The sequence below is a fragment of the Nuphar pumila genome, chromosome 10 (assembly GCF_984573655.1).
Source record: "Nuphar pumila chromosome 10, dmNupPumi1.hap1.1, whole genome shotgun sequence".
Classification (NCBI taxonomy): domain Eukaryota; kingdom Viridiplantae; phylum Streptophyta; class Magnoliopsida; order Nymphaeales; family Nymphaeaceae; genus Nuphar; species Nuphar pumila.
Genome location: NC_143258.1, coordinates 102,513,098 through 102,657,276, shown reverse-complemented (window position 1 = coordinate 102,657,276; position 144,179 = coordinate 102,513,098). Strand labels below are relative to the sequence as shown.

Genomic DNA, 144,179 nt, shown 5'->3' with positions numbered 1-144,179 from the left:
TATGAAACGCTGGGTGACAGTAGCAATGTCACCTACCAGCCAGAACCGTTAATCCCATCTTGGTTGGGTCCAACTGAGCTACAGTAGAGGGGGACGACGTGATTAACTGTTCTGGCTGCTCAGCGTTTCATACGATCCGCTCATGCTGCCAATGTGCAGTCCAAGCATCAATCAGTTTAGCATATATCAAATATATTCAGCTTATGCAATTTCTGTCCTTCCATGATCTCCATGTTTATAGACTAACTAAACATTATTTTATGAATACAATGAAACCAGATAATTTTATGCCCATCTGGTCGTATACAAAGTATCAATGATTTGTTATGTGTTGCTGTTGTTTGTTTAATCAAAACTGGGTTCGGTGGTTTGCCAGTGCAAATTTCAATTGTTTGTCAATGACAGGCTAACACACACAGGTTCCTTGCAAATCTATGTTGGCAAACAATTTTTAGTGAGAGACCAAAATGACACAATAGAGATTTCCTAATGAACTAATTTCTTGTTTTTAGTCGCGGATTTCAGGATATTTCAGTCTTTTAACATAAAGAATCACATGCACCAGGACGCTGGGGATTCCCATATTTTGCTAAGTATGCCTTCTCAGGAAGAAATTGAAGGTTTTATGAGTCATTGGACCTGGATTAAGTAAACCATGGATTAAAAATGCTTCTCACTATTTCTTGTTGCCATGGCCAAGGATTCCACGATACAAAGTAGCCCCATGGGTGTTGGTGTAGTGGGTGGGGCCTTGGCTGCTAGACAGACAGTCAAGGTTCGATTCTCATGGGTGTCACCCTTCTGCGCAAGCCAATGTGTAAGCCCCAGGACAGGGGTCCTAGTTTCGGAGTTTTATGCTGTGGACACGATGACAAGCTGAGCCAGAGTGACCAGGTCTTACTGCCTGGTTGATTTCTTCGGGTTATAAATAAAAAAACAAAGTAACATAAAGGTTTCACACAGGTAATAATGGTAACGACGTCATTTTTTATTGCAGTGGCCCTGGCATGGCGTTCTGCTCAGCTACTGCTTGTCTATCCATCTCAACATTTCTTGAGAAGGAAACCACACCAGTATTGCTATAAGCTCACCATGCAGCGATGCTGCATATACATTTAACACTATTGGTAATTCAGTTATCTCATTTGAAAGTTACTGTCCAAATTACATGATATAATGAGCCCTCTTAATTGAGTTCATCTATGTTCACAAAGACACCGGTATGGCTCGGCTCGCAGCTTAAGTTTGACACATGGGCTTGAAAACTTTTTTCAAATAAGATACAATATGAACTTTTTAATTTTTTTAATCAATAAAAAACCATCTGTTGCTATTTTAGTATTAAAAATACATTTTTAACATATTATTATTAAAATCTATTAAATAAGATGAAAATACTATTCATGCATCATGGCATGTCAGCGTTGTGTCATAAAGACAGCCAAAATGGTGGAAGGCACATCGGGTGCAATCACATTGCACACTTTAGCCTGCCGCCCCCTGATCTGTCCTCCTTTTTCTGTTGGGCTCCACAGCTGACAGGTTGTACCGTAGAGAACGTTGGCAGTCAGGTTCAACTGCCACTAAATATGAATGACGGACTGAATTTTGATATAACAACAATACATTTTTGTTACCACCAGATGTATGTTGATCATTTGATCGGAATGAAATTTGAAATGGGTACACTTGACTATATGAATCACTTGAAAAATAAAAGTATTTATTATATAGAAGATCTGTTACAGGATCAATTCAAATTGGCTTTGATTCTATTGAAAAATGTGTTTGGAGGAACTGTATGTGAAGCAATTCGGCATAAATTGATACTGACTCTTCATAATTTAGCACCGGTTCCGCCCTCAAAAATAGTATCCCCCTCTAACATACTAACATAGGAGCAAAATAACCTTATATTAATTTGAAATATGCATTGATAATTTGTCATAGACAGAGAGACATACTTTCAAATAAGGGTGGACATTCCCGTTAGTGCCCAGATAAGCCTGCTGAAAGAATGACCAAACTGTGGCTGTGTTCGGGTTAACGGGTTCAGGACAACCCCTTTAAGCTCGACTGGTAAACGAGCGGCTTGGTTGGCTTCATTGAGTTGCACCCTAGATCATAACTTGGCCCATTTTATGAGCCAGGCTGGGGCAGCCCAAGCCCAGTCAATGCCAACTTAATTGGGCACTTGAAAGCCGATCGGGGGTACCCAGCCTGATGTCCAACCTTTCAAAGAGACTGACAATGAAGCTTTCCCTTGAGGTTGGAAACCTTGCTTGGAGGTGGGTCATGGTGAGTAAAATTGTCACCACTTTGGTAGAGAAATTCAACCTGCCCAGTTACAACTTGTCAAAGTAGTTACACCTTCAAGGTCACAACCTAACCAAAAAAACCTAAGTCAAGAGGGTAGTCTTACCTAAAGATAAAATTGCCTTCAATTCCAAATGAAGCGAGCCAAAGTAGTGGTCTCTTTGTCTAATGTGAAAATAACCTATATATAGTTTATTTAAATGGCCAAGTTCATTGATAAATGCCAATTATAGTCACTAATCTCATTTTTTGGGATTTTCGCGGCAAAGGACAATCTTGTTATAAATTAGATTTTTTTTTTCTAAAAAAAATGTCAAAAAAATTGGGGTATGCAAATTAAAGAAAGCATATGAAAACTAAATTAACACAGAGAATCACTATATAATGAAAATATATGAGATTTTGAAATTCTTGCAATATTATTAGGATTTTCATGACTTGTGGATATAGCAATTATATTGTGAGATTTTCAAAATCTCGGCCTAATTTATGACCATGGTATCAGCTAACAAAGGGGACTCCGCTTGTTTGGTAGGAGCTGTTAGTGCATGTCACCATCTGTTGGAATGTTGCAAGCTCAAAACCCAATGGTATGTTGTGTAACTGGTGGGGTCTGCCCCCAGCTTGCCTTAAAAAAATTGGTATCAACTAGCCCCAGGAGTCATACTTTTCATGCTGCAAAATCTGGCTATCATCACAGGTGATCAGGATGTGTATGGTTTTAGGGTGCGTTTGTGTGTCACCAAAAGGGTGGGGTTTCCGCATCAACGCACAAAGCATGAAGCATTTTTGTGGGCTCCACCATCGCTGCGCAAACAGAGGGCTCTCTTTCCTTGCAAAAAGAGAGTCCCAAAATCAACATGACCACTCTCTTTCAGCGAAATTGCTTCCCGTGGGAGGTGGTCCAACTTTGTTTATACGGAAGCAGGCTCTGCACATATTGCGACACAGAGCCTCCTGCTGCGATGCAAATGCTCCTTTAGGGCACATTTTTTAGAGAGAAAGATGTAGGAAAACTGATGCAGAATGGAAAATTCATGCAGATTTTTTTATATTTCCAAATGAGAGAGACTTTTTAGCTGAGAGTTTTTCTAAAAATACACTTTTTATAGGAAACATTCCTCCAGGAGAGAGGAGGGGAGGAGGGGGTGGAGGAATGTTTCCTACCAAGAGAAAATTTATTTTTACACTCCCCACCACCCATCTCACCACCACCCACCATCTCACAATCACCACCACCATCTATTTCATCACCACCCACCACCACCTTTCTCCTCCTCTCTCGTTTTTTTCAAATTTTCCCACTGTCTTTCATGCCTCCTTCATTTAGGACTTAGAGTTAAGAGAGCCTGTTTTCAGTGCAAGCACAAAAAATAAGAGTGTCAGCACTGAAAACAGGCTCTCTTAACTCTCAAGTTGTAAATTAGAGAAATCAGCATAACAACATATATATGCTCTGGATCTCAATGAAGACTTGTCAATATATGGATCTTTGCTTTGCTTGGTTGTCAAGATATGGATGATGAAAAGCTTATACTAGATCTGCTCTTTTACATGTAAATTGATTAAGTAACAAAAAACCAAAACCATATATGCATCCAATTATAATCAGATATTGTTTTGACTTACCCAATGCAACTAAACCGAATTGAATTCAGTCCGATATCAGATACAATCAAATCAAATTCATTGACATCCCTAGTTCAGATTTAGTTTAGTTTGATAACAAACCGAGTAGGTTGTCGATCACAATGGGTTAAAAGGTTAGAGAGTTGATATCAAATGAGCGGCTAAGTGTCATGGCTAAGTGCTATAGCCAATCACATGTCCTCATTGTACGGAGCTCACAGCTATGGAGGGAAGGCCCCACATGAAATGTTGTCATGTGGTTGGTTGTGTAGAATAGTATGGCACTTGGCCACTCTTTGGATCCCTGCCCTATTTTACAATAATGAATTTTTAAAATTTTTCTTTAATAAGAACTATTTTTTAATTATTTTATATTAAGAATATTTTTATTAAACTAATATTAAAATGTATTAAAATAATATTCATATGTGTGCCATTATCAGCCTGTCTGCACGTGTCACCAACGACATGGCCAAAATGACGTGTCCCGTTGACATAGTTTAGGCCTAAGTAGAGTACTAAACTGAATAATCTTAAGGGACAACTAGTGTTCAATAAAAACATAAAAAAAATCTTATTTTGATCATTTCAAAAAAATTATAATACAAATGTATACATGTCGAGTTTAAACCGGTTTGAAGCAGGGTTGCAAGTGGGTTGGGTTTGGGTTAGGTCAAGGTTGACCCCACAGTGGATCTGACTTTCAATGAGTGGGTCTAGTTTAAAAGCGAGATCTGGCTCATAAACATGGTAGAATTTTGGATCCAAATGTGATTGGACTTGCTCTGGTACTTGATCCACATAAATGGGTCAAGTATGCTCGATTTCATGTGAAATAGATAAAGCCAGTTCGGTTTATACCTGGTTCTTATCCAGTTTTCAAACTTCTAATTAATTTACTTCCAGCCCGAATATGACTAAACCAAACATTATCTTGTGGACCAGATCCCCAATCCAACCAGTTTATAAAAATCGGATTATCTTATGGACCATATCCACCTTTCAGTCAGGTTGGATATCCGATCTGGAACTGACCCACTTGCACCCCTGGTTTGAACCATGAATTAATTCATTTACTTTTACAAAAAATAACCGTACCACCCTTGAGATTAATGCTATTTCACAACATAGCCAGAAGATATTGCAATATTCTCTGAATACCCACCCACTTGATTTTCTCTAAATATGAAGGTCTTTTTGATGATTTTACCCTTTTGCTCGAACATAAACAAAATTGGCTTTCGCCCCCTCACCACACTTTTACAAAACTCCTTTCTTGCGAAAATCCAAATATGGGTGTAACCGAGATTCACCTAGAGATCTAAACAACGAAGTCAACTTTCAGAGTCATGATGATGATCACACCCTTCCGACAATGAAATATAACAGTGATTTTTGCTATCACAAAATAGCGGAACTCTTTCTCCTAAAAGTAGAAAAAATGATACTCTGTTTTTAGGTAGAACTATACCGGTGTAACTATTTTACAAATTGTGAAACTCTGTTCTGTAAAAAGAAAATGCATATATGTATAGACACAACTAAAACCTGTAGAACTCGTTCAAAAAAAATCAATTCTTTGCAAAAAAAACTAAAAAATAACTATAATATTTATAGACAGAACTGAAATGTATTTATAACATGTACAGAATGAACTCTATGCAAAAAAACTAAAAGCTACATGTAACAACAGTTGTGAACATATATGAAAATGTACACATACATCACAAGCACATAGGCAATGAAATGTTTATATTGATCAACAATTTTTCTTGATATTGAAGTGAAATGTATCTTATGAGTCTTTGAGGCATCATCTGAGTGATATTCCACCTCATTGTCACCCAATTGTCTTAATTGAGCTTTGACCTTCTTCATCATTGATTTCAATCTTTTATATTTTTGCAATCTTTTATAATTTAAAATTTGAAGAATATTACGTAAACATAATACTTATTAAACATAAATATATAAACTTAACCCTGATAATACACAAAAATATTTCAAAACTTATAGTGTTGGGTTGCTTTCATGTATTATTGTCACCAGGGCTATCATGAAAAATGACTCTAAAAGACTAGAGACTATAAGCTTCCATGTACCCTAGTTTGAACCCTTTGCCATCTAAGACCTTAATGGCTGCACCTCCATCGTCCCAAGTTAAAAGTTTAAGCCTGAATATGTTGTTGAAATCACAATCATGTTTTGTATTGCCTGAAACTTGAATTCTAGTTGTGCATGATGCCGGTGCTAACGGCATTAGTTGACACATTCCTAGTTGCCATACTACTTGACTGACATATTGACACTTAACCTCTATCATGTTGTGCATCAATGCATCTCTCCTTGCCAACTTTATAGCCTCCATGACCACGTCCTTTTCAATGTTCTTACCTCCATTGTATGGTCTCTGGACAACCTATTGCACACAATATATCATGTGATGCAATATAAAATCTTGTTAAAAAATAAAAATATATATCATAAATTACAATTTCACCTTACATCATCCTCATGTAATCAATCCATCATGTGAGCAATTTTGTATCATTCCTATTTCAACGACATTTGCTTCTCCAACACTCTCTTGCAACACTTTGAGTTAGATTACTCGTCCTTGTTAAATGCACTCATGCACAAAAGAGGAAATTGATGGACTGCAGACCGTTGTTCATAAGAGTTGATGTCAATGTGCTTTTGCCTCCAAATCTGACAATATAGTAACATTGACAAATGTTATATTTTAATATAATTCAAACAAACAAAAATACAAACAATTGATTGACATACCTCTATAAGCAAAAACATTTATACCTTTATGTACTGCAACAACTAATGCATAGATTTATGCAAGGGTAGTGGTGCTCCATGCATACTCTAGAACCTTGTCCAAGTTATATAAGAAATTATAAATATGCGCCAATGAAGTGCCCCCCCCCCAGTCGCATCTCCAAATAAGTATACCCCAGAGAAATATGTAAAGAATGCTTAAAGCTTCTTGTCTGCGTATGGTCCTGGAGCTTGAACTAGTTTTTTCTTCTTATGTTATATATGTCGCAACCATCTCATCGAGATTCTCTTTCCTTTAAATATCATCTCTGGTGCTCTCAAATATTGCTTCACCAATTTCCTTTAAATATTGCTTCAACCATCTCATCGAGACAGGTCTATCATGACACTTCAAACTCATAATGTGTGCCATATCCTCCAAAGTCATGGCCATCTCAAAATTTAGAAATTGGAATGTGTTTGTATTTACATTATCTATCGGCCATTACATCTACTTTGGTATGCTTAAATCTCCATAACCTAACCTTGAAAAACTTTCTAAAGTGCATCACATTGAGCCTTGCCTTCTGAAACTCGATGACTACAAAAACAATTACATTTGACATCATTAGTTATCTAATTATATGATAAGCTACTCAATAACAAGTAATAAGTTTTAATAAATTAGCGTTCTTTTCTCTCCTTGAATGCATTTAAGCTTTGGTGGTTCGGAGACAAGTGCCATTACGTTCTTAATATCTTTCTTTGTTGTGTGCGGAGACACACTCTCCTCTCATGTGCCATCATTTTTTGTATGAAAAGTTGGTGACTGGTAGACCACCACTTTCATGTACTCTTTTGTATGTATTGATACTCATTCATCCTTCACTTGTCTATGTATTTCCTTTGATTGTTCGAGCATTGTTGTTGTTACTTTCTCCTGCTGATTGTGGCTCTATACCTTTGATGCCTCAATGTCTTTAGTTATCGCATGTGCAAATGCCATGAGAGGGTACTTAACATCTATGGTTTTGCCTTGTGCACTGATCAACTTTCCTCGTTGGCATGCTCTATTATAGGTGTCAAATATTGTATAGCTAATCCTTACCCAAATCCACTGTTGGGCTCAAATTCAAATTGGCCTCGAGATAAATAGTCGCAACTCCTAGATCTGTTGACTTCAAATTCACTATGGTAGAAGTGTCCACATCAAATATATGCTCATATAACTTGACACTTCTTTGGTGATCTTCTATACTATCATTTTTAGCTCATTTGGCAAATATGTTATAATCCAAATTGTCATTTATTTCGTCTTGATAATCATGACATGGAAGCCTAAAAGGTCTTCACCCAATTTCATTGTACCAAAAGCTAGGTCTCCGAAAGAGTAGATCTTATCGACAACCATCTGCACACAAAAAATATATAAGGTATTGCTAAATGAATAAATTTCTCATTTTTCATATACAAATACACTAAAAGTGAATCACCTTTTTGGTACACGAAACTACAACAAAAAACAATACATCATTCTCCAAATTGATACAAAAAAGATAAATATAATAAATAGAAAGGAACAACAAAAAGCAACCAATAATTTGAAAAGTTGAACCCTACTAGCGGAAACCATTCTAAAACAAAACTTCATTTTGGTACATAAAACTACAACAAGCAATAGTACACCATTTCCAAAATTGATACAAAAAAGCGAAAAAACACTAAACAGAAAGGAATAGCAAAAAATGATCAATAATTTACAAACTCAAACCCTATTAATAAAACCCATGATCAAAGCATAACTATTTTGGTACACGAAACCACCACAAGCAATAATACATTTTTCTCAAAATTGATACAAAAAGGAGGAAAATAATAAAAAATAAATACACTAAAAAATAACTAATAATTTTCAAACTGAACCCTTTTGGCAAACCCATGTAAAAAGTGAAACTCCATTTTGGTGCACGAAACCATAATAAGCAACCATCCTCAAAATTGATACAGAAAGGAGGAAAACAATAAATTAAAAGGAACACCAAATTCTAACTAAAAATTTGTAAACTAAACACTATTGGTGAACCCATGTAAAAAGTGAAACTTAGTTTTGCTAGGTAACCACAACAAATAATAGTACATCATCATCACTATGATATAGAAAAGAGGAAGACAATAAATAGAAAAGAACACCCAAAAATAACCACTCATTTTCATACTTAATCTCTATTTATGAAACCTTACATTGATAATAATAAAGAAAAGAGAAACTTCCTTATTTAAAAGTGAAACAGTTTTTATTTGCCAACCCTTTGTAACTATCATGACCTTCCATAAAAATTACCTAAACACTATGGGTGAAACTCCATTCACACAAAACCATTGTAGTGACACTCTATTACCTATGAAAAATGTGAGAATAGGAAGAGGAAAGAGAATACTTGTGCAGAAACGTCTTGGTGTCGTTTCACCAAAACTTCTTAGAGCTCTTCGCCAAAAATCCGGTATGTAGTTGCTACTTCACTAAAAGGCTATCGACTGTTGTCTTTTCTGGGTGCCTCTTCGCTTGTATCAAGCGCTTTTTTTGTTTCGCATACACAATGCAACACTACGAGTTTCAAGGAAATCATTGACTTTTACTTAAAAGAATTGGCAAAACAGAGTTTCGCTTCAAGTGGTACAATGAAATTCACTTTTTATAATCAATAACGAATATTTGATTAATTGAAACTTAAAAAATTGAACTACACATTAAAAAACTAATAGTGAAACTCATTTTGCAGTTTCATTCCAACCATAAGAACTGAAAGAATTGAGATTCACATTATCTAATGCAAAAGCGAATATCTAACATTCATATAAACTGAAGAAATTCAACTTCATATTAGCAAATTAATAGTGAAATTTATTTTGCGATTTCATTCAAATTATTGCACTAAAGGAATTGAGATTCACGTTAGCCAATTGAAAAACAAAACTCTTCATACAAACCGATGGAAGTGAGCTTCACGTTAACTCGTCAATAGCAAAACTCGTTTTCAAATCCATTTCGACCACAAAAACTGAAGAAACTGAGATTCATGTAAGCAAATCAAAAGTGAATCTTTGACATTAGTACAAAATAATTAAACTAAAATTCATAATAAAAAATCAATAGCAAAACTCACTTTGCAATTTCATTCAACCATATAACTGAATGAATTGAGATTCACTTTACCTAATTGAAAAGTGAATCTCTAACATTCATACAAACTTAAGAAACTAAACCTAACATTAGCAAATTAATAGTGAAGCTCATTTTGCAATTCCTTTCTAACCATAGAAACTGAAGGAATTGATATTCGTGTTAACCAATTGAAAAACGAAACTCTGGCATTTGTACAAACTGGTGAAATTGAGCTTCGTGTTAAAAAGTCAATTGCAAAACTCATTTAAAATCCATTTCAACCATAATAACTTATGAAATTGAGATTCACTTTCATTCAAGAAAGACCTAATAGTGAAACTTACTTTTCCTTTAATTAAAAATGCCAAAGTAAAACACATGAATTCAGTTTCAATACATCTCACCAATATTGTACAAACCAAATCAAATTGTCCATATCATGAGTTTAAGAGTTTAAGAGTTTAATAGATTATATAATATTGTACAAACCAAATCAAATTGTCCATATCATGAGTTTATGAGATAAAAGAGTTTAAATTGGACAAAGATCAACACAGTCAACAATACACAAAACAATAAAAAAATGGCTCTGATGTTGCTATTATGTCATCCTTGTATCAATCCTCATTTGCTTTATGGCCATTCTATTCCTTCATCTCTTGATCCTTTATCTCTTGTTGCTTTTCTACCTTCAATTTTTTATTTCATCTGATTCGAGTTTCTTTGTAAGATTTGACATTTCCCTCTTATATATTTTAGAGACAAAAGTTTAGTCTACAATTTAACTAATCTAATTTGTATGCTATGAATGATAAATAAACACTAATATGAAGTACCTCACAAAATTGAAAGTTATCGTTATTGAGAAGTTATATGACAAAGAGAAGAACATGTTAAACACAATCATACCTATATCATATCATGTTTTGTACATATTAATAATACACATATGCATGAAAGAGCTTGCATCATGTTGTTACTTACCCATTCACCTACTTTGGGGTTGCTCCAACAATTATAAGGTTTTACGCTTTCATGTTCAATCCAAATGTCCACCACATGAACTTCAATTACAAAATTTAAAAAGAATGAACATATGCAAAATAATAATGAATACAAAATAATTTTCTTAACAATTCATCACAACGTATGATACCAATATGTGAACATCCATTTCCACACGCGATGAACACCATAGTGAATTATAAAAACAAACTCCATGTTGCTTTGGACGTATCACATAAAAAATACAATGATGGTCATTATGCCAACACAACAGAAAAACCTAAAATTATAGAATAATGCACTATAAGTAACACTATAATATGAAATCATAAGTTTAGGGGTACATCTACAAATACTACAACAACATAGGAACCTTATCAAAATCAAGAATCAGATCGATCATCGATATTCTTCTCACTTATCACATCAAGCGCACTAGGGTTGTTATAATACAACATTTGTTGCAAATATAACATAAAAATGTGTTCCAATAAAACTCTAATAATATCATCAATTTCAACAACATTGCATATTACCATGAAAATTGATGGGACGAAAGCACATGTGTAACATTTCTCTACTAAGACTCTGTATAATTATCTAAGTCACTCCATAAAGAAATGAATATGCTACACATTAAAAACCATATCAAATAATTTGATATTGGACTGATATTGCATATTAACTTAACTAAAACAATAATTCACATGACACTATTGCTTACATCACAAGTCAACTATGTGTATAGGGACTCAAGACCTTGTCATCATCTTTTCTTTTTTTTTGTCATGACTTCCTCGAGGTTTGAAGGGGATACCTGTGTTAACTCAACGTATATAAAGTAACAAAAAAATTAAAAAATAACATGATGAGACTTTATCGACAACATCGTCCCTTAATTCAAATCATATGCATTTTGATGATGCCTTATTAAGCTCTCCTATCTTTGGAGTGTGTAAGCTCACTGTCGTCTTTGCGCTTCCTCAATCTATCATCGCCATAATGTGAAATTACATGATAAACATCAGTATTGCTCAAAATCAAAGTCACACCATCGTCATCTTCAATGGGCGTCAACTTTATATTACCATCACAATCTTCTCTTTGAAAATTAAAGTGAAACCTCAACTCTCCCTCAACCAACCTAGTTTTTCATTTCATCAATTCAACAACATCATTAAAGTCAATACTTCTCAACAACAATAAAGTTCGTCAATCCTCGTCATCAATATAGCGATAGTAAACCCTTACATTTTCTGAATCCACCGTAACTTAACATTTTACAGAGTAATTGACATTAAAATATGAAACAATGAGTAGACTTATAATACAAAACATATATTCATGTCATGTTAACTTGAATAACATGACAAAACTAATCAATAATACATGACTAAACAGGAAAATACACAACTGTATGGCCATTAGATACAAAAAAAAAAATACATAATACAAATGAAAACATGACAATGTTTGACAATCTTATGCATGATTGTATTGAACAATCCACTTGCGAATAGTGATGTTACTGCACTGCAAGCATATGTGTACATCACATTCAAGCAGTATGAATTTTTAACTTCATAATTTGCAAAACATCAACAAAATAAGTGAACCATTAATAAATTCTACAAAATAAGATTGACAAAAAATTATATTTATAAGAAATGATAAAATCACAAAAGGCCCATCAAAATCCCATAGGAATAAGTTGAAACATTTCGTGAGAAAATATAAATGCATATCTTAACAAATATCCATTAAAATCCCATAAAAGTAGGTGACAACATCACACAAAGGAGGTTGACAATGAACACAGTGCAAAAGAACACTGACCAAAGAGGAATAGTGACCGGAGAAACATGCTGAAACAATTGGTAGCATTGTCGCTAAAAAAATCTGCCCAAAAACTTGTCGAGAAAAGTGCAAAGGGGCAAAGTGTCACGGAATCAGTAAAGAGCTCTCCCACGAGAACCAGTGTGCAGCCGACCAAAAAAACAGCTTTCGTAGGAGTTTTGCCAAAAACGAAAATTCGTAGGAAACGAGTTCCACTTGAATTATAAAGGCATGTGATATCTTGCGCCTATGCTATGAAATAGCGTTATTCTCTGGGGTAGTACGGTCATATGTTCAGGTCATCATCAATTTGGGTCGTTACTAGTATGGGTATAATTCAATTTAATTGTAAATGAGTTCAATATTGAATACAAATCAATTTGGACAAGTTCCTGATCCAATAAGATCTAAGGCTATAGAAATAGGGCCGGGTCTGAATCGGTTTCGTTCACATCCGACCCGTCTGTAGCCCCAATTCACAGAGGCGAGGGCAACTGCCCAACTCTTTGACAGAGGAAAATCCGATCCGGGTCTCCGAGTCCCCATAGGATACGGAAAATGTGTGTTGTCAATTGCATACACCAAACGATTTCCCTTAGGCCGACATTTTTTTGCTATGATTTGGAGCGGCCGGACATAATTTCGTATCACAATAATTAAACCGATACGATACGTTCGATTCGCCGATTGGCCATCCAATCCGACTCGGTCTCCTCCGAGCCCCGAATCTTCAAACGGGCCATGCCCATTTGGTCGATTGTGTGTTATAACGTCGTTAAAGGCCGGCACCATACACATGCCTTTGTGCCTAAGCCAACGCCTATAGCTCTTTCTATTGCAGCCAGCCTGTGGTCTCATCGATTCCACCATAAGAAGGAATAAAATCCAATGGTTGAGATCCTTGGTTCATCTCTGGTAATCCCTCCAACCGCCATCAATCTCAAATTTCTTTGATGCCTTGTTCAGATTATGTGTTTCCCTCAAGACGCCCTTTTACCATTATTTTTTATGCAGTCTAGTGCTAGATTTTCTCTTCGATATTCCTCTTGTGCTGATACTCATTTCACTTTTTGGTTGCTTTATATTTGATTGCATGCCTTGAATGAAACTTGGTGTCTCAAAATGGTGTCATTTATAACGCTTTTGGTGCTTGGGGCATTTTGGGTTTATGATGGTGTTTGATGTTTTCTCATGGTTTTGTGGGGTGTCTTCTTATTTTGCAGGATAGCCCAACTTGGTTTTGTACCTTTTGTTGTTTTGAACTTGATTATAGGGCTGAAATGAAACTTGGTTTCTCAAAATTGTGTAATTTACAAGGCTTTTGGTGCTTGGGGTATTTTGTGTTTATGATAGTGTTTGATGTTTCTTGATTTTTTTGTGGATTAGTCCTGTTAATTACCCAAGTTGGTTTTGTACCTTTTGCTATATTTTGAACTTGATTGTATGCCTTAATGGAACTTGGTACCTCAAAATTGTGTCATTTATAAGGATTTTGGTGCTTGGGGTATTTTGTGTTTATGATGGTGTTTGATGTTTTCTTATCGCTTTGTGGATCAGTGCTGTTATTTTGCAGGAGCCCGAGTTGGTTTTGTACATTTTGTTGTTTTGAACTTGATTATAAGACTTAAATGGAACTTGGTATCTCAAAATTGTGTCATTTATAAGGATTTTGGTGCTTGGGGTATTTTGGGTTTATGATGGTATGGTTTCTGATTGCTCAAGTTGGTTATGTTCCTTTTGCTGTTTTGAACTTGATTATGGGCCTTGAATGGAACTTGGTATCTCAAAAATGTGTCATTTATAAGGAATTTTGTGCTTGAAGTACTTTGTATTTGATGTTTTGTTATGGATTTTGTGGATCAGTGCTGTTATTTTTCAGGACTGCCCAAGTTGGTTTTGGACCTTTTGCCATAGTTGGCCCACCCGGTGACTCGGGCAAAAATAGTTTGGGGCTTAACTCTTGACTCGGATGACTCAGATTTTTTTATATATTTTAAAAATATAATTTTGCACTGTATTATTTGATATAATCAGCACATAAAACAAAATAATGCTGGTTCCATATATGTGCAACTGCAATGTCATTGAAATGAATCATAAGCCACCTTTGTACTAAAATACAAGCCTACAAAGAAAATAGATCAAAAGATCTTAACTTCAATGGAGATTGCATTTATTTATAACCTGGAGTTTGTAAGAGGAGAATTCACTTTAGTCCTGAATCCTGACCCATGGATGAAAAATGCTTGTTAGATATAGTACACTGATGTCTGCTCCAACTTCATGAAGGCACCGTGATGCATAAAAAATTATGCCACTCCCCTTCACCACCTAAGAAGATGACTCATTCAATACCATTACGGTAAACAATCCTTCTTGTGGGGAAGAAACCCTACAATAAAACTGAATTTTTGCTGTATGTGGTCATGTTCATATATCTACCATTCACTTGAGAATGAACAAAGTCTTTGTCCATGGGGGAAAGTTGAGAACGTGAACTGTGGTGTAGGTTTCAGTTTAGATTAAATGTTTTCTTTTTAGTCATTTTAAATGAAAGCATCCTTTGAAAACTACAAAAGAATATGTTTCAAAAAAATTTATTGTTTGAATTTAGATTAAGGTATGCAAACAACCTGAAACTATAGCAGGTTATACTGCAAAGCCTTTCATGTTTGACAGCAAAGAGTTGGAGGTCTCAAAGCTCTTCTATGCAACTAGGGTACAGGGAGGAGGACGGGATGAGAAGGGGCTGGATGGAAGGCAAAATGTTGTTTTTTTGGAAACAAAGCAGAATAAGATGAGGAGGAATCTCATTGATTGCTAGGTTTCCTTGTCAAAAAGATTTTCTGAAAACCAAAATTCAAAAGTTGCCAAACTCGACCGGTTCATTCTCAATTCGGAACTCAGCCATGTGAACCGATTCAGACTGAGTAACAGCCGACTTTTAGTGTAAAACGAGTAAAACTAAGATTGGGACTCGGTTGGGTTCTCACTCTAACCGAGTTACCAAGTTGGCCGGTTCAAACCGGCGAGTTTGCCAACCATGCCTTTTGCTGCTTTGTACTTGATTGTAGGCCTCAAATGGAGCTTAGTATCTCAAGATCGTGTCATTTATAAGGATTTTGGTGTTTGGTGTATTTTGGGTTTATGATGGTGTTTGATGTTTTGTTATGGTTTTTGTGGATCAGTCCTTTTATGTTATAGAATTGCTCAATTGGGTTTTGTACCTATTGATGTTGTGAACCTGATTATAGGTCTTAAATGAAACTTGGTATCTCAAACTTTATAAAGATTTTGGTGATTGGGGTATCTTGGTATTATGACGGTGTTTAATGTTTTGTTATGGTTTTGTGGATCTCGCCTGTTATTTTTCAGAATTGCTTAAGTTGGTTTTGTAACTGGATTATAGGCCTTAAATGAAACTTGGTCTCTCAAAATTGTGAGTTTGTGAGTCTTTTGGTACTTAGGGTATCTTGGGCTTTTGATGGTGTTTGATGTTTTATTATGGTTTTGTGGATTAGTGCTGTTATTTTTTCTGAACTTGAGTTGGTTTTGTATCTTTTGCTGTTTCGATTATAGGCCTTAAATGAAACTTGGTATCTCAAAATTGTTCCACCGATAAGGCTTCTGCTATGTCACATGGGTGCGGGTGCGGGTGCGGGTGCGGGGGTGCGATACTTTCCAAAAACTTGGGTGCGGGCAAAAATATAAAAAATTATATATATAAAGTCCAAAAGTTGGACATAAATGACCCTGGGTGCATTGACTGCACCCAGGGTCAGGTTGACCACATCGGGTGCGGGTGCGGCACCTAGTTGGAGAGTCCCTGTGACATAGGGCTTCTGGTACTTGGGGTATTTTTGGTTTATGACAAGGGTTGATGTTTCCTTATGATTTTGTGGATTAGTCATGTTATTTTGAAGTATTTCTTCAGTTGGTTTTGTACCTTTGGGAAGCTCCATGGATTTTAATGGCAGAAATGCCTTGTGCACCTGATATTCTTCTCTTTTTTGGACTTGGTGACTTGGTCACAGTTGAAGTGGATGTGTCGAATGGGCGTTCTGACTAAATATTTATTGTCATTGGCATTGTTGTCTTGGGGATTATGATGGCATTGATGCTATGTTCTGCTATATCACACAGACACTTCACTTAGCATGTGTATCCCGTGTTGACACGGCATGTCACTGTATGGACATAGTCAAACCGGTTTCACACAGTCAACATTGTGTCATTAACTTTAATTTTTTTTATGATCTTATTTACTTGCTTGTATTCACTTGAGTTCTTTTTCTTTTAAAATTTGTCATCAGTCACATTACTTTTCAATTTCAACTTAGTTTCATTATTTGATGTTCCTAATTATAGTGATTTAGAATTGTCTTTTATGCACACACTCACGCACATACATACATCTATGTGTGTATGGCTGTGTCCCCATGTTCTAAACTTTTAAAATTATCACATTGTACCAGGTGTATCCGCATTGTGTCTTGCTCCTGTGTCTGTATCCATGTGACATAGATGTTCTGGCCTTTTACATAAGTTATGTTGTTTTGCTGAATTGATCAAACAGATTTTTTTTTTTAAATCTTCGTGGTAGCTAATAACTGTAAAACATGGTGCTATTAGTGGCATGTTTCTCTTTGATATCCCTTGGACAGTGGGACCTCTATATTTCCTTTCCATTTTGAGCTTGATTCGGCCTTCAGTTGAAGGTTGGCACCAGTAATATAGGTGCTTTTATTGAGTTTTTTGCTGCCAGTTGTATTGGGGTTTCAGGTTTATGATGGTACCGATGTTACTTTTGTATGGTTTGTGCATTAATCCTGTTGTTTTGTAGATTTTTTACACTGTGCATGACTTACAGTTAGTGTTCAATTATTATTTGATGAGCTTTGTTGCCCAGATTTTGTTATGAATTTAGGCTTGATTGTGGGGAATTTTGTGCCATTCTCTTGTCATTTTTTTCCTAAACAATTTATTTATGGTTTCATTATGGATTTTGGATTTATAATGGTATTGATGTTCACCAAGTATCTCTTAAGTTATCCATTTTTTATTGAATGCTTGCCCCTTTTGCTGAGATAAGGTCACATTTGCGGAACACAGACTAACTTCACAAGCAGTTCTAAGTGGCATTTAGACATGTACTCCCATTTTTTCTGCCATATTTTTGTTAGAGGCTAGAAGCATATGAATAAGCTGCAGATATAATCTCTTGTACTAACTACTAATTCTGAGAAAACGCTTACTCTGGATTAGTCAGTTATGAGGATGCACCTTGCGGAATATTATCTTATCTAATAGTGATGCATTGCTTGCTATGAGTTATTTTTTATATGCACTGTACTGCAGATTGCCAGATCACTCCTTTGTTTGAAGTGTTGATTTCAAGCTGTTTTGATTTTCTTGCACCACATTAAGATTTCTCATAATGTTGATTGAACACTGCTGTGCTTCTCTTAAAATGTTACTCTCAATTAGTCTATGGCCAGAAAAGATCTTGGGATAAGAACTTGAGATGGACAAATCACAAAATTCTGTGGAATGCCTTGTTCTAGCTAAATATTTGTGCACTGGCTACAAGTTTCTCTTATTATTAACTACTGAACGCTGGATGGTTTTCTGGTTCTATTCTGACATGCTTGCACACATACATGCACATGCGCATACACTCACACACAACATGAATGAAACCAGCACCATCTTATGAACCTGATCCTTTTGTTTACTGATGAATGTTGAATCCTACAATTAGGTGCCTAGTGATCTGCTATCCATTTGGATAATATAGCATTCTCTCTCTCTAACCCATATTTTATGGAGTTTTTCAACCAGAACATAAAATCAAGATTCTGGATTGGGGCCTATTATGCTCTCTCTCTCTCTGAATTGTGTTTTTGTTTTCTCATCTGAAGCATCTAATTGACATGTAGGTGATCCTAACATGATGTCTGGTTTGATTGAGGGACTTCCTGATGCTGTTGCCCTTCACTGCCTTGCACGCGTCCCCTTCTATCTCCATCCTCAACTGCAGCTTGTCTGCCGCTCATGGAGAGCTACCCTCCGCAGCCCTGAGCTATTCAAGGCTAGGCTCGAGGTTGGTGCATCTGAGGAACTCCTCTGTGTGACAGCCTTTGAACCAGAGAACTTGTGGCAATTATATGACCCCCACCATGATGTTTGGATGACAATTCCACCTTTGCCATCAAGGATCAAGCATCTTACAAACTTTGGTGCCGTTTCTGTTGGTGGAAAATTGTTTGTGCTTGGTGGTAATAGTGATGCTGTGGATCCACTGACTGGGGATCATGATGGGATTTTTCCCACAAATGAGGTGTGGTCCTATGACCCAATTCTTCGGCAATGGACTTCACGTGCACCAATGTTAGTTGCTCGGGCCATGTTTGCATGCTGTGTGTTGCATGAGCGCATAATTGTTGCTGGTGGCTTCACTGATTGCAGAAAATCCATCTCCAGATCAGAGATATATGACCTTGATAAGAATATATGGGAGCCAATAGCCGATCTTCAACACTACCACAACTCAGTTTGCACTGGGGTGGTGATCTCGGAAAAGTTCCATGTGTTGCATAAGGGATTGTCAACAGTGCAGGTGCTGGACTATGTGGAGAATCGGTGGGTGGTGGAGGACTATGGGTGGCTGCAGGGGCCAATGGCAATGGTTGGTGGGGAGCTGTATGTGTACAGCCATGGCATGATCATTCAACAGGCAAAACAGCAGAGACAGAGGATGGTGGTCGCACCAGCAACCGATTTACAGAGTAGGATTGGGTTTGCAGTGATTGGACTAGGTGATGATTTGTATGTAATTGGGGGAGTGGACGGGCCGGGGCAATGGAACCTCCCAATCAAGTTGCTCTCTGATGTGGACGTCCTAGATGTGAGGAGTGGGAGGCCAACATGGCGGCAAGTATCTCCAATGACACAGTGCCACGGCACCATAGTTGGATGTACATTGCTCAGGATATGAGTATGTGGTGGGGATGCTTATGATTTTTTTTACTTGCTGCTCTTTTTCCTTCTTGGGGAATTGAAGAATGAGCGTGTGTTTCGCATGTGGCTGTATGTCATAGAGTTTGTATTCCACAAGGGTGAGGTATATGTTGTGACAAATCACCATTTCGAGTGAGGGAATTGAAACAGGCATCAACTGCAGTTTTGATTACATTATATGCGCTGCATGATTTTATAGTTTGGTTTGTTTGGATTGGAAAATGTGATATTGGCTGAAGCATTGGAAAATTTGTGGAAATGCATGCTTCTTTAGAGGAGCCTTAGACTAGGAGGTGAAATGTGTATTCCTTGGCATGACATGGATGATTGCATGCACATGCGTGACTGCATATGCATGTGTGCGAGTGTGTGAGTCCAGGCGCATTCGTGTGCAAATCTTCTTTTAAATGCTTGAGATATCAAGAGATTATTATGCAAGCTAGGCATCTGGCCTAGCAGTATCATGTGGAGAGAGTATTTCACAAGAATGGAATTGCGTTTCTATATTTCTTTGATTTGGCTCACTTCAAATATTATAGCGTAAATGCAAGCTTATAGTCCAGATTCAATATAGCATCAACTTGCTGATGGGTGATCAGAAAATGCAACTACTGTACTATTCTCTGGTCAACCAGTGTAGCCTTCTATGCTAACGATAAACAGTATGACAGATCATTTCTCATGGAATGACCGTGTGGATCCACTTGCTGGCTGTATTGCTCTTTGTATCCTGGGTCATGGTGATCAGAGAGAGCAACATCTGGCTGTAGTGCATCACCGGTGTCCATGATGATATTGTGCAAGAGGCAACAGACCAAGATTATGCTAGGCAACTTGTGTTTATCTGGTCTCCACATAACCTTATGAAGAATTCTCCAACTACCCTTTAAGTGCGCCAAGGCCCTCTCCGCGAGCGACCTTGCAGGCTTGTGCTTAGCATTGAAATTCATCATTAGAGTGGATAGGTCATTTCCTTCAAAGGGCGTGATAAGCCATGGAAGCAGAGGGTATGCTGCACTGCCAACAATGTACTCCCTTATTTGTGCTCCATTCGGCAATAGTTTGGCTGAACCATTCAGCCGTTCACCACTCTCGCAGAGTTCGAAAAATCCTGAACACTTCAGGAGCTGAGAAACTGTAATGCTTCCTGGCCAGCCAGTCACAATATCGAGAAATCTCATCTTGTCATCCACTACCACTTGCAGAAACATACTATAATTTCTCTCATGGTCACACCATTCTTCTGAAGTTTCAACTGCTGGAAGGGTCATGATGATGTGAGTAGCATCAATGGCACCACAACAATTTGGCATTCCAAAGGCCGCCTCGAAAGCGGCCTTGGTTCTCTCTACTGTGTTGGCATCTGGCCACTGCAGATGGTGTTTTGCTCGCTCCTCCATGGACTCGATGAACCGCCAAGTTACCTGAGAAACTGTTGATTGTCCAACACCAAATGCTTCTCCCACAGATACTTGGGACTCGCCCGAAGCCAACCTCCTCAAAGCTATAGCCACTTGTTTCCCAACACTTAGAAGCCTGCCTTCAATGTTTATGAGGCCAGATGGAGGCCTTGAGATGAGATCTTCCCTAACAAGGGAACAAATGTATTCAAAAGTTTTCTTAGACACCCTGAAGAAATGTTTGAACCTCTCTTCTTCGTTGGAGATTGTCGGCCCTGTAAAATCAAAAGCAATCTTAGGCTCGTTTAGATGCTAAGCTTAAGTTAAAAGATGCAACCCAACGTTGTGCAGGTTGTGGACCAGTTCAACATGGTCAGCACCATATCTTTTGAGTACACACTAACCAAGGTCAAGTCAGCCGAGTTAACCTGAGTTTTGCCCAATTTCTTGTTTTGAACAAGTTGCTTAGTACCTAATTTGGATGGTTCATCTTCAGGCTATGATTTGCCACACAAACAATTAGGAATCAAAAAAATCAACCAGATAACACTTCCTATGGAACTTACAGCAAATTTAGGCTACAGATTATGGATCAAACTTCATAAGCTTCGAAACAGCCGATAAATAAATTATTTTGGAACGGAAACAGCCTATACCTATCCGTGTCAGTAAATAAATTATCTTGGAATGGAAACTACCTAGTACCTACACATATTCTTGCTTGTGAGCTCTGGATGCAGGAGCAACAAAAGGCTAATCACATTTGTGAAATTCAGGAAAGGGTGCTTCCTTAATTGATTCTGATAGCAAATCATAGATCCTAGTTGGCCTCTGTCTTTAAATGATAAGAAAACAATATCATGCTATCCTTTAGGCCATATTGGTTACTGGGAGCATGTAATGTATATCCGAGCCATGTGATCTTATGCCATTAGATAATAGCCTTTATTCCATCCAACAAGCATGTTGAAAGTGTACCATCTTATGTTCAGACCAAATATATTTAAAACACTTGCTCAAAAAGACCTAATCATGCCCAATCTAATCAACTTTCCAAAGATAAGGCAGCATTTTGAATCTTCCACTATTGATTCTGAAACGCTACCTCTAATTTTCTTGCATGGGAGACCTTAGGACTTGTGGCATGCATCACTTATATGAAAAGTTAGGTTTGTGAAGATATAGAAGCCTGTTATCTCATAATCTCATATTAGAAGACATTAAGAAATAAGTTGTGTCCATAAGTGCAAGAAGAAAGGACTGGAAATAGACCAAAGATTAGCAGTACCAGAAATGCTTGATATGCTGGGGGTGGTTTATACATTATAATAAAATTTAATAGATTATGAAAATCCCCCAAATTGGTTCTACCGTGATTGCAAGGAAGAAATTGTAATGCTGTTAGCTGCTGCAGAAATGTTGCAGATGGATCCTAGACTTAAAAAAATTCTGCACATTCATCCTTGACTTCAATTATTGAATGTGAAAATACGCGTTTCACAAGTTTTCTCTTTTAACGGCAATTTATAAAAAAATACACATAGAAAGCTTGCCACTTGCTATGAACAATGCAGTGAGTTTTGCTAATTGCCACAGCTTATCAGATAAGCACAGGACCAGTATAGAATTTCTAAACTCAGAAAAATAATGATGCTTTTAGTCATATTTGAGATGCAGTTCAGAATCATCCACCGAATAATTTAGCCATAACCAGTAGGAAAGTTCTGTTTCTCCCTAGTGAATGAACATTTCTCACATATATGAAATAATTTAGCCAGCACTGAGGTCAAATTTGAAAGTCTTTTCCCTTTATAATTAAATCCTTGGTCATCTTCAAATTTATTTTGGTTTACTATAATATCAGTATCTCTGCATCCAGGTGTTTTCCACCACTAATGATAGCTGAACAAGTTCTTTCCACTGCTTGTAGACCTAGCATTCCATGCTACAGCGCGAGACCTTGGAGATTTACTGGTGCATTTGTCATTCATCTTAATTAACATTGCTTGCATAGATCTTATGACATATTCTTTGATATGATAAAACCACCTACTAATGTTCTTCACACAACATTAGGAAACAATTTTTGATAGAATCATAGCTTATTTACAATAAAAGGAGAATTTATCATTAGTAACCATCAGAAAAAAAACTGGTGTCAGAAATCCAGTTCCTTTACTAGTACTTAAGAAAAAGCGCCTATGGTTCCTCTTAATCTGTTGCAATCTTTATATGCAAAATCAAATCTTTTAACAAGAACAAAGGATAAAATTCAAATCCTTTCATACAGAAACCATAATACAACAACAACAACAACAACTACGCCTTCATCCCAAAACAATTGGGGTCAGCCATATGAACCAAAAAAGAAAATCATTTTGGGTCTTCCACATGAATCCTTTTTCTCCAATCATTTCTATCCAATGCCATGTCCTCGGTGAGGTTCAAAGCATTCATATCCTTTTCTATCATCTCCATCCAAGTCTTCCTAGGCCTACCCCGACCTCTTTTAACTAATATATTTTCCCATTTCTCCAACCTTCTAACTGGAGCATCATTAGGCCTTCGCCAAATATGTCCAAACCACCGTAAACGATTCTCTCGCATCTTATTTTCAATGGGTGCAACACCTACCTTTTTACATATCTCCTCGTTCAGAATCTTATCTTTTATTGTATTTCCACACATCCATCTAAGCATCCGCATCTCAGCTACACTCATTTTTTAAATATGATGTCTCTTGGCAGCCCAACATTCTGTACCATATAGTAAAGCGGGTCTAATAGTCGTCCTATAAAACTTTCCCTTCAACCGCAATGGCATTCTACGATCGCACAGCACTCCAGTTGCACTTTTCCATTTCATCCACCCAACCTTTATCCTATGATTTACATCTCCATCAATTTCTCCATACTTTTGAATGATAGATCCCAAATATTTGAAATAATCATTCACCGATATTTCTTGCTCACCAAGCTTGACTACACTCTCATCACTACTTCGTTGCTTACTAAACCGACATTCCATATATTCAGTCTTACTCTTACTCAACTTAAAACCTCTAGCTTCTAATATTTGTCTCCATAATTCTAACTTAGCATTAACCCCAGCTCTAGACTCATCAATCAAAGATTCAAAACCATATCATCAGCAAACAACATACACCACGGTACATTTTCTTGAATTGATCTCGTAAGCTCATCCATCACTATCGCAAATAGGAAAGGGCTTAAAGCAGATCCTTGATGTAACCCAACCGTTATCGGAAAATTGGTTGTCACCCCTCCACAAGTGCGGACATTGGTTACTACTCCTTCATACATATCTTTAATTATACTAATGTACTTGAGAGAAACACCTTTCTTCATCATTGTCCACCAGAGAACGTCCCTAGGTACTCTATCGTATGCCTTCTCTAAATCAATAAAAACCATATGCAAATCTTTGTTCCTCTCTCTATATCTTTCAATAAGTTGTCTAAGAAGATGTATAGCTTCCATAGTTGATCTTCCAGGCATAAAACCAAATTGATTCTCCGATATCATGACAACCTTCCTCAACCTAGACTCAATCACCCTCTCCCAAAGTTTCATAGTATGACTCATGAGTTTTATACCACGATAGTTTGTGCAATCTTGTATATCACCCTTATTCTTATATAAAGGCACCAAAGTACTCTTCCTCCACTCATTAGGCATCTTATTTGTTCGCCAAATCAAGTTAAAAAGATTTGTCAACCATTCTAAACCTTTCTCTCCCAAGCATTTCCAAGCCTCGATAGGTATACCATCTGGGCCAACTGCCCTTCTTGATTTCATTTTCTTCAAAGCCTCTACAGAAACCATAATAGGAACTAAAAATCCTCCTCCTTTCATACCTTTACCAATTTTACATTTCAAATTGGTCTGACCCTTTCGCAAATGTCAGAGTTTATCCATTCAGGTAGTCAGTTTGACCTCATAGCATACATTTTCTAAAGAATCATGAGGACACCAATGCATCAATGTTCAATGTGTTGCTAGAAGGAAATACAACTTGAATGTTATATGTTTTTTAGAGGATTTTCACATTCTATACAGTCAAAAGCATTAGGCTGAAGACAAAATAAATGACATTTAAAGATCTGAAAAAAACATAAAAAATACAATGTTGCATGTAATTTTACGTATTTGTTAGTATATTTTTAAATATAGATTTTTCTTTTAGTTAATTAACCCCAGGTGCTTGCGTGGTGCCCACTCTTTGTCTAGGTGCTGGGCTAGTGCCTGGCTAACCTAGTGCGACTTTAACCACACAACTCATATTTAGTGCCTTTGCATGGCAGAGTTGCAAGTGACACTAAGACATAAGCCTGATGCTAAAACACCAGCCTGCATGAAACGAAACCTCTAATATTAAAACACATGCTAATATAGACATTGTAGGCCTTGTATCATCTCAATCACCTAAGTTTTTTCTCTTATCATCCAATTAGTGAGTACCTAACTGATCCAAATCTGAATTGAATATGGGCCAACTTTCTTGAACTTGAAAATGCAATTTGAGGAACATTTCTGAAATCTACAGGTATCACTTACGTGCTTTCCATTCTGACCAGAAATTTATGCAACAATGCAGATAGACAAGATTTACCAACCTCACCAACGTCATAAGTGTTGGGTTACAAACCAGACGGACCGAGACTTTCCCACAAGTGTGAATCGATGGAAACAATACGACGATGACAGTGGAAGAAACTTCAAACCAAAGCAACAGCGAAAACAAAAAAAACACAGTACGTGGTTCCCTCTCAACTGAGGTACGTCCACGGCGACCAATAAGTCAACAGCTTCCACTATCTTTAAACTAAGATTACAAAGTGGCCAAGAGGCATAAGCCTTACAAACACACACAGTGTAGTGAAATGAACAAGAGGATATACCTCACTGAAGAACAAGGAACGAATGATCTGAAGAACCAGCTTGACGAAGTTGTCCTGAAAGAAGTATAAAAGCACTTCTTGCTCTTGTTCTCTCTGTACCCTTTCGATGCCTTAAAAGTGTCTCTCACACTTTTTACTTTTTCGCTCACTCTATCTGTCAGACACTTTCTCTCTCTCATCCATCCCTTAAATAGAAGACGAGACCCGCATTAAATGCGGAAGACTAAACGTCATTCACAAGTTACAATGCGCACAAATCGCTATGCAGCTGTTAAAATATGTAAAACAATCTTGTAATTTCGTATATATATTTTATATATATAAGGTGATACATATACATATATTATATATGTATATGTATCTACCTATTATATATATATATATAATATATATTGCTAAGGGTAGTTTAGGCATTTTACACATATTCATTTTCGTGAATATGGTTTGTATTTTTCCTCTTTTTCTTTTTTATTTTCTTTTTCTTTAATTAATGCATTGTACTTGCATTGGGAGGGGCCCAACCCACTAGTCGTTGGACCCCTCCAACGGTCACATTTGTGACCGTTGGAGGGGCTCCAACGACTATGTGGAGCCCCTCCCAAGGCCTCCTAAATGCCCTATAAATATGGGCAGCTCCTCTTGTATTTCCTTAAGGGTTTTGGGATTATAGCCCAACCTTTTAGTTGTTTATGAATCTTATGAGTGCATTTGCACATTTGTGATTCCGTGTGTTGTGCTTGTTGTGCACAAGTGTTCTAAGTGTTCTTGGTGTGTGTATGTTCACACATTTATTCTCAAGGTTATTGCGTTATCGATTAAAGTATCTTGTTGAAGATACTTTCACATGGTATGAAAGCCTCGTTGAAAAAGAAGAATTGCGATTCGCCCCCTCTTGCATTCCTCGAAAAGCATGCCTTCAAGTTTTTTGAAATCAAAGAGGATCATCTTCTTCAAGCAATATTTTAGGAGCCTCTCTTGTCAAGAAAGACGCGAAAAGTATTTGAGGTACGTATTATTCCTTGTCTTCTTTCCTCTCTAATGGGCGAAAAAGACTCACATTTCTCTCTTGGGTTTAAGCTTAATGGCTCAAACTATCATGTTTGGGCCGGTAATATGGAAGCTCATATTAAAGGAAAGGAGTTTTGGGGTTACATTCATGGATCCATACCGGAACCGAAACCCAAAATCACCGTCATTGAAGGAGGAGATATTAAGATCCTTGAAGGGGATGAAAGACAAAAGGTTCTTAAAGAGTATTCTAAAAAACATGATGATTGGAAAATGAAGAACTTCAAGATCTTATCTTGGATTTTCTCATCCGTTGAGACCAAGAGTGGAGAGGCAATCGAATTAAGGCACAAACAACTTGAGGAAGACCGGTTCTTCAATTTTCTAAATGGCCTTAGACCCGAATTTGAACAAGTTCAGTCCTCTCTTCTCTCCGCTTTCACATCACCCTCACTTGAAGATGTTATCACCAAGCTAAGTGGTGAAGAAACCCGTATGAGGATTGGCAAAAATAATTCTAGCATTCTTGTTACTTCTTCTACTCAAGAAGATGGTGAAATGGTTAATGTCGTGTCAAGACCGGGAAATAACATGAAGACCTATAGACCTCATTTCAAGAACTAAGGTCAAGGAGGAAATGATCGGTATGGCAAAAGAGACTATAGCAAATTGAATTGCTACTATTGTAAAGAACCCGAACATATCAAACCTATGTGTCCTAAATGGAAGAAATTGATTGCAACGACTATGGCATCCCAAGCGGAAGAACGACCTTCTTCATCAAGTGAGTCTCTTTCCCTTCAACAAATCGTAGAGGCACTACAACCTCTTCTCAAGGGAGGCACTTCCGGAGCCGCTATGTCATCCTCTTCCCCCGGTAAGACATCTTGGCTTTTAGATTCTGGGGCATCCTTTCACATGACCCCTAGCTCTTGCTCTCTTTCAAATTTTTCTAAAAATTCTTTTCCATCCTTTGTCTCAACCGCGGACGGAACATCTCTTGAGATTAAAAGGATAGGTAATTTTGAAAGACAAGACTTCTTTGTTCCAAAAATTCGTTTTATCCCAAACCTTAATTTAAATCTTTTTTCCGTCTCCCAACTCTCGGACCATGGTTGCGATATAAAATTCTATTCTAATAAATGTTGGATACAGGATCGCCAGTCCGGGAGATTGATTGGGGAAGGCTCTAGAAGAGGAGACCTCTACTACGTAGATTTTCTTCAAGTTCCCAAGAGTCAATTTTGCAACGTCGTCCAAAACAAAGATATTCATGTATGGCATAAGAGCTTGGGTCATCCCAATATTGTTAAAATCTCCTATTTGCCTTTTGTTAAACATCTTTGTAAAAGTGATTTTTTATGTAATGAATGTATTCTTGGGAAAATGAAATGTTTGCCTTTTCCTCAAAGATCCATGTTTACGACAAAACCATTTGAAATTGTCCATTCTGATGTATGGGGACCGGCTCCGGTAATGTCAAAAGGAGGATTTTCATATTATGTGATTTTCATGAAGTTTTCTCAACTTTTAAAAGTTTTCACATGATGATTTCAAATCAATTCAATGGATGCTTAAAAATCTTTAGGTCCGACTCTGGAGGAGAATACCTCTCAAATGAATTTAAAAGTTATCTTGAAAATTTTGGTATTCTTCACCAAAAATCTTGTCCGAAAACCCCTCAACAAAATGGGTTAGCCGAACGAAAGCACAGGCACATCATTGAAACAACTAGGACTTTACTCTTTCTCAAAACATTCCAAAGAATCTCTGAGCTGAGGCAGCCCTTACTTCTGTCTATCTCATAAACAGACTCCCATCGAAAAATTTAAACAAAATTTCTCCTTTTGAAAAACTGTACGATAAGGAACCTGATTATAGCAGGTTAAGGGTCTTTGGGTGTAAATGTTTTGTTCTTACTGATAAGAATGACAAACTTTCTCATAAAGCCATTCCTTGTGCCTTTCTTGGCTATTCTGAAACCCAAAAGGGGTTTCGTTGTTATGATATCAAAAGTGATAAATTGTATGTTTCCAGAAATGTGAGTTTTTTGGAAAATCTTAGTGGATTCGAACGTTGTTACCCTCATAATGAAAATGTAGATTATTCCTTTTTATTTGATTTACTGAATAAAGACGATGATACTAGTGATGATGAGTCAGATCAAAGTAACCCAAATGAATTTGAAACCGAGGAAAACATCTCCTTGCTTCCTTCGTCACATCAACATATTGATGAAGAATTACCTAGAGACCCTATCACCTATACTCATAGAGATCGAAACAACTTTAGGAGTGCTCTTGACAAATATAATGATGCCAGTCCCAGTGCCTCTCAGAATGAAGTGATCCCTCGTAGAACCGAAAGAAGTAGAAGGCCTCCTTCTAGGTTCATTTCCTATGACTCCTTTTCACCAAGATATAGAGTCTGCCTTAGTGCCATCCACTCCTATATAGAACCTAGAAATTTTGAAGCACGTAAGTGCCCTGAATGGATTAATGCGATGGAAAATGAACTTGAGGCTCTGAGAAGAGCCAAAACTTGGGAGTTTCAAAATCTTCCTAAAGGCAAGAAAACAATAGGGTGCAGATGGGTTTTCAAAGTAAAAACTAAAAGTGATAGATCCCTTGAAAGGTATAAAGCTCGCTTGGTTGCAAAAAGATATAGTCAAGAATATGGTATTGACTATGAAGAAACTTTTGCTCATGTAGCCCGTATGGTCACTGTTCGATGCCTTATAACCGTTGCCTCTATCAACAAATGGAACATCTATCAAATGGATGTTAAAAATGCATTTTTAAATGGCGATTTAAGCGAAGAAGTTTATATGGATGCTCCTCCTGGAATGGAGACTCCTAAGGGAAAGGTGTTTCGTCTTCAAAAAGCACTCTATGGTCTAAAATAAGCCCCCAAAGCTTGGTATGATAGATTTAACTCTGTGATGATTGAGAATGGTTTTTCCTCTTGTTTTACTGACACTGCTCTATTTGTTAGAAAATCCAATGCAGGGATTGTAATTTTACTATTGTATGTTAATGACATGCTCATCACCGGGAGTGACTCTAACGGGGTTAAGAGTATAAAATCTATCTTAAAAGATAAATTTAAAATGTCTGATTTGGGTTTTCTAACTTATTTTTTGGGAATTGAAGTAGCATACTCTCTTAGAGGATATTTTTTATCTCAAACTAAGCTTGCTTCTGAGATCATTGACAGGTCAGGTATTACAGATGAAAAGCTTTGTGAAACTCCTGTGGTAGTAGGGGCAAAGATGAAAATTGATGATGGGGTTCCCCTTTTGGATCCTACACCCTACAGACAGCTTGTAGGATCATTGATGTATATGAGTATTACCAGACCAGATATATCCCATGCAGTCCATACTGCAAGTCAGTTTCAGCATGCGCCTACATCAGTTCACATGAGTGTCATCTTACGATTCGTAAGATACATAAAGGGTACTCTAAATAAGGGAGTTTTTTTGTCATCTTCTTCCGACTTAAAATTGATTGTTTATACTGACTCTAATTGGGGAGGTGACCCAAATAACCGTCACTCCACCACTGGTTTTTGTGTATTCTTAGGAGACTCACTGATATCGTAGAGATGCAAGAAGCAACAAAAGGTATCGCTCTCCTCCATACAAGCTGAATATCGTGTCATGGCAACTACTACCATGGAGATTGTTTGGATTCATCAATTGCTAGAAGACATGGGGATTACAATAGAAGGGCCCACTAAGCTTTGTTGTGACAACAAGAGTGCAATCTACATTGCGAAAAATCACACCTTTCATGAGCGGACTAAACACATCGAAATGGACTGTCACTATGTTCGTGAAGCATATCTCAGAGGAGTCATTGATCTTCCTTATGTCACGTCCGAATATCAGTTGGCAGACTTCTTTACTAAAGCCTTGTGCGCTCCGCGGTTCAACTTCCTTCTTGGCAAACTATCGGTCATCTTGCCCTAAGTTTGAGGGGGGTGTTAAAATATGTAAAACAATCTTGTAATTTCGTATATATATTTTATATATATAAGGTGATATATATGTATATGTATCTACCTATTATATATATAAAATATATATATATATATATTGCTAAGGGTAGTTTAGGCATTTTACACATATTCATTTTCGTGAATATGGTTTGTATTTTTCCCTTTTTCTTTTTTATTTTCTTTTTCTTTAATTAATGCATTGTACTTGCATTGGGAGGGGCCCAACCCACTAGTCGTTGGACCCCTCCAACGGTCACATTTGTGACCGTTGGAGGGGCTCCAACGACTATGTGGAGCCCTCCCAAGGCCTCCTAAATGCCCTATAAATATGGGCAGCTCCTCTTGTATTTCCTTAAGGGTTTTTGGATTATAGCCCAACCTTTTAGTTGTTTATGAATCTTATGAGTGCATTTGCACATTTGTGATTCTGTGTGTTGTGCTTGTTGTGCACAAGTGTTCCAAGTGTTCTTGGTGTGTGTATGTTCACACATTTATTCTCAAGGTTATTGCGTTATCGATTAAAGTATCTTGTTGAAGATACTTTCACAGCAGCGATATCACAAGTCGCTATACAGCGACACCACAAATCGCTATGCAGCGAAAGCACTAACTACAAATCGTCATCGACAAATCGTTGATCCTCAAACTCTAGAAAGTTGAATCGTCATTCAGTTGAGAGGACTTCTACAAATTGCTATCCAGAGAAAAATCCAAATCGTCCTCGAGAAGATCATGCATCGTGCTTGAAAATCTGCAACGATACTGGATAAAGAGGGAAACCCAATAATTTTCCTCCTTCCCGACTTACGAGGAAGCTTCTTTTATTCTTGCTAGAAATCGACACTTCTCATGCTTGTCCTTGGACAATGACTTGGTCAGCATATCTGATGTATTGTCATCAGTATGCACTTTATCCAGTTGCAGCAATTTTTCATTTAAGGCATCATGAATCCAATGGTATTGAACATCGATATGTTTTGATCTTGAATGAAACGAGGAATTCTTACTCAAGTGAATCGCACTCTAGCTAGCACAGTGAAGAACATATTCTTCTTGCGTTAAGCCCAACTCTTGCAAGAATTTCTTCACCCACAGCAATTCCTTTTTGGCTTCTGTAATGGCTATGAACTCGGCTTCTGTAGTGGAGAGAGCTACACATTTCTGTAATTTCGACTGCCATACAACTGCTCTCCCTGCAAAAGTAATCAAATACCGAGAAGTAGACTTTCTACTGTCTACATCACCAACCATATTAGAATCTGTGAACCCTTCAAAAATAGGTTCACCCTTTCCAAAGCACAGATTCATCTTCGAAGTGCTCCCTGGATTTGACAGAAATCGACTAACAACTCCAACAGCATGAGCTGTGTCTTTTCGAGTACAGACCATAGCATACATCAACGAACCTATTGCTGAAACATAGAGAATTTTCTGCATCTTGATTCCTTCTTCATCATTTACATGACATTGACTTGAGCTAAGTTTGAAATGACCTGCAAGTGGATAATTAACAGGCTTTGCTTTGTCCATATTAAACCTCTCAAGAACCTTTCTGATATACTTCTCTTGAGATAACCAGATCGGCCCATGTGATCTGTCACGAACAATTTTCATCCCAAGAATCTGCTTTGCTGGATCTAAATCATTCATGGCAAAGGTCTTACTCAGCTCCAACTTCAATTTGTTTATCATGCGGATGTCTTAGCCACAATCAGCATATCATCCACGTAAAAGAAAAGAATGGTAAAATTATCATTTGAAAATTTCTTCACAACACACAATGGTCTACAGAGGTTCTTGAATATCCATGCTCAGTTATGAAAGAACCGAACTTTTTGTACCACTACCTTGGTGCTTGCTTCAATCCATACAAGCTCTTCTTCAGCTTGCAGACTAGGTGCTCTTTACCCTTGTTAATGAAGCTCTCAGGTTGCTCCATATAAATTTCTTCTTCCAAGTCACCATGCAGAAATGCAATTTTCACATCAAGCTGCTCAACTTCCAAATTCATGCTTGCAGCTATACCGAGTACAGTTCGGATGGAGGACATCTTTACAACTGGTGAGAAGATCTCATCAAAGTCAACTCCCTTCTTCTGAGAAAAACCTTTCACTACAAGTCGTGCCTTGTATCTAGGTTGAGAGTTGTTCCCATCAGTCTTCTGCTTGAAGACCCACTTGTTCTTCAACACCTTTCTTTTAAGTGTCTTTACTAGATCAAAGGTATGATTCTCATGCAATGAATCAATTTCCTCTTTTATTGCCTTAAGCCACTTAGATTTGTTTTCATCCTCCAAAACTTCTTCAAAAGTTTCTGGCTCACCTTGATATGGAATCATCACATACTCATTTGATGAGTATTTCTTAGATGGTTGTTTCTCTCTAGTGGATCTCCTTATCGGAGTATGAGGAAGTGGCTCTTGAGGTGTGTGCTCTCCCTCAATTTTTGACTCAGCACTTCCTTCCTCTGCATCATTATGAGGAGGTGGCATCTCCTCTGCGAAATCCTGAATAGTTGTTGCATCAAGGGGATCTATGTCAACAAGATCACATTTACTGGACTCTGATGGCTCAGACTCACCAATGTCTTCAACGGTCTGATCTTCCAAGAAGACAATATCTCGACTTCTGACCACCTTCTTATCAACAGGGTTATACAGCTTGTAACCAAATTCTTCATGTCCATAGCCAAGGAATATGCATTTTTTGGCTTTTGGATCAAGCTTGGACCTCTCTTCCTTCGGAATATGAACAAAGGCTCTGCAGCCAAACACTCTTAAGTGTCCATAAGAAGGTTTTTTCCCTATCCAAACTTTCTCTGAAACATCTCCCTTCAAGGGAATAGAATGAGACAAGTTGATGAAATCAACTGTTGTCCTCATTGCCTCATCCTAGAAAGATCTTGGCAATTTACAGTGTGACAGCAAACATCTGACTCTCTCCAGAATGGTGTGATTCATCCTCTCAGAAACCGCATTCTGTTGAGGTGTCATCTTCACGGTCCTTTCATGCTTGATGCCATGATTGGTGCAATACTGATCAAATGGCCCAAGGTTTTCGCTGCCATTATCCGAGCAAACACACTACAATTGCCTACCAGTTCATAACCTGAAAGTGTTTGAATACATCTAGAACTTGATCTTTAGTTCTCAGTGTATAAGCCCAAACTTTCCTAGAGTGATCATCTATAAAAGTCACAAAATATAATGCACCACAAAGTGTCTTGACCTTCAAAGGTCCGCACACATCAGAATGTACAAGATCTAGAACATGAAGTTTTCTAGATGCACTTCTATGGAAAGAAACCTTATTCTGTTTACCATGTAAACAATGAACACATGGTTCCAAAAATGTACCTGTTGCACCCGCCAGGAACTCTTTCTTGACTAGGGCTTGCAATCTCTTCTCGCTCATATATCTGAGTCTTCTATGCCATAATTCTATGGACGAGCCATTATCTACAGCATTCACAACACTCTTGCAAACCTTCGCTTGCTAAGTATAGAGGGAACATGTCTTTATTCCTCTTGCTACCACCAAGGAACCCTTGGTTAACTTCCACCTTCCATCACTGAAGGTGTTGTTGTAGCCCTCATCATCCAACTTTCCGGCAAAGATCAGATTCAGTCGAATGTCTGGTACATGCCTCACATCTTTCAGCAACAATTTGCAACCAACATTTGTTTTCAAGCAAATGTCGCCTATGCCAACAATCTTTGACACATCTTCATTTCTCATTCGAACATTCCTGAAATCTCCGTGCAAGTAGGAAGTGAAAAAATCAGCCCGTGAGGTAACATGAAATGAAGCTCCCCAGAGTCAATCACCCAATCAGTCTCCTGACAAATCAAATTTATGCTAGTGTCATCACAGATAACCATGAGTTCTCCATCTATGACTGCGGCACTTTGCTTTTCTTCTAAGCTCTTCTCTTTTCTCTGCTCCTTGAACTTGAGCTTCAAGCACTCCCGCTTCATATGCCTCTTCTTGTGGCAATAGTAATACTCAACGTCTTTCTTTGAGCTTGAGTGTGAGTGGCCTCTCGATTTGCCACGGTATTGCAGAGTCTTGCTCTTACTCCTACTTCTCTCCCGATTTTCAATCACAAGCGCCTCAGAGGTAGAAGGACCTGATGACTTTCTCCTAGTCTCTTTATTCAGCAGACTACTGGTAACTTGGCTCATCGTTACCGTTTCATCAGGTGCAGAGTTACTAACTGTGACCACCAACGTTTCCCAACTCTCAAGAGGGGAACTAAGGAGCAACAAAGCTTGTAACTCATCATCAAAAGTGATTTTCATTGTGGCCAACTGATTCACAATGCTTTTGATCTCATTTAAATGCTCTGTGATACACCTGCCCTCTTTATACTTGAGGTTTACAAGCTTTCGAAATAGAAATGCCTTATTCACTATTGTCTTTCTGTCATAAAGACTTTCTAGTTTGGTCCAAAGACCATGTGCCGAAGTTTCTGTAGATACATGATAAAAAACACTATTATCTATCCATTGCCGAATGAAATCGGCCGCCTTTCGGTCTAGCTTTCTCCATTCGTCATCTTTCATGTCTTCTGGTTTGCCGCTGACACCCTCAATGAGTCCATCTAAATCTTTACATACCAAGAGGTCTTCCATCTTTGTTTTCCAAAATATTCAGTTTGTGACATTCAAACTGATCATATGACTGATGTTGTTCTTCATGACTTCACACACGAATATATGAACCAAAGCTCTGATACCAGATGTTGGGTTACAAACCAGACGGACCAAAACTTTCCCACAAGTGTGAATCGATGGAAACAATACGACGATGACAGTGAAAGAAACTCCAAACCAAAGCAACAGCGGAAACAAAAAAAACACAGTACACGACGATTTACGTAGTTCCCTCTCAACTGAGGTACGTTCACAGCGACCAATAGGTCAGCAACTTCCACTATCTTCAAACTAAGATTACAAAGTGGCCAAGAGGCATAAGCCTTACAAACACACGCGGTGTAGCGAAATGAACAAGATGATATACCTCACTGAAGAACAAGGAACGAATGATCTGAAGAACCAGCTTGACGAATTTGTCCTGAAAGAAGTGTAGCAGCACTTCTTGCTCTTGTTCTCTCTGCACCCTTTCGGTGCCCTAAAAGTGTCTCTCACACTTTTTGCTTTTTGGCTCACTCTATATGTCAGACACTTTCTCTCTCTCATCCATCCCTTAAATAGAGGATGAGACCCGCATTAAATGTGGAAGACTAAACGTCATTCACAAGTTACAATGTGCTTAAAACGCCTTAGCACAAATCGCTATGCAGCGATACCACAAGTTGCTATACAGCGACATCACAAATCGCTATTCAGCGATAACCACAAATTGCTATCAAGCGATGCTACAAGTCGCTATACAGCGACACCACAAATCGCTATGCAGCGAAAGCATTAACAACAAATCATCATCGACAAATCGTTGATCCTCAAACTCTGGACAACTGAACCATCGTTCAGTTGAGAGGACTTCTACAAATTGCTATCCAGCGAATACTCCAAATCGTCCTCGAGAAGATCATGCATCATGCTTGAAAATCTGTAGCGATACTGGATAAGGACTGAAACCCAACAATAAGGAGGAAGAACTGCGTACACAATTATGCATTTCTGCACCATGAAAAAATGTAAAATCCTCATCAAATCATAGAAGCACCCAACCATTGTATATTCTACAACAGCTCACGACCCACAGCAGATAATAGAGCACGGAAAGGGTACCCATAGAGCAGACCACATAACCAGGCAACAGAGAAGTATTTCTTCCAAACTCCCTCAACTTGTTGTAAATCGTTGTTGTTTCTCATAATTAAAAAGTAAATAACTTTCAATCTCACGCACTCTCCAACTTCAAAATGCAATCTTAGAATTGAATTTCAAGTAATTCACGATGGAAACAAGATTTTTTTCCAATAATTCGCTTTATAAAAATGAACAAACAACCTCTTGCATTTATATTCCAACCCATTCCAGCTCAATCTTACTCTTGAAATCGAACGACCAAGAATTTATTTTCAAACAAAAAAAAAATCTCAACCCAATATCACGTTCGCCACGAAAGAACATATCCCATCTCAATCCAATCAAAAGATAAACGAAACATATCGAACACCCACAAATTTTATTATCGTTATTTCGATTCAATGCCCACATTGTTTCCAAAAAAAAGGCCTAATTCTCCAAACCCATCATTCACAATCGTCCAAACTTTACCTTTGTTCATTAGCATGTAAAATTTTCAGCAACATCTTCAGCAAGAGATAAACGATAACAAATTATAGGTCACTAAGAAAGAGAAAAATGGGTACCTGATGAAGACACTTTCAGTGCGAATGCTTCCCACCAATCGGTTTCTGAGACCTTCCCCTCCGCAGTGAGGGTGACACTTCCGCATCTCGAAGAGGTCTGGGGCTTCTTCTTCTTCTTCTTCTTCTTCTTGTACTTCTTCATGGGAGCCATGAGAGAGAGAAAGAAACAAACAGAGGGATTTACCAACAAAGGCGCACTCGATTTCAGAGAGAGAGAGAGAGAGGAAGAAAAACAGAGGGATTTACCCACAAAGGCACGCTCGATTTCTTACTTAAGGACATGCAGAGGAAAACTCGGTTTTGAAGACCGGTTCGGTATATGACTCGGTGGTGTGTGTTGACCTCCATACCCTTGGATTAATGTCACAAATCTCCCTTTGGAAAAATCTCACAATTTTTTGAAAAGTTTGGTTTTTCTTGGAAAAATCTTGAGAAAACTAGCCAGAAAATATAAAAATATCAATGTTTACGAGGGTTAATAAAACATAAATAATATAAAAATAAAAGTGTCTCAATTATTTTATCGTTCATGACAGAAATGCAATATTAAATAGTTCCTTATTTTAAAACTATCGTATGTTTTTTGGCTACTTTCCAAAAGGAAAATGTTTCTTGACCGATTGGGTCGCCTGCTTCTAGTTTTTAAAAGAACTCTCGTCGACCTGAACCGGGCTTAAACTCAACCCGTCAGGCCAGCCCACAGGCTGCCCATGGGCTTTATATAGTGTGTAGGTGCTGAATCATTTATGTCCTAGACCGTCTTAGACTCTTAAAAACTTACATTTATTTTTTGCTTAATCCAAACTTATAGATGTGATTATCATTACTAATCAAATCAATTTAACAAGAACTTTTTATTTTTAATTAATCAAGTTTTTTTTTTGTATAATATGAACCATTGATCTTTTTGTTGAGCTAAAAACACATCCAAACATGAAAAATGTTTAAACTAATACATATTTTATATAGCACAGAGATTACATGGACGGGTTTAGAATAAGTAAAAAAATACATGCAACTATGTTTTTTTAAAAGAGTTTAGGACGGTTTGAAAGATAAATGGTCTGAAACTTACACATCACTATATATATATATATATATATATATATATTGAAATGGGGTCATATGTGATTCAAAAAATGGACCCATTTTGGATTCCATCTATTCTTTTGAATTTTATAATTTTTTGCTCAAAGAACCTATGAATTCAAAGAAACAAATGAGAAATGTTGTGAATATAAGATGACTTGCAAAATAGACTAACCCTATCCAAATTATGTCCATGGGCTTAATGGGCGAGCCATGAACTTTGTTAGACTCAGGCCTAGGCCCGACTCGATTGGTCAACAGCTTGGCTTGATCAAGACCATTCACGAAATGGGTCCGGACAACCCAGCCTGCCCATTGTCCAGCCCTAGCTGCCATATTTATATCTATACTACTTATGATGGAGCCAAGAGGGCATTAGATAGCAAAATGTTAGTTGTATTGTAACATTTTTTGTTTTACCAAGGAGAATGGTTTGGGTAGCACGTAATTTACTAAAGTTATTATTATTTTTTGTTTTCATAAGAATACTCACATCACACAATATTATTGTCATTTATTAAATTACTTATGGTATAAACCTATTTTAATATAGAGAAATTAAGAAAAGTACTTATATAGGATTTTAGGAAAGTGTGAGGGAAAGAGAGAAATTAGGAGCAGAAAATAGTTGTATTGTCCTTGCAAAATAGTGTGCTTTCTGAAATATCTACAAATTTAACAAAATCCCCCGCATAACCAAAATTATTGATGTTTGACTTTTTAGGATATTTTTGCCCTTTGCACATGCGGACCTGTTGAGGTTCGCACAATATATAGATATGATGTAGAAAGTTTGCAACATTTCAATAAAAAGGAGATTTTGCGAATATCCGCAAATACAATAAGATATTTACAAATATAACCTACAAACCTCACTTAAGTAACTACTTCTCAAGGAACTTCGCAAATGTGTGTGACATTCGCAAAAACATATTGTGAATGTTTCTAACATTCACACTCTAATAAGACCTCTGCAAATATAGTACGGCCTTCACAAATATAACTTGCAAATTTTCTTTAACTAAATACTCCTCGAGGAGCTTCACAAATATCTGCTAACATTCACAAATACTTGTTGTGAATGTCCTCACTCATTTGCAGACATCTTTGTAGCATTCACAAGATGATTCGCGAACATCCTCTGTATATGCAAATCTTGTGCCACATTTGCAAGCTTTTCGAACATTCACACATTTTCTCAAGACTTAAATGAATGTTGGGATTGTTCATACGAACATTAAATGTGATGCTTCATTTTTTCAAAAAAAAATGGTTTGCATTTTAGTTTTTTTTTTTTGCATTGTAGGGTTTTGTTTGTGGTCCCCAAGCCCTTTTCTCCCACTATATTTCCTTTGACAAAAAAATTTTATGGCACTTCATTGGAGACTTTTTTTAGCGTTCGAGACATCATCAGTGGTTAGATATTTCGGTAAACACATCTTTAATGATTGAAACAAATATTTTTAAAATTTTCGGTATGGGTCAGTTATTTTAACTAGGCATTAGCATGAATCAACTATTTTGTGAAAAAATTGCATGGTTTTCAAGTTATCTTTGCACGTTCAATAGTATATTATATTTTTTTTGTTTGTTTAATTTATTTTCATGTAAGCTTTTATTTTTTATCATATTTTTGTAATTTAGTATGCCTTCATTTTCATGTTGTTGCTTATCTGATGTGGTCATGAGATTTACACTACAAAAAATTTGTATTTAGTGCATTGATCATTAAATTTATTGTTTTTGAGAAGTGTATTCATTACATTTTTTATCATTAAATTTGGCTGAATATAGTTGTTTTTGAGAAATGATTGTTGGATTTTGAACATCTTCATACTTATGAGCCTATACTTTTTCATAGAACCCCTTATAAGAAAATTTACATAAGAGTTTATGAAAGTTTGCAAAAGGTTCTTGGACCTATCTTGTTTTACATAATTAAAACCATAGTGAACCAATCAATATCATGATCTTTTTGGTTTTTCATTATTTTTTAGTATTTGTTTTTCTTTTTAGTATAAATTATTTTTTATCCCTTTTATTTCATCATCAATCAGATGTTATACATATTGATATTAAAATTGATCTCTTGTTTAGATGATCTCACTTTCTAAGAAAAAGATAAGGGTGTTTGTCATCTAATATAACATAGTGTTTCAATTCCTGGATTCTTCCTATATATGACAAACCCCTAATGCCTCTTTTGGAGATGTTTCATCTCATTATATGATAATGTTTAAGAAACAAAATAATATAGGCTAGAAAATGTCAACCGGTGTTGTTGCGTATGAGGTAAAAGAAAATGTAGAGGCACGAAAGAGAAAGTCACAACTACATGTGGTTGTCGTACATTTTCACTGATGCATATATGAAGATCGTAACCGATCTCACTATTACTGTGTTAATCTTAAGAAGATGCAATGCTCTTGTGAAGAGTGACAGGTGAGTGATATTTTATGCGAACATGCGACTACCTACATTTTGTATGAGGGCAAGCTCCAGAGGATTATTGTGATAAGTACTTTAAAGTTGAAATATATCTACATGCATATCATACATTTTTATTTCTTTTGATGTCAGATAATGTCCCACATAATGCTCCATTGACTTTTATTCCAGTCTATCCATTGAAGGTGATGCGTAAATCAAGGCAACCGAAGGTGAAAAGATGGATAATAGCATCAAAGGATTTTGTGTCATACAAATGCAATATATATAGTGAGGTCGGCCATAATAGGCAGAAGCATACATAAAAGTATGTTTGAGTACCTCTTTTTGCAAATTGAGTGTGTGTTTGTATGTGCTTCTATATGTACGTATTTGTAAAGAATTTTTTGCTTCTATATATTTATCAGGAGTTTTTAATGAACTACTTCAATATCTTATATCTTCTATGTGTATCTTAGGCCTTTTACGATATGCTACTTAAAGAGAAACATGACAACCATAAGTGAACCAAACCCCCAACCTGAAGTGAAGACTCAATTACTGTGAGATGTATAATGAAACAAGTTATGTGTGTATATAATTAGTGATATTACATGTATATGTTTATATTCGATTGCAATTGACTATGAAAACTAGTTGATGACAACTAACCACAAGAACATAAAGTTGTAGAGCAGCCTGAGCATAAGTTTTTTATGGATACTTTGTTGGGTAGTGATTTAAGTGTTAGGTTTATATGTTTGTTTGTTTGTTACATTTATATGTAGACTCATTTAATTAGTTTAATAATTGTCAAATAATATCTTAGTTGATTTAGAAGTGTTCTTTCTGGAAACACGTTTTTCTAGAAATGCTCATTTGAAATTTTTGAAAATTAATTGGGGCTTTCAGGAAAAATCATGTAACCTACTTTTTTTTAATATAAAATCATATTTTTCAGAAAAAAAGGGGTGTCGCCTGCTTGAGAAAATTGTGCCTCTGCCTTCCTCCTTCTCTTTTTCGTTCCCAATCGGTTCTCCCTAATTTTCTTCTTTCTCCTTTATTCTCTTCTTGCTTTTAATCCCTTCTAGCACCAATTCTTCTTGTCCCCATTGTCAGAGGCACGTGCAACTCAGAGAGAGACAGTCCTTTTCAACCTCTTAATAAAAAATGGATCATGTGGTACATTTCTTCTCTCTCGTTTCACTATAGTTTTTAGTTAGATTAATGCTCCATCACATAAAGCATAGCCTATTTGTTGCATATTGGTTACATCTAGTTAGTTGTATAATAGTTTCTTTTTATGATTTTCATGATTTTCAGATAGTTTAGATTCATATTTAGTGTAGATTTAATTTATATTAGGTTTTTGGTTATTCGGTATTTATTAGATTAATTAATTACTTCTTTTTAATTAGCAGTTTTAGGGTTTTTACAGTTTTTTGAATCTTTTCAATTTGCATCATTTAGATCTGATTCCTTATTGTTTAAATTCAGTATTAGGCTAGTTTATTTACTGTCCAACACATGCACTTAATTTTTCATTAACATTCAATTAGTTTTTAGTTAATTATTTGTTATATTAGAAAAAAGTGATAGAAAATAGATTAGTGTCTTAATTCTTTTTATTTTAATTCAACCGAATAGCTTAGATTTAATTTTTATCTTTTTTTGTCAGTTAGATGATTATTTTTTTTATTCCAAAAGTTTCTAATTTATTAATTAGATTAGATAAAAATCATTTTAGCCGTTTTTATTTTCTTTATTCAATTATCGATTTATTAGAATAGTTTAGATTATTTCCTTAAATCACATTTTGTTGTAGACGATTAGTTTAAATCCAGTAATTAGAGTTAGTCTTAATTGAATCACATTAATTTTAGTTAGTTGTTAGTTTGATTTCTTAATTAAATTAGATTTAGTTAATAGCTTATTTCCTTTTCTTTACCGATTGACGATTTGCTTAGTTTAATTAATATTCTTATTTTTATCATGTTTTCTGCAGATTAAGGCATTAGTTAGTGTAATTTTAAATGGATTCACTTCACTTAGATTTCGTGCAGATTTTAATGTTTGTTTTGCATAGTTGTTAATTAAACACAGTGTCAATTTTTGTTTATTTTAATTCATTATTAATTAGTTATTGGTAGATATCATAGGTTAGTTTTTATTATTCTTTTATTTCAGATTTGTTAAAGTTAATTTTATAATATGTACACTAGCTTATTTATATTTATTAGGTTGTTACTTAGTTATTTTATCAAATTCTTTAATTAGTAGTTATTCAGTTAGTGTCTTTCTTGTTAGTTTCATTAGTTAGTAGTCACTTTAGTTATATTCTTAATCCTCGAATTCCTTGATTAGTCGGTTAGAGTGTTTTTTGTTTAGTTAATTAAATTTCTTGAATTAGTTAGTTGCTTGTTAGTTTAACTTCTTGAAGGTGAATTTAAGTTAGTCTTTATTTCTTTCTTTTTTGTTAGTTAATTAATTAGTTCAATTCTTACAAATTCAGTTAGCTTGTTTTCTTGCTTTCTTAGTTAGTTTGTTAATTTAGTTGTTATAAGTTAGTTTTTTTATTGTTATTTGGTTAGTTTATTTGTTACATGTTAGTTATTTATTACAAATTGGTTATCGTCTGTTAGATTAGTTTCTTAATTTTCTTGTTTGAAATATTAGATTTTGTTATTGTTTATTTGCTTTGTTCTGCTCATTTTGTGTTTTTGTTTTGCAGGGAAGCGGTTGGACGTGCGATAGACCCTCAAAAATACCATTGAAGAGCCCTCTGAGATCCCTAAAAGCCCCTCTGAAATGGCCCTTTGCGCCCTTAATGGAGCCCTCAGGTTAATTAAAACCTTTTAAGAGTGAAACACTAAAAGTCTTTTGTAGCATTCTGAGGTCAAAATGAAGCAGTGAAGATTACAAGGGACTAGAGCCCAAGCACTGAAGACCCTTTTTCTCTTTTCTTTTAGATTAGGTTTATTTAATTCATTAATTTGGGTTTGTAATAAAACCATTCATTATTCTTTTTTAGCCCTCTGCAAGAAGATAACACATTGTAATAGTTAGTTATTTTTGTTTATTTTTATTTTAAAGACAATAAAGCATGTAATTTGTGTGGAATACAAAGTTTTTTCCCTTTCCCTGACTTCGACCCGGATCTCACCCTAGTGTGAGCCAGTTTTTATTATTTGGTGTCTGGCTTTCGCAAAATATTTTTATCAAAAATATCTTTTAAAAATCTATTTCATAAAACTTACACTACCTTGCTATCTCTAGAACTGTTAAATTTAGCTAGCCTCAACACATCTATCTTTGATGACCTATCACCATTTCCTCCATTTAGGGTGTGGTTCTTTAGTTGAAGCTCCCCTACTTCAGTTTGTAGGGTGGTCACTGTCATAGTCAGCGAAGTAACATGTCCCATCATCAAGTTTACCTGCTCTCGCAGGCTCATCACCTCATCGTCAAGCCCTCTAAACAACTCAATTGCGCATGCAATCACTTCCTCATGCGAAGTCACATTAGCCACCAATTTGTTGACAATCTCGGCAATCTGCTCATAGCCCCAAGGTGAATCCATCTCTTCAGCTTCGGCAACTGCCTTTTCTTTGGTGCTACGCAAGTTATATTGGGGCACCACGATATCTTGCTCACAAATCATGGCTTGTCGGCACGTCACTCAAGATCGACTCTTGAGTACCTTCCCTAGCTCGAGAATGTGCTCTGGTACCACTTGTCACAGGCCTATTTCTTCAATAGGCCAGTGCAGCGCGACGATCCTTCCTTACCGTCGTAAGCCTACTGATGGCTTACTTGCCGCTGCAAAAGCTTTGATAGTTGAGAGCGCAAGAAAGCGATAGAATAGAGAGGGAGAGAAATTGCAATCACTTGAAAGCAATCATAACGAGGGTGAATAAAGAAAAGCTCAACACATTTGCATTCATTCACAATTTTGCCCATAGGCTCATTAGAGTTCAGATCTACGGGCTAACCCTTCAGGTTATGGATCAACCTGAACCAAAGAACAAGGGTGGCTCAAAAAAAGTTACAAGTGACTTGACACTTGACATTAAGACTCAACCAAAGAAAAACAGACTCTAGATACAATTGTACAAAGTAGGTCACAGGGGAACAATGTCAATGATGTGTATATATATTTATGCACGTGTCCATGATGATTGAGTGCGTCTGCATGTGTGTTACTATCTTTTGAAATGCTGCAAATATGGATACAAATGGTTTGGATTCAGATCCTGATATTATTAATTCTGACCTAATTAGGTCTTGTTTAATCAGGTTTGAGTTAAATTCAAAGTTTGATGAGAAAAGGTGACATTGAATATTGATCTAATGGTTAATTGAATATGTACACTTTTATCTTTAATTAGATTTGAATATCCACCATTAAATTCAAATCTACATCCATACTTGAATGCAAAAATTTGAATTTGATTAATATTCAAACACTATTAGCTCTTCCAAATCCATAAATATAGATATAGATATAGATATAGATATATATTTATATAGAGAAACCACCCCCAAGATCAGAGACCTAGCCATCCTAGTTCTGCCTGCCTTACTTATAATCATTGTCTTGGTACTGTAATCTACCATATCCATCTAAAAAGGGCCCAAGCCTGTCATCATTTCTAACTATAACGCTCAATCCACTCGTCACACCTTTTTTTGGGTATGGATATAGGTACCAGAGGATCCTTATTAACGAAAGATGTGTGGTCTTATCTCTTGCATGAAGGTTGACCTTATCCCATGAATGAAGGCATCTTGCACCACCTTCCATGCATGAAGGTACCAAATTTTAGCAAGAATTTACGATGATCATCATTCAAAAGAGAAGGACATCTTTATTTTGTAATCTTTCTATTTGTTGTAGATAAGGAGGTCATCCTCATAGGAAAGAACAATTTTTTCCCTATTTGTTGTGAAAAGAAAGGTCATGCATAAGAAAGTTCTTTGGTTTGTATAAATATCAATATTGTAAACCCACCATATAATGAGAAAAATATCATATTTATCTCTTCACATGGTATCAGAGCACCGGTAAAGTTTTCACCCTTGCGTCTTATCCTATTCCACCATGGCTGAAAAAAAAAGGATACAATCAATTGAACACAAACAAAAATTCTGGTGAGTCAATTGACAGTCCTTTCTTTTTGCACTACTGGTTATAGTCTCAAAGTCGCTCACTGAAGACAATTACCAGTCATTGAAACATGCTACGATAGTGGCACTTTCTACAAAGAATAAACTTGGGTTTGTCAATGGATCCATGAAGAGACTAGATTCATCATCATCGAGTCTACCTGCTTGGACCAGATGCAATAATATGGTCCTTTCATGAATTTTGAACTCCATGTCATGAGAGTTGTCAGAAAGCATCATATATGTTGAAATCATGAAGGAGGTATGGTGTGATCTTAGCAAAAGGTTTTCATAAATCAATCGACCACAATTTTTTCAGATTCGTAGATTCATTGTGACATCCCAACAAGAGAACATGCTAGTTACAACTTACTACACGAAGTTGAAAATGTTGTGGGATGAGCTTGCAACTCATGTTTGTCTTCCCACTTACACTTGTGGTCTTATCGAGTTTCTCATGGGACTTAACGAGTCATACACGGGCATGTGAAGCCAAGTTTTGATTATGGATCCTTTGCCTAATGTGAATAAGGCATGTGGACTTTTGATGTAAGAAGAAAGACAAGGAGAACTCTATATCGTTCCCATATTGGAGAATAATGTGGCAGCATTTGTTGATCATAGGAAATGACCCGATCATTCTTAAAGAAATTTTCGTAACAAAGGAAAGAACTTCCACGAAAGGCCTATGTGTGATTATTGTTGGAGATTAAGCCATAGAAAAGATAAATGTTACCACCTTTATGAGTTCCCACAAAAAATAATTTTTGCTGCACAAGTTGAGATTGCAAGGTCTCAAACATCCTACAATGTTCAAACTGAACCAAACAAGAACAACACTATCGTGCCTCTAGCCGATTCTAGTGTCGCACCTCAGCTCACCAAAGAACAACTTGCTCACCTTATTTCTCCAGTACCAGCAGGTAAACAAGCTCTGATGATCAACTTGATAGGTAATACATTGGCCAACATGATTCATCTTTCAGCAAACCTTTGGATTTTAGATTCAGGTGCAATTGATTCTTGTGTTATCTTTTGTTCAAACTTGTTATAAACCAATCAAACTTCCTGATGGTAGTCTCTCACCCGTGACACATGTAGAAACGGCTAGAATCATGACCAATCTTGAGCTTGATCATGTTCTTTATGTTCCTTCTTTTAAATTCAATGTATTTTTTTATTAAAAGACTCACCAAATACTTGATTTATAATGTTGTTTTCTTTTCTCTTCATTGTGAAATCCAAGACCTTCAATCGAAGAAGACGTTTGGAGTAGGTAAAGTGCAAGCAGGACTACTTTCTTTATCTAGATTCCAATAAACTTGCCAACACCATCATTGATTGTAACTCAACTTTTGATTTATGGCATTGGTGTCTTGGTCATCCATCTTCTCAATGTCTAAGAGGTTTATCTCAAAACAATGATTTCATTTCTTTTGAAAGTTGTCATTGTGATGTTTCCCTTTGGCAAAAAAAACTTGCTAACCATTTTCCAATAGTGAAACTCGATCACCAAAGGTGTTTGATCTTATTCATGTTGATATTTGGGGTGGGTATCCCGCACCATCCTTGACAGGGTCCCACTACTTTCTCACCATTGTAGATGATTTTTCGAGGGCCATTTGGGTTTATTTAATGAGGTTCAAGTCACAAACCAAAGAAATTTTGCAAGCTTTCATTATCATGATCAGAATGCAATTTGATTCTCAAATCAAAAGTATAAGGTCCGATAATGGAACCAATTTTTTTTTCTAATGACATACAACAATATCTTCATGAAAATGACATTTTACTCCAACATAGTTGTGTCTCGATGCCTCAACAAAATGGGATAATCGAATGCAAACATAGACATTTGCTTAAAGTTATGAGAGCTTTGCGTTTTCAAGCAAATATGCCCGTCAAATTCTGAGGAGGGTGCATTCTCACGACTGCTTATTTAATTAATAGACTTTCTAGATGTAGGATAGATGTGAATCTATGTGAGACACCTCATAACATGTTATATGGTTCTGAACCGAAGTATTTTCATCTAAAGGTTTTTGGTTGCCTTTGTTTTGCTCATAATATCCATCTCACAAAAAAAATTGATAATCGTGTTTGTAAATGTGTATTCGTCGCGTACCCACATGGTCAAAAGGGATTTGGAGACTCAAAAAAATTTTGTTAGCTGAGATGTGGCTTTTCATGAACCAATTTTTCCCTTTCAAACTAACGAAGAAAAAGACCACCATAAACCTATTTTGCCCATTTCTATTTCTGAAGGTCCGAATCCAAAGTTGATTTTACCCATCTTAGAACAAAGGGAAGCACCTGAACCTAGTACGGATCAAGTCATTGGACATACATCTGAAACTGGAGTAGATGTTCTAGAATCCATTCCATAAAACAAAAATGAATCTACCAACCTCAGGAGATCCAATCGTGCCAAGACCAGACCTATCTATCTTGATGAGTACCAGTATTTGTATGCTACACTCTATGCACATACACTCGACTCTAAGATGGAGGGTACAAAGTTTTCTCTTTCTCACCGTCTCTCACAATTTTTCAATAAACATCTTGCCTTGTCTCCATTTCTTCTCATGTTGAACCAAAGGATTATTACACTGTTGTAAGATATAAAAATTGGTGTCAAGCCATGGAAGCTAAGGTTAAGGCATTGGAAGCCAATGACACGTGGACTGTTACCAAATTGTCTCCCAATAAAAAGGCCATTGGATGCAATTGGGTCTTCAAAATAAAATACAAGTCTGACAGATCAATTGAGATGTGCAAATCGTGATTGATTGCTAAAGGATACACACAACAGGAAGGGACATATTATCATGATACTTTTGCACCAATAGCAAAATTGGTCATCATGAGATGTTTTATGTCCATATCTACCACAAATTGTTGACCATTATATCAACTAGACGTTAACAAAATGTTTTTACATAGGGATTTAGAAGAAATCTATATGAAAATGCCATTGGGATATGAACAAAAAGGAGGCACACTTGTATGTCATTTAAATAAGTCCATATATGAGCTTAAACACGCATCAAGACAATGGCCAAGACAATGGCTTGGAGAGTTCTTGGATGCTCTCAAGTAGACAGTTTTTAAACATTCCATGGCAAATTACTCTTTATTTTCATTCATCTTGAGAGAAAAGAAGGTTTTTGTCCTTGTTTATGTTGATAATGTAATCATCATTGATAATGATGAATCCATCATCACTAGACTTAAGAACTTTATTTTTTAGGCATTGAAATGGCCAGATCCAAACAAATTTTTTTCTGAACCAAAGAAAATATGTTTTGGATCTCTTAAAAGAGGTTGGGTATCTAGGATCGAAACCCAATGATATTCCTATGGAACAACATCTCGAGTTGGATCATATGGGAGAAGTTCTGAAAGATCCAACAATATATCAAAGGCTTGTAGGGAGATTCATATATCTTACTATTACTCGTCCCGATATCACATTCTCAATACATATTCTTAGTCAATTCAGGCATGAACCTGTGAACCACATTGGACAACAACAATGAAATTACTTAGATATTTGAAGGCCACCCCAGGGGAAGGTACTTTATTGAGAGCAGATAGTACACCTGAGTTATCTTGTTATAAGGACTGAGATTGAGCAAGTTATCAATTCACTCATAGATCCACTACAGGTTAGTGTATATTTCTTAAACATAATCAAATCTCGGGCTTGGAGAGAAGGTGCTGACCCCTTCATTCCAAGATCTACTCCCACCAGGTGGGCTTGGGTGTCAATGAACCCACTTGGAGATTGAAAAAACGGATGCTATTAGTTATATCACATCCAATAAAAAGACACAAACCCGTTGTCTTCCCTCACTACAGTGCTCAATCCATCTGTTCACACCCTTTTTTTCGGGTAACGGATACAGGTACTAGAAGATCCATATACATGAGACCAAGGATAGTCGTAGGACCCGTACGGCCTCTATCCAGTCCCCGAACGATCTCTAGGAATTCCCACGACCGAACGTCATCGGCAAAAGCAACTCAGAATTTCTTAAATACCCTCATCATTCTCTCTCTCTCTCTCTCTTCTGGTTCTGCTCGCGAGCTCCAATTAGGGTTAGGGTTCCGGATACCGGCGGGAGCGACGGAATCCCTCTACCGATCTCACATTTCTCGAAGATCCCCACGAAAATCTCTTCCTGATTCTTTAGGCACTCAGGTACCCCCAATCTTTTTTCCCCCCTTGCTCCCTCTTTTTTTTCGATATTGGGTTGTTGGGGTTTCGTGTTTTCCGCACTCGGAGAATTTATGGGGTTCTGAAAGATGCAGTGTGTTCTGGGCTTTTGGTATTTACTATGGTTGTTGTTGCTGTTCTTTTTGCCTTCATATTCATTTTTTCTCCATTTTTGCACGGAATTGGACGGACAAGGGTTTTCTTCGTTGTTTTATTGTTATACCGAGCATTGCTCGCGACGTCATTAGTTTTTTAGGGGTTTTCACGAGAAGAGCTCTCCTTTTCTAAGTAGAGTTAGGGTTGGGCTTATGTTAAGTTAGATTCAATGCTGTAAGAGAATTTGTTGTTTTAGGGATTGTGCCCATGATAATATGAGTCAGAATCGGCCTTTAATGATGTGAATGCAGAAGAGCCCTCCGTTTTAGCTCTATGGTATTAATGCGAAAGAATCCTTATTTGGACCTGTTTGTCTGGATAAACAGGGTATTTGAAAGTGAAAGTTCCAGAAATTTTCATTTCTAGGTGTTCGGTTAGCAAAAGATATATAAAATTTCAAATTGGTTTCGACTAATAGTTGGAAGAACAAAAAGATTTGAAGCTTTCTCCTGAAACGAATTATCTGAAAAGAGGGGCTGCCACTTTCTTGCCCGATTACATCCACTTTTTGGCATTTTCTCTTGTGCTGCCTTGGTTTTCTACCTTCTATTCCTCCACAGTCCACCATAGGACCGTTTCACATCAACTCTTCATGGGCACCTATGTCACAAGGATACGAGTACGACCAGAAGTGTGACACAAGCACGCCACACAGATAGGGTACGAGGATTTAATTGTTTAATAATAAAAACCTATGCTGATATTCTAACATATAAAATGAATTTTATTAAAATATAATTGAAAATTATTAAAAATATTAAAACAATGTTCATACATGTCCGGGTCATGTTAGTGTGTCATAGCACGGCAGGTTAGTGTCACCAGGGACATGCAACCAAAATGGCGTTCCTGTGATAGACTCTTTCTCTCTCTCTCATTGAGCTTTCTTGATGGTTATTGTAAAATTCAGGCCCATCTGTTTCTGATCCTTGGAGTTACCACCAGCAAAATCAATGCCATTTGGTGATTTGAGAGAAACTTTGCATATTGTGGGCCAATTATTTGTTAAAATTATAGAAATAACTTCTCCATCTCCTGCTGCACCAAAGGGAGGCATTTCTTTACTCTCGATGACTTTCTTTTTGGTTGAATGAAGAATGGAGTTGCATGTCATCTGTTCGTTGAAATGCGTCAAAAGAGATGGAATCATATAATTAGAATTGCATTGTTTTATTTTAATTTTGATGTTTTTGGCACCTTTTTGAGTTCAACATGTTATTTTTTTAGCTAAACAAGCTTCTATGATGAGGTTTTGAATAATTCATTTTGGGAAAGAGTAGGCAAGAAGTTGATAACCATATTCAAATTTTCTAGTGTCACTCTATAATTTTATTATTGCTGGTTCTGAGTACCTCTTGTATTAAGTTGCACTATGGTGTGTGTGTGTGGGTTGGGAGGAGGATGGTTGGGCTAATTTAGAAATTACCTTTTGCAAATTCTATTTTTGAATTACTTGTTTTGTAAAACAATCTACTAACAGTCATAAGAGAGTGAAAATCAATAATTTTAGATAAGCAGTCAAACATTCTTTTTTTTTCTAGAATTTAAAATGCGTACAAACACAAATTAAAAAAAAACATCTAAGGTTTTAAAAACCAGTAAAAATACAAACCAGAAAATCAAATATCTTGTTTTGTTTCCAAGCACTCACTTAAGATATGTGTGGCCCTAGAGAAGTCAAGTGGTCTGAAGATTACCTTTCATCTGGATTGAGAACCATTATCTTGATGGCTGTTATTGTGCTCAGTTGCTCATGTTATTTTGCTGCAAACAGCTACAAGTTTGTTTCAAAATAGAATCAATCCTAGCCTTCATCTCTCACTTAGGATGGAGGTCTAAGATAAGATTTGATGCGAAAAGATATTAAACTATTTGCGTTTCAGGTTTGAACAGGTCTTTGTTTTTCATGTCTTTTTGTTTAGAGCTGGGCTGATGACATTCTTAGTTGCAAAATTTTGGAATTACCTTTTTATCTATGTAGATCTCCTTATATTCCAACGTTGAAACACCAAGCAATAGTGCCAGTCTGTAATTAATGAGTTTGGAGACTGACAAAAACTATGGTAGACAAGTATCTAATTCTAGATGACGTGTTAGTTTTGTTGATATTAGTTGGGTCCATGTCGGCCCTTAATGAGACAATTCGACCATTCACTGACAAAGGTCACTGTATTATTTTGGGCAGAGGTGGAAATTGTGCCTGAACTTTTGGTGTTACTTTCCGCTCAAGGGGCTTGAATACAAAATTTAGGTGTCAGAAGACTAGTATTTTTGTCCATAGTTGGCAAACTCGTGACTCGGGTTTGGATCGCCCAATCCTTGACTCGCACATCAGCAGGTTGACTCAGTGACTCAGATGAGTCAGGACTCTATATTTTATAGTGTAAGCACATGAACAATACATGTAAATAACTAAACTTCAAGCTAATATGTCAACAGTTAAGTTACAAAAACATATAATTATACATGGTTATTAACTTTTTTCGTTGAACAATATTAGATTCTTCATAACAAGTTACTTTATATAAGAATTGTGCATTAAAATCATAAAATACATGATAAAAAAATTATAATCGGCATTAGGATCGGTAACCTGAATCGGTGAACCATTAGGAGTCTGATCCGAGTCGACTCTGGCGATTCGACTTGTCGGGTTTGCCAACTATATTTTTGTCATGATGTAAATAAAATGCTTATGGATCTACAGTGTGGATGGGGCTCATGGATGTGCTTCACCAGTCAAACGTAATGAGTCATCACAAACCTGGTGGATGAGTGCATAACCGTATGAAATCTTATGGATCTACAAGTTATAGTTTGACTACATGGCATATGATGCTGCAAAAAATGTTTTTGATAACAAAAGATATTTTGTTAGGTATGTATGTTTACACCTTTTTGGGTATCTTCATTTCAGGACAAAGGTTGGTTAAGGCGAGTTTATCCTCATATATGTTGAAATTTCATTTTCGCATACGTTTTTTGCCTTATGGCACAATACTTATGCATTTGTACATACCATTGTCAAGATATCGACCTTGACAAGAATTTTGGCAAGACATTCTTGTGCTATTATAGGATCTTTCTACAATCCCAGTATAATATTGACAGTGAAAATGAAACTATAAACTCTAATGTGAAGAAGAAGAATAGGTTTTGATAGTATTTCTCAGTAAAATGCACAAACAGGTAGAAACTTTTTGTAAGAATACAAAAATAAGAAATAAAAAATCATATGTAGATATAGAATAAGAAAAAACAAAAGATCATGAAATATAATGATAGAACCATGCAAAAAACCATGATATTTTTAAAATATCAGTGATATCTATGGCTACGGATATAGGTTGATTTATTCTAAGGGTGTGTTGAATGCCTCGGATCTAAGATCCTAGGTGATCTAAGATCCTATGATCTTAGATTGAAAGGTCACAGTGAGGATCTTAGGCTCCATGTCTTTTACAAAATGGATTATAACATTGGATTTCTAATCCCATGTTTGATTTCTACCAAGAATTTGTGTCCAAAATATTGTGTCCTCCTCCACAGAGTATAAAAACAACCAAAGCTGATGGGAAAGATAAATTTTTTGTCTTTGTCTATGTAACCGCAACACGCCAAAACAGGTGGAGTACCTGTGTTGACATGCGTCGACATGGGGATGGGTACCGGGTACGTGCTGCGCCTGGGTCAAGTCCATTTGGGACCCAACCCGAACCCCAACTCTCTATCTCTGTCTCTTTTCTTTTTCTTTTTTTGTTATCTTTTTAATGTCAGTGAAAGGCAGGGGGAAGAAGAAGAAGAATAAAAAAAAAGAAAGAGAGAGAGGAGAAGGAAGAAGAAGACGAAAGAGGAAGAGGAAAAGGAGGAAGAAAAAGTAGAGGAGGAGGAGAGAGAGCATAACCAAAACCATTTTCTTCTTCTTCCAATCTGCCAGAGAGAGAGAGAGAGAGGCGGTGGGTCTGGATCTTCACTTGGCCCCTCCTTCGTCGTCTTTGTCTTCTCGTCCTCTTTCCTGGATATATATATATATATATATATATATATATATATATATATATATATAGAGAGAGAGAGAGAGAGAGAGAGAGAGAGAGAGAGAGAGAGAGAGAGAGAGAGAGAGAGAGAGAGAGAGAGGCCCTGAACCTTAATATAAAATGGGCTGGGTTCATGGATCTACATAAGATCCAGACCCATTTCCTTTTATATTTATATTGAGAGAGAGATGGTGGGAAAGGCCCCTTTTATATTGAACCTTAATATAAAAGGATAAAACATAGATCCACATATGATCGAGACTCAGTTCCTTTTATATTAAGGTTCAACCATTCAAGTAAGGACCCTCAAAACATTGAATATATATTTAGCCATACCGTACCCTCATCTTTTAAAATTGCCGTGTCATACCCATCGTACCTGTACCCAGGTGACATAGGTCCTCATATAATTGCATGTACATCTTAACCTGAAAGCTGAAACTAATTTCATGGTTAAAACTTGTATCAATAGACTCAAAGTTAATTTTTATATGGACTTGAACAATGGCTGCTGCATTCCAAGTAGCGTCTGGCTCAACATTAATATCTAAGTACGGTACTAATTTGAAATTTTGGCAACTCAGAACTTTATTTTAATCTATGAGAAGATACACATCACACCACTAAATATTACAAAGATACATTCCACAATGACCAGCTGTGTTAAATTTGAAGAACATTCAATGAAAGGCAACAAGGTAAAACATTCAAAAGATCCACGGGCAGCACCAGCATCAGCATCAGCTCCAAGGTTATTGATAGGGGTAAAATGGAACTTGAGACCACTGGGCAAGGTTGCATAATATTTTTGTGCGAAAGTAAAGCAGACAAACAATTTGCAAGAGCAACTTGCAGAGTTATATTTTTTTTTAAACTAACTTGCAGAGTTATATAACTTTACATATTTCCATGTACATAAATTTTCCTGTTCGTATGGTCCACTCTAAGTATGTGAACTAGATCATATTTTGGGTAGGCTAATCCTGTTAATTATTACATAGTCTAATTCAATGTAAGAAAAAAAAGTCTTTGGCCTTGATCATGATGAACTGGGGAGGATCATCATGGCTGGATGAGCCAATGACAATCTCCTGATTGAGCTCATTTTTGAGCTTGAGGGTAGTGCATAGTTTATCAAATTTGTAACTGAAACTCCTCGTTGAGTGACTGATTGGAGGCTAGTGTCAACTCTATGAACTCCTTTTCGTTTCTCAATTCAACCATTTAAATATATCAGAGGGTTTCTTGTTATTTGAAGCTCACTTGAAGCTCATAATTCCCCATCACTTAAATGACCAGGACTTCTACTACCAAATGATAGTTACAATTTGGAAGAATGTGGTGATAGTGTTTGATGAAGTCATTTGATAATAAAGGCTTTTTGATGGGGATCTTCATCTACATGTTCCTCCTTAGAAGCCTGCCATCATTTTTTCACTAGCTTATCAGCAGGTCAGTTTTCACAAAGTAGATTTTTTCTCTTGCATGATTCTCTTGGTACACCCAAAGAACTTTATCTGTCCCTCACGGAATTGCAAAGCACAAAATCATCAGCAACCTGCTTCAAGTATCAACCAATATACTTTATTCCTCTTTCATTGCTCCTACAGAAACATGACAAGTTGCAGTGAGAAGATTACAAGCTTATGCAGATTCCGTTTTCATTCCAGATGTGATGTGGGATCTCCGATCTCCATTCAGGAATCTCAGAACATCTGGATCCAAGAACTGCCCAGCTCTTTGATTTTGGGCAGCAAAACCGTGACTAGGTTGATATTTTCTATGGTCAGGAAACACACCGTTTAATGAGATTCATTAGATGCTCAATTGTAGCACCATGGAAATCATATTTGGAATGTTTATCTGTACTACTTAAAGACGAAAGAGGGGCATTGGTGCACAAAAATGTCTTGCTTTAGAAACTTTTTAAAAATGACAGGTTATTGCTGGGTGTTGATGTCTTTTTAAGAATGTCTACAAATTTTGTCATAATGCCCTCGTCACTCACACGAGTGAGAGTAAATTGGGAAACCTCCATAAACGAGAGAGAGAGAGTTTGATCTAAGCCCTCAATTAGGAGCAAATACGCTGTTTTGTATAGTATCATGTTAAATCCTATAAATAAAAATGACAAATGTGCCTCACAAAAACAAAAGTGACAATGACGATGCTCATTATATTGGATAGATGCATACGTGGCACTATTTGTTAGTGATGTTATATTTTGATATCTGGTGTCATATGTATTGGAGTTTAATTTTTGTTTATTCAGGCCATACGGTTTGTCACAAGTTTTATTTTACAGCCAGTTGGTTGTACATTTTGTTTTATGCCACATTTTGGATTATTTCCTTTTGAAGATTGTCATAAAAAACGTGTCTTATAGTCATTGACATATTTGACTTGGTCGGGTCTGGGAGACAACTTGAATTTTTACCCATGTCTCCATTCTTTTGCTATGTTTTCTTTCCCTGTGTTCTGGTTTTATCAGATTAATGATGGGTTCAGCTCAATTTTGAAACTAACAAATTTGCTCCTTGCAGAATTTTGGGTGCCCCATTCACTTGTGTATATCAGCTAGAGGGCCTCTCATGCAACTTAAGCTTCTCTTCAGCATTATCCAACTGACAATAAATAGGAGCTTTCTTTACTTGGCATGACTCCAATCTTTTGGCGGGATTGAAGTTTCTTTATTGCATAGTTCTTACTCTTTCCACCTCTGTGCAGATTCTGTCTGTGCAGATTCTGGGATAGTTCTAGCAGCGCCAAACTTGAGGGTATCCCATAAAGACTGGTTTCCGTGGATAATTGTGTTCTTCTTTGGGTTGTGGGCTTCATTTGGTGGTGGTAGGATGTTCATTGAGTGCATGCTTTGAATGCTATGATAGAGGGAGGTTTCATTTTTGACCATCCTCAAAAGTACAAGGATTTTATTACATGAGAATTTTTAGGAATCAGATCTTTGTATGGTTGTGGTAGTGGAGTGGCTATTGTCCTGTTTTGATGGAAATGCTATCTAGTAAGCAACCTTTAACCGAAGATGAATCCTTGATTGACATATCTAGTGAGCAACCTTTTACTGAAGATCAATCTTTGATTGATCATCCTTCTGGAGTTGATCATCAAGCTCTTTCCCAAGCTTTATTGATAGGCCAGGAGTTTGCAGATGTAGATACTTGTCGAAGAACACTAAAAGAAACTGCAATAGCTTTTCACTTTGATCTTCGAATGGTCAAGTCAGATAGATGTCGTGTGATAGCTAAGTGTGCGAAGGAGGGATGTCCTTGGCGTGTACATGCTGCAAAGTGTTCAGGTGGCCCAGCCTTTACAATAAGGACTCTGCGTGGAGAACACACCTGTGAAGGAGTTTGTAACTCACGTCATCAGCAGGCATCTGTGGGTTGGGTTGCAAAATCTGTTGAGGCACGTCTTAGAGATAATCCACGGTACAAGCCAAAGGACATATTGAGAGACATACGTCAACAGCATGGGGTCGCTGTTTCGTATATGCAAGCCTGGCGTGGTAAGGAACGAAGCATGGCTGCAGTTCATGGATCTTATGAAGAAGGATTTCGCCTTCTTCCTGCATATTGTGAGCAGCTTAGGAAGACAAACCCTGGAAGTATAGCTTTGGTTGTTGCCACTGGGCAAGAAAATCACTTCCATCGCCTTTTTATTTCTTTTCGGGCATCAATCTATGGCTTTATAAATGGTTGTCGGCCCCTCTTGGAACTAGAGAGGGCATATATCAAAAGCAAGTACTTGGGGACTTTACTTTGTGCCGCTGCTGTTGACGGTGATGACTCAGTCTTTCCTCTGGCATTTGGCATAGTTGATGTTGAATCAGATGAGAATTGGATGTGGTTCCTATCAGAGTTGCGCAAACTTCTTGGTGTCAACACAGAGAACATGCCCAGATTGACAGTGTTATCTGACAGGCAACACGGGATTGTAGATGCAGTAGAGACACATTTCCCAACTGCATTCCATGGATTTTGTTTGCGCTATCTTAGTGAGAAATTTCGTGATGACTTTAAGAACACAAAATTGCTCAACCTATTCTGGAATGCTGCATATTCGCTTACACCAGTGGAATTTGGAGCAAGACTGGTGGAGATGGAAGAGATTTCAGGAGACTCTGTCCAGTGGATTCATCGTTATCCACCTAGGCTGTGGGCTGTGGCATATTTTGAAGGAGTACGATATCGCCATCTTACTTTAGGTATAACTCAACTATTGAGTTCGTGGGTTAGTGATGCTCAATATCTTCCAATAATCCAGATAGTGGAATTTTTCCGCAATCGGCTAGCGGACTGCTTTAACGAATGCCGCGATAGAGGTATGGCATGGTCTACAGTACTTGTACCATCGGCCGAGAAGCATATGTCAGAAGCTATTACTGATTCTCGTTGTTACCAAGTCCTTCGTGCAAACGAAGTCGAATTCGAAATCGTATCTACAGAGCGGACAAATATTGTGGACATAAGGAGTCGCTGTTGTTCGTGTAGCCGCTGGCAGCTCTTTGGCCTACCATGTGCGCATGCTACTGCTGCTCTTCTGTCTTGTGGTCAAAATGCTCACCTGTTTTCAGAATCTTGCTTCACAGTTGCAAGTTACCGTGAGACTTATTCACAAATTGTACACCCAATCCCAGATAGGAGCCTTTGGAAGGAAAGAGCAGAAGGGAACAAAGATGGTGGTGCTAGTGTTGATATTGTCATTCGTCCGCCAAAGACTCGTCGACCGCCTGGACGCCCGAAAAAGAAGCTTGTTTGGGCAGAGAGCATTAATCGAGCGAAGCGGATTGTGAATTGTGGGCGTTGCCATCAATCAGGCCACACTAGGAAAAAATGCCAAGCACAACTTCTGGAGCAGATCTCTTTGAGCTGAGGTCTGTTGTAATTGTATCTTCCCAGAATGAACCCATTTTCCTTTCTTAACTAACAACATTTATTAAAGATGCATTGCTTTGTACCTTCTGGAAGGATATGGGATTGTTGCACAAGCTCTTGAAAATGGTTCATCAGCAGAAGCTTGAGCTCCTCACTTTGTTCAGTATTTTTCATGTCGTTTGGCTTTTTGTGCTGACAAATTCAGAAAATCTTCTTGGTAGTGGGGTGGTGGTGGTTCCAAATAGTAAAGCATGGAGAGGCTATAGCTGTGTAGAAAGATTTGAGGTGGTCATCTTTTATAAAATCTGTTGTAATTTGATGTCCTGTGTTGATATTTGTTGCCTATAAAATGGCATGGTATGATATGAAAAAGGGAAAATCCCATTTAGAGGCCAAGCTTTTGCCCCTGATTGCAAAAATGGGTTCACTTTTCTGAATTTCCTGATATGGGCCACAGGTTTCCTAAAATCTGCCAAATGGAGACCACAGGTTAATGTCCAATATGGGAAACTATGATTCTTTTGAGTTTTCTGTATTGCCCTTTGGATTTCAAAATACTTATTTATCCTCCATAGGAAAGAGAAGGGTTGGTATCTTATTCATTTGACTCAATTTAACAGAAATTTAACCTGAGTTAATGGTCAATGGTAAAAGTTGAACTTTGTTTTGGGAGTTTCCAGAAAAAATAGAGGCCCATATCAGAAAATTCAGAAACATGAGTCTCCTAAATCAAATTTCCGTATGCAGAATTTTAGATGGCATTGTTTGTGCTGAGGAAAAGAACCCAATGTCAAAATTGTATGTTCTGCCAAGTTCAGTTCCAAAACTTCATGGCAGCGTGGATAAATGATCTGCATGATGTGCACAGTGAATCTGCTGCTGTATATCCAATGTTGTCAATATCGGTATCGGCCCTGAATCGTTGGGCCACCAATTCAGCTGTATCGGCTGATACCGATACTCAAATGAATCATTCTGTATCAACCAAAAAACAAAAAAAAATTATAACATGTCAATCATAACATGACACGTTAAAACCATTAAAATATAATTAAAAATAGTATTAAAAAATATTTTTTACAATTATTAAAAAATAGCAGATTCAGGCCTGCAGCGTATCGAATTTCTGCTGATACGATGTGTATCGGCTGATATGCACGGATACTGATAACATTGTGTATATCAGTTGCAGCATCCATCAGCACATGAGAATTGCTTGCTGGATTTTTAGTCTCCATGTTCCATTTACTATCCCTACCCATTTCGGATTTGTGATTTGGGATCCAAAGTGAATCAAACACGTTCAAATGTCTGAGTTTTTAGAGTATGCCAATATTGTTCTTAGCTCAAGTCTGTTATGTTTGAGTAGTGCAGCTTTTGATATTCATTGGGGATCTTGGGATTGTATAGGTTGGCTTTACTAAGCTTCTGTTTGCCAATCTGTATGGTGACTGGGTTGTGAATGGCACAAGGACCCAATTTGACCAAGAACTTGAACATACGGCCCAATTGCCAAGTGCAGAAAAAACAGGAAAAATAAAAAAGGGTCATAACTCATACCTAGTGCAGTATCGTTAAGTAGTTTAATTTTTACTCTCTTATAGTTTTTTAAGAAGCTGCCACCTTTAGTAGGGATGAACGGTTCCAATCCTGAACAGCTAAATACATGTGCCTCTCTGAATTGGGCGTAAGAGACATCAATATGAGAGCAGATCAGGTCATATTGTACATAGCCGATTCTTTGATTACATTCAATCCCATGTCACGCTTGATGGAGATGTGCAAGGGGCCCACTTTCACTGTTCTCAAGGTGAGATGTGCGATGATGATAGAATATAATTGTAGGAATCTCTCTCTCTCTTTCATCACTATTTAGCTTTCCTAATTTCTCTATCATAGATCCCAAGTAAATAGCTTTTCTAAGTTGGAAAATGACAGTACTGTCTTTGCAAAATGAAGCGTTTCTCGAAATACTTGAAAATTTGACAAAATCCTCTTCATATCCAAACTTGCTGATGCCCAAAATTTTTAAGACATTTTTGCTCTTCACGAATGTGGACCTGTTGAGGTTCACACAATATATAGGTACGCTGTAAGAAGCTTGCAACCTTTCAATGAAAAGGACATTTAGCTTGCAACCTTTCAATGAAGAGGAGATTTTGTAAACATCTGCAAATACAATACAACATTCACAAATACAGTACAATATTCGTGAATATAACCTACGAACCTCACATAAGTAAAAACTCAAAATAGATTACGACCTATTGCGAATGTTCCTGACGTTCGCACTCTAATGAGACCTCTATAAATAGATTACGACCTTCACCAACATAACTTGTGAACCTCCTTTAACTAAATACTCCTTGAGGAGGTGCATAAATGTTTGTTGACTTTTACAAATATATGTTGCGAATGTCCTCGACGTTCACACTTTGATGAGATCTCTACAAAGATAATACGACCTTCGCAAATATAACCTGTGAACCTCTGCAAATATCCGTTGACATTCACAAATACTTATTGTAAATGTCCTCTACTTTTGCATGCTTGTTGATTCATATATAAAGTCATTGCAATATTTTTTTTTGTTTCTCATTCGAACCCTAATCTTTTTCCCTCTCCTCATTGCTTTTTTGGGTGATTCATGTGTCTTGCAGTATTTCAGCAAGGTTACATCTTTTTGGTTAACTTTTTTGTCTTTCGGTTAGGTCTTAAAGTGAGTTTCACACACACACACACACACACACACACACACACACACATATATATATATATATATATATATATATATATATATATAATACGACCTTGTAGTATTTATATTTGGTTGTTGCAGTGAAAGATTTATATATGTTTGCTTATGTTTTATTTAATATCTAGCACCCAAATTTTCATTTAGGATTTACTATTTTAAGGTTTTTTCATTTATATATGTATATATATATATATATATTGGTACTGTAGATGATTTATGTTTGTTTTCTTATTCTTTATTTAATATTTGATGGTTTTTATCTTGGGGTAATAGGGTTAGGGTTGACTATACACAATTGTACACAAGCATCTAATTAGTGTGATGAAATTAGGGTTCACTATACACAAACATTCAGTAGGAGTTAGAGTTTTTGTATGTAGTTGGTTTTTAGAGTGATTGTTATAGATAGTTTTGTTAATTGAATATATGCATGATAGGTTGGATGACCTTTTTATCACATGCTATTTTCATTAGATAAATGATATGTTATGTGGTTGGTATATGTAGTTAATAATGATCTTTGAAAGAGTTAAAATACACTATTATAACACTAATCACATTAACTGAAGATCTCTATAGTGGTCTCTAAAAAGAATAACTTTAAAGAATTTGTAGCTTTAATATCTCATAAAACTGGATATGCGAAAGAGTTATCGAGCCTCCAATATATTTATTCTTTAAATGTAGATATCCAACAAATATGGATAGATGTTTTGGATGATGACAATGTAGAATCAATATTATTTGATGGTAATGTTTACTTGGAGACTTGCAAAGTTAAACAAGGAGCAATTGTTTTCTTATATAAATAAGAATCAATTGAAAGTGATGTACAAGAAACAGTGAATTATGAGAATGATGAGAATCCTATGGAGAATATGCATATATCTCAGGCACCATCTATTGAGCTCAATCATTTGGTGAAGATCCAACTATCCCAAAACAATACATGATATTGATGTTCTTAACATGCACGCAGAGGGCATGCAATTGCCTGGACAAATTAGAGATATAGATGTTCGACGTGCGGGCAATGAAGAACCTCCATGAACAACTGATGTTGTATACATAATCAAAGGATCACTGCAGAAGATGTAAAACTATGTCAGTAAACCAGTGCTATTGATCTTCATAGCAATAATTTTGATAACATCCAAACTTTTAAGGTATATGACATAACCAGGTACAAGTTATTGGACTTTGTAATTTATGCTTGAGATATAGGCGTGATGATGAATGCGTTATTTTTATGGTTAATTGTGAAAATTAAAAATGTAAGAATGTTGCATGCATGAAAGCAAATGAAGTGACAAATATGATGACTTTTGATTTAGTTTATGCATCTGAACAACCAATTAGTCATAGTAGCAATCACGTTGATAATGGAGAATCATATGATGATGATGACTATACCATGTCAGATGAGGATGGCTCAAAAATGATAAGAGATGAGCAAGACACTGATGACATGAGACAATTAATGACATACACAAATGATGCACAAATGATAATTGAAAAGTTGAACCTTTGGTATATTGTATAAGCTATATGAGCATTTATTGGGCAACATAATTGTTTTATGTTTTTATACTAATGAGACATAGTTGAATAAATTCTCATTTAATGGATTTTCATACAATGAAGAACAATTGAAAATCATTAAAGTAAAGGCATCTCAATTGATTTGCGAGTTGCTTAACAAAAAACTTAATGATCATAACTTTTTCTAATGGCTAACAACAAGCTCAAATGATGAAGACATCATTGTCAGACAAATGTTTAATGCTCTAAAATATTGTCATGAGTTATTGAAAGATCATGTGATCAGAAATAACTATAAATCAAAATTTGTGAAAAGTAGTTGTAATAAAGTGAGTATCGTATGCACAAGAAAAAACCAACAGACTATGGGTGATTACCTCTAAAAGATTCATTGCATAAAGGTGTGCAAAGTAGTGTTCTATCAAGTAAAGAAGCAAAAAAGAGAATATATATATGGTAGATCAATGGCAACCTTTGAGTGAAAAAAAGATGTTTGTCACGTGGATTGTAGGTGTTATTCCCAAACACTTGCATGATAACCTGAAGATGACTCTAAAAGAATTTATCAATGACTTCAGTCATAAGGAAGATATAGAGATTAGTTATAAACAAACATGACATAGATGTGAACATATGAATGAAGGACTATATGGTTTATATGAAGAGCCCTTCAATAAGCTTCTTGACTTTTTGGATCATTTGATAACGAGAAACCTAAGAATAATAAGATTCATTAAGAATGATAGGAAATATCAATTTAAGTACATGTTCTAAAAGTGTGTCTTCCAATTCTTATGGTAGATGACACATTTCTAAAAGAAAAATATATGAGTATATTGTTGTTGGCTCATAGTATTGATCCTTTTAGCGAAATATTTCTTTTAGCGTTTGTAGTTGTAGATAAGGAGTCCAAAGAGTTATGAGCATGATTTTTGAAGTCTCTGAAGTATGAATTTAGACACTTTGATGAGTTTAAAAAATGAACAGAATTGACTATTATCTCATATAGGCAACTAGTCAAAATACTAAAAAATGCAAGAAAGGATTTAAATATGCAATTTTATCTTTATTTTGAATTTCAAAGCAGTTTCTTAAAAACATTGATATGAATGAGTTTTTAATATAATTTGTTATGGATTATACATAAAAATATATGTATAAAATGCAAAATATATGCATGATCACAAGGCCATAGAGAACTTTCTGTTCCAGATGAAAGATTACTTAGACATTCAGAATGTATTAGTTGATGACCTCAGAGTGAAGGCAATAATAGCTCTACTTGTTGGAGATACTATAGCCTGGTGGAGACAGAAACATAGCAACATGAAAAGAGAGCACTGCATAATTGATACCTTTAAAGCCTTCAAAATTGAGCTACGAAACTACTTTATGTCGAAGAATATACAACGACAAACTTATCGGATGGTGTCAAAACTTAAACACACTAGAGCCTTGATAGAATACATCAGAACGTTCTATAAGCTCATGCTAGACATACCCAATATGTTGGATGAAGACAAACTCAACTGGTTTATTGTGGAACTACAACCTTGGGCACAATCCAAAGTAGAAAGGAGCAATCCCGAGACTTTAGAAGATGTGTATGTGATGACCGAGTGACTAGTGAATACACAGTGCAAGTCCTTCACTCCATCGACTAAAGTTAGAAAGAAGTCAGACCACAGAGGCAAGAAAGAGAATCAACACGATAATAAAGGTGAGGTGTTGACCCAACACTATTCTGACAAGTGACTGAATTACAAAAAGCGTAGCAATAACAATAAAAACAGGTTGGTTGTGATTCGGATAGGAGTCATGCAGACCATAAACGCAGTTAGAAGCTGTGTAGTCGAGAGCATGCCGGTTAACAAAGAACTCGTGTATCTCAAAGTCATTGCAAATAAGAAGTTTATTATGACAATGGTAGACTCACACATAACTTTGTTTCGTGGGAATAGACAGAGTAGTTGAGCCTGAAGCCTAGGCCAAAACAGAGGGCCATCAAGATGCTGAACTCTAAGGCCAAGCCAATCCTTGGTGAAACAAGGGATGTGGTTATCCAAATTAAGAGTTGGGCCGGCAAAGCCAACTTCTTAGTGGTGTCTATGGATGACTTCCAAATGATTTTGGGTATGGAGTTTCTTCACAATAAGAATGAGATGATGTTGTCGAAGTTTAAATCAATGACAATCATGGGGCCAAACTCTTCACACACGGTGCAGTGCCTTACTCTTGAAGGTAAGTCTTCAATGCTATCCATTATACAATTGAAGAAGGGTGTCAAGTGGGGAGAGCAGACATTTCTAGTCGTCATGCACACCAAAGAAGGAAAGGTGAAAACAGTAGTGCCGCTGACTCTTGCCCCACTTAGTTGAGTTTCAGGGAGTGATGCCCCCGGGACTGCCAAAGCGTCTTCCACTGAGACACAAGGCCGACCACAAGTTAGAGTTGACTCGTAGAACAAAGCCCCCTGCCATGATACCTTATCACATGAAGTTGATTGAATTAAATGAGCTATGTAGGCAGCTGGACGAGATATTGAAGGCAGGCATTATCCATCCTTCTAAAGCACCCTTTAACGCCTCAGACTTCATCGGTGGAGTTACTATATAGAAGGAAATGTCATCTTTTGTCTATTAGTTTGTTCAAGATTGGCACGAGCAGACCAAGCTGACAAAGGCATTTCTGCACAAAGCGGCCAAGAGAATAAAGAAGTGGGTGGACAAACATCGGTGGCCTACTGGGTTTTATGTTGGGGACCAGGTGTTGATAAAACTTTACCCAGATCGCACAAGCATCTTTTGTGGATGGCACCACAGATTGATCAGAAAGTACGAAGGACCATTTACCAGCACAAAAAAAGTGGACAACCTAGCATATAAGCTGGACCTACCCCCATAATTCAAGGTGCTCCCGGTGTTTCATGTGTGCAACCTGAAACATTCCATGCAAATAAGGGGGATCTAGAACGTAGCATTCCACAATGCGCTCCTATCCTGTAGAGGGTCCCGGTAGCACAATGGGCCAAGAAGCGTGTCAGCAAGATCCTTCGTCACAAGGTCAACTACTTAGGTGAAGCAAAGTAGTATTTGGTGTAGTGAGAGGAGACAACGAAGCCGATGTGGGAGCCGACATTTCGGATATAGAGCCACTACCTGGCTGAAGTTAGGGCCTATCACAAAACAAATGACACTGAGGGCAATGCATGATTTGTCCTTTTATAGAATTGTCATTTCATGACACCAATGGCGAGAAAGGGTGTTACAAAAACCGCGAGCAAGAAACAACTGAAGTAAACAATAAACAAGAACGATCAAACAAAACACAATGACACACAGATTTACATGGAAAAACCTCCCCTCAAATCCGAGAGTATGTAAAAAACCATGGCCGCCTTGAGGAAAAACTTTATTGCTCTTTTTCGATAGTTACAAGAGGAAAAGAAAAGAAAGAATTTATACAAGGCTCAATTTTTTTTTCTTCTGAGGGTGTTGCCCCCCTAGAGACCCCCGTCATGGGTGGCCCCTGCAGAACCGCCGCCCGTTGAATGCGCAGCGGGACCCATGCCAGGGGGAGCCCCTGGACCCCCCTCCTGTAAGGGAAAAAACTTTGAATCAGGCTCCACACCTCATTAAGTTGAACCATGCTACAATTAGTGTGCAGGTCAGTTGGTGTTTGATGAAGCAGTGTAGGATCATCTACTGGATGTGCACAGAGGCAAAAAGAGAAGAGAGAGAGGGTTGATATTCATGGCCTTCTTCAGGGGGGATTTTTTTCCCCAGATAATCCTGCAGTGCAGGGATTGGGTCTTAAATAACCATCTTCGGGGTACTTAAGTCTTTGCAACCGCTTCTTTTCTAGAATCGTTGTTTTATGACACCAATGGCAGAAAGGGTACTTAAGTCTTTGCAACTGCACCGGACTCCAAGCTGACAAACATAGGGATGCGATGCGAGCTGCACGTGCTTACATACATGGCTCTCATTGGGAACCCCGAACACACATTGTAGCAAACAGTGCGTCTTCAGGCGGGGGACATATAACCTGCTTCCTCATATTTGTGTATAAAATTTTCTTTAAATGTTTACATGTGTTGATAATTTTTATTTATATGCTCCATGACAAATTTACTTTTGAGTTTAGGTTAAACTGGTTGATGGTTTAAAGGATTCATGTCGAACTGAATACATGAATTGGTTTGGACCCAATTCTTGTTGGGCATAACTGAACCCAAGGGTCTGTCCGAAATCCACAGGCGCTATGGGTTGGGTTTTTTTTTTTGGATTGATCGACTTGCTGAAAAGGGTTCTGCATGAATATGATGTCCTGCCCCAACCCTGTATCACGTTAGAATGGGTTGAATATATATATATTGTTATCATGTTTATCTGGTGATTTGAAATGCTTTCCCTGTTATCACATTCAGTTTATGGTATGAATTTTTTATTATCTTGTTCAGTTGATGTTCTGACTTCTTTTAGTTATCGTCATCACCATAAGACCTGAAATTTTCCTATTTATTACAGGTACCTTACGATCTAAATTTTCTGTCCGATTGCGGTTACGCTAAAGACCCAATTGTTTTTATAAACTAGGTAATGCCGAACGATTTTCCGGCCAAACAATTCTGCATGGGATTTTTTTACAAAAAAGAAAATTTGAGTTTGAATATCTCTTTGTTATACCTTTAAACTGAATGTCGGTTTTTTTTTTTGGATTTATATGGAATGGGGTTCAAATCAATAACTTAAAATGGATTTAAAGATGGAATTTTGTTGGGTAGATCAGAATTTCTGTTAAATGATTTAATTATGGGATTTAAGTTAAATGAATCAAGATTTTTTGTCAACCACGATCTAAAACCTAGGATTTTAATTGATAAATGGAAAGTTTTTCTTAAATTAGTTAAATCTGGAGTTTTGGTAAGTAAATCAAATAAATTTTGTCCGGGATGACCATAAGACTGGATTAAGTATTGTAATTAAAGTTTCCGATTTTCTTTAAGATCCACAAAACCTGAATTTTCTAATTAAATTCGTATTTCGTATCGGGTTTGGTGAATCATAAAATCAATTTTTTAAAATTTAGGTTAAACATCCAGAGTTTCTCTTGATTATGTTATGGACCTGCGTTTTACCAGGAACAAAAATATGTATTTAGTTCTTATGAAATGAATGCACATTGTTCTATGAATATGGAACAGAGAATCGATAGGTAATCATGGATTTTGGGGTGGTTTGATTGAACCACTCGTGAGCTTGTTGAGGATGTGTTGTGTCCTCTTGGTTATGAAATCATGAAATGTATTGTCATGTAATAATATTTATGATTAAATTTCATTTATGGTATAAATTTTACACTGAGAATGGGTAATAAACCACATTAGGTATTTGCTTATAAAGTTTTTAAGTAAAAAACTTAAATAAAAAAAAACTAAAATAGTATAATTAATTGTTCTTTCTTAGTTGCCTTCTGAAAAAATTGGGTTCTTGTATGGCGGTCATGAGGGATCATGAGGATACTGAACGCCGTGTGTATTGTTTATCTCAAGAACCTGATGAATGGTTCGTGTTCCTAGCAATGGTTGTAGGAAACTTTCACCACTTTGCTTTAGGATGATGTGGTTTAACTCAACTGCCGTTATTAGTATACCAAAAAAGTGACGTCAAAGGGTGATGATGCCCTCCTCGTTCCGGCATTAAGTGATGATTACTAATGCTTTGATTTAGGGTGATGATTTTCGACATCGGTCGAGAGACTTGTGTGAGACCTAGTTAATAAAATATAAACTTTGCTATAAGATATTACTAGAAATTGCCTTGTACCTTAGGATTTTGGACCGTTTTTAGTATTCACGGGTTTTATGCATGAAACTTAAATGTAATGCATGAAATAAAGATATATGCATTCAAAAGCAATACTTAGTAATTAAATTAAAAAGTCCTTCATGCAAGTTAAATTGATTCATGCATCCTTAAATGTTTATGTGGCATGTGGTTTTCAATAATTGAATTGGTTATATTGCAAGCTTGTTTAAAGTATAAATTACTTGTTAGATTTCTCTTAAACTCATGTTTAATTTGATTTGTACATTTACTCTTGAATTTTAAGAGAGTCTGGTATGAAAACTTCACTTTATTTTTTTAAAAAACCTTTTTCAAGTACTAAGATTCAGTGATAGCAGGACCGACTTGATAGAGAGAACGACTATATTTAATTGGGTAGACCAAATTCTTACTGCTATAGGAGTTTAATGTTTATGAAAATTATTGAACTTGAAATTTGATTATTCATTTAAATTACATTCAATTTAAATTTATGGTTTGAATAAATTTGTGTTTGGAATGGATATTAGTTGGTGGATATGAAATTTGAAATGTACCCTAGAGATTAATGACCCACCTCTCTCGACTGAGAGAGTGTGTGTATTAGAAAGAGGAACTTGAGAGAGTGTGTGATTCGAGAGTGAAGGAGGGTGATGCATTAAAGAGAGGGAGAATGAGGTATTTATATGAGAGAGAGAGAGAGTGCATGGGAGTGTGCGAGGTTTGAGATTGGTGAGAGATTTTTGGGAGAGGTTGGGATGTGATGAGTGAGAGATTTGGGAAGTGGGGTTGATGTGATGTCAGAGAAGTTTTGGGATTTTAGGTTTGATTTGATGGGTAAAGGATTTTGGAAATGGAGTTGATGTGATAGGTGATGAGATTCATTTAGATTATGAATATAGATCTATTGCTTGGTTCTTATATTTAAAATTGAATCCATAACTACATTGGGATTTGGTTTGGGTTGATCCAAAACCAAGATCTAAATCCCTATGGTGTCTTAATTCTCATAAAAGTTCAAGTTTACCATAATTAATAATTAATATTTAATTTACTTAATTAATTAGTTTTTTTCCAAAATAATCAATTTAAATTTTCAATTAGCTAAATATTAAAAATTCTCAAAGTAGATCAATTATGAACAAGTAAATTCTAATGGTTCAGGATTTTGTAAGTGGGTGTTGATCATATTCTCATTAAGATCCATATTTAATTACTTTTTTTGGCCAAATCTCATAGTTGAATAATTTAAATTTATGCTCTCTAAATATTTAATTCATAAATTAACTATTATGAACACGTAATTGCTAATTAATTATCTAAAAAATGATTATTTAAAGCAAATTAAATTAAATTCCAGGATAATTGTAAAAAATTCTCCCTTTTTATTTACTTAAAAACTCTAAAAAATTTATGAGTATTACGGTACTGACTTCTACAACACTTGAAAGGATTTTATGATTTTTGCGTGTAATCGCGTGAAACTGGTCATGAGTTTCACAAATTGTTTGAAATTTCATAATTGTTTTTGAAAAATTGCAACCTCATATGCGATTCGGTTGACGAGTTTCATTGATGTATTATTTTAGCATCATAACGTAAGTGCAAAAATAAAAAAATTACACCTATGATGGTAAAAGCATCAAGAAAAAATTGAGAATCTGCGATATTGTCTACTTGATGAATTTGATAAATTGTAGGGCATTTTTAGAACTACATTTTTTTGTAAAATACAACCATTTTTCGTTAAAACTACCCTGTTTTCCAACAAAAATTCAAAGTTGTGCATTGCGTCGGATCTTGTTCCAGGGGTGTCAAAGGGTGGGACATTTGTCAGAATTGGGCAGGTCAGACCTTAGATCCAAACAAAAGGTGCTGGTACCAGGTTTGGACTCAAATTCACCTGAATTTTCTATACGGAAACCATAATTTTGTAAATCAAATCCAGTCCATACTCGGTAAAAGATTTAAATTTTAATGTTTTCAATTAAAAATTATAAACCTTAATTGAAGTTCGAGTCATGCCAAGGTTTGGTAAGAAATTTCGCAAACCTAGGTAGTCAATCGGACCCCTCCCTTTGTTACCAAATCCTGACCTTATACAATTTGGTTCGGGTCCAGGCCAGGCTCGTGTCTCTGTGACGTGGGCGTAGACAAATGTACTGAAACGGGTCATTCCTTACCTATTATCGACCCGAACCGGATCCGTGTTTTGAACACTTGTGCTCATCCGCATCACATAACTACTCTTTCCCCTCGTTCGGCCGCCAAAAAGCAACAACAAAACCTGAAGAAACCCCCCTCTGCGTCGCTGTCTCTGCGAAGGAGGAGGAGGAATAGGGGAACCGAAGATGGACGAAGTCTTAAACGAAGAAGGAAACGTTAACGAAGCAGAAGGTGTGGCTCCCGCTCTGATATCGGTCCACCCACTGGAGGATTCCGTCGCCGTCGCCATCGGCTCCGAGCTTCGAGTCTACAGCCTGAGGTCGGTTTTTCAACGCTATTAATCTCGATTTGTTCGACACCCATCTCATTTTTCTCACTTTTTTATGTGCTTCCCATGTCGAATGCCTGTTTCAGTCAGTACCCATCTCTCTCTCTCTCTCGATAAATTTGATGACAATTTCATGTTTGGGTGCGACTTTAGCGGCAAGTTATCTATACTTCTCGACTATAACTGATACAAACTCTATTTGAAACCCAAGTTCTGAGATTTGAATTCTACGAAGCAAATTAGGACCAAAAGTTTGAGAAACATGTTGGCGGTTTTGCTGAGGATCAATCCTACACATTTGATTGCATCACGTACACAATGAATATACTAGGATGCGTACTAATTAGCCGTGGTGAGCAATAATATGTGTTAGTTCTTAATCAGGTGATGATGTACACGTTTGTGGGCAGTGTTGTATTGGAGGTTTTTTTCCTTTTTTGAGTGAAAAATTAGTATCTAATTGTGAAATTACCTTACCGGCTGAGATTCTGATGATCTACTTAAGTAATTAGCTGTGCAATCTAGAGATGGTTAACCCGAATTGAAGTGTTTAAAGCATCGCAGGTGCATTTCTGCTTGCAAAAATATCCGGTATTCGGTGATTGAGTCAACCACTAAATGTCATGAACTCTGATGTTATGTCAATGAGGATTTAGAGTGTGTAGTAGTTGAAGCAATTTCCAGGATTGTGGAATGGTCCATCCCTCAAGAAAACTATAGCGTACTCTAACAATGTGTTAAAGAGCATTCGCCCATGATAGAAATTAGAGTTTGAGAAGAGATTTACATACGCACATGATGTACAACAGATTCTTGACACTTCATTTTAGGATAAACCTGATCCATTTGATGTGTAGCCCCCTGGCTTAATTTCTGACTGACTTCTTATGACGTCACTGTTGAGACAAGTTTGTTCGCAGCTCATGTGGTTGGAAGTTGGACTTGGAACACATGATCATACACATAATTTTGTTCTGGAGCTGTCATTAACATCATTTGGGTTATTTATGGAAGAAGCCTCATTTGGTTCTGTACATTTTCAGGGATAATTCTTTGATTAATTTACAAAGCGAAACTGGAGGGCTTTCTCATTCAGACATTATACGTGCAATATGTTTTGGTGCAAAGGGGACACTCTTTGCATCAGCAGGTGATGATAAACTTGTCAATATTTGGTCCACAGATTCTTGGCATTGTATGCAGACTACGTAAGTCATAACCCACCCTAAAACTGTGATGTTTATGCTACTGGTCTGATGTGCATATTAATAGCTAAAGTGATCTTGCAGGTGCTCAGAAAAGAGAGTCAGCGCAGTTGCTTTAAGCCATGATGGATCTTTCCTTACTTTTGCTGATAAATTTGGGGTCATATGGGTAGTGGAAGTAGTGGTTGCTGATAAAGATTCCTCTCCAGTCACCAAAAAAGCTACTCCACTTCTTGCTCATTATTGCAGTATCATTACAAGACTGGTCAAAACTCTCATCCTTTCCTTTTACGTATCCACACACACACATATACTAGCCTGAGTAGATCTATTTAACTCTCTCCTAGTCACGGGTCATGCATTGGCATACCAAAATTTCCACACACACACACATACTAGCCTTAGTAGATCTATTTAACTCTCTCCTAGTCATGGGTCATGCATTGGCATACCAAAATATCCACACACATACTAGCCTTAATAGATCTATTTAACTCTCTCTTAGTCATGGGTCATGCATTGGCATACCAAAATTCATGCATCATATAGAACCATAGATATACATGTGTCTGCAGGTGTCAGCTATGCTGTCTATTTTGATTCACATGGTACATCTTGCTATCTAGTTTCCAAATTTGCTCATGCTTTCTGATATTGTTTGTTTTACAGGAATTCTCACCAGATGGGCAGTTCATTGCTAGTGCAGATCGTGATTTTAAAATTCGTGTAACTATTAATGATAATGCTATATTTTAAGTGTTTAGATTTCATGTTTATGAACTTGTTTTTAGTTGAATTGATGCACTCAAGTTATTGGGCATAATATTTTTCATACTGGCAGGTTTCTGTTTTTCCTAGAAGACCTTTGAAAGGGGCGCATGAGATACAAAGCTTTTGCCTTGGTCATACAGAGTGGGTTGCTTGCCTTTTTCTCGAACGAGTAACCAACACTTTTATTTTTTTTTCCAGTTTGTCGGATTAAAATTTTCCAGAAATCACATTTTTAAAAAAATGTACGGAGTAAGATATGCTTGTAGAAAACCTTTTTATCTAATTGATGATTTTTTTTTCAGTAACATTGTTTCCCACTTCATGCATGTATTTATACTAATTACTCATATCAGGAAAAAAAGAGAGTAGCTATTTGTTGGTTGCCTCTGTCTATTTACTCTAAATTATGAAATGATTGTCTAGGGAAAACATTGGTGCTGCTTTGTGAAAATGATTTTGGCACACCTGTTCACATGATTAATTGGTTGCTAATAATTAGTCATTCTGAAGAATATGTTGCCTTTTTGGGTATTGGCCTTTGTTTGTTGTTTCATTTTGATCAGGTGCGTTTTTTTCTTTTTCCTTTTAATGATTTTATTGCTAGTTATGTGATTGGTCTGAAACAGTGATTTTATTCCTTTCTTTTTTTTTTTTTTCGGGGGGGGGGGGGCTGTGCGATCGTAGAATGCCATTGCGGTTGAAGGGAAAGTTTTATAGGACGACTATTAGACCCGCTTTACTATATGGTACGGAATGTTGGGCTGCCAAGAGACATCATATTCAAAAATGAGTGTAGCTGAGATGCGGATGCTTAGATGGATGTGTGGAAATACAATAAAAGATAAGATTCGGAACGAAGAGATACGTAAGAAGGTAGGTGTTGCACCCATTGAAAATAAGATGCGAGAGAATCGTTTACGGTGGTTTGGACATATTCGGCGAAGGCCTAATGATGCTCCAGTTAGAAGGTTGGAGAAATGGGAAAATATATTAGTTAAAAGAGGTCGGGGTAGGCCTAGGAAGACTTGGATGGAGATGATAGGAAAGGATATGAATGCTTTGAACCTCACCGAGGACATGGCGTTGGATAGAAATGATTGGAGGAAAAGGATTCATGTGGAAGACCCAAAATGAATTTCTTTTTTGGTTCATATCGCTGACCCCAATTGTTTTGGGATGAAGGCGTAGTTGTTGTTGTTGTTGTTGGGGGGGGGGCGTGGGAGAAGAGGTCTGGTTGTTCAATATTCACACGTTCAAATTGTAATTATAGAAGTGCACATTGGACATTGCACCAACAATTTTGTTTCACGATGATTCTCCAGTCAATCATGGAATTTTGTCAACATGATAATAGAAAAAGGAAAGGTCATGTTCTATTTTTATAATATAAAAAAGTTATAATTGTATGAACTAACTCATACTTGCTTATTTCTATTCGAGAATGTTCCTAATTTTACCAAGACATAGGTATAGTTGGGTTTAATTGGGCTAGTAGTCACTTGAAGTTTATAATGGAAATTCAGTGGGCTGATACATGCCATGTTCCTCTTGGCAGCTATATCTCGTCTTTAACCTTCCTCTATGCTTCAGATGGTTCTCGTGGATTTCTTCTATCTGGAAGTGGTGATTCAACTGTGGGTATATCTCATATCTGGAAATGAAAAGAGAAGAATTACATCAATATAGACCAATTGTAATTGCGGTAACTTTATTCTGTAGGTTCGTTTATGGGATTATGAAAATGGAGTTCTTCTTAACACATGTGAAGTTGGAGTGAAGGTAATTTAATTTGCTTTTGATTTTTTGACATTTCTGATAATTGCTAGCATTTGCATGAAGCTGGACTTCTTAGTGCATTCGTTAGCCTCTATCTTGCTGATTGATGGTTGAAATGATTTCACTGACTTTCTGTGAACTTGTGAAGTGTGTCTAATCTTACTTATTGCCATATCGATTTTGATCAAAGCAATTAGAAAAGTGAATCTTTTCTCAGCTTCATTTACAATATATACTTTTGATACTCTAACCACCGCCTATTGTTATACAGTGTAGCTGGCTGGGGTGTCTGCTGTCATAAAGGAGGCATGACATTAAATTCTCCTCTGTCAGCCACTTTTAGACACTAAATTGCAAAAAAAAATGTTAATGTTTTTATGAGAACAGCATCCTTTGAACAGTGAAGCTTGGCTTGTTTACTGGCTATGGCTGATTCATGCTTGGGTTTAAAATGTTTAAACAGTTCGTGTAAATGTGGTTTTAATTAACATGAGATGTTTTATGACTGAAATTGAAGGGTGCATTGCTTGCAAACTTATTGGGATGTTTTCATGTTCATTTTAAGGAAGTAGGTTGGTTATTCATCACTTTCTTGCAATGATTGCACTCCAATACAGTAAATAATAGTTGCTTCTAGCTTCTCTGATCAACTAGTATAAATATTACCTTGTGTTACTGAGTATGGCTTTGGTTCTTCATCTTGAAGGCAGGGCTTATTGAGCCCAATGGAAGTGAAGAATCTGACCTTCCTGCAGTTACAGATTTTTGTGCTTGCCCCAGTGGTTCAATCATTGCTGTAGCAATTCGAAGGCAAGCCTCTCTTTCTCTCACCAATTTCGTATCCATGTTTGTGAAGACTTTACCTAATGAAACATAAGAAATAGAAAAACCAACTGCTATTGGTGGTCCTCATAGTTCTGATGCCACTTGTCTGCTTCAGGTTTAGTGGGATAGTGCTTCTGAGCTGCAGCTTCCATGATTGCAAACTTATAGTTTCAAAAGTAAGTATCCATATCAGTTTTGTCTCAGGAATCTCAATCCACTTTGCTTGCGATATGCCTGGTGATTATCTTATCAAAAAACAGTTTTTTATTTTTCCTCGTGCATGCACATGGTTTATATCAATTGCTTTGCCTTGATGTAATCCAGCTCCAACCTGTCTCCGGGTGGCACAAAAACTATAAATCTTGGAGGTGTTCCTGCCTTTTCATCCACTTAGCAGACTGAATGTATCAGTGTTTGCCTTCATTCTCTCTTTCTGATGTTTGCCAAACCACATGCATAAGGTTTTTAAATGGAAAATTCAAGGCAAGTAAATCAGGCTATTCAAGCTAAGACATAATCATCAATGCAGTCGAAGGCCTAAGCCTCGACAAAAAAAAGAAAAAAGAAAAAAGAAAAATTAGGAAGAATAATAAGCTATTAACACATAATAGCAGTGTATATGAAAAAATGTACCTAGTCAAGACATCATAGGAAGTAGCATGAGCAATTATGTTTCCATGCTTGATTCATAATTGGTATTGAAATGTGATGGTTGGATAGCAGTGCTCCATCTTAGCCAATTGTTTTGGGGTTTGAATCTCACAATGGACAATTCTCTAGCTTGAAAAATCTATTCATAAATCAATTGGTTTGTAAGGAAATACGATCCTTCAATTACAAACGAGAATGTCCACCAATAAACCAAATGGACAAACACAAAAGTGTCACTAAGAACACACTCACAAACATCCACAAAGGGGTTCTCCACAACAAAGAATATATAAAATATATTTTATTAATCAACAAAATGCAAAGAAATTCATTACAAATAATGAGGGGGTTCACCCCTATATGTACACAAGAGTTAGTCTCAATAGAGCTGTTGAAACAGTCCAACAACTACAAATAGATAGTCCAAAAGAAACCTAACTAGTTACAACATATTTACATATATATAATATATATGTATACACATCGTATATATGTATATGAATATGTATACATACTCAAGTATGCATACCTATAGATACATGTATATGTATATTGTATATATACATGATATATGCATATACATTTTAGCACTTCTCCTCAAACTTATGGTAAAATAACCGAAAGTTTGCTAAGAAGACAGTGAAATCCAAGAGCAACGAGATGTTTGGTGAATAAATCTGCCAATTGGTACTTTGATGTGACATATGACAGATCACTGACGCCTTAAAGATATTCCTCTTGTACATAATGACAATCCATCTCGATGTGCTTGGTTCTTTCGTGAAATGTGTGGTTGCTAGCAATGTAGATAGCATTTTTATTGTCATAACACATCTTTGAAGCTTCGTGAATTTGAATTCTCATATAAGCCAATAATTTTTTTAGCCATACCATCTCTATTGTAGTAGTAGCCATGGCTCGACACTTAGCCTCTGTCGAAAAAAGAGAGACTTTTTGTTGCTTTTTGCATTGCCACAAGATTAGAGATTCATCTAGGAAAACACAGAAACCTGTGGTTGAATGCCTATTGTCAGGATCACCTCCCCAATCTGCATTAATATAAGCAAGTCAGTCTAGTGCAGATGAAGAAGACATAAACACACGTCTAGAAATAGAGTTTTTAAGATATCTAATGATGCACAAAATAACTACCATGTGAACATATGTGGGAGCATGCTGAAACTCACTAGTTGTGTGTAAAACGTGTGCTATATCAGGTCTAGTAATTGACAAATAAGAAATGGATCTAATAAGTTGCCGATAAGGTGTTGAATCATCAAGAGGCTCCTTATCATCACTTTTCATTTTGATATTTGTCATTTCTGGGGTATCAACCCTTTTATCATCCGTGATACCAGACCTGAGAACAATATCAGAAGCAAACTTAGGTTAAGATAATAGATACCCTCTAGGGGAATAAGCAACCTCTCTACCTAGAAAGTATCTTAGAAGACCTAAATCAGTCATTTCAAAATTGGTTTTAAGAATCCTTTTAATATTTTGAACTCCCTATTTGTCACCTCCAATGATGATCATATCATCAACGTGGAGAAGTAAAATGACACTACCTGCATCATAATCCTTAACAAACATAATCTAAAACCAATGTCAAGCATAACTCTACCAAGTTTTGGGAGCTTGTTTCAAACGATATAAAGCCTTTTGTAAACAAAGAGTTTTTCCTTGAGGGATGCTCGTACCTGTGGGTTTCTCCATGCACACTTCTATAAGATTTTTATTGAGAATACATTTTTAACGTCCATTTGATATATAGACCAGTTCTTAAGTGAAACAACTGCAAAGAGGGTACTAACAGTGGTCATACGGGCAACATCAGCAAAGGTTTCTTTATAATCTATGCCATACTCTTGTGAGTACCTTTGACAACTACTCTAGCTTTGTATATCTCAAGAGTCCCATTACTCTTCGTTTTTATTTTATATACTCACCTACAACTTATGGGTTTTTTTTCCTTGTGGAAGGTTTTGAAAAGTTCAAGTTTGTGCCTTCTCTAATGCTTCTAATTCTATTCTCAATCACTTTAACCTATTCAATTTTTTTTTGGCCTGAGCATAAGATGATAGTTCTACATAAGAATGGATCAAGGCCATGCATGCTTGGTATTTCAAGGAGAAAGAGTCATAAGATACAAATTTCGATGGATGTTTTGATATTCTAGATGATCTCCTAGTTTGCAGTTCACCTTCACATTCAAAGTTAGAAAGTTTCTCAAGTGCACATGGAAGGTTTTGGTTTCCTTATCTAGAATATTGTATACAAGTTTCATCATCATGGGATAGTTCATCAAGAGGTTCAATATCTCTTGATTCATTAACATTCTCAAAATCATACTCAATCACACTCATCAATATCTTGTTTTGAAACAAGATCAAGCAAAAAGGAATACTCGGTTACTGAGATTGATACTTATTAAAGAAGTTTTCCTTTCCTAAAAAAGTTACATTACTTGAAATATATAGTTTTTCAATCTCAGAATCATAGCACCTATATCCTTTTTTGTTGTCAGCATAACCAAGAATGACAAAAGATAGCTCTAGGAGAAAATGTCATTCTTATTGGTTAAGACAAAACATTTGCAATCAAATACTCTTAATTTGGAATAATCAGGAGTGAGTTTGAAAAGTTTTCAACTGGTGAAATATTTTGCAAAGAGGAAGATAACATTCTGTTTATAAGATAGACATCGGTCAAAACAGTTTCTGCCCAAAGAACCTTAGGCACATGACTAATAATAAGTACAATTCTTAAAGTTTCTACAATGTGCCTATGTTTTCTTTCAACAAAGCCATTTTGTTGTGGTGTATGTGAGCAAGATCTTTGGTGTGTGATTGATAGGACGTCGATCTTGGGATTAGTGCCCTATCGGATTTCTTAAAAAACATAAAGGTCTTGGGCCCTCGTTGATGCATTTGTGGAGACCGAGAAATCGCGGATGCCAGGATCAAAGGGAAAAACACGTTTCCGACGATCAGAGGCGGTGGGAACCAAAGGGAGATCCTCAATCCCGATGGTTGTAACCTCAAAGAAACAAAAAAGTTGCAGAAAGAGAAAGGGTGATCTCAAAGGAAGGGGAATTTCCCCCTTAAATAGTCCAAGATAGATTCATTATGGGGTTGTTCCCCTTATTTAGTCTAGGAGCAAATTTGGTTCAGTATGTATCCGATCAAGTACAAATAGATCCAAACCAAAGCAACTAGAGATTGATCTATGATGGATCCGATCTCAACTAACCAAACCAAACCAAGAAGTCCAAAACCCAACAAAATACCCGATCCAAATACACAGGTACAAACAAAAAGAAATGGATCCGATCAATCCAAATAGAAAAAGAACGAATCCAGGTCGGTTCGTAACAATTTCCCACCCCTGAAAAATCACCTTGTTCTCAAGGTGGGAAGTCAGGGTATTCATCCTCAACCTCCCAGGTCGCCTAGTCCACCTTTTGCACTTGGGGCGAATCATCTCGGACCCGAAACATCTCCCTTTTTTTCACTTGGGTGTATTGGTACGGTCTCACATTAGCTACTTTGGTTCCTAGCTCTATCGGTATCGCGTGGTCATGGCTTCTTAGGGTGGCAGTCCATGTGGCTCACTGAACGCTGATTTGTACTTGGTTAGGACTTGCTCCAACTGTGGGTGTAGTGGTGCACCTTTGTCTGGTCCTCTACTGTTGTCTTGTCAGCCACTAACAAATATAATTGCCCATCTCCTTGGCTGAGGGCTCGGGCCATCTGGTGCAACTTAGTCTCAGCGAGAGGTGCTTGGGGTGTTGCGGCTATAGTGATCCTCTCCTCTGCATGCTGGAACTCCATCCCCATGTCTCGAAAGTTCCACTCTATGCTGCCTAACGATTGGAGCCACTGCATTCCTAATACCACGTCTGCCCTTTTCATGGGCAACACAAACAAGTTGACTGCAAAATGATGGCCCTGCATCTGTAACGGGGCCTTCGGGCAGTGAGCATCACACCTGAGCTTGTTCCCATCTCCCACAACCACATCAAACAGTGTTTGCGGAATCATAACACACTTTGATTTACAGTCTGTTTTCGCACAAATAAAGTTGTGCATCAACCCTGTGTCTATCAGCAATGTATACTCAACTTTCCAATTATACCTTGCACCCACATAGTTTGGGGGCTATGTCACACGGACTCGGCTCCAAGGTCGCCGCACCCGTGTCGACACGCACCGACACGGGTGCGGCTCAGACTCGGTCAACCCGACCCTGGGTGCGGTCAACGCACCCAGGGTCATTTTGGTCCATTTTTTGGATTTTTTTTTTTGATTTTTTTTTTTTAAATTTTCTGGGCTACAGCTGTAAGGAAAAAAACCCATCACAACTAAAAAACCTGTACACTTTCAAGTTTTAAGTACAGAATGGGCACAACTCAAGTTTTTGTGGTTTTTTCCTGTATGAAGAAAGTGAATTATTACAGTGTATGAAGAAAGTGCCCAAAAGTGAATTATTCCTGTATGAAGAAAGTGTACAAAATGCCTTCACAACTCATCACCTGTCCCCTAATGGGCACAACTTTGACCGAGTCTTATATATATATATATTTTATTTATTTTTTAATATATATATATAGCCGAGTCCCCGTGTCCAAAATTTTTGAAATTGCGCCGCACCCGTGTCGCACCCGCACCCGCACCCGCACCCGCACCCGCACCCATGTGACATAGTTTGGGGGACATCTACTCCTGCAAGGGCATGATAGGAGATCTCTATAGTCTCGTAAGCCTGATCCTCTGTCTCTGGCTTAGTCTCAACACCCACTTCCTTATTGTTCTCGGTGTTCGAGTCGCACATGTACAAGTACCTTGTACCTTTGCCTGGCCGCCACACCCCCATCACAATTATAACAGAGGCCCTTCTTTCGCTTTTCTGCCATATGCTCATGGGAGTGTGTGTGAGTTGTTAAATTGTAATCTATTATCCTTGTAATGCCCATATATATTTTATATATAAAGAAAGATACATATACATATATATTTCATACATATGTATACGTATCTATCTAATTTTATATATATATATATATATATATATATATATATATACATATATATCAGCCATAGGGGTATTTTAATCCTTTTCATTTTTGCACATATTCTCTTTGGAATGTGCATGTAATTCTTTTTTTCCTGTTTCTTTTTTACTTTTCTTTTATTCTTTTTTTGGATTGCCTTGGGAGGGACCCAATATGATCGTTGGACCCCTCCAACGGTCACATTTGTGACCGTTGGAGGGGCTCCAACGATCACATTGGGGCCTCTCCAAGGCCTGTGACCGTTGGAGGGGTCCAACGATCACATTGGGGCCTCTCCAAGGCCTCCCTTTTTGTGTTATATATAGGGGTCTTCTCCCCTTTGTATTCTCATTCTTTGGAGCTTATGCTCTCCAATTTCTTCAATACAAATTTGTTATATTTTTATGCCGGTGTGCATTTGTGAGATTTAGTGGGTTGTGCTTTTGTGCACAAGTGTTCTAAAGAGTTCTTATTGTGTATGTGTGCACATGTTTATCATCAAGAATATTAAGGTCTTGATCATAGTATCTTGTTGAAGATACTTTTGCACGGTATCAGAGCAAGGTTGGAGAAAGAAAGATCGTGTGGATTCTCATATTTTTTCGTGCCTCAAAAAAGCGTGCCTTCAAATATTTGATGATTGGGTGGATCCTTTCGTTTATCCAATACTTTAGAAGATTCTTCCACCAAGAAAGATCTAAAAATCTCTTGAGGTATGCATCTTTTTTCCTCATTTCTCCTCTCCAATGGGTGAAAAAGACTCATTTCTCTCTCGGCTTTAAACTTAATGACTCCAACTATCACATTTGGGTCGAAAATATGGAGGCACATATTAAAGGAAAAGGGCTTTGTGGGTATGTCCAATGCTTGATTCCCGAACCGGAGCCTAAGGTCACCTTAACGGAGAGAGGAGAAATAAAAATTCTTGAAGGAGAAGAAAGAACCAAGGCCCTTGAAGATTATAACAAAAAACATGAAGAATGGGAGATGAGGAACTTTAAAATCCTCTCATGGTTTTTTTCATCCGTAGAGACAAGAATCAATGCCAACATTATGAAATTCAAGAAAGCTTCTCAAGCGTGGGAATACCTTAAAAAATGTACACTTCAAGGGATTTGTCCCACAAATACTATCTTCAAAAAGGGCCTTAACCCTTCAACAAAATGAAATGACTATTAGAGAGTATTTCGCAGAGTTGTCTTCCATTTGGGATGAACTTGCCATGCTTGAACCCAAATGGAGCGGAGAGGCTATTGAGCTTAGGCACAATCAATTAAAAGAAGATGGTTTCTTCAATTTTTTGAATGGGCTTAGGCCCAAATTTGAACAAATTCGATCGTCTCTTTTATGTCTCTTTTATCCGCCTTCACTTCTCCCTCTCTTGAAGATGTAATTACTAAACTAAGCGGGAAAGAAACACGTATGGGTATAAGTAAGAATAACCCAAATGTTCTAGCAACACCTTCCAATAATGAAGAAAATGAAGGTTTTAATGCCGTTTCAAGATCTGGGAGCAATCTAAGGACCTACAAGCCTCCTCATTTCAAGAATCAAAACCAAGGTTCAAGTGGTCAAGGAGGAAAGATGGATTATAACAAACTCACGTGCCACTTTTGTAAGGAACTGGGCCACATCAAGCCAATATGTCCAAATGGAAGAAGTTGCTAGCCATGGCTACCACATCCCAACCTTAAAAAGAAGAGTGCTCATCATCTTCAAATGAAGCTCTCTCATTGCAACAAATTGTGGATGCTCTTCAACCTCTTCTCAAAGGGGCTATTTCTGGAGCCGCTATGTCAACCTTTTCTCATCCTGGTAAAATATCATGGCTTTTAGATTCGGGTGCTTCATTTCACATGACCCCAAGTATGAGTTCCTTTTCCGATTACTCAAATAATCACTCCCCATCCTTTGTTTCAACCGCGGATGAAACATCTCTTGAAGTAAAAGGAATTGAAAAATTTGAAAAACAAGGTGTATTTATTCCAAAAATTAGATTTATACTTAAATTAAACTTAAATTTACTTTCGGTTTCTCAACTCTCGGACCATGGGTGTGACATAAAGTTTTCATCTAACAAATGTTGGATACAGGATCACCGGTTCAGGAGGTTGATTGAGGAAGGCTCTAGGAAGCGATTCTCTTCAAATTCCAAAGAATCCTTTTTGTAATGTTGTCCAACAAAAGGATACTAATGTGTGGCACAAGAGACTTGGACATTCGAATATTGTGAAAATTTTCTATTTACCTTTTGTTAAAAGTGATTTCAATTGTAACGATTGTATACTTGGAAAAATGAAAAATTACCTTTTTGTCAAAGATCTATGTTTACAACAAGACCTTTTGAAATTGTCCATTCGGATGTATGGGGACCGACACCTGTCCTATCAAAAGGAGGTTTTGCATATTATGTCATTTTTGTTAACGACTACACGAGATATTGTTAGATTTATTTTCTTAAACACAAATATGAAGTTTTTTCAACTTTTAAAACCTATCATATGATGAATAAAAATCAATTCAATGGGGATCTAAAAATTTGTAAAACTGACTCTGGTGGAGAATACCTTTCAAGTGAATTTAAAAATTATCTTGAAAGTCATGATATTCTTCACCAAAGATCTTGTCCGAAAACCCCTCAACAAAATGGATTAGCCGAAAGAAAGCATAAACACATAATAGAGACCATTCAAACTCTACTTATTTCTCAAAACATTCCAAATGGTTTTTGTGCTGAAGCTGCTTTAGCATCTGTCTATCTAATAAATCAGCTACCTTCGAAAAATTTGAACAATATCTCATCTTTTGAAATGTTGTATGCCAAAGAACCCGACTATAGTCGGTTGCAAATGCTTTGTTCTTAATGATAAGAACGACAAGCTTTCACCGAAAGCCATTGCCTGCACCTTTCTTGGATATTCCGAAACCCAAAAAGGGTTTCGTTGTTATGATATAAAGAATGATAAATTATATGTTTTAAAAAATGTGAGTTTTCTGAAAAATGTTAATGGTTTTGAAAGAAGTGAACCTTTTAAAGAAAATATGAATTACTCTTTTTTATTTGAATTATTAGGTCATGATGATGATAGTGATGATGAACTTACTCCTAATGAGCCCAATGATAAAGAAAGCGAAGAAGATTTTCCCTCCCTCCCTTCTATCACCCAACATAGTGATGAAGGAGCATCGAGAGACCCTATAACATATATTCATAGAGACAAAAATAATTTTATGAGTGCCATTGAAAGATATAGTGAACCTAGTGGTTCCAATTCAACAAATGATGAAAATCTATGAAGAACTGAGAGAAATAGAAAGATGCCCTCTAGGTTCATCTCATATGATTCCTTTACTCTTAAACATAGAGCCTGCCTTAGTGCTATTCATTCCTATGTAAAACCCAGGAACTTCAAAGAGACAAAAAGAATGATGAGTGGTTGAAAGCAATGAAATGCGAGCTTTCAACTTTCAACAAGGCAAAAACTTGAGAATTTCAAGTTCTTCCTAAAGGTAAGAAAGTAATAGCGTGTAGATGAGTATTTAAGGTAAAAACTAAGAGCGATGGATCTCTTGAGAGATATAAAGCTCGGTTAGTTGCAAAGGGATATAGTCAAGAATATGAGATTGACTATAAAGAAACATTTGGCCTTATGACCCGAATGATCACTGTCTGATGCCTCATAATCGTTGCCTCATAATCGTTGCCTCAATTAACAAATGGAACATCTATCAAATGGATGTTAAAAATGCTTTCCTAAATGGTGATTTAAATGAAGAGATACATGGATGCTCCACCAGGAATGAAGACTCCCACTTCGACTTCGAAAAACACTTTATGGTTTAAAATAAGCCCCCAAGGCTTGCTATGCTAGGTTTAACTCCATAATGTTAGAAAATGGTTTTTCATCCTGTTTTACTGACACAACTTTATTCGTTAGAAAAACCAATGCAAGGATTGCCATTCTGCTTTTGTATTTAGATGATATGCTAATAATTGGAAGTGATACTAAATGGGTTAAAAGCATAAAATCAATTTTAAAAGATGGATTTGAAATGTCTGATTTGAGATTTCTAACTTATTTTTTGGGTATTGAAGTGTCATACTCTCATAGAGGGTATTTTTTGTCTCAAACTAATCTTGCATCTGAGGTTATTGACAAGTCAGGTATTACGGATGATAAAGTTTGTGAAACTCCTGCTATAGTAGGAGCTAAAATGAAAATTGATGATGGCATTCCCCTCTCCGATTCTACCCCCTACAGGCAGCGTGTGGGATCATTGATGTATCTGAGTATTACTAGACTAGATATTTCTCATGCAGTTCATACTGTAAGTCAATTCCAACATGCACCAATATCAGTCCACGTGAGTGCCATCTTGCGGATTGTGAGATACATAAAGGGTACACTAAACAAGGGAGTATTCTTATTCTTCTCTTATGAATTGAAATTAATTGCTTATACTGACTTTGACTGGGGAGGTGACCCAAATAACTGTCACTCGACCACTGGTTTTTGTGTGTTTTTAGAAGACTCGTTGATCTCATGGAGGTGCAAAAAGCAACAAAAAGTGTCTTTATCCTCTACTGAAGCTGAATATCGAGGCATGACAATTATTACCATGAAAATTGTATGGATTCATCAATTATTAGAAGACATGATGATCAATGTTGAAGGGTCCACCAAGCTATGTTATGATAGCAAGAGTGAAATTTATATTGCCAAAAATCATATATTTCATGAGCGGACTAAACACATTAAGATGGACTGTCACTATGTTCGAGAAACATATCTCAAAGGAGTCATAGATCTTCCGTATATAACTTCAGAATATCAGTTGGCAGATTTCTTCACCAAAGCTCTGTGTTCTCCGCGATTCAACTTTCTTTTTGGCAAACTTTCGGTCATCATGCCCTAAGTTTTGAGGGGGGGGGGGTGTTAAATTGTAATCTATTATCCTTGTAATGCCCATATATATTTTATATATATAAAGAAATATACATATACACATATATTTCATATATCTATCTATCTATCTATATATATATATCAGTTGTAGGGGTATTTTAGTCCTTTTCATTTTTGCACATATTCTCTTTGGAATGTGCATGCATTTCTTTTTTTCCTTTTTCTTTTTTACTTTTCTTTTATTCTTGTTTTGGATTGCCTTGGGAGGGACCCAATATGATCGTTGGAGGGGCTCCAACGATCACATTGGGGTCTCTCCAAGGGCCCCCCTTTTGTGTTATATATAGGGGTCTTCTCCCCTTTGTATTCTCATTCTTTGGAGCTTATGCTCTCTAATTTCTTCAATACAAATTTGTTATATTTTTATGCCGGTGTGTATTTGTGAGATTTAGTGGGTTGTGCACAAGTGTTCTTATTGTGCATGTGTTTATCATCAAGAATATTGAGGTCTTGACCATAGTATCTTGTTGAAGATACTTTTATATGAGTCTCCCATCGTTTCTGCTTCTCGGGTCTCGCAGGAACCTTCCTTGACTCGGTTGTCGATCCTACCAGCCTGCCCTTTGTCCGACTGCCTCCCATCGCCATGGTCGATCGTGACCATCTGCTATTTCTCCTTAGCCAAACGAGCCAACTCGAATACCTGTTGGAGGCTAACCGACCGTCCTGCCTACACCTCGGTTTGAATCTCCCACTTCAGGCTAGCTACGAAAGTACCTATCAGTGCAGTTTTCGGCTAGCCCATTACCAACGAACTGAGCCGCTCGAACTCTACCTAGTACTGCACTACTGTCCCTGTTTGCCTCAACTTCGAGAGGGTCATGTCATGGTTCACGAAGGTGGATGGTCCAAAGCGCACCGTCAATGCTCGAGAACATCCTCCAGTCTGGTGTCTCGTTCGTTCTCTCTGACCAGTGGTACCAACATATCGCCTCCTCTTCCATGTGAATGAAGGCCACTTGTACTCTGTCCTCCTTGGGGGTCTGGGCCACACAGAAGTACTACTCTGCGTGAAACAACCAGCTCGTCTGGTCATTCCTCGAGAATTTTGGAAACTCCAACCTTGGGTGATGAGTCTGGTAGGGCTAACAGTTCTGGTGCTGCGCCCTCTGAAGCTGGTCCATCCCTTGCAGGAATTGTTGATGTCTCATCAATCTTGGCATTCAACCCCTCTGCTCGCTCATCAGTCGTCGTCAATCGTGCATCAAGAACCGTCATCTTGTGGTTCATCTCTGCTATCAAATCTCTGAGGTCAGCTTCCCTCTGTGGGTCTGCTCGATACCGGTCAGACACTCCTCTTTCTATCCTGAGCTCTATGACGATTTCTTATGTTAGCGTCATGGTCATCTTTGTACTCGGGTATGATCTACTACATTGACATTGTCTAACCCCACCCCATTGACACCTATAAATAAAAAGCACAATCCCCCAAACTACAAGGGCAAAAACATCTGCCACTGTTAATAGCCCCTGTATGCTAAAAACTTGGTGGGAGTTTGCGTGAATTCCTTTCGCCAAGCACACTTTGATATACCCACAATCTCCATACTCCTTGGACCACATGCCAGCAATGGCGATATGTTCAAAATAATAGAAAAAATCAATAAAATCCAAAACAAGAGTCCAAAATTGGAGGCACCTGATTGCATTCGATTCGAGTATCGAGAATGTCGGGAGGGAGCACGCGGTACTGTCGGTGCCGGCTCGGATGAGACCTGACCCACTTAAACTAGACCCGATTGGGCTGAGGGCAGCAGGGTGCGAGTTGGTGCTGCTGTGGGCAGCATCACGAAAGAGGGAGAGGTGCTCACTGGTTGGGGTCTTACGTGGTGAGGAACACGGTGGGAGAGAGAGGTCGGTCGGTGGCAGCGGGGGCTGCCCCGTCCCGCCAGTTAAAGAAAGAGGGGGAGAGAGGAAGAAAGGGAGAGAAGACAAGAAGAAGACTATCAGAAGAAAAGACGAGAGGAAGAAGAGAGAAGAGGAGAGAGATAGAGAGAGAAAGAAAGAGAGGGAGAAGGATGGAACAAGGGAGAAAAAGTTTCCCTCGTGAACAGAAACGAGAGGGTTTCCCTCCCGTGAACAAAAACGAGATGGAGTTTTCCTCTCGTGAATTAAAATGAGAGAGAGAGAGAGAGAGAGAGAGAGAGAGAGAGAGAGAGAGAGAGAGAGAGAGAGGGGGGGGGGGACAATGTCCTCCTGTCTGACAGTGGTCGGCCTGCACAAGCGAGGGAGCCACGTGGTGGCCTGCACGATGGATCTGATTTGCTGTGATTGGACATTGAGAAGGTGATGCTGCCGATGTGGTCACTGGTGAGGAAACAACCAGCTCTAATACCAATGATAGGGCGCCAATCTTGGGATCAGTGTCCTATTGGATTTCTCAAAAAGCGAAGGGATTGGGTCCTCATTGATGCGTTTGTGGAGATTGAGAAATCACAGATGCCACGATCGAAGGGAGAAACACGTTTTTGACGATCAGTGGCAGTGAGTTCAACCAAAGAGAGATCCTCAATCCTGATGATTGCACTCTTAAAGAAACAAAAATGTTTGCAGAAAGGGAAAGGGTGATCTCAGAGGAGGGGAATTCCCTAAAAATGTCCAAGATAGATTCATTATGGGGTTAAGCCCCCCTTAAATAGTCCAGGGGCGGATTGGGTTTAGTGTGGATCCGATCCAATACAAATAAATCCAAACCAAAGCAAATATGAAAGCAAATACGGATCGGTCCAAGATGGATCTGATCTCAATAAACCAAACCAAAGCAAGAAGTCCAAAACCCAACTAAATACCCGACCCATAATACACACGGGTCCAAACAAGAAGAAATGTATCCGATCTATCTAAACAGAAAAAGAACGGATCCAGGTCGGTCCGTAACAATGATGCCATGTAAGTTTAGATAATTTTTAAATTCATTGGACAAAAATTCTCCCCCTTAAGCAGTGCAAAATATCAAAATATCATTATTAAATCTAATTTTAACCAACTTATAAAACTTTTGAAAGTGAGAAAAAACTTCATATTTATATTTAAGGAAGTATATCTAGTGAAATCATCCACAAATAAAACATAATATGCATATCCACCTTTAGACATAACTTGTGCAAAACCCTAAACATCCGAATGAACTAACTCAAGTGGTTTAGAAGAAATAAAAGTTCTATCACACGTAAAGTCATTAATATTACAAAATTTTTTCAATTTTGGAAAATATTGAATTTTGAATACATTGGGATGTCCTAATCTTTTATGCCATAAATTTAAATTCAATTTTTGAACATTACAACAAAATGTATCTTTGAGTGTCTCCAAAAAATCCATATAGTAGAGACCTCCTTCTCTATGGCCTTGCTCAACCCAACATTCATTCAAAGAGAATGAGATATTACAACCATAATCGAATATTTGGGAGATAGATAAAAAAATTAAATTTAATTTGGGAATAAATCTAATTTTTGGAATAATTTTTTTGTATCTGAAAGATTTTTCTCAAAACTTTCTATTCCTTTGATTTTAAGAGATATATCATCGGCAGTGAAAACATTTGACATACTTGAGTTATTACAACATTCAGATAAAATATCATGATTTGGGGTCATGTGAAAAGATGCACTAGAATCAAGAAGACAATGAAATTTACCGGGGTTGGTGTAGGATGAGACCACAACTCCTGTTGAAAGGAAGGATTTAGCTATTCCAATGGATGTATTTTGAGAGGTATCATTGTCTTTAGTCTCTTGAGGTGTTTTAACCGTAGTCACTTTCTTCTCCCTATAATAATTTTTATCCCTTCTACTTAGCTTGGGACACAAGTTTAATGTGCCTTGGTTTATGACAATAATGACAAATGATTTTTCTTTTGTTGTCAGTCATTTGTCTATTTTTCAAAGTGAGGTGGTCTATAAGTACCAGTATAAGATTCAGGCCTAGAAACGGCCAACACGGATTCTTCATCTCTCAAGAGAATTTTTCTTCAACCTATTCTCTTCCATGCTTAGTTCTTCTATTGTATAAACAATAGAGAGAACTTTGTCTCTATGCAAAAGAGCCAATTTAGTAGACTCAAATTCCGCCATCAAACCATTCACAAATTGTTAAAAATATTCGGCATCGATTTGTTTTTGGTGGAGCTCAATATCTTCGGGAGAATGCCACGTTCTTCCCATTAGTTCGGATAACTCGTTATAGTATTCTATAATACTTTTGTTGCCTTGAGTCATAGTACGGACTTTGTCTTGTAAATTGCACACATGTGCAATATCCTTAAGGGAATACATGTTCTTGAGGTATTCCTGTGCATTGTTGGTATGTTCGAATTTCTCAAGGCTAGAGTACTTTTTGATGTCAACCTTGTTGATGAGCCAAAACATAATCTTGGCATGTTCTACTTTTTTTTCGTAATTAGCTATAGCTTTAGTTTTTTCCATATCAGAAAGAGGGACTTCTTTCTCGTTCTCCACTTTAGTGGGTACTAGTTTAGGTTCCGAATCAGAACCATCCACTAATCTCCACAACCCTTTTCCCTAAATACGATGCTTCATAATTGAAGACCACATAACATAATTCGTATCGTTAAGTTTCATGCGCATGGTGGTGACACTTTCTTTGTCATCCATTTTTACAAGGGTAAGAAGAGAGAAGGAGAAAGATAAACAAAAAGAGATGAGAAAGAGAGAATACAAAACGTACGAGCAAGGGTGTCAACAGGTTGGGTTTGGGTCGGACCCAGGTGGAACTAGACTTGGCCCTGATTTTTGGGTATGGTATCAGGTCTGGACTTGAGTTTAACCAGACTCACCATAATAGAAACCATACCCGGACCCAATAAGAACTACATGAAGCAAACTTGGATCATACCCTGTAAAACAATATTTTTTTTTATCATTTTTACATTGAAAAATTTCAGGTCTTAATCAGAACTCAGGTCTGGTATGAAATTTCACAAATTATATCCGGGTCCATGTATTAATTGGACCTTCGGGTCCAGACCCGAGTCTTAATAGGGCCTCCTTATTTATCACCTTACTCGGATCCTGTAGTTCAGGTCGGGTCGGGGTAACCCCGACCTGTTGACACCCCTAAGTACGAGCAAAACTTTCACGAACTTTGACAAGATCAACAAGCACAAGGAACAAGTCAACCTTCAAGAGAGCACAACTTGATCACACGAACACTTAAGATGATTCACGAAGAACAAAGCAAGCTTGTGTTGTAACCACCAACACGAGCATGAGAGAGATACAATTTCACGAGCCAATGAACTTTCTTCAATCTCAAAGAGTCATTGCCCTGATACCATGTAAAAAAATATGATCCTTCAATTATAAACCAAAATGTCCACCAATAAACCAAATAGACAAGCACAAAAGTGTCACTAATGACACACTCACAAACACCCACAAAGGGGTTCTCCACAACAAAGAATATATAAAATATATTTTATTAATGACCAAAATGCAAAGAAATGGATTACAAATAATGAGGGGGTTCACCCCTATATATATATACAAGAGGTAGTCTCAATAGAGCTGTTGAAACAGTCTACAACAAACAACAACAACGACTGCGCCTTCATCCCAAAATAATTGGGGTCGGCGATATGAACCAACAAAGAAAATCATTCTGGGTCTTCCACATGAATCCTTCTCCTCCATTCATTTCTATCCAATGCCATGTCCTCGGTGAGGTTCAAAGCCTTCATATCCTTTCCTATCATCTCCATCCACGTCTTCCTAGGCCTACCCCGACCTCTTTTAACTAATATATTTTCCCATTTCTCCATCATTCTAACTGGAGCATCATTAGGCCTTCGCCGAATATGTCTAAACTACCGTAAACGATTCTCTCTCATCTTATTTTCAATGGGTGCAACGCCTACCTTCTTACGTATCTCCTCGTTCCGAATCTTATCTTTTATTGTATTTCCACACATCCATCTAAGCATACGCATCTCAGCTACACTCATTTTTTGAATATGATGTCTCTTGGCAGCTCAACATTCTGTACCATATAGTAAAGCGGGCCTAATAGTCGTCCTATAAAACTTTCCCTTCAACCGCAATGGCATTCTACGATCGCACAACACTCCAGTTGCACTTTTTCATTTCATCCACCCAACCTTTATCCTATGATTTACATCTCCATCAATTTCTCCATACTTTTGAATGATAGATCCCAAATATTTGAAACAATCATCCATCGGTATTTCTTGCTCACCAAGCTTCACTACACTCCCATCACTACTTCGTTGCTTACTAAACCGACATTCCATATATTTTGTCTTACTCTTACTCAACTTAAAACCTCTTGCTTCCAATGTCTGTCTCCATAATTCTAACTTAGCATTAACCCCAACTCTAGACTCATCAATCAAAACAATATCATCAACAAACAACATATACCACGACATATTTTCTTGAATTGATCTCGTAAGTTCATCCATCACTATAGCAAATAGGAAAGGACTTAAAGCAGATCCTTGATGTAACTCAACCGTTATAGGAAAATTGGTTGTCACCCCTCCACAAGTGCGGACATTGGTTACTACTCCTTCATACATATCCTTAATTATACTAATGTACTCGAGAGAAACACCTTTCTTTATCATTGTCCACCAGAGAACGTTCCTAGGTACTCTTTCGTATGCCTTCTCCAAATCAATAAAAACCATATGCAAATATTTGTTCATCTCTATTTCTCTCAATAAGTTGTCTAAGAAGATGTATAACTTCCATAGTTGATCTTCCAGCCATAAAACCAAATTGATTCTCCGATATCATGACAACCTTCCTCAACCTAGACTCAATCACCCTCTCCCAAAGTTTCATAGTATGACTCATGAGTTTTATACCACAATAGTTTGTGCAATCTTGTATATCACCCTTATTCTTATATAGAGTCACCATAGTATTCTTCCTCCACTCATTAGGCATCTTATTTGTCCGCCAAATCTTGTTAAAAAGATTTGTCAATCATTCTAAACCTTTCTCTCCCAAGCATTTTCAAGCCTCGATAGGTATGTCTTGATTTCATTTTCTTCAAAGCCTCAACAATTTCTTTCTTTTGAATCTTGCGCATGAAGTCACGATTCATCTCATGAAAAGGAATGGACAAGTCTCCAAGATCTTGAGCATGACTTCCATTAAATAGCTTATTAAAATAATCTTTCCATCTCTCCTTAATCTCCTCATCTTTGACTAAAACCCTTTGTGTTTCATCTTTGATACATCTAATCATACCCAGATCCCTCGATTTCCTATCTCTCATCTTTGCAAGCCTATAAATATCCTTCTCGCCCTCTTTGGTATCCAGCTTGTCATAAACCTCCTTATATACCTTATCCCTTGCGTTTCAAACTACTTTTTTAGCTTCCTTCTTTGCTATCATATACTTCTCCAAATTCTCATTATCACGACTCTTACTTAGATTTCTATAACACTCTCTTTTAACCTTAATAGCTAATTTGACATCCTCGTTCCACCATGATGTATCCTTACCTAGCGGTGCACCGCCTTTAGACTCACCCAATACCTCCTTAACCACCTTTCTCATGCCACCCGCTATCTTATTCCACATTGATTCTGAATCCTCCTCGAGACACCAATCAGCTTCCTTAACTATCTGCTCTACAAATATTCTTTGTTTAGCTCCTTTCAGTGCCCACCACTTAATTCTAGGATCTATCCTATGTCTATCCCTTTTGCGGCATTGTCTAATTCTAAGATCTAAAATTAAGAGTCTATGTTGTGTAGCTACACTTTTTCCCAGTATAACCTTACAGTCGATGCAACAATCCCTATCTCTTTTTCTAAGTAGGAAAAAATCTATCTGACTCGTATTAACTCCACTTTTAAATGTTATTAGGTGAGACTCCCTCTTCCTAAACCAAGTGTTTGCTAAGATCATATCATAGGACAAACCAAAATCTAAAATCCTTTCTCCACTTTCATTTCTTTTTCCTATACCATAGCCTCCATGGATACTCTGAAATCCATCCCTACTAATGCCTACATGTCCATTAAGGTCACCGCCGATGAAAAGCTTTTCACCATAAGATATCCCTTGTATTGCTCCATCTAAATCTTCTCAAAATTGACGCTTAATGGAATCATCTAAACCTACTTGAGGTGCATAAACACTAATAATAGTAATAATATCCGTATCTAATACTAATTTAATAAGTAAAATCTTATCACCCTTCCTACGGACCTCAACTACATTATCTATAAACTCACGACTCATAACAATCCCTACTCCATTCCTATTTCTATTTATTCCTCTATACCAAATCTTATATCCTCGAGGTTCTATCACTTTTGCCTTCTCACCTACCCATTTGGTCTCTTGTAGACATAAAATATCAATCTTTCTCCTACACGTAACATCTACTAACTCTATCAACTTACCAGTTAAAGACCCTATGTTCCAAGTGGCTAACGACCTTGCAACCCTTGCCCATTTATCACTGCCTCCGGGCCTATAGAGTACAGCGCGTCGCTCAGTAGGGAACATCCCAACGAAATTCTCATATTGGTTCATATTCATAGGGTATGACTAAGTTTTTATGTTGATTGTCACTGGCCTACCGCAACCCTCCTCCTTTATCCGGGCTTGGGACCGACAGTGTATAACTAAACAGTTATACACAGGCGGAGTTAGCTGTTGAAACTGTCTAACAACTACAAATAGAGTTGTGGGAACAGTCCAACAAAACTCTATGCTGACTAGTCCAAAAAGAACCTAACTAAAAGAAAAAACAGTTACAATATATTTACATATATATAATATATATATATATATATAATATATGTACACACATACACATATAGATACATGTATATGTATATTGTATATATACATATTATGTATATACATTTTAACAAGTTGAGCCTTGGCCTGGGCTGTTCAAGAATGAATTATGGTTGATGTCCAACCGTCATGGTTGATCTATGTCCAACCATCTTGCAAAGGGTTTTAGATCTATGTCCAACCATTATACCATGGCAAAATATTGAGTTTTGTTGGACGGTAGGTACCTCTTCTTTTTTGGTTCAGATTTTTTTACCTCAGAAAGGGGAGCCGGGTTGCTGGGTGGAATGGAGCACAGTTGCTGCAGGATGGTCAGTGGAATGAAGGACCACAGTGGTGTTTCAAATGGGGCAATCCTCTGCTGGATGGTGGAATGGAGGGAGGGCACAGGGGTTCGCAGATAGCCTGAAGCTCGCAGATGGCCTGTCTCCTCTGCTGTAGCGATCGCCTGGGTAGGTACAATGCCAGAAAAGTTGCAGGGGCTGTCTCGGTTGCATGCTGCTGCTACCAGTGCAGGGGTGATGATGGGGCAGACAGACGATGGGAGGGAGAGAGAGAGTTGGTGACAGGGGGGAAGTGGGGGGTGGGGGGGGTGGAGGAGGAATGGGCTTTTTAAGCCCAACCCTAACGTTTATGTGGGGTTAATGTGGGCTGTCCTATCTCATTGTGGTCGGATGGTCCACATGCATTTGGCATGTATGGCATCTTAGGCCATTTAGCAGGGATCATGTACTCTCTCTCTCTCTCTCTATATATATATATATGTATGTATGTATATATATATGAGAAGTCTCTGGAGCAGATGTGCATAGGGTATCAATGAGTTAAATGAGCAATATCTTATTGCTCATGTTTTTTAGTGAATCTAACCTTATAGATATGATCTACATGATCTATTTAGTGGGGAACGACTTTTAAATAACCAGAATCTGGTGTATGTACAGGTTTTTTTGGTGATTCAAAAATCAACGGCTAGAAATGCATCAATTTTTCACAACTTAAAAAAGGTATTTTTATGTTGAAAAAACACAATCCAAGGGTTGATCTCTAACAAATTTGCTATGGTGAACACACCTGCAGGGTTAGATTAAGTAAAAACAATTTGCACATACGAGTTTCTAACTCATTGATACAGTATGCACATCTGCACCAAAGACACACACACACATGTGTGTGTGTGTATATATATATATAAATAAATAAATAAATAAATAAATATATATATATATATATATATATATATATATATATATATATATATATAAACTCACTTCACGTATATCATGGTCAAAAGTCAGAAAATTTCAGCAATGGTCCTGTGGTAAATTAACAAAAATTGTGTTTTTGGGAAATATTAGGAAAATCTCAGTAATTTTAAATTAAAAAACAGAAAATATATAAAAAACTAACATGAAAATATAAAGAAAATGGATAACCCGCTAAAAGTTGCAATATATTGGAAAGGATGATGTTTTGAATTTATTGCACTTTTATTATGATTTTATTGTTTTTGTGGAATTATTGCTATAAATTCAGAATATTGGTGGTGTCACACACAACACACAGACACACATGCACGCCCACACAAACACACACAACACACACGGTGACTAGGTTTTGGAACTTGTTTCCTTTCATCTCAAATTTCTGAATCTCTATGTCCCATTTGAAGTATTTGTGGCCTTTGATGCAAGAATTCAGGGGAAACCATCACTCATCCATTAACGCATTCTAAGCATTTAATCTCAACTGCTCATTTAGATTTATTTGATCTTGCTGGATCCCCTTTGATTTACACAATATAGTTGACATATCCATAGTTGGCAAACCCAGCGAGTCGACTCGGGCGAATCACCCTAGTCAACTCAGATCGGACCCCAAATGGGTCACCAATTCAGGTTACTGATCCTAATGCCTATTATAAACATTTTATCATGCATTTTATGATTTTAATGCACAATTCTTATACAAGGGCACTTGTTATGAAGAATCTAATACTGTTCAATGACAATTGTTAATGATCATCTATAGTTATATGTTTCTGTACCTTATATTTCAGCTTGAAGTTTAGTTTTTTCCATATCTTATTCATGTGCTTACACTATAAAATATAGAGTCCTAACTGGTCTGAGTCACTGAGTCAAACCCGCTGACTTGGGAGTCAAGGGTTGTGATCGGAGCCCGAGTCACAAATTTGCAAACTATGGACATCATATGTGGTGATGGGCCTGGTCATGGTTTTTCTTTTTTCGGAACGGATCTCTTCTTTTCCCCTGTTGGTTAAATATAAATTCTTGGAGATAATAATTTCTTGAGCAAGGCATTTGTTAATCTAGCACATGGATTCCTTTAAGGTGGTGGCAATGCAGAAGAGTTTCATCCCGACAAGTTTGAGGATCAGTTCAATGGGCCACATATGGCTGGTTGCTGGTGCATCTGAAATCCGACCCTCCAACACGATTTCTCAGTCAGAACCTGTGAAAGATATGCCAACTACTGGAGTTTCTGCTATTGCCTGTATCAGAGTCGTCAGTGTACCGGATGAGCAGCAAGCAACCATTTTAGAGGAAGCTGCAGTGCCTGGTGGCACTGAATTACTTAAAGGGCTGCAGGGGAAGATATTAGATGAGGAAGATGCAGCTGCATTTGCATTGGTTGCTGAAGCTGCAAACAAGGCAATGCACAATCTGTTGATCAAGCGGCAGTATCCTGCAGAGAAGCGAGAGCTGCGGAAGAAGAATAGGAATGACAGGAAGCTTCAAGGCTGAGGCTTTTAAAAGAATAGCTTTGCAAGCCATCTTTTTCGTGTGTGTGTGTGCACTCACACTCAAGAAGAGAATTGGTTGCTGAAGTTGCAAACAAAGTTAACAATCTTCTAATCAACAGCGATATTATGCAGCGGAGCTCTTGCTTAGGTGAAGATTTTGCAGGAGGCTGTCAGAGAGAGAGAGAGAGAGAGAGAGAGAGAGAGAGAGAGAGAGAGAGAGAGAGAGAGAGAGATCATTCACATTGTTTCATCCAATTAAGAGAAAATCGACAATAGATAGTGAATTATTTAGATTTTGCCTCCACACTTTCCCGCAGAAGCCAACAATTCTAGCTGGACTTGCTGTCTAACTCGAGTTAGTTTTCTGATGATCGCACACCATTGTGTTGTTTCTTTATCCGACCAGCACCATACATCCGGAATAAGAATTCCATCTTAAAATGGGTTGGACTTGTGTTCCACAGAAGAGGGCTCTGTGGTGGGTGTTGCTAGGGAATTATCTTCCTTGGGATCCCAACATGCCCTTAGTGGGTGTGGATGCATTGCAGCCCCTGATAGTTAGGTCTCACGTCCTGCGTCAAATGTGGGGCTCTTGAGTCCCACGAGATATGGTACACAAGGATGCTTTGCATACCATTTGGGTGGGATTCTAGTCCGCCCTCCACTGTCCGAGTCTTGCGTCCTGGATGCCTGCATCGTGGACAAGTGTGTCTGCAATGCAAACGCCTTTTTAGTGAATAATTGATTGTCATTGTGTTCTTAGACGTGATCCATTGATTTATTCAGCAATGATCTGTTAGTTTTTGGTGTGCGCACTGAGTTCACCACGCATTAAGCAAAGTGCGAATCCCTTGTTTTTAAGATTCGGGATGGTAGACCTAAGGGGTGTGGCATATTGGGATGGGGCCTAGACTGTTTGACAGGCAGTCTAGGTTCAAATCCCATGGGCGTCACCCCTTGCCCGAAGTTTGGCGACTCTGTGGGGTTGAGGGGTAAGCCCTCAGAGTTTTACGCTCACAGGACAGTGACCATAAGTCCGGCAGGCTGAGCCAGCACAGATAGGTCTCTGCGCAATGACAAATTTCATGAGCAATTTATGCACAAAGTAATGCCATTAATGGATGCTGAAAGCACAAGAACTTAGCTCAAAAGCTGGCTGTAAATTTTTGCATATTGCTACAAGCGGCAACTGGAACATACAACAGAATTGAATGGTGATGTTCCAGTTGCCGATATTGCAAAGTATAATACATGAAAACATGAACCTGCATCATAAGGCTCCACTCTGCGTCAAAATTGGAAGGACTCATTAGGTTAACTTCATAATGATAATTGGTTTGGCACAGTCGGAGCTGCTGTTGTCCAAGTAGCTAGTGGTCTGCATAGTGAAATTCCCCAGTGCATTTTTTGATGGCCTCATTTGCCTTTTGAGACTCTGTTCTTTCATCTCTTTTCTTCTTTTCCCTGCAAAATAGAGCTAATTTCTTAATCTCTTGTTAACTATAGGGTAAAATGTTGCCAGGAAAATAAAGGGAAAACAAGTGCCACATTCCAAATTAATTGGAGGGGGGTAGTGCTTTGATTGAATGACACTACCAAGAATAGTGATAAACTTGAAACCATAACCATCATTTTAGAAGGGATAATTTTCTTGTTTAAGAATGATAAGATAAAATCATGGCAAGTTCCATGAAAGTGGACCTATAACAGAAAGTTTATAATGCTTTTGCATGAAAAGTGACTGCAGCAAAAAAGGGCAATGATTTTTCACCTATCTACATATTCCTTCAAGAGCTCCTTTGCTTGGACCAACTTGGAAAGAAGATTGCGATATACATCAAGGTCCCTGTCAACACTCCGCTTGCTCACATTTAAGGCTCCACAAAGCTGCCAAGTTTACAAGACATTGAATTAGAAGTTGAGAACACATGAAGATTGATACCTTAAACAGGGCATCAAAACCCAAAAGATCAACTTTCCAGCAACAGAAAGTTTTGAATCTATCAGTTGGCACTACGATAATAAAAACCAAATTACCAAAATAACTTGTACTATAAGATGAGAAGAAGCTAACAAACATGATCAACATGAGATGAGAATAATTAAAAATAAGCTGTAAACATAACACAGAAAAAAAAACCAAAAAGAAGAACTTGCTCTTATACTTCTTGAATCAACTCAATGCCAATTACATTATGCAACAACACGGCTCTGACAGCTATGATGGTAAACTAGCAAATAAAGCACAGGGATAAGGTAAATTTGAATGCAGGACTCGGCTTTGAATTGGAGCTACAAGTAGCATTGAGCTAACAGATGTACACAACCCAGGCTGAGTCACCCTCCTCGGAACTCGATCTGCAGTCATTCCCCATATTCAGGTGGATTCAATTTAACTTTGTGATTACCAGGATTAAGAAACAATAATTTGAAAATGTTATCAGTGAGGACATATGCTTCTTAAATAAAGCCTAACATAGAAAAGAACGAGCTAAACCATATGCTCAGGAACTTTGGTTCTTAAGCTATATCACGTAGATACAACTGCAGATATGGAGAGAAAACCATTTTATTTAGAATCCCAATATGACTAGTATATTAAGGAATACAGTAGGGGTGTGAAGGTTCAGTATATCAACTATTTATTCAACCATGATTTTGAAGAGAAGGCCTCTAATCATGAAATGAATAATGCAAATTTTTTCCTTTTGTGGAAAGAATGAAAGTAATATTCCTGGTGAAACTAACGATTGGTGACAGGAGGATACCAAAACAGAGAGGCGACCGTGTACAGGAATCGAGATTCCCTACAAAAATTTCCATGTGTTCATAATCAAAGATAGGATTGAAGCCATTTTCCTTTTGCATACAACAAAATGTTAGTATGAATTCTTCCATATATGCAGGAAAAACTTGAGTATTCATCCTCAAATGTCCTCTCATCCCTTACAACCAAATGGTCACCGACTCATTATGCTGAAAGACGCCACCACTTTCAAGCTATCACTCATTTCTTACCTTGGACATCTATCAAGGCATGTAACCTCCATATCTGAATTGTATAATCCTGGGAAGCCCCATCTCAGTAGAAGCTGAAAAGCAGTGACGAAAGATAGGTGCTGGATATTCTTCATCATGGAAGCAAAAGATGCACGAACTTGCTAACTGTATCCCTTCTTTAACGTCAGAGCAAACCAGTGAGAGATGCAACCTCGCAAAAACTCTAGCTCTAAGAGTTTATCTCCAGCTTCATATTATCTTTGCTTGGAAATGGACAATGTCATGGCGCTTTATCTCAGTAGAAGTTCAAATAAACAATATGATTTTTATTTAATTAAATTATGATTTTTTTTTTAAAAAATTTAGAAAAGAAAATTTTGAATGTCGTTTGGACAACAAACACAATCAATACTGCATGAGTCGTAAAATTTGAAAAAACAAATAAAACATTTGACAAGAATCACCTCTTATTAATTTCCATTTTAAGTGGATACAAATTAGCAACTGAACTATATTGAAAGTCTATGTAAATAGTGCTATGTAAAGTAGCCTTGTAAGTTGGTATATACATACCCTCTAAGAGAGTGTTCCTCACTCACATATATAGAGAAACTTTGTTCTCTCATTTCTTAGTTTTCTCCCCTCTAATCCTAACCTCTTTCTTCTTATTTCTCACATTGTCTAACATGGTATCAAAGCTAGAGAGTGCAGGGAAGAGGAAGATTTGAAGCTGGAAGGAGAGGAACCTGGTTCAGCCTGACGTTACCCTAGAGAGGAATGACTGGTCTTTTCAGATCAGTTTTGGTCAGTTTGATCCTACAACTTGATAGGGCTTGATTTTAGAAGATTTACAAATCAAACCCTATTGGATTTGGAGTTGTTTTGGATTTTTGGTGATTTTTTCAAGAATTTCTAGGTTTCTTGAAAAATTCAGTCTAGATTTGGGAAAAACATTGAATCTGTTTCAGTTTTTGGTTTTTGGAGGCTCAAATTGGTTCTATTCAGGTCGTTTTTGCTATAGAAGGTTGGAGAAACTGATTGGGTAAGCTATTTTGGGGTTTTGGAGGAGATTTGAGCTATTTTTGAGGTGTCTATAGCTTGCGGTAAGCCATATTTGGGGATTTCAAGGTATCGACTGCCCCTATTTGCTGTGTTTGGGCTGGACATGTGTTGATTCAGCATCTTTTGTGTATAAAGAGCATATTGTGACTTTCATATGTGTTTTGTGCCTTCCATTTGGCATTTGAACTATCTCTTATTGAATTTTTGATTACCTTAATCTTCTCTATTTTTTGGTAATATTTATTGTGGGGGATATCATGGAGAAGGAAGGGATTCAAATCATCTTAGTCAAGTTAAATGGGACAAACTATGCATATTGGGTTGATTTTTTGAAAGTAGTGGTGGTTGAAAAAGGATTGGAAGGCTATCTTGATGGTTGAAAAACAAAACCTAAAGCTTCTTATGAGGGCACTGTTGTGAAAAGCGTTGAAGCGTAGCGAGGCACTCCACTAAAAACTGAGGCGAGGCGTAAAGCATAAGCCTCAAAATCTCAGATTCTTGGGTCCGTGAAACCGAGGATGGACATGAACATTTCCAAATTCCATAAGGCAAAAGAACCTTAGGCATATCTCAGAGGCAAGAGAACTGGGCGAGACATTATCAACTCACTCAAGAGTGAGAAGTATAAGCCAAGGAAGCATGAGTCAAAGCTCAAATTCTTGCGTCCATGGAATCGAGGATGGACATGAACATTTCTAAATTTCATAAGGCAAAGAAGAAATGGGCGAGACATTATCAACTCACTCAAGAGTTGAGATATATGAGCTAAGAAAGTAAGTCAATCAAAGAATTCTATTCAGATATGCAACGAATCTGGGATGCTCTTGCACTAATGGAGATGCAGAAGAAATGTGAGAAATTTACAAAATGTGTGTCTTGCACTTTATGTCAAACTTGTTTGGGGCTTCTTGATCAACATAAGAAGACACATAGAGTCATTGAGTTTCTCTTGGCCTAGGCCAGAATTTGATAGGATGAGAAGTGCCATCTTGCATCGTTCTTACTTACCATCCGTGACTCAAGTTATTGCTTAATTAATTATAGAGGAGACTAAGATAAAGTCTCTTGGATCTTTCATATATGGAGATAATGTCATGATTGTATCCAGGTAGATGGGTGGCAGAATGAGGGGAAGAGGAGGTCGTAGGACTGGAGGATGAGGGGAGATGGGACTTGGAGGAAGAAGTGGCCTTAACTCTATTCAATGTCATTATTGTAAGGGTTTTGGCCATATGAAGAATTATGGCTCAGTTTTCAAGAAAAAGAAAGGTGGTGCATATGCAACTTCGACTGAGAGTGAGGGTGTAATACTAAAGGATGAGGAGTCAGGTGGCTCTGTATCGATTGATGGTGAAGTGTTGGGTAGTGGGCAACTTCAGAGACTAGAGCAGGTTCAACATCAGATCTAGCAATTACAGCTCCTTGCTCAATCAGTCACGAACCCTTCTTCTTCTGCCACTCCTGCCTCCTCCTCTGGTATTGCTTTCTCAGGTATCTCAGGCCTTTCTTTTGGTTGGATAATAGACTCTGTAGCTTCATATCATATGACACCTCATAAGTCTGTCTTAGCTAACTGTCGTCCATATAGTGACATTTTTCGCACTGCAGATGATCTTCTATGTCTGTATCCAAAGTATGTTCAATTACTTGTGACTCCTATTCTAGTAGTAAATTTAATCTTTCTCAAGTTTATCATATTTCATCCCTTACTATGGATCTTATCTCTGTGGTCAAATTACCAAACTTTATTATAATGTTATCTTCTCCTCTATTGGTTGTGTTGTGTAAGATCAATTGTTAGGGAAGAAGATTGGGATCAGACATAGGAAAGAAGATTGATACTACTTGGATTGAATTGATACGAGGGAATAGAAAGAAGTTATAACCGAATATAGAGCTTTAGTTTTGAATGAGTCTGTTTTGTGGCACCAGAAACTAGGACATATTTTCAGTTCTATGTTGCAAAGTTTAGTATCCTGAGAAAGTTTTGAAAAATCCAAGCTAGTTATGTCAAATCATGTTAAAGATTGTGTGAGTTATAGATTGACTAAGAGTCATGCTCTTGCATTCAAGTCTAGTGATAGGGAATCAGAAAGTCTTTTTTATTTGGTACATTAAGATATATGGGGTCCTTCTATTATGCCAAAATGAGGATTGTCCTATTGTGTGACTTTAATAGATGATTGTGTAAGGTTTACTTGGATATACTTTATAAAAAATAGAAGTGATTTTTTTGAAATCTTTAAAAGCTTTTGCACCATGGTTGAGAATCAATTTGCAGCTAAGATTAAAACTCTACGTATTGACTTTGGTGGTGAATACATTAATTATGTGTTTGAAAGATTTTTGCAAGAAAGATGTGTGGTTCACCAAAAGTCCTATCCTTACACTCCTGAGCAAAATGGTGTAGCTGAGAGAAAGAACATGCATATCTTAGAAACAACTAGAGCTCTTCTGTTTGGTGGAGAAAGTACCTAAAGTGTTTTGGGAAGATGCATTTCAACTGAGCATTTATCAGATAAATTATATGCCTTCTAGAGTTCTTAAAGGCATATCATCTTCTTAGAAACTATATGAAAGAGTTTCAAACTATGATATGTTGAAAGTATTTGGTTGTATATGTTTTGTCCTGCTAGCTGACAACTAAAGAGATAAGTTATCTCCTAAAGTTGTAAAATGTTGTTTTCTTGTTTTTTCTCAAGGTAAGAAATAATACAAGTGCTATGATCCGGTTAGAAAGAAAGTGTGGGTATCCAGACATGTTTTTCAGGAGAATGTGCTATACTTTAGCCAGTATGGAGAAAAGAGAGAGAATGAGAGTGACTTGTCCTTTTTTATTTTCTTTAAAGAAAGGGAAGGTGGGAGAGAGAGAATAGAGAGTCAAGGAGAGAAAGTTCTAACTAAAGGAAATAGGTTTAGTCAGACTTACTCAAGGAGACATGAAGGTGTGATTGAAATTCCATTTTTAAATCAAGTGGAAGAGCATGAAAGTGAAGAGGCCAATCTTGATCTCATTCTTTCGACAACAGATCCAAAACAACAACAACAAAACATAGAATTACCATCTTCTTCTTCCTTATCTTTTTGTCAGGTACGTAAAAGTTCTAGACCTTCTGTACTTCTATCTTGTTTTGTGTCTTATTACTTTTACACCACATCATTGTGCTTTCCTAGCCTTAATCCATTCCTGTGTTGAGCCTGAGTCCTATGTAGAAGCCGCAGAAAATGAGGAATGACAAAGAGATATGATTGATGAAATAAATGCACTGGAAAGAATGCAAGCATGAGAATTAGTAAAACCTCCTCCCAAGAAAAATATTATTGGCAACAAATGGGTGTACAAGGTAATAACAAAGGCTGATGGGTCAGTGGAGAGGTATAAAGCCATATTGATGGCTAAGAGCTACAATTAGCAGTTTGGAACTGACTTCGCAGAAACTTTTGCTCCTGTGGCTCATATGACCACTATTCGTACTCTTCTAGCAGTGGCAACCATACAACAGTGAGACCTTTGGCAGTTATGTCAAGAATGCATTCTTGAATGGAGACTTACAAGAAGAAGTGTATATGAAATTACCACAAGGATACTCAGATCCATAAGGCATAGTGTGTAGACTTCGCAAAGCCCTATATGGTCTCGACCAAGCACCTTGAGCTTAGTTTGAGAAGTTTAGTTCGACAGCGAGGACATTTGGTTTTGACCAGAGTCATCATGATTCTGGCTTGTTTGTAGCTTCCTCTGCTCTTGAAAAATATATATTGCTTCTTTATATTAGACGATTTGGTTTGTAATGAAGTATGCGGAAGAATTCAAGAATGCCAATGCATTCACTATGTCCAACACCGGACAAAAGAAACAAGCATAAGAGAGGAAATCCACTACGGGATATACGAAAGGCCTTACAACAAGGCTACACACATAAAATAAATACCCCTTTTATTGGAGAGGAGCTCTCTAAAAGAAATGCAAGATACAAGGGGGTTCCCCCTTATTTATAAGCCAAGGGAGACTAAAGGGGGCTCCCAATAGAGTCGTTGGGAGCCCCCAATGACTCCATTGTGGGGCCCGGGCCCCTTTAGTATCCCAAATAAAGGTTCTAAAAAATAAAAATAAAAATAAAATAAAAATAAAAATAATAAAAAAAACAGAAAAATAAAAAGAAACAAAACAAGTGCCCCTATCGGGTACTTGTGAAAAGACCATAATACCCCTATCGGGTATTATGGTGAATACATCTATATATATTTATATATATAGATGTATTATTATATATGTTTTAACACCCCCCTCAAACTTTACGGGGAGATGACCGATAGTTTGCCAAGAAGAAACAAGAAGCGAGGAGCAGGAAGTGCTTTGGTAAAGAAATCTGCAAGCTGATATTCCGAAGTGACGTATGGCAGTGTAACTGTCCCACGAAGATATTCATCACGAACATAGTGACAGTCCATTTCAATATGTTTAGTCCTCTCATGAAAGGTATGGTTGCTGGCAATATAGATCGCACTTTTGTTGTCGCAACAAAGCTTCGGAGCACCGAAAATTTTGACTCCCATATCTTGAAGAAGACTTCGAAGCCACACAAGTTCTATTGTAGTAGTTGCCATGGCCCTGTACTCAGCTTCAGTGGAAGACAACAAGACTTTCTGTTGTTTCTTGCATCTCCAAGCAATTAGCGAGTCTCTTAAAAAAACACAAAAGCCAGTAGTTGAGACTCGATCATTTGGGTTTCCTTCCCAGTCAGCATCAGTATAAGCAAGTAAATTTAAGGAAGAGAGTGAGGATAGAAATAGCCCTTTAGTTAAAGTATTTTTTATGTAGCGAATGATCCGAAGCACAACACTCATATACAGAGTTATAGGGGCATGCTGAAATTGGCTTGCAGAGTGCACAACATGAGCGATATCAGGCTTGGTGATAGTCAGATAGGTAAAAGAGCCAATGAGATGCCTGTAAGGCGTATGATCATCCAGCAGAACTCCATCTTCCAGTCGTAGTTTAACATTGATAACCTCGGGAGTCTCCACCTTTTTGTCATCTGAAATCCCATATTTGGAACATATGTCTGCAGCAAGCTTCATCTGTAACAAAATATACCCTCGAGGAGAGTACGCTACTTCTATACCAAGAAAGTACATGAGAAAACCCAAATCAGACATATCAAAATTATGTTTTAACATATTTTTAACATTAAGAATATCACTTTCATCATTGCCAGTGATGATCATATCATCAACATAAAGCAGAAGGATTATGATACTACTACCTGCACGTTTAACAAAAAGAGCAGTGTCAGTATAACATGAACGAAATCCCAATTATAACATGATAGCACTAAATCTATCATACCAAGCCTTATGAGCTTGTTTAAGGCCATATAAAGCTTTTAATAATCGAAGAGTTTGACCTTGGTTAACACTAATTCCCGGCGGAGGGTCCATATATACTTCTTCATTCAATTGACCATTAAGAAAGACATTTTTAACATCTAATTGAATTATAGGTCATTTCTTAAATGATGCTACAACAATTAAAGTTCTAACACTTGTCATGCAAGCCACAGAGGCAAACGTCTCCTCATAATCAATGTCATATTCTTGTGAGTATCCCTTAGCAACTAATCTAGCTTTATAACGTTCTAGGGATCCATAACTTTTTGTTTTGACTTTGTAAACCCACCGACATCCTATAGCTTTTTTATTTGGAGGAAGTTGAACTATTTCCCAAGTTTTAGCCTTATTTAAAGCATCTAGTTCAACTTTCATTGCTTCAACCCAATGAGAAATATTTTTTGCTTAATTATAATGGGAAGGTTCATAGTAAGAATACAAGGCTATTAGACAAGCTCTATAGTTAGGTGAGAGAGTTTCATAAGAGACAAACCTATTAGGTGGAATTGATTCTCTAGAAGATCGCCTAAGGGAGGTTTCTTCTAGGGGTTCATTAAGCCGCAAGAATTTTTCTAAAGCACTAATAGGTTGCGCTTGCTCATGCCGAGTGTATACTTGGAGATTGTCACCATTAGTTGGTGATACCTCAATATCATGAGAATCATTATTATGAATATTTTCTAAAAATTCTGGATGACTTAAAGAGTCATCATTTGAATCTTCCAAAAGATCATTGATAAACATATAATCAATTTCATTTGGTTTTTCCAATATTTCAAAACCATTTTCATCTTCTAAAAAAGTCACATCTTTGGAAACAAATAGCTTATTGTTTTTATAGTCAAAGCATCTATAGCCCTTTTGATTTTCACCATATCCTAAAAATACACATTCAATTGCTTTTGGTGACAATTTATCTCTTTTATGCAAGAGAACAAAGCATTTACACCCAAAAATACGACGACGATTGTAATCGGGTGTTATATTGAAAAGCTTTTCATAAGGAGAGATATTGTTCAATTTTGAAGATGACATTTTATTGATTAAATAGGTGGAGGTTAACACGGCTTCGGCCCAAAAATTTTTAAGAATATTTTTAGAAATAAGTAATGATCTAGTGGTTTCTAAAATATGTCTATGTTTTCTTTCCGCTAGACCGTTTTGTTGAGAAGTTCTTGGGCATGATTTTTGATGACAAATGCCATGTTGTTTTAAATACGATTGAAACTCATTTGATAAGTATTCTCCACCCGAATCAGATCTAAGAATGGATATGCGGCTTTGAAATTGATTTTGAACTTTTTGCATGAAATTCTTTGAAAAAATTAAAAACTTCCGATTTAAGTTTAAGAAAATAGATCCATGCATATCTAGTATAATCATCAATAAAGGTAACATAATATGAATAACCACCTTTAGATAGAACCGGAGATGGTCCCCATACATCCGAATGCACCAATTCAAAAGGTCTTGTTGACACAAAGGTTCTTATAGGAAAATGAATAGACTTCATTTTTCAAAAAATGCAATCTTTGCAATTGATATATTTTTCTTTACAAAACTTGTTTCCAAAAGAAAAAAGATACATTTTAGAGTAACTTGGATGTCCAAGCCTTTTATGCCAAGTTTCAATATTTTTATCTTGGACATAAGTACAAAAAGAGGTATTAGGAAGCGTTAAGTGATTCATAAAATAAAGATCTTCCTTCCTATGGCCTTGCCCAATCCGCTTCCTGGACCGGAGATCCTGCACAAAACACCCTTGAGATGAGAAAGATATTTCACATCCATGGTGGAGAGCCATGAAAATTTGACCAAGAGTATCCTTGAGATACCCGTTTTTGCCTTCATCTTCTTTGGTGGAGGATTCCTCAACAGAAATCACCTTTAGCTTGAATGTCCCATTTAGCTTTGGGCAAACAGGTTTAATATGTCCCGGCTCATAACAATGATGACATATAATCATTTTTCTTCCACCACTCCCTTGCTTACCAAAATGAGGTGGTTTGTATATTTTAACATGATTGCCGGGTTTAGATTGTTAAATTATGAACCTTATTACCTAATGTAATATATATATATATCTTCTTATTTAGTCGTAGGGGTAGTTTCGTCTTTTCTTCCATTTTACGCACATTCACCTTTTGAATGTGTTTGTAAATTCTTTTTAGCTTTTCTTTTTTCTTTATTTTTCCTTTTTTATTTTTTGTACTTAAAGGAACCTTGGGGGGCACTCAAATAGACGTTGGGCCCCTCCAACGGTCACATTTGTGACCGTTGGAGGGGCTCCAACGTCTATGAGTGGAGCCCCTCCAAGGCTCTTTTTTTGTGTGGTTATAAATAGGGGCTCTCCCCTTGTATTCTTTAATGGCTTTGAGTCAAAGCCCAAGTTCTCAATAAATCGATTCCATTGTTTTTATGCCTTTGTGCATTTGTGAGTTGTGCCTTTGTGCACAAGTGTTCTTAAGTGTTCTTATTGTGTATTCGTGGTGGGTTTATTATCAAGAATATTAAGGTCTTGATCCTAGTATATTGGTGGAGATACTTTTACATAGATACGGCAAGAACTTCATCTATGCTTTTACTCATGCTATGCCTAGTCTCTTCTTGAGTGATTTCGGCAATAGCCTCCTTTAAAGGAGGAAACATAGATCTATGGAGGAGTGAGGATGGAGTGAGGATCTAACTTGTTCAAATTCGGGACGAAGCCCAAATAGAAATTGAAACAATCTATCGTGTTCCATTTGCTTTTGTCTTAGTTCCACATCCTCCGTAGCCACCCATTTAGGCTCTAAAAGAGCCAATTCATCCCACAAAGGATTTAGAGCACTATAGTAATCTTGTATGCTCATGTCGCCTTGTTTTGTGGTTCTCACTTTTTCTTGCAAAAGTAGGCTCTTGCAAGATCCTTTTGGGTATACATACCCTTCATAAAGAACCAAGCTTCATTTGCCCGACGGAATTTTGCAATATTTGCACATACCTTAAGTTCAACGTTATTCATAAACCATGCTAGGATTTTTGCATGGTTGCTCTCTCAATCTTCCATTTGGTGATGATAATCTTCAATGGCATTGAGACGAGCATCACCTTCAAGCGCTTTCTTTTGATCTTCTTCCATCTTTGTGAGCTTAAGTTGGGGTTCCGAAACGGTTCCCATTACATAACCCCAAAGCTTCTTGCTTTTGAGATTATTCTCCATTGCGGATGCCCACATCATATAATTTTTCCCATTAAGCTTGAATGATAGGTCGATCTTGACTTCCATTGCTACAAAATGAAGATGTGAAATAAAAAGGAAGTAGAGAGAGACAAGATTTCACCTTAGAGAATCGTATGACTCTGATACCATGTAATGAAGTATGCGGAAGAATTCAAGAATGCCAATGCATTCACTATGTCCAACACCAAACAAAAGAAACAAGCATAAGAGAGGAAATCCACTAAGGGATATACGAAAGGCCTTACAACAAGGCTACACACATAAAATAAATACCCTTTTATTGGAGAGGAGCTCTCTAAAAGCATTGCAAGATAAAGGGGGTTCCCCCTATTTATAAGCCAAGGGAGACTAAAGGGGGCTCCCAATAGAGTCGTTGGGAGCCCCCAACGACTCCATTGTGGGGCCCCTTTAGTATCCCAAATAAAGGTTTTAAAATAAAAAAAACAGAAAAATAAAAAGAAACAAAACAAGTGCCCCTATCGGGTACTTGTGAAAAGACCATAATACCCCTATCGGGTATTATGGTGAATACATCTATATATATAGATGTATTATTACATATGTTTTAAGATGGTTCTCACTGGAAATGACATAAAGAAGGATGAAGAGACCAAGAAGAAACTGACCAATATATTCGAGATGAAAGATTTAGGGCGTTTGAAGTACTTTCTTGGGCTTGAGATAACTTACACTTCAAGGGGATTGTACTTGTCCCAACATAAGTATGCTAAACAAGATTGACAGATGATTCAAAACAAGTAAATTCCCCCATGGAGGCAAATTTGAAGATGAGAGCTATTGATGGTGTTGAGCTAGAGGATCCTGTTATATACAAGCAATTAGTTGGGAGCCGTATATATTTGACTATATCTAGACCAGATATAACACAGACAGTCCATGTAGTAAGTCAATTTATGAGTGCTCTCCAATCAGTTCATTTGGCAGCAGTGCTCAGGATCATCAAGTATGTCAGAGATTCTATAAACTATGGTATGTTTTTCTCATCTTCGTCGAGTAAAGAGTTGACAGCTTTCTGTGATGCTGATTTTGGAGTCTCTACTAGGGATCATCTTTCCACTATAGGATTTTGTGTTTTTCTTGGAAGCTCTTTGATCTCATGGAAGAGCAAGAAACAACAAAGGGTGGCCTTGTCTGCTGCAAAAGCAGAATACAGAGCGATGACTCAAGTTGTGGCTGAGATTATTTGGATTCAATGATTATTAAGGGATTTGGGAATTCCATGTGAAAAGAAAACTCAGTTATATTGTGACAATATGAGTGCTATTCATATTGTAAAGAATCCAGAGTTTCATGAGCGCACTAAGCACATTGAAATAGATTTTCATTATACAAGAAGAGCATATGAAGATGGAATTATAGCCTTACAATATGTCAGCTCAAATAATCAAATTGCAAATATGTTTACAAAAAGTCTTTTTCCTTTGCATTTCAGTTCTTTCCTTTCCAAACTTGGAATGATTCTTTTACATCCTTTCAAGTTTAAAGGGGAGTATTGAAAGTCTATGTAATATAGTGTAGCATAGTGCTATGTAAGGTAGCCTTGTATGTATAAGTTGGTATGTACATACCCTATAAAGAAGAGGGCATACTAGTCATTTTATTTTTTACCTTTATGCGCTATTAAAGGGGGGTCGACCCTCTAAGAGAGAGTGTTCCTCACTCACGACATCTATAGAGAAACTTTGTTCTCACGTTTCTTTGTTGTCTCTCCTCTAACCCTAACCTGTTTCCTCTTATTTCTCAAATTGTCTAACAAACTAAAAGGTTGCTTAAAGGAAAGCAAATTTAAGAACTTAAAAAACGTTAACTTCTAAAATCAGCCTTCCTGTATAGCCTAATCTTACAGTACTAATTCTCTCTAAAAAAACTCTTGCAATGCTAATCTTCACAGCACCTCGAGAAAAGAAAAAAAAAAAGGGAACATTGTGGAACTCCTTGAAGCTGAAAAAGGTGGAGAATATAGTTGTCCGAGACTCCGAAGTGAGGATCATCAGTAGCAACAAATGCATGGACAAAGAAAAAATTAATTAGATCGCAACCAAAAAAATATATTTCTTTGGGCATTGCCATAGGCATTAGGGAGTCATTATCAATAAAATTAAGCAATATGTTTTGCCCCATACATAGACAGATCTTATGAAGTAATATGTTTGGGAAAGGAAAACTTTTGTGATATACATGCAGTTTTTAAACACCAACAGTTAATCTACAAGATGAAAATCTCATAGAAGCAAAAACATACTCCAGCATGCAGAATCAGGAAACAATTTTAAAACTCCTACATCAATAAATTATTTGGGATTTTTTTTAATGCTCCTGACCTACCAATCTCTCAATGCAGTTGAACACATTGTATTACTGTGGGATAGTTTCTAAAAAAATTCAACAAGTTGAAAATGATAATTTCCTCCAAAAGAAGAAAAAGGGGGCAAAAAACGCCTGAGAAATCTCATTTATTTATTTTCCACTACAATGAAGAATAAAAACATGGATCTTTTTCATAATTAGAAGGCAAGATATTACTTTCAACAAATAGTTGAAAAAAAAATCTATGGCACGAAAAACCTTTTCCAGGACAGCTGGCTCTGTTGCATTTGTCAGCTCAAGAAGACGGAACAAGCCAACTGCAAAGAATCGGCTATAGCTGAAATTCCCCTTACCACCAGCACGTTCAGAAATATCCTTTAATATAGCTTCAACTTCTCCTTCGCTTGATGGAAATTCAAGTAGTGAAGCTGCGGTCTGTGACCGAGCCCATTCTTCCAATTTTTTAGCATCATTCCTAACAGTGGATAGAGCAAGTCAACATAGTCTATCCAACTGATGAAAAAGCAAACGAAAACCAAAGTAAAAAGGGCACAGTGATTAGCACTTCATAAAAAAAGTATCTGTCAGATCCTTAACACAAAGCAGTCATTGTACTCGCTATAGACTGTAAAATCCAGTTGTATACTATAACATTATTGTCAATGCTACTATTCATGGCCTTCGATGAGGATTGAGCGATTACTTCTTAATTCTTATTAAACTGTCTAATAACCAATCAACTTTTCTTGTCCCTTTATTTTCTTTAATAGCAGCAAGCAATAATGCAGACATGAATATTAGAGGGATTGTTTTCTTCCATACCTATATTGTTCAGGATCCTCCTTTAGTGCCTCGATATATGCTTTAAATATCAAGTCTCGATCTTCATTACTAGAGTATCCTTCCATAAGCTGATCATAGACAGTTACAAACCCAAGTGAAAAGACAGCATCATATTGATATGTCTTCTTATATCGCATCAGGTGCTGCTGAACAATCAGTTCTTGGAGAACAGTATTGTACACACCAGGAATGGGCCTCTTGTAGGAGTTAAGAAAACCTTTTTTCGTTTCAGCTACAGTAGGCACATCTGCAAGATGAATCACATAATTGGTTCCATGATTTTTATCAGGGTACAAGAACTTAGAACTATAATCATATCTATAAGGTCAGTTTCCCGAAAAAATGGAAAACAGAAAAAGTAGAAAATTGGGTCTGTCCATAGTCCATACCCTCCTACCACGGTAGGAGAAACCAGTCATTCTCTCTCTCTCTCTCTATATATATATATAGATAGATAGATAGATAGAGAGAGAGAGAGAGAGAGAGAGAGAGAGAGAGAGAGAGAGTCACTAGAATATGTTTACCGGAGTATGAATGCAGATTTTCATTTTTTTTTCTTGAATCTCATCGTACGGATGCAATCTACATGCTTGGTTTTGTGGGAACCGACTCTCAGATTGGCTGATTATGATGCATAACAGGATCTTTTAAGACTTGAAAATCGATGGCTCAGAATTCTCAGAAATATTTGAGCAGCCAAAAATAATATTTTTTCGTCGACAATACACGTTCCAACAGTCGATTCCTAGCAAATGGAGCGTTCACACTCTGGTAAATACTCTCTCTCTCTCTCTCTCTATATATATATATATATATATATATATATTTGTGTGTCCGATACTCCAAGCAAAAGTTAATGCACCCCTATAATGCATACTTTAGATACTTTCATGTATATCGGTCACAAATCTCAAAAATGTCCAATGGTCCAAGCAAAAGTCGATGCACCCGTATCATGTGTGCTTCAAATACTTTCATAACCATAACATAATGTTGGCAAATGCTCCATGTTTTCAGCCAAAGACTCAACCTTTACACTAGAAAGTAGCAAGAACACAAGTTTGACCTAAAATTCCACAATTCTTATCATTTCATTTGTCCTAAATTGTTCTCGGAAGGAGCTTACAAATTGATAGCCATAACCTCAATCCTGACGAATGCTTCAATGCAACTGAAACTAAAAATTGTCCACTCACAAACAAAATCTCAAGTTCAAACTTGAAAGATTTCCCTTCACCACACTGGCGGAGACAGGGGTGGGCATGGGTCCCAGAATTAGAAACCGGAAAAAAATTCTTCTGACGATGTTAAAGAAAGAATATGCGTCCATGTGTGTTTTCTTCTTCTGATGGTAGTGCTAATCTTTTCCCTTAATTTTTTTCACCTTATTGAATTGTGTAAAAACCACAGAAGAGACGGGTTATTAGTTAGTGGGAGTTGGAGTTCTCTCTTGTGAATATTCAACGAAGATCTGTGCGTTCCCCCCCCCCCCCCCCCGGCTTCTTCTTTTGTCACTAGTTCTTTGTGAAACCGTGTAACCTACGTTTATGGGGAACCCGGCTCCACTCATCCCTATATCATCCTCTGTGGTCATAACTCCCTCTGGGATCTCATTGGTACTAAGTTGTTTTGATCAATCTGGCCCTATCGATGGGTTCAACACGGTTGGTTTAATAGAAATCAATCTTTTGATAGTGTTCTTTAACAAAAAAAAACATGATTTTCAATTTATTTTGACAGTGTTCTTTAACAAAAAAACCATGTTTTTATTAATGGTTATTGATTTTTGAATCAGCAAAAAGTCCTGCACATAAGTCGGATTCTGTCTATTCAAATGCCGATCTTCACTAAATGGATGATGTAGATCACATACACAGGGTCCAATTTGATGAAAACAACTTGCATCGGTGAGGTCCTAATGACAGGAATGGCGATATGGATGACTGGAACCTAAATGTGGTTATGGGTGCCATGCAAAACACTATGTTTGCTTCACTAAATGGAGGAAAAGAGGGATTGAAAGTGTGTTCAGAATGATGAAACCAGATGGTACCATCAACTTGATGGCCATCGCCTTCTCTGGCCAGGGAGGCCGTTTCTAGAAGAGCATGTCAGATCTATCACTCACAACCAAAATTTCTTCTGACGATGGGTGGGCAAAAAATTTCTGGCTCCCCCACTGGTCCGAATAAATGGATCGGACTTCAAGACCATAGCATTATCCCCGAGACCCAAAATCTGCCCACCCAACGAAAAACTTCTGGCTCCGCCATTCACCATGTGGTTTCCTTTCCTAATGCTCGAAAATTCATCACAATTCACGAATCACAGGCACAGTACAATGAAACCAAGCTCTGTATCCCCAATCCCTAGATAAAACCTGATTTAAGTTGAAATCATTGCTAGCTCAAGTCCAAATTAGGCTAATTAGTCAAAAATCTCATTCAATTTAACGTAATAACTACTCCAAGCACCAAGGATAAGAATCATGACATTAGATTTTAGATGAAGCAATTCACCAATTCCGATCAGAAAAATGTAAAACAAATTATTTATCTCAAATTAAAAGTAACTCTTCGTTTAAGAAGGACCTAGGGTTTACGGAAGGGAAGTACCCGCGACGGACGCCACACACCGGAACCGGGAGTTCGAAACCGGCGTGGCGACGCGGACGAGACCGGGCACGCAGAAGAGGGGTCGCGGCCGGAAGACGTCGAGATTCAACGATGAAACGTAGTCGGGAAAGCGAGATCTCGACCGCCCTCCACTTCCCGACGCCTGCTGCTGCCCCACGGACGAGACAGAGAGGGAGGAGATCGCTGCCATCGTTCTTCCTCTTCTTCTTCCTTCGGAGAAACAGCCAGTAAGCTTTTGCAAATAGAGGGGCAGTCTTATCCCTTTTGAAAATATATCTCCCGGAGCAGCCAATTAGAGACCGACGCTTGGCAAGGATTGAGCGGGATCGCCTGGGACGCCTTGGTTCGATGAATCCGATGGAGGATGTCCCGGTCATATTTAATATCTCCGAAAACTAGTGATATTCATTTTAAACCATACACGTGTTCATTTTGTGTGGTCCCCACGCGACGGGAAGAGAGCACAGATGACACGATTTCCTCTCAGATTCTTCACGCCTATGTCATAAAGATTGGTGGTCACAAGGACACGTAATGCGAGTGCGAGTTCAAGTCGCAAGTTCGATTTTTTTTTTTGAAAAAAGGTTAAGAAGACATAAATTTTTTAATTTTTAAATTAATAAAAAACAATTTTTTATATTTTAATAGTGAAAGTGTCTTTTTATTAGAAATTGATCATAAAATATTCAAACAATAGTCGTACATGTCGGTGTCTGTCATAGGGTCTGAGCGTGTCCGCTTGTGTCACCAGAGACACCCCCAAAATGGCGTGTCCCTGTGACGTAGCCCCTACCAGATGAGCCAAAGCCCATGTTGGAATCAACCTGATAAGCTTAGCTTTGTCTGAATTCGGACTTTCTTTGCTCAATCAAACCTGGACCTAGTTTGGATCACCCTACCCTTGCACCATCTCCAAACTGAGAGCTAGCGAGAGTGCAAGCCCTTGTGTTAATGTTTGGGAATTGGATACCTAATCGGTGTAAATGATTTGGCGGGAATTGGATTTTTTTTTTTCGTTTGGAAATGCTCGGAATTCTCCTAAAGGATGTGTTGGATTCTCGGAAATGGGTTGAATTGGACTCAAACTTTTTCCATCCATAATAGGAGAAAATAAATTTTAGATGGAACCGGAATTTGCTTGAATTCCACTCAATTCCATGTATCGAAACATGTCATAAGGATTCAGGTTTTGGATTTTGCCCGAGAGATTAGCCAGAGAAATGCAAAAGGAACAGGTATAACGCCAAAAAATGAAAACAAGTATTTGTAGGAAATTGAGTTTTTTGGTGGGAGAAGAAATTGCTAATAAAAGAACTAGAGGGTGCGTGTTTCATGCCTTTTCCTATGAAATGTCTCTTTCATAGGAAAGATAGCCTCTTTCTTGGAGGGGATGAAACAAACATCACTATGCATCTGAAATATGTGGTGAGGCTCACTTGATAAATGAAAAAACATTTTTTCTATCAAAATAGGCTCACACATTCCCTCGTGCTCAAACACTTTTCTTCTTAGGCATCCTGTTTAGTTGAAAGGTGGCTTATTTTTTTTCTTTTTTTCAATTTATTACTTGAAGACACATTATTATTAGTTGAAGAAACTGCGTTTGGGATTGCTGCGTTGGCTCAACCTGCTATACCTACGGTTGTCATCTCGGAGGCTAGGACCTTCGCCCACAGAGCAACTGAACAACACCAATTTTCTCACATGGAAGAGGCAAATAATTTCTTTTATTAGGAGTCAGGATCTTACTAGTTAATTAGATAGATTAGTTTTTATCCCACCAGAATTTCTTTTGCAGGAGGATAAGGTTAACAATGGGGTTTTCACTGCATCGGAAACTATCCAAAACCCTGATTTTGTCAGTTGGATGAAGCAAGACAGGCTTTGGTGGCTAAAGTCACCTCACTTTGTCACAAGAGGTGTGATTGGTGTTTTAGATAACTGTACTGCTATAGAGTTATGGAATAGGTTAGTTCAGACCTATTCACAAATTTGAAAGGCCAGTGTAATATATTTGAAGAGAAAATTTCATATGTTGAAGAAAGAGCCTTTTATTTCTATCTTGGATTACTTCAACAAGATTAAGACTATCACTAATCAACCTCGGCTTGTACAAGAAAATGATGCCCACGAAAATTGAACCTTGTCTGCTCGTCTGACAGCCAAGTCCCAATCATACTATAACAACCACTAGGGGCTAGGTGGTTGGCATGAGCTGAGGTAGTTCTAAACTGGTTCTTGACGTAACTTAGCTCTTAGAAATTCTAGGTCATGGTTTGGATTCATTAGACTCACGGCAAAAGCTCCAAATGAAGCCAAACAGTTTCTTTGGCATGACAGGAAGATGACCAAGTTCATGAACTCTAGTGTTTGTGCCAAATCACAATGAAGTTCACAAACACCAATTTATATATGTTGGCCTGTGTTTTATTTAATATTTGACACCCGATTTTTCGTTTAAGGTTATATATATATATATATATATATATATATTTGTTGGTGTTGTAGATGGTTTTTGTTTGTTTTCTTGTACTTTATTTAATATTTGATTATTTTATCTTGGGTAATGGGTTTAGGCTTGACTGTGCATAAGCATTCAATTCGTATGATGGAGGCAGGTTGATTGTGCATAAACATTCAATATGGGCTAGAGTTTTTGTAGGTAATTGGCTTTTAGAGTGGTTGTTTTGGATTTGAATGTATGAAGGATATATGGATGACCTTTTTGTCATATACTATTTTCATTAAATGAATGATATATTGTTTGGTTGGTGTAAGCTGTTAGTTAATGGTAGCTTCTGAAATGGCTAATGTATACTATCATAACATTAATCACCCTAATTGAAGATCTATAGTGATCTTTAAAAATCATAGATTTAAAGAATTTATGACTTTGATGTCTCATAAAACTGGATTTGCAGAAGAGTTATTGAGCCTCTAGTATATATATTCTCCAAACACATATAGCTAACAAATATGGATAGATTTCTTATATGATGATAATGTAGAAGTGATGTTATTTAGTGTTGATATTTACTTAGATGCTCGTAAAGTTAAATAAGGAGCACTTGCTTTGGCACCATCTATTGAGCTTAGTCCTTTGGTGAATATTCAATTGTCTCAAATAGTGGGTGATATCGATGTTCTTAATATGCACATGAAGATCATGCAATTTTCTGAGTCAATTAAGGATATATATATGTTTGACGTGCATGCAAAGAACTTTCACGAACAATTGATGTTCTACATGATCAGAGGATCATTGTAGAGGATGTGAAACTGATAATGCATGAAAATGCATTCATTTTTATTACACAAATCATGCATTTAGGTGTATTTTATTAGTTTACACTTCATGCTTATGATGTTTTAAGATTACAGAAGTCAAGGTTCGAATCTTGCAGAATTTAGAGTTAAAACGAGAAAATTAAGGCCATTTTACGATCTTGGACCAGATCCTGAGGCAATACGGATCATGATCCAATCCAAAAATACCTTAATTGGATTTTGGATCCAATTCTAAAATGTCCAGCATGCATTTAAACCAAACCCATTTAAAAGTTTTAGAAAAACCTTCTTTTGAAAATGGTGCCTAACATTAATTCTTATTTTAATCTTTGTTTTGGAAATTGATAAAATTTAGATTTTAAGTGTAATTTTTTTTAGATTAGTATAAATATCGCACTTAGGACTGGCATGAAATGATCTTCAGCCCATTTCACACCACCCCCTTCTTATCTCCTTTACTTCCTCTTTGATCTCCCAAAGAAATCCCAATTGCTCTTGATCCAACTCTTCCTTCCTTCTTGCTCTTCTTCTTCTCCCTCTTCTTCTTCTCCTTTTCTCACTTTTGTTCAGAAATGAAGATCACTTTGGAAAGCAAATCAGAAGGGTGTGGACAGATCATACACCGTTGAAGATCATTCTTTTTTCACACCCAATCATCGAATTCACTATAAGTGAATCTCTAGTGAGTTTTCTACACCTCTTTCTTGTGAATTATAGCATAGATAGATAGAATTTGGTTTTGTAGGTTGAATTGATCATCTTGTGAAGTTTTAAATTCTGTATTTCTTGTTTTGCATTTAGAATTTGTTTTATTCCAAGAAGAGCAATCGATCTCCGTGAATAGCTCTTGCACAATTCAAGAGACCACATGGCTTCATTACATTAGTTTAGTAATTTGTCTCTTGAATTTCAGCTTTAATTTTGCATCTTAATTGCAGTCAAATTAGATTAGATCCAATCAATGGATCTAAATCTAATCTGAGTTTTCTTTTGTTCTTGTGAAAAAAAAGAAGAGAAGTAATCTATGCTTAATTGCTTTCAATGCAATTATAGCTTTAGATCAATCTTTCTCATAGCATAAGATTTTGATTCTAGCTAGTTAATTGTTGTTTCTTTGTATTTTTTTTAGAATTAAATTAGTTAAATAGTTAGATTTGATTCCACGAATTTGGAATTGATCATTCTTTGATCTAAATTCAATAGATCAAAGTATGAAATTCTAGAATTTTGGAATTTCATTTTTTTCTAAATTTCTGTAGCTTTTTGTTTTTAGTATATTTGGAGATTTCGGAATCTGAATTATGATCCGTAAATTGGATCTGATTTGTGCTTGAGTCTAGTTTCTCTCTGAAAAAATTTAGCATGATCAGAGTCCAATTGATGAGCCGTTTTGAGCTTTTTTCGGCCATATATTCTGGCATCTCTATTTTCTATAACTTTCATTTCCTGCATTTTTCTTAGTTTTTGTTTTTAGATTATCTGAAGTTTTCGAAATCCAAATCCAATTCCGTAAAATAGAATGGATTTATGAATGAGTCTAATTTATGTTGTGAAATTTACATTCATTTTAATCTATTTTACTAGACTAAATCTGTTAAATTCTGGAAGCTATAAAAAGTTTGATAGCAATTTTCAGAGTTTTGAAGTTGTTCTTTTGCTAATAAATCAAGTTCTGCTTTGAATTTTCAATTCTGTAAATTGAATTTTCTTCATTCACGTGTTGAGATCATATCTGAAAAATTTGAGAAGAGTTGAAATCTAATTACCATATGATTCTATCGAATTATAGAAACCTGTCCTAATAGGAATTTCTGCAATAGTTAATGGTAGAATTATAAATTCAAGTAGAAGTTCAATTTAGATTAGATTTTGCATTTTCATGTATTTGTTTTTGTGTTTGCAAGAAGTGGTGCTATTTACTGATTCCACATTGAAGAATTGAAGTGGATTTGAAGTCGAAGCGAAGAAGCAAAGGCGAAAGAGTTGCATTTTTTAGTTTTGTTTCGCATTTTCAATTCATAGTTAATTAAGGCCTTCTTGGCCACATTCAAACTTGTAATTAATTTCAATTTTAGCTATTTGGGGTTTATAATATTTTTTTAATTTACAGTTTGTAATTACTCTTAAGTAGTTTAACTTTTCTTTTTTAAGGCAATAAATAATTAACATTTGTGGAATACGAAGTTTATTTCAACCTGTTCCTTGTGTTCGACCCGGTTCTCACTACTTGTGAGAGTTGGATTTTTAAATTTGGTAACCAACTTTCATAAACATTTTTCATAAAAATATCTTTTAAAAATATACTTCAAAAAGGTTACACTAGAAACTACATCAGCAAAAAAGTGCTATTAATCTTTACTGCAGTGGATACCATTCAACCTCTACGGTAGATTACATAACTAGGTACAAGTTATTGGAATTTATATTTTATGCTTAAGATGTATGTATGATTTTATGATTAATTGTGAAATTTGGAAATGTAGGAAGGTTACACGCATGAAAGCAAATGAAGTGATAGATACAATTATTTTTTATTTAGTTTGTGCATCCGCATAGTCAATTAGTTTTAGCAGTGATCACGTTAACAATAGAGAATCAAATGATGCTTATGACTATACCATGTCAGATGAGGATAACTTAGAAATGATAGCAGATGACCAATACACTAATGACATGGGACAATTATTGGTGGATACAAATGATGCACAAACAATAATTGAAAAGTCGAACAGTAATGCCACAAAATCCAAGACTTGTAACTTTTTATGACAACTAACTGAAGTGTGAACAAGTTATTTTTAGTTCTGATCATGAGCTGACCATGTGGGTGCACACATGACACGAAACGTAAAAGCAACTGAGACCATCCCGAGGGTTTATTATGCTATGTGTTTTATGATACCCCGGGTGACTGACTGAGTCCGCTCCTAAGGGGACGGCCAGTGGCCAAGAGAGTAAATCCCCAAAGGCGTGTGAGATCAAGTTGAGATTCTTCCCTAACGTTTCGCTCTTGAGGACATTTCAATAAATTTGTATAAGGGTTTTCTTTGAAAATCTCTCTTTTGATTAAACTTTGAATTATTTAAACTGTATTATTAAACCCACTTTATTTTTGTTTCAATAAATATAATGAGTTGCAAATCTGATGTACAAATTCTCAATTATTGAAACTGCATTTTGAAACCATTTGCTTTCAATGGTTGTACGGAATTCAAAAAGGAAAGTTTACGCTGTAATGCACTCAAGGTCCAAGGACTTGCTATTTCAATTATGATTTTCTATTGATCCTTTATTTCAAACTCTGATAAATGATCGATTTCAAAGCTTTTAACCTTTTCATAAAAAGTTTTAAGATCAGGATTTTTAGGGCATTACACGAACCCTTGGTATGTTGTACAAGCTATGTGCATATTTATTTGCTAGTAAAATTGTTTTATATTTTTATACTAATGAAACATGGTTTAATATATTCTCATTTAATGGATTCTCATGTAATAAAGAACAATTAAAGATCACTGAAGCTGAGGCATCTCAGTTGATTGATGAGTGTAACAAAATACTTAATGATCAGAAATCTTTCTAATGGCTAAATGATAGAGATATTGTTGTCGGCTAAAAGTTTAGTGATCTAAAGCACTATTGTGAGTTTTTAAAAGATCATGTGATAAAAAATAATTATAAAATAAATTTTTTGAGAAACTACAGTAATAGAGTAACTATCGTATACACGAAAAAGAACTCACAAACTATAGGTGATTGCACCTAAAAGATTTATTACATAAAGACACACAAAACAACATTCTTTCAAGTGAAGAAGTATGCAAGAAAGCATATATATGGTGGATCACTGAGCATTCTTCAAGTAAAAAATGTGCATGCCGTGTATATTACAGGTGTTATTCTCCAACTCCTAACGATAACTTAGAGATGATTTCAAGAGAAATCATCAATGACACTAGTCATGAGAAAGTTATGGAGATTAATTATAAACAAGCATGACATGAACATTAACACACAAAGTAAGCGCTATACGATTCATGTGAAGAGTTCTTCAAGATGTTTCCTACCTATTTGGACAATTTGATGATGAGAAACCCAAGAACAGTAAGGATCATTGAGACTGATAGAAGAGATCGATTTAAGTATCTATTCTTATCATTTTGTCAATACATCAATGACTTTTTAAAATGTTATCATCTAGTTCTTATGATAGATACATTTTTAAAAGAAAAATACATGAGTATATTGTTGTTGGCTTATAGTATTCATCCTTTTGGTGAGATATTTTTAGTAGCGTTTGTTGTTGTAGATAGAGTATGAGAAGTTATGGGCTTCGTTTTTAGAGAGTTTGAAGCATGGATTTATACACTTCAATAAGTTTAGAGAGAGAACAAAATTAACCATTATCTCATATAGGCACCCATGGCTAAAGTATATTGTCTTCGTACATTTCCTAGATGTCATTTTAGATATTGTATGAAACACTTGACATTTTTTTTAAAATTTGGTTCACCACTTAGTGCACTTTGGTGGAGCACAGCTTGAGCAACCACAAACTATAATGCAACTATTTTTTTGAAAAAATCGATAGCAAGATATGATCGCATATGATTATATTTCTACTGACATGGATCCACAATATTGGGCTATATCTCACTTTTCATAAAAAAAAGATATGTATTTGACATCTAATATAACAAAATACTTCAATTTCTGGATTCTTTCCATACATGACAAGCCCCTAGTGCCTTTTCTAAAGAGGCTTCGTTTCACATTGGTGATACTATTTGAGAAAATAAAGAATATTAGACTAAAAAAGTCAGGCATTGTTGTGTCTGAGATAAAATAAAATGTAGAGGCACTGAAGAGAAAAGCACAACTACATATGGTTGTCGTACATTGCCACAAGTCTATGACCAAATTCATGATTACAATGTTGATCTTAAGAAGAGGACATGCTTTTATGAACAATGACAAGTTAGTGAGATTCTATATGAATATGCGATTGCATGCATTTTGTATGAGGGCAAGCTACCAGAGGATTATTATAAGTGCTTCAAAGTTGAATCATATCTAGATATATATCATACATTTTCATTCTTTCTAATGGCGAATAATATTTCACACAATGCTTCATTGACTCTTATTCCAGTATGTCCACCAAAGGTGATGCGTAAACTAGGGCGACCTAAGGTCAACAAACAAAAAATAACACCAAAGGATGTTGTGCAATACAAGTATAATATATATGGTCATGTTAGCCACAACAATCGAAAGCACTTATAACATTATGTTTGAGTACCTCTTGTTGTAATATGAGTGTGTCTTTATGTGTGCTTTTTTATGAGTATATTTGTTAATAATTATTGAACTACATTGTTTCTATGTATTTATCGAGAGTCTTATATTTTCTATGTATATCTCAGGTCTTTCACGATATGCTACCTAAAGAAAAACGTGACAACATAAAGTGAATAAAAAAAAAACCCACTCCCAAGGCACAAATCTAGCTGTGGTAAAATATATAATGAAACAAGTTATGTATGTATATGATTAGTGGTACTACATATATGTGTTTATATTTAATTGTAGTTGAGTATGAAAATATGTTGATGACAACAAACCACATGGACATGTTGTTGAGCAGCCCAAGCTTGATTTTGAAATGGACACTTTGTTGACCAGTGATATAAGTGTTAGATTTGCATGCTTTTTTTGTATGAGACAGACTAGGTCCAGACCTTCTAATTTGAGATTCAGTGCCACTCAGAAGAAGGATGACACCATGCTAACATCATTCCCAACTCTCTCTCTCTTCCTTAAGTTGTCCAATGTGAAGGAGTCTAAAAGACATAAAAGTAAAAAATACTAAGATGAACCCCGTCTAATTTTGAGAGACCTAAAAGTAAGAAATGCTAAGAAAGATCTAGTATAATTTTGGGAGGGTTGTTTATGAGTCTTAAAAGATAAAGGGACTACTGAAGATCATTAGTATTGGTGACTCTCCTCTATATAAAGACATCTAATCCCCCTTTTTGGGATATGTCATCGAAGTGAATCAAGTTCCCTCATCTAAGCTCTCTCTCTCTCTCTCCATCGTGCTCCCTCTCTCTATAACACATCTCTCTATCTCTTTCTCTCCTTTTCTACTATTTCTTTATTTTTCTCACTCATATCTTCTCTATAATCTTCATAGTTGTAAATCACTATCTAGAGATCCATACACACAGGTCCTAGACCTAGGAAACACTCCAGAATCAAGTATAGCATGGAATTGCCCAAACCTAGCCAAGTTTTTTTTGTTGTTAAAAACAAAATATTGTCAAACTTACTGAAGTTGTATCTCCCAAACCGTATAAAATCTAAGGCTAAAATTTAAAACCTAAAATATTCTATGTGTCTTCTATATACCCCTAAGATTTCATGACTTTATGATAACCAGTAAAGAGAAATTAATTTTCTATTCAACCCTATCAGTGCTAAATCACAAACAAAAACTAGTAAACCCAAAAAACCTAATGTTACTTCTAGAGCCTGTATCTCCTCAACCTCTTGGACTATAGACTTGAATTTTGGTCAGGTTCTAGTTCAACATGTCTAGAACCTACATTTAAAATTTCATATTTTTTGTGGAGTCATTTGGGAGAACCAAATTTTCTTCTTAGGTCTATCAGAACTAAACATAATATGTTTTTAACCTAACCTACTTACCCCAAGTCTATTGACCCTAAACCACCTAACTCGAGCTTGCTTGTATCAATTGGTATCAAAGCGAACCTTATGCCTCCCACGAAACCTCAAAACCAAACCCAAGATCCCCACCACTCACACCCGAAATGGATCAAAACTTTGAACGATTTATTACAAACTCTGATACCTAGTTCGATGTCATTGTGGAACACATGATCATACTTGAAGCAAGCGTCAACCAAATCACCAAAATGATGCAATAAATCCAGGGAGACTTCCAGAACTTTTGCAAACAATTCGTGTTTGCCACAAGGACAGGAGGTTCCCACCATGAGGAGAAAGAAGAGAGTCAACAAGAAGAAGACCTGAATGATGAGGCACTAGAATCCATCATTTGACCACCTTTGCAAGGAGGTTGTAAGCCGACTAGAGTGAAACAAGCTGGTGTTCTCCTTCCCCAGTTGTGTCTGATAAAGATCCCCTTCCCTGTTTTCTAACGAAAAAAACCCTCAAAATTAGATATGTAAAGCTAAGTAATATTTTCTTAGCTAAAATCCCCCCCCCCCACCCCAAGGGTAGGTTAGAATGTGTCATAGGTCGCTTAGATGGTGAGGTGCTTAGACGATTTTGCTGGCACAAACACACCATGGAAAACCAACATGGTTTGAATTTGAACGATAAGTATCATAGAGATTTGGACCCTCTTCCTATACTAATCATAGTATAGAGACGAAGAATATCAAACAAAAAGTGTCAATTCAAGGACTTGTGCAATATGTGTGGAGTTTGGTCCAAAACTGCTTTGATAGGAGCCATTGTCGGTGAACTTTGTGATGACCTAAGGATTAAACTTATGTCCATAAATCCTAGTGCTTTATTGTAGCTAGGGTGATTGAGGAAAGAAACAAAAAGTTATTTTTTGCAAAGAAACCCAATTGTTCTTCCGAATGGTATGATACCTGAAAATTGGTTAATGACTTTAGGACCAAGCCAAAATTTGGTTTCAATGTTAAGACCGAGTATATCAGCAAGTCCTGAATGGTTGATAGAAAAAAAAGCGTCTCCAAAACATAAATGCAAGACATTGAGAATATATGTTGTGTATGAGAGCAAAAGTGAAACCGAAGAAGAAAGTTTCAAGAATTATGATGATAGTGAGGATGAAGGCTAAAGCCATGTAATTTAAAAATCATGCCCTTGCTGGTGTCTCAGTCTCGAGCTGGATGAGAGTGAGAGGGTGATGAGAGTGAGAGGGTGCTTGCAAAACAAGAAGGTGAATATTCTTATTGACACTGGATCGACCCATAACTTCATTCGAGAAGACCTCACACACACTATGGTCTGCAACACCAAGGAGCAACATTTTTTTAATGTAATGGTTGGAGATGACAACCATCTCAAATGTAACGACCCCAAAATTTACACTGAAATTTGCAGATTTTTTTTTTTGTAAAGAAATGGCACCTAGACTAATCCATGGTCCTACTCTAACCGGACTAGGCCCTAGGAGGTTCTCTTGAGTGCAAGCATGAGAATATATTAATCTACTAGAACCCTATTCATAAAAGAGACACCAAGGACAAGACCCTTGTCAAATATGACATACCGCTTACCAGACTAAGCACTATGGGGTCCACTTGTGCGCAAGCACTAGTGTATATCAACCCACTAGAACCAAGTTTGTATAAGTGATACTTTTTCAAGAATAAAATATAATTTATAATAAATACAGAAAACAACCCACAGATTTGGGGCCCATCATTGATTCACATCCAAACACACATATTTCAACATAATTTAAAATAAAGAGTTTCAACTATTAGACCATTCATTCTATCCAATTTACAATAAAATGGTTCTATACGATTAAAATCATCCCATTCAACATAGTTTAAAATAAAATAGTTTAAACCATAGTTAAACTTTTCAAACATCAAATTTATAAAGTTAAACAATCCCAACAATTAGAACCCAACCACCATCATAAACCGTCACCTCCAGCGATCCAGCTCCATGGTCACCGCGCTCCACTAGGCATGAGCCTCACTATTTGAAATTTTTTAAAAATAATGGATGAGAACTCGCAGTTCTTGTATGAGTCCCACATAATCCAATAGTGATAAATATAATATAAATCAGACAAACATCTATTTTAGAACACATCAAAGCATGTATAATAGTTCATACATGTATATTTGCACCCAATGAATTCAAACATATTCACAGTGATACATGACACACAAATTAAGCATAAGCATGCAACCAACAAATTCAAATATATATTCACAGTGATATATGTCATAAAAATCAAAGCATACAAAAAATATGTAAGAATGCATATCCAATGCATGAACCAAATGCAATGGAACTCATTAAAGACCGTTGCTTTTGAATGCATGTAGACATTTAATGCATCACACTTGAATTTCTTATCTCGACCAATACCTGCAAATACTGATACAAGTAAACATTCCTGAAATTCAAGGTAAGTATCCCACTTGTGTCTTCATACACCCATAATTGTATTTTATTATTATCTGAGAACCTCAACAAACCCCTCTACCAACATCAAAAATTAATAACCTAGCCAAAACATCAAAAAACAACAACTGATGTAGGATGACAAAGAGAATAAACACCCTAAGCTGCCACTTTATTGGTATACCAATATACTACAAATGAGCTAACATCACCATCCCCAGAAAAAATGGTGAAAAGTTTTCCTATGATCGTGTCTAGGAACATGAACCTCTATATCAGGTTCTTGAAGAAAACAATGCCCACGACATTTCAGTATCACCCAGTCCCTCACGATCGCCATCCAAGGATCCAAAAATCAACAAAAGACAATGAAGGAATCAACTTATTACATTGTTCAGGTTTCTTAAACCTCTTTAGTTCTTCTCACAAGAATGCATTGGATCCACACATCCACAATATGCACCTCCATGCATCATCCAATTGGGTTACCATCCTGTTTAGTCATGACAGTTAATATTTGTGTGCAGACATGTGCAATTATAAAACATACAACAACATATTCTTATGATTATTTTAATAACGATGCACTTGCACATGGCCACATGTAGCTTAACCATGCTTAACATTGTGTGCAAACATGTACAATATAATCATGTGCATTATTGTTGATAAAAATTTATAAGTTGGGAAAGATTTGACTTACTCGGATTTACGAAATCCTTAAAAAAACTTTTTTGAAAAGATGTTGGGATGCCATATGTAAGTCTTGACAATTATTTTTTTAAGGGAAAGGTAAAGTCAAAACAGGTTTTCTGATCTCTGTAGCTCGAATCACATCATCGAGAAACATCAGATTGCAATAGAATAAAAAAAATATGTAAGTATATATTGAAATGAATAAAGAACTAAATAAATAAAAAGAAACAAATTGATCCAAAAAGTATATTTTTTAGACTTGAGGTTCTGTTTTGTTCCTTTTAACTCTTTTTAGTCTGTCAACACCTCTATGTAGGTACGATGATTCTTTGATGGCTTCGGGACAAAGTGCAAGCAGGGATGAAGTAGGCTTGTTTTGCAGGGCCATCACTTAGGTATCTAATTTCTAGATTTTCTGATCCTCCAAGACTATAGGGGCTATCCCTATTTATAAAAAATTTGTATGGAATATGGATTCAATAATTACTGGGTTTGAATCCAACCCAAATCGATCTGTTTTTATCCTTATAGAAGATAAGACTCATCCAAGAAAAGAAATACTTGTGATAGGACTTTGGGTAGGATAGGATTCTATTTTTTTGGGATCTAGGGAGACAAAGATAGGCTTTTGGGTGGTTTATATCTAAATGTACATGTAGATCGGATTTCTAAAGGTTTTCTACAGATTGGATAATGAAATTTCAGATCTCCATGCTTAGATCGGGTCGTACTTTGAATTCATTATGACAGGGTAACTTATTTTGGCCATAGCATTTTTTCTAGATATCAGATTGAGGCACCGTTTGATGCATTGAAAATCTAACATCTCTAACTTTAATTTATCTTTTAAGTGAAAAACCAAATTCAATTCTTTGGTGGTAAAAAATGCACTCAAACCATGCCCTACCCAAAATAAGTTTTTCATTGAACAAGTTATATTGTTTTTGTCATAACTTCCTACTTTAATATCGTATTGACTCGATTTTTAGCTTGTTGGAAAGCTAAGATCCTCTAATTTAATTGATATTTTGAACAAAAGTCTAGAGGATGTTATTTTGGAGCCCAAAAAATTAAGCTGGCAAAACTTTATAATGACATAGTCAAAATTAAGGTGTTTACAGATGCCCCTCTTTGGCATTAATCAAATGTGATTCGATTTATAGCAAAAAGTACACCTGTGAAGACTGACCAATTTTTGGTGCCACTAAATTATCAAAAACTTTTTGGTTGTCCCACCGAACAAGGTTAGTGCCAATGCAGAGACAATTGGATTACCGAAACCATTTAGTGGTTCCGCTGAATGAGGGCAGTGCCAATATCAAAAAGGGAAAGAACTGAGATATGGAGACTATTATGGATCTCATCGAATGAGGACGGGCCACTTCAAAAACCACTTTATTTATAGTAGAGAAAACATGTTGAGCTTTAGGCAGGGATAGCATAAGAAGAATATAGCTTTCTTTCATGCCTTTTAGGCCCATTTTTATTTTTGATATCTTTTTTTTTTTTTTTGAAAATTTATAGGGACAAACATCATGAGCCCTATATTTCCTGTGGGTTCGTGTATAGGGTAGAGTTGCCCGAGTAAGGCCTTAGTGCAGAAATACCCTTCCTAAGATGATCAATTTAGATATGTGACTTTCTGCCTCAGTGAAGAAAGTTAGGCATACTTTGGTCAGGTGGCACCAAAGAAGGCAAATCTTTCTGTGTACTCCTTTAACTCATAATCTATATGGCTAGACTCTTCGGTGCATTATGCTGCATGCAATAAACTTTTATGATATATAGAGAGACTCATGCATTTGTAGTAGATTGGGTAGCCTATTGCAGTTATGAATGATTGATCATTTAGGGTCAATGGTTTTTTATTCTTTCTTCAAAAATTAGAACATTCCTAACTAGTTGATTCCTACACTTGAGATTCATACACTTCAGACTTTTTTTAATGTTAGGTTGGTCTAAGATAGCGAGTTTTGGCTTCACTGAATTTTTTTCCCTCTAATTTTGCTTTGATTTCAAGTGACTGGTTATATGGATATGAGATTAGGTCTCAAGTTATTCTTATTAGGTCTGATGGTTTCTACTAAGACTTGAATTTTGAAGAACTAGGACTTGATAAAAATCTGTTTAATTGCACCATCTCTCTTTTGGTGAGCTCCTTAGAGTCCTTAATTTTAACTCAAGAGGACTTTATTCCTCATTTTTTTCATCTTTTGACCTAAGGCATGACAACCATGAGTCTCATAACTTCTCATTCCAGGAGGGATGTGCCTAGCTATCCAACATTTGCCTCCAAAAGCCATATAATCGGAGCCTACCACCTTGTCCTAGGTTTAGAAGTAAGTATTGTCTTTCTCCTAACATACATTTCTCTATTCTAATCATTACCCTAAGGCAACTTCATGACCAGAGTCTGCCACCTTGCCATGGACTTGGAGTATGTGTCAGCCTAAATGCACTGCCTTTTTTTGTGCTTTTTTTGACATTTTTTTCTAATACTTTTCTTCTTTTTATATTTTTTAATGTTTTTTTAATATTTTTTCCTATCAGGATGAAAGAAAAAGATTCTTGAGGAGGCCAACCTAAGAAGCATATTAGCATCGAAGGTATTCAATATCTAACCCCTTTCTGGAGAGTTGGTTGCCTATGTGGGTTCTACAAGCTTTACACTTATTTATTGACAATGATCTCATGGCCACATAATTCATTATTATAGCCTCATAGGCTAGAATCATTGGATTAAAATACCTTAGCCTCACTATGTCACTTCTTTATCTTCCTTTAGGACTTGGATGTCTTATTTAGACGACTCTCAGGTGTAGGAACCCATTTAAGAAAATGATTATTTTGAATAGAGTTGGATTCATTTTGAGAGAAGATCTCTAACCTTTAATGATCTTTCAATGATATGTCTAGTATCATGATGCAACTTTATCCTCTCTTTATGATTGTGGGAGTCAAGGTGAACTGGACTGTCAAGATCATTATGGGTCTTGCTGAATGAGGTCATATATGTTCAAGGACAACTAGGGTGTAAAGACCATTTTGTGTTTTTATCGAACGAGGTTAGGTTAGTGTCTTAGACAACTGAGATGTGGAGACCATTGCGGATCTCACTAAATGAAGTTGAGCCAGTGTCTAGAGGTAAATCAGGCTTTGAAGACTACTTGGGTCTTGCCAAATGAGGTTGAGTCAGTTTGGGAGCGAATATTGGTATGCTTGATAGTTAGAGGTTCTTTCTTGCGTAAGAGATTTGGACTTTGGATGGCTCTAATCTGCCCTATACTTGGGTTTTAAATAGATTCAATCTCCTTTGACATGCCCACACATGATTTGGACAGAAAGACATAATTGAGAATAGAGAAAACAAAAGAAGGGTTTGACAAAAGCTTCCTTAGTCTTGTTAACATGAATAGTATGATTCTGCAATGAAGATGATAGCTTGGACCTTAAAAAGAATTTTTTTTTGAATTTTCTTAGCTTTTCTCATTTTTTGGATTTTTGAAATATTTTAATTTTTTTGGATTTTTAAAACTTTTCTATTTTTTGAGATTTTTTGATTGTTTTTATTTTTCAAAAGAATATTTTACATAATCTAGGTTTTGAAGGCTTACTTAGGGTAGTGGGATGATGACCATGCAGGATGTCTTTCCTCCTCCATACAATTATGATTTTGTCATTACCTGTGGTAGCCTTGTTTTGAGCATGCTGGTTTTTTCCAGAAGGAGGGATGAAAGGGCCCAAATTGTTGTTTGTCCTTTGTGAACCCAGGTTGAGTTAATGCAAAAGAAGTGCCAATCTTGTGTTTTTAGATGCAACCAGACTCTTTACTGAGCTGATGATGATTGACTCTTTTCTGAAATGATCTTTCAGAACCCATGTGTGCTTTTCCTTTTTGCCCCTTTTCTGTTCAGGTCCTTTGTAGCCTAGACCTTGGGTCCCTGCTTTTGGCATTGTTGACTTTTTCTATCCCATGAATGATTGGTACCCCATGTGCAAAGTAATTATTCATCTATTACCATATTTTTGCACATGTTGATAGAAGGGATGACTCTTAGGGTGGGAGTCATCTATCCTTCTTTTGAGCCTGAAGACCTTAGGCCTTTTAGAGGGGTCTCTAACTGATACTTAGCCTAAATTGGATGATGCCACATTCACGACTAAGCTTGTTGATGGGGTTGTTTCCTCATTTGACTGAACAGTCAACATGTCAGCTTATCCTTCGAGTTTGGACAATATGGGTTGTACATGGAGGTCATCCTTTTTTGTGATGGACTTTCAGTACTGGGATGCTGGGGGAGGAACCTTTGTATGATTGTTGTTTAGTGAGCCCAAATTAATCATGTTTATCTGTCTAATTTTCTGAGGGGTTTCTTAGTTCTCCCATGAAATTCCTCTTCCTTATACCCTTATTTCTCCTTGATAATAGACATCGAGAATGAACAATTGTTGCAGGTGAGGACTCGTGGATCACAAATTACTATATTGATGGACGACCCTTGTCTCACACATTTTCCCAAGAATCAATTTTTGCTTATTTCATAAGCCCAAACGTCTTTTTTTATAACACAATCATTGTTGCTCGACTCTCGATGTTCTTTACTCACCAACAATTCTCTATTGTCTATGTTGTCTTAGATGATGCGCTTGAGGATAAAGTGATCCTCGGTGTCGTGACTCACAACTCTATGATATTTACAATATTTGGTTGGGTCTTTATCCTTCATCTGTGATAGAGCAGACACCTCAGATAACTTGACTAGGCCAGCCTATAACAGTAAATCCAGGACCAGTGATTGAGGCTACTCGAACTTGATGAATGTTTGGTCTCTTGTCCACTTGAGATTACCCTCATATCCATTGCCATTCAACTTCTTTGGAGAGGCCATTTGGTTATCTGCATTCTGCCTTTGGCTACCTATTCTCTTGACATTTTCCCCCTTGACCCGCACCATGTTGACCTGGCCTTTAGATGAGTCTGAATTTCTGTATATATATTGTTGTCTTTATTGTATTTCAGAAACCCGTTATATATTCTTCACTTAATTCCTATCTCAAAGGCGATAGCCTTCTTGATGAGTTTAATATAGGTTTCGACCTGAGCCATACTGATCAAGCTCCTCAAAGGTTGAGAGAAGTTGTTCATGACGATCATCAGAATATGAGAGTCTGACATCGGTTCTTTCATTTGATTAACCATGAACTGTCATCTATTTATAAACTCATGGACGCCTTCCTCTTTCTTCTGCTTTAGGTAATAAAGTTGACTGATGGTTGGGAGGGCCTCTAAATTGAAACAAAATGGTCCATGCATAGGTTCATGATCTGCTTAAACTCCCTGACTTGTTAGAGGTTCACGACTACAAACCATTCATGAGCCTCTCCCTCTAGACTCCTAGAGAACCAATTTATCAGCCTCCTATCGTTGTGTTGATAATTGGCTACGCTTCCCATGAATAAGGCCATGTATGTTCTTGGGTCCCCCTTCTCACTGAACTTTAAAAACTTATGAGGAGTGTCCTCATTGTCATTATTACACCCCTCAAGCAAAAAATCATTCACAATACTCTTTCTAATCCAGATCTATATATTTCATTCTAGCATTAAGGTTTCAGACCATATCTTCTAAAGACTTGTTTTTTCTGTCTGATTATGAAGATATGGTATGGACTGGACGAGTGAACTAAAGTCTATGAATTTTTCGCTCCCAGTCAGACACTTGAGACTCGTTGTACTAGCTGTAGCCCCTTTCTAAATCTGACTCTTGGGCTCTTCTGACCCTTCTGTTGGCTCGTTCCTGCTCTTGTTCAAGCCTCTCTTGAATCTTTCTCATTTTCTCCTCCAATATCTTCATATTTCATCTGGCTTGCGCTAGCATATCCCTTTCTCTGAACTAGGCTTTGAAATGTGAGGCCCTAGGGATTAGTCTTTTGATGAACTCACCCATGCTAGAACTATCTGTCTCGTAACTTACATGGGGACTTTTACAAGACTGGTGAGTGTGTCTTTCTTCGTACCAAGTTTTGAAATGCAAGGACCTTAGGATTCATCTTTTGGTAGACTCATCTGTGCTAGAATTACTCATCTCATAACTCGCATGAGGACCTTTATGAGATCGATAATGATACTGACATGAACTGGACTCAGGGAACATTGGGGCCTTTCCTCTTTTTTGGTCATCCATAGACTCATCCAGAATGATAGTGTGGGTTATTTCTTAAGGATCCTCATTAAATATGATGTTTGACATCATATGGGGTGGCATCCTATTCGAGGGATTCTCCAAAGGTGGTTCCTCTGAGATGTATTAGATTTGAAGTTTTTGGATTTTAGATTGGGTATTCATTATACCCCAAGTAATTGGTTAACGCATGCCCAAACAAGTAACTAGAGATTTTAAAAAACAATGGGCACTGGTGGTTCTCTTAGCAATGGTTATTTTTAACACCTATTTTTATCGTTGAAATTGTTTAGGAAATTGCCACCTAAGTAATAATACTGATTTCCCATGTAAGTGGTGAGTCAGATCGATCTACAGTGAACATGATACTCTATTTAAAACTAAAATTTGCACTTTATTGATATTGAACTTGTTCAATTACAAAAAATATTACAATGAAAAGTAAATTGAACAAGAACAAAAAGAAGACACGCAAGCATGACTAAGACAAGAGTTAGCTAGCATGCCACAAACACTTCCCACGACAACTACCATCTATTCTCAACTAGCAACACGATGCAACACACAAAAAATTAACAAATCAACCTCTACATATCTGCTGAAAACGGAATCATGATAGCAACTACACAAATCGAATTTATCATATACTAAGAGAATCACTAGACATGCAACTACTACTAAACGATGCTAAAACATGATCTGAACTAATGCACAACTAAAATTGTATTGCTATGAATTAATTAACTCACTAATCAGCCACTAAAATGCCACAAAATTTCTGCTATAACAAAAAGTTAAGCACCGATTGACAACTGGGAATTATCTCAAATCGCCTAAGTTGAAATCACACCTAAACCATACAAAAACATGATTAAACTAACATATTATTAAAACTACACTATTACAGCCTAATTAAACTCACTAATTAACTACTAAACACCTAACTAATTGCTGCTAACATATCTAACCTAACAAACTAATACAAGTATTGACTAATACTGGAAATAACCTCTTAATGCTAACACAAAAATTATTCTAATTAGCACAAAACTCAGCAACCAGCCTAACCTAATACTGAATTAATCAACTAATCAAGAATTTAGCTGGATCTAATACTAACACAAAAAAATAGCAAATTAACACACAGATACATCAACCACCTAAATCGGGTAACATGGGAACGCAACTAATTGATTCTAAAACCATTCAAACTAATTATATGAATTAGACATAGTAAAACAAACCTAGTAGCATTTACAATTAACACTTAGGCTACTGTTAACAACTAAACATAACAGAGCTAATCAACTTATATATCAAAATGCAAAAATCGGGTAGAAACACTCTACCCGATTTTACGTGTTTGATTAACTCTAAAACAAAACAAATATTCAATAACAGAAAACAAACTTACAGCCTTCAAATCAAATCCTACACATATAGAAATATCAATTACTTCTGCTAATTAGCTAATCCAAAGATTTTAAAGGTAAATGTTTCAGCCGGCTAGAATCTCTCTAGCCGGATTAGGCGCTAGAAGGGAATCAATGCGAACGAAATCAAAGCTACAACACAAAACAAAAGCGACAACAAATTAGACACCTAGACGCCATCTATGTGCTGGTTCAAGCACCCACTCATCTATCTATGGCTGGAAAAACAGGAAAAACACAGTCAAAAGAAAAACAACAATCACACGCACTTTGAGGTTTTACACTAAAAGAAAGGAGATGTGAATACTTACCGTGCACTAATCCGACAGGCAGACGATGGAGATGGTAGGAGAAGAGGTGGTTTAAGTCCCGGAAGATGCGCTTAACTCGAGTGCCATGGTACCAAGCAGCTGGATGATGCAAAATCTGGCAGCCTAGAGTGATGCCGAGTGAGAAGAAGAGCAAACCGCACCTAGTTCGGATGCAGGAGAGGCCGGCAAGGAGGAACCAACAGTCCGGACAACATGGGCTTCACACCGACAGGAAAGACATCCCCATCGTGCTACTACACCTGCAAAAACACAGTGGCTTGGTGTTAGGATTGAAGAAAAAAAGCAAGAAGTTGGAAATGAGGCGAAAGGAGGAGAAATAATGGGCGACAAAGGGAAAGAAGGTGATGGAAAACCACCAAAACCCATGAAACGAAAGAAGGGGCTATGGAGGGCTGGAAGAGAAGTTAGGGGAGACGGTAGAGAAGGAGGGGGGGGGGACTTCTGGTCGGCGCAAATTCTAAAGCAAGAACAACTTAGGGTTTTCAAAACTTGTTTATATAGACAAAACCCTATTTTTTGCATTTTTCAAAAGAAAGATTAAAATAAAAGTATTTGTTGGGCGCCTCTTCTGAGGGTTTTTTTTGCAATTATTTTTAAAAACGTGGTTGGGCCTAGTGTGGGTTGGATTGTAGAGTTTTTGCCCAGATCCAAGGCCCAAATAGTCGTTTGGATCCACTTTTGACCTGTTTTGCTCTGAGGTTCGACCTCTTACACTGTAAATGTGACATCTCTCTCGTTTTAAGTCTGATTCGAACAAAATTCGAACCATAGCTCAATGACATCTAATTCTAAGTGAGGATTCTAAACTTATAAATGATGCATTTATGTAATAATAATATATTATATCTATGAGTAATTTACGCATCATCAGGCACCCTAGTTCTCCTCGAATGATGTATTCATGGATCTGCGAGGTCTCTTTAGGTTATAGGGTTCAAGATTTTCTCCTGGGTGCACACTAATATACTTAAGCTAACAACCTAAGGATACTTATGTAGATTATCTAGCTCCAATAGTACCACCATAAATATACCCAAGCTAATAACTTAAAGAGTACAGGTGGGGGATCCAATGATCCAAGTGATAGGATAAGAGTTTTTTGAAAAATCCAAATTAAAGAGGGGCTCTAACTTAAGAGAAGAAATAAAAAAAATATAAAGAGCATACAATGAATCAAACAAGGTATCAATCAACCCTAGCTTGCCGAAGGTGATATTTTTTCTATTTTTTATGTGACATGAATTTTCTTCAGCAAGTGTTTCTCAAATGTGATAAAACCTAAATTTGATATGTATGTATGCACCTAATACAAATCTTATATTTGATATTAAAAAAATAACCAACATGCCAGACACTAAGATACAACCTTAAAGAAGATGATATTATTTCCGAAAAGAAACAAAAATCATGAGATTTGGATTTCGGAGTGCGAAGATATGCTATTCGGTATGCAAAAATACCAATGAACTTTTCTTTCCAAAATAACATAACAGAATTTTGTTGAAGATTTTTAACCAAGAAAATCATATTTAAAAATTTTCCTCTCAAAGGATCAGAGAAATCTTTGGATGTCAACTTTCAAAAGAAACTGATTTTGTCCAGATATGACATTAGAGAAGAGAGAACCACCTCTCGAAATGAAAATTGTTTTGTCATATCATCAACTACCAAACAGGAAAAAAAAACTTTTTAGGTCATTTAGACCTAAAAACTATCATTTTCAAAAAAAAGCTCATAGAAGATAAAATTTAGAAAAATGAGTTATCTTTCAAAAAAAATAAAAATTATACGATTTGGACATCGAAGCATGGAGATCCTCTTATCATAATACAAACTGAACAAAAATTTCTGTCTCAAAACAGAAACATGAAGTTTCTAGAAACTTTTGGGGTATAAATATATTGTTTTAGAAAAAACATCTAAAATATGAAATAAAGTTAGGAATTTCATCTTTCCAACGAATTAAAAATTGCTCAATTTTGATATTAGAGTGTGAAGATACAACCTTCGGAAGACTAGCTGTTCAGAAAAAATTACAAGGACCAGCCAAGAAAAAAGTTTTGCCACTTTAGTCTTTGAATGAACGAACTGTTTTGTTGTTTTGGTCTTGGATAAAAAAAGGGAGCTTTTTTGCCGTTCAAACCCAAAAAAATCTGAAATTTAAAGGTTTTGAGTTCGTTAGAACCCAAAATTTATTGGCAATGCACTTCTAACTATGGAAAATTGAAAATATATGGAGTCCCATCATGATCGCCAAAAACTATTGATAAAAATTTGTAAGTTGGGAAATATTTGACTTACTCAGATTTGCGAAATCTTTAAAAAAGTTTTTGGGACGTATGCAAGTGTTGACCATCCTTTTTTCAAGAAAAAGGTAAAGTCAAAGCATGTTTTTCGATCTTCTTAGCTCGAATCACACTGCTGGGAAACACCATATTACAATATAAAAAAATATGTATATATTAAAATGAATAAATAACTAAATAAATAAAAAGAAACAAATTGATAAAAAAAGTACCTTTTTTTGGACTTGAGGATATATTTTGTTTCTTTTGGCTCTTTTTAGTCCGTTAGCAGCTCCACGTAAGTACGGTGGTTCTCCGATGGCTTCGAGACAAAGTGCAGGCAGGGATAAAGTAGGCTTGTTATGCATGACCAACACTTAGATATCTAATTTTTAAATTTTTTGATCCTCAAGACTATAGGGGGGATACTCCTATTTATAGGAATTCTGCATGGGATATGAATTCGGGAATTACTGGGTTTAAATCCAACCCAAATGGATATGTTCTTATCCTTATGGAGGATAAGACTCATCAAAGAAGAGTTCCGCTTAGGATAGGACTTTGGGTAGGATAAGATTATATTTTTTGGGGGCTCTAGGGAGACAAAGACATGTTTTTTAGTAGTTTCTATCTAAATAGCACGTGTGGATGGAGTTTATAGAGGTTTTTTATGGATTGAATAATAGAATTTCAGATCTTCATGCTTAGATCGGGTCATACTTTAGATCCGTTATGACATGGTAACTTGTTTTGTCCATAATGTTTTTTTAGATGTCAAATTGAGGCACCGTTTGATGCATTAGAAAGCTAATATTTCCAAATTTAATTTATCTTTTAAGTAAAAAACCAAATTTGATCAGTTTAATGGTAAAAACATGCACTAAAAGTAGGACCTACCTAGAAACATGATTTTTATTGAACAAGCTACATTGTTTTCATCATAACTTACTACTCCGATATCATATTAACTTAATTTTTAGCTTGTTGGAAAGCTAAAATCCTCTAATTTAATTGATATTTTGAACACAAGTTTAGAAGATGTTTTTAAGTCTAAAAATTTAAGCTAGCAGAACTTTATATTGACCTAATCAAAATTAAGATATTTACATTTATAAAACATACAACACATTCACATGATTATTTCAATAACAATGCACTCGCATATAACCTCATCTGGCTCACATGTAGCTCAATCATTGCTACTATATAATCCATCTCACTTAACCTAAAGCACAATCTCACATGCAGAAACAAGTAATACATATGTATATCCACATCGAATCCACATTCATTGAAAATACAGATGCATATTCATGGCTAAATCGAGTTTCATGAACATAGCTAAAATAACATATTCATATTACAGTTAAGAAATCAAATTTATAACATAACTAGAAACCATATTCCACATACATAACTAGAATCAGGTTTGCAACATGTCTTAGCTTGGATTTATGACATATCTAAATCCAGGTTCATGAATATATCCAAAATCAGATTTACATTTTCAAAAATCCATACACATATTACCATTTCTAGATTTCACAATTTCAAGAAAACACACCCATATATGCATTTCCCATATTCATGATTCCAAGAATCCACATATATATACATTTTCCATATTATGATTTCAAGAAACACATACACATGTATTTTTCATATTCTTGATTTCAAGAACCCACATACTATGCATTTTCCATATACATGATTTCAAGACACACATACATATGCAATTTTCATATTCCAATTCCAAGAACCACATATGTATGTATTTCTCCTATCCAATTTTCAAGAACTTACATACATATGCATTTTCCATATTCACAATTTCAAGAAATCGGTACATATATGTATTTTACAGATTTTGCAAATTTCAAGGATATCTATGCACATACAACCCATTTTCAAATTTCATAATTATTTTCTAGAAATTAACATATACATAAAACAAATTCTAGATTTTGTAAATATTTCCAAAAAATCAATGCATATACATGATATATTTTCATATTTCATAATTTTGAAGAAAACCAATGCATATACGAAACCTACTTAAACTACAAATCCATATCCATTGGACTAAATCCATATTTAACATGCTTAAACAAAAATATGTATTCATTAAACTAAATTCAGATTTAACATGCTTAAATGAAACTCAAATCCATTAAACAAAAATCCCGATTTAACCTAGTTAAACTAAAAATCCATATTCGTTGAACTAAATCTATATTTCACATGTTTAAACAAAAATATGTATTCATTAAACTAAAATTCTAGATTTAACATGTTTAAACAAAATCCATATTCAATGAATTATAGAATACGAAACAACTATGATAAATTCAATTTTTTGAATATAACAATCCTATGCACAAAAATAAGATTGTAAACACGAATATCCCAATTCTACATCATATTTTTTGGAGTTTGCTTAACCTATGCTAAACCCCACACTATTAGAGGATGGAAGACCCATACCTTATCATAATAGGTTCCCTAAAAAACACAACACTCATACAAATGCCAATCATCAGTGTCCTCTGGGGAGAGAAAGAGAGGGGTCGAGCCCCACTTTCATGTTTTTTTTTTCAAAAAGAGAGAGAGAACATCTCTCCTCTCTTCCATTCCTTCTTTGGCTGACTTCCTCTCCCTCTTTCATGTTGCTTGTAGGGAAAAAGAGAGAGAGACCACCATCACCTTTATCACCACCTCCCCTCTCGAGCCGACGCACCACTACTCCAACCAATAACCACCTCCCTCCCTTCCTACTTTGTTGGTAAGCCTCACACACAACTTCACGGTTGTCACACCACGTATTGTTTTGTGTGAACCCTTCTTTACCATCTCGCAACCACCACCTCTCCGGCTTGTTTTTGGTAAGGCACTATCTGATACACCACCTCTTTGGGAGACCTGACACACCACCTCCCTCTTTCTATTTTTCTTTGGTAAAACCTCACTTGACGCACCCTTTTCACCACCATTCTCTTCTCTTCTCCACAACCTGCACACCATTCTATGAGGCCCGACACATGCCTCTCCCCTCTTCTTCATGCCTCCTCACTACCTTGTTGTTGGTGAGAATCGACACTCCAACCTCTTCGTGTAGACCTTGTTCACCACCGTTCTTGGTGTGAACCTTGCACATACACCACCTGTATCTCCTCTTCACTCAGTTGACACCCATCAACTTGTGTTCCTTGTGAGACCCGCACACACAACGTCATCTCCTGCCGGTGCATTGTGTGAACCCGACCTCTCCAGCCATCACAACACCACCTCCTTTCCCGTTCTGTGTTGTTGGTGAAACTCGACCCATCTCAGACCTCTATCGAATCTCTCTCACTCAGATTTGCGAAGGACCTGCACTACGATTTGGTGGAGTCCCTCTTTATTTTCACCCTGCTTGGAGGGTTGCCCTAACCCTAACCCTAACCCTAACCCTCCCAATTGGATCCAAAA

The 144,179-nt window shown here is 36.8% G+C and overlaps 4 protein-coding genes and 1 pseudogene across 5 annotated transcripts; 3 read left to right on the top strand and 2 right to left on the bottom strand.

Moving 5' to 3' along the window:
* The first annotated feature begins 13,522 nt into the window (after window positions 1–13,522).
* On the top strand, window positions 13,523–19,908 carry LOC149827674 (F-box/kelch-repeat protein SKIP30 pseudogene; annotated as a pseudogene). Its single transcript, XR_016434552.1, has 2 exons — window positions 13,523–13,633; window positions 18,658–19,908. The product of XR_016434552.1 is annotated as an F-box/kelch-repeat protein SKIP30 pseudogene (transcript).
* A 307-nt stretch (window positions 19,909–20,215) lies between these two features.
* LOC149827673 (protein ANTAGONIST OF LIKE HETEROCHROMATIN PROTEIN 1-like) lies at window positions 20,216–37,597 on the bottom strand. The gene is made up of 2 exons (XM_090019551.1): window positions 37,412–37,597; window positions 20,216–21,413 (listed from the first exon to the last, which is right to left on the bottom strand). Exons 1-2 carry the CDS (start codon window positions 37,560–37,562, stop codon window positions 20,383–20,385), a joined length of 1,182 nt encoding a protein of 393 aa, XP_089875677.1. The 5' UTR covers window positions 37,563–37,597; the 3' UTR covers window positions 20,216–20,382.
* Window positions 37,598–50,116: 12,519 nt separating this feature from the next.
* LOC149827672 (uncharacterized) lies at window positions 50,117–59,793 on the top strand. The gene is made up of 2 exons (XM_090019550.1): window positions 50,117–50,297; window positions 57,049–59,793. The coding sequence occupies exon 2, from the start codon at window positions 57,509–57,511 to the stop codon at window positions 59,393–59,395; it is 1,887 nt and encodes a 628-aa protein (XP_089875676.1). The 5' UTR covers window positions 50,117–50,297; window positions 57,049–57,508; the 3' UTR covers window positions 59,396–59,793.
* Window positions 59,794–71,812: 12,019 nt separating this feature from the next.
* TRM82 (Transducin/WD40 repeat-like superfamily protein) lies at window positions 71,813–99,218 on the top strand. The gene is made up of 10 exons (XM_090019549.1): window positions 71,813–72,010; window positions 73,063–73,227; window positions 73,309–73,489; window positions 73,894–73,950; window positions 74,066–74,136; window positions 75,551–75,629; window positions 75,715–75,774; window positions 76,478–76,581; window positions 76,712–76,772; window positions 98,430–99,218. The coding sequence occupies exons 1-10, from the start codon at window positions 71,877–71,879 to the stop codon at window positions 98,841–98,843; spliced, it is 1,326 nt and encodes a 441-aa protein (XP_089875675.1). The 5' UTR covers window positions 71,813–71,876; the 3' UTR covers window positions 98,844–99,218.
* A 717-nt stretch (window positions 99,219–99,935) lies between these two features.
* LOC149827670 (protein THYLAKOID FORMATION1, chloroplastic-like) lies at window positions 99,936–117,554 on the bottom strand. Its single transcript, XM_090019548.1, has 5 exons — window positions 117,305–117,554; window positions 114,669–114,936; window positions 114,105–114,321; window positions 100,614–100,729; window positions 99,936–100,306 (listed from the first exon to the last, which is right to left on the bottom strand). The coding sequence occupies exons 1-5, from the start codon at window positions 117,513–117,515 to the stop codon at window positions 100,213–100,215; spliced, it is 906 nt and encodes a 301-aa protein (XP_089875674.1). The 5' UTR covers window positions 117,516–117,554; the 3' UTR covers window positions 99,936–100,212.
* Between the last annotated feature and the right edge of the window lie 26,625 nt (window positions 117,555–144,179).

Bases quoted from the DNA above. Each gene is read 5' to 3' on its own strand.
- LOC149827670 (XM_090019548.1), bottom strand. From the start codon at position 117,515: ATGGCAGCGATCTCCTCCCTCTCTGTCTCGTCCGTGGGGCAGCAGCAG. The intron at 114,322-114,668 runs GTATGGAAGAAA...ATCCACTGTTAG, and splicing joins GAGGATCCTGAACAATATAG to GAATGATGCTAAAAAATTGG. The intron at 100,730-114,104 runs GTTTTTCGTGCC...TAAACTTGGCAG, and splicing joins AGCCAGCTGTCCTGGAAAAG to CTTTGTGGAGCCTTAAATGT.
- LOC149827673 (XM_090019551.1), bottom strand. From the start codon at position 37,562: ATGGCTCCCATGAAGAAGTACAAGAAGAAGAAGAAGAAGAAGAAGAAG. The intron at 21,414-37,411 runs GTACCCATTTTT...TTGATTTTACAG, and splicing joins ACTGAAAGTGTCTTCATCAG to GGCCGACAATCTCCAACGAA.
- TRM82 (XM_090019549.1), top strand. From the start codon at position 71,877: ATGGACGAAGTCTTAAACGAAGAAGGAAACGTTAACGAAGCAGAAGGT. The intron at 73,951-74,065 runs GTAACTATTAAT...TCATACTGGCAG, and splicing joins ATCGTGATTTTAAAATTCGT to GTTTCTGTTTTTCCTAGAAG. The intron at 75,775-76,477 runs GTAATTTAATTT...TTCATCTTGAAG, and splicing joins CATGTGAAGTTGGAGTGAAG to GCAGGGCTTATTGAGCCCAA.
- LOC149827672 (XM_090019550.1), top strand. From the start codon at position 57,509: ATGGAAATGCTATCTAGTAAGCAACCTTTAACCGAAGATGAATCCTTG.